The sequence below is a fragment of the Vicugna pacos genome, chromosome 34 (genome assembly GCF_048564905.1).
Source record: "Vicugna pacos chromosome 34, VicPac4, whole genome shotgun sequence".
NCBI classification, from domain to species: Eukaryota; Metazoa; Chordata; class Mammalia; order Artiodactyla; family Camelidae; genus Vicugna; species Vicugna pacos.
In genome coordinates this window covers 17,106,647-17,213,260 of record NC_133020.1, presented here as the reverse complement: position 1 = coordinate 17,213,260, position 106,614 = coordinate 17,106,647, and the positions used below count along the sequence as shown (strand labels likewise).

At 42.9% G+C, this 106,614-nt stretch overlaps 2 protein-coding genes and 1 long non-coding RNA gene across 3 annotated transcripts; 1 reads left to right on the top strand and 2 right to left on the bottom strand.

Moving 5' to 3' along the window:
* Positions 1-9,662: 9,662 nt before the first annotated feature.
* Positions 9,663-70,486, top strand: LOC102532340 (antigen WC1.1-like). Its single transcript, XM_072954630.1, has 22 exons — positions 9,663-9,779; positions 16,694-17,014; positions 19,146-19,454; positions 19,547-19,864; positions 22,908-23,000; positions 23,076-23,390; positions 24,373-24,687; positions 31,135-31,176; positions 31,268-31,582; positions 55,549-55,857; positions 55,950-56,267; positions 59,310-59,402; positions 59,478-59,792; positions 60,896-61,210; positions 66,272-66,313; positions 66,405-66,719; positions 66,978-67,010; positions 67,593-67,730; positions 68,146-68,238; positions 68,531-68,602; positions 69,104-69,250; positions 70,341-70,486. The coding sequence occupies exons 1-22, from the start codon at positions 9,695-9,697 to the stop codon at positions 70,484-70,486; spliced, it is 4,449 nt and encodes a 1,482-aa protein (XP_072810731.1). The 5' UTR covers positions 9,663-9,694.
* Positions 36,230-62,179, bottom strand: LOC140691309 (uncharacterized). The gene is made up of 3 exons (XR_012066912.1): positions 62,114-62,179; positions 46,086-46,436; positions 36,230-36,474 (listed from the first exon to the last, which is right to left on the bottom strand). It is a non-coding gene; the product is annotated as an uncharacterized lncRNA (long non-coding RNA).
* A 2,575-nt stretch (positions 70,487-73,061) lies between the features above and the next one.
* Positions 73,062-101,796, bottom strand: LOC116276900 (antigen WC1.1-like). The gene is made up of 15 exons (XM_072954631.1): positions 101,669-101,796; positions 95,501-95,812; positions 91,631-91,939; positions 91,221-91,538; positions 87,912-88,004; positions 87,521-87,835; positions 86,103-86,417; positions 77,459-77,500; positions 77,053-77,367; positions 76,809-76,841; positions 76,270-76,407; positions 75,779-75,874; positions 75,488-75,571; positions 74,276-74,422; positions 73,062-73,256 (listed from the first exon to the last, which is right to left on the bottom strand). The coding sequence occupies exons 1-15, from the start codon at positions 101,739-101,741 to the stop codon at positions 73,138-73,140; spliced, it is 2,709 nt and encodes a 902-aa protein (XP_072810732.1). The 5' UTR covers positions 101,742-101,796; the 3' UTR covers positions 73,062-73,137.
* Positions 101,797-106,614: the final 4,818 nt, after the last annotated feature.

Genomic DNA, 106,614 nt, shown 5'->3' with positions numbered 1-106,614 from the left:
TACATCCTTATAAATATACACACTGTTCCTAGCTGACTTTATGTAATATAGGATGAATACTTTTCCTTGTTCTGAACAATGGTTACATTTATCAGATTAAATTATTTTGTTTTGCATTTGATTAGTTGATATTTTTAAGACTACTAACAAATCTGTGTTAACTCTTTAAATTGCTTTACAAATTATTCGGATACTTATATGTTCTATCAATTTGACCTTCACGAAATCTGTCTCAGGATGTCCTATATTGTCAGGCAGAGATGTCATTCTGAGATTCTTTTATGCTGGTTCATCAAAAGTCCTGATCAGGCACTCAGGTTGCAGTGCCTGGGAGGTAAAGTTGGGGAATAAAGGAGGTATATAAATATAAGCCTTACCCAATCTTGGGCCCCAGCAGGGTCTCAGCAGGTGCCAGCAGCCTGCAGGAGCCTTAGCTAACATGCCCAGGTTGGGAAGGAAAAGAGAATGTGTTCGCAGACTTTTTGATTTTAAAGGGAAGTGCTGTATTTTCAGTGTCTCACTCTGCAGGCAGGACTAAGCTGTGAGCATCCAAACAAGCATATATAATTATTAACTTCCCCTGAAAAGTGACTATTTAACCTCTCAAATCTCCACTTTCTCATGGTAAGCTGGGATTAATATGATACATTACAAGATTGAAGTAGCATATTGTATTGAAGTAGCATAAAACCAATTAAGCAGTTATCCTAAGCTAAAGAACAGAATAATTTCTGCTCTCCATTCCTGCACGTCTCATCCAACATAGCAGGTGCTGAACTAAAATTTTTGTAAAAAAGAAATCTCTTCCTGTTACAGTCGTGTGTGGTTTTAATTGAAAAGGTGCCAAATGATAAATATACAAACATCCTGCTCACTTGGCCATATCTGATTCAGAGCAGAGCATGAGGGTTCACGTTCTTCACCTGTCAGTATGTTGGGGTCTGACTTCTGCATCGTTGGATACACAAAGAAACTTGCAGCATCTATAAATTTTCAGAACAAGCTGTCTCAGCACTTCTCTGGCAATGGGGCTGTTTGTTTCTGCAGATTGGAATCTACTGCATTCACTGCAGAATTGTATTGTATTGAACCATTCATAGCTCATGTCTTAAACTGTACTGTAATTTATATCATTGTAATGAATGATGTAACGTGCATTGTGATCAGTCTTCATCCATTGAATAATGTTCTCAAACATTTCTTCTTCATTGAGATGATTTGTGCAAAACTCCTAGAGGACTGTCACTCATTCATTCATTCATTCAGCGAAGACATAGTTTGGGATTTTTAAATCTCCAGGCACTGAGGACATAGAGGTGAATTAGACAGAGAATTTCTACCGAGAACATTCATGCTTATAAAGCAAAGTTGGCAAGTAAACAACTGAGTTCGTGACAGGGTCACCGACGGTAAAGTAGCATTTTAAGAGCAGTAGATGCGGGCACCAAGGAGGGGTCAGGTGTACACGGCTCACAGCCCTGAGTGGCACCAGTCACCGTCACTGCACTGTGCTTCCCGGAGGACTTCTGACAGGCTCAGCCACAGCCTGAGGTAACAGAATTTAATCTCACACTGTAGATTCCTGTGATTCTGGGGGTGGGTGGAGAAAGATGCCCTAAACAAGTTCTCTGTTATGACTACTACGCACTACTGCTAGTGAGCACTTACATTATCAGGTACTGATGCCAACTCATTTAATCCTCACCCAGATTCTATTACCCAGTCATGATCATAACCCTCATTTTGTTGATGAAGCAAGCACTCAGGAGTTTAAGAGACCTGTTCAAGAACACACGCATGGTGTGTGGCAGATCTGAGGGTCAAGACAAGGCAGTCTGTCTCTGGAGTCTGTGCTCTTGACACTGCACTGCACTCTCTCAAGTTCAGTGTGGACCCAGCAAGGTTGGTGTCCTCGCTGAACTGGCTTCCTTGTCAAATCTCTGCCGGGATTGTACACTGATGTCTCTTTTTGTGTCAAAGAAGACTTACCTTTATCAGAGTATCAGTTCATCCTTGCTCACCCTGCCCAGCAAGCTCTGGGGTATGTGTTTCAGCTTGGACACAGTACAGCAGCCCTGAGTGGACCCTCTCCTGTCCAGCCCATCCTGCGCCCCCATGACGGGGTCTCGATCTCATAACAGTGTGATATGTGTGAGATGTCCAATCCTGAGCAAAGTGAAACTGTGTGGAACTGGTTATACTAAAGGCATCCGCACGTCATCCTGTGGGAAGGGAGGACTGGACCCCAGCAAGCACCGCCTGCGTTCCAGGTTTCCGGCCGAATGATTTCTGGTGATGGTGTCGAGTCCACAACTGGTGAGAAATGCTAAATCTGGGCCCCAGAGGGAGTAGTGCATCAACTGAAGTGACTGAGCAGATCCTGATCCTGCTCCAGCACCTGAGATTAAATAGTGGGTCTGATATTTGTCATGAGTCATTATCATTAATGTGTTAAGCATAGAGACAGGAAGGAGGTAGGGCTCCTGTACAGCCAAGGGCTTGGGAGAGAGAGGAGCAGATGACAAGAGAATGATTCTTGGAAATTTCATGGGTAAATACTAGAATATTTAGAGACTGAGATGCACGTGCTCAATTGTCTTTTCTCCCTTTTACTTTACCCGAGTCTCAAGTAGAAGGAATGGGCATGGCAGGGAGACAGCTGCTGTGTCTGCTGACCTGAATTGGGTGGGTCCCTTTAGTGGGGACGTGAGGAGGCTGGGGTCTGACTTGCGGCTGCCTTCCGTGTTGGTCCCACGGAGCATCAGGTGTGGGATGGGGAAGGCACGGAGTGTGTCTGAGCTGTGGTGGGGACTCTGGGGCGGGGGTGTCACAGAACGCTTCCTCCCCATGTCTGTGTGCAGAGATGTTGAGAGCTTGGGGGAGGGGCCGTGAGGGTGGGTTTGGGTGGACTGCAGGGGAGCATCATGGGAACACTGAGCCTGAGGGAGTGTGAAGAATGGGGTAGCATGTTCCTGATCTTGAATTTTGTCACTAACCTGCATCCCCTTACTGCCCTTCCCAGTCTCGATACTCATCCCGCGGCTACTTTCTGGGGAGCCTGTGGGAGCTTCTCTGATCAATGGAGAATAGAACAAGGCAGCCATGGCTAAGCTGGGCATAAGCCCCTTGCTCTTTTGTTTTCCCCTTAACTCATCTGGGCTTTCATCCTTACCTCCACCTTGACCCGAGAAAGAGGTGGTGTCACTGATGGGTTCAGGAAGCATCTACCTCCCTCTTCTATTTCACGTGCCTCTCCTTTGTCCCCCAGCCTGCAGGGAGCCTCTAGTAAAAGACTTTCTACTTCCCCTTTCTATCCAGGCCATTTCCCTTAAATTATATTTTGCATCTTCATTAGCTATGGTGCACAATACAGTTGTGTTCTAAGTCCTACCAAATCAAACTCTGAATATATAAATGGGAGAAAGAGCTGAGCTTTAGAAAACCTTATTCTTTGAAAGAGATTGATTTTCTTCTTGGGGCCCCAAAATCCTATTTTTTCAGGGCTAGAGTTCAATGTTGAGTGCTTGTTTCTCTTAGTTCATGTACAAACAATCTTTTTCTCTCGAAACGTAATTTGGTGACTGACTGAAAGGGATGTTTCACATAAAATGAAATTCAATAAAAACAAAGGGATTTAGCATATTTTAAAATCCCCCTATAACCGCTATTCTTTCTATCAATCTATCAATCCATCAATCTATCAACCTATCACCCTATCTATCTATCTATCTATCTAGTCTATCTAGTCTATCTAGTCTATCACCATCACCATCACCATCATTGGGGCGGGAAACCCCATAAAAAGACTGGTGTGACCCCCAGGTAGGGTCACTACTCTCTTGCCAGCACCATCTGGTTCCCTGGCCCAGAGGCTCTATCTCACTTTTTGCCTCTGAAATGGCGTACTTATCCCTAAAATTTTATTGGTTCCTTTAACTCACTCCTGATTGGTTATTTCCCTAACTTCTGATTGGTCCATTTGTTGTACCTCATTTGCATGGAGCTCACTCCTCATTGGTTATTTCTCTCTCTCCTGATTCATCTATTTCTACAAAGCTTGTTTTTAGTTGGTCAAGTTTTATTACAACTTATTTGCATATGATGTTGCAAAGTGTAAACCTGCAGTCAGGGTCCAGAGCTTGGAGTGTTAACTCCTCTGGGCCCGCTGGCGTAATAAACCTGAGTTCTCCAATTCTCCAGGTGCTGCTTGGTCTCTTGCCCGGATCCAGGTTGCTGTCACAACTGAGCTGTCACAACTGAGTGAGCTGTCACAACTGAGTTATAACACTCAGTTGTAACACATTTTTTCCACAATTTCATCATTAATCTATCACCCCATCTATCTATTTCTGTAATGTCTACCTATATTTCTATTTTTATTAGTTTTATAGTTCAATGAAACTCTGACATCTTCATCAACAGATCATTCTAAGATGTTCAATTATAAAAGACATATAAATTGTGACCTTTAAAGAAAACCAAGCAATTACATTTACTTGACTACTTTAGCTTCTAGAAATTTGTCACTACCAGCTCTGCCACCTTGCGTTGTTCCTATAAACTTCACACTTGCAAAGTGGAACCTCTGATACTATTAGACAAGCAGCATCTACTTAGAAACTGAAACCTTCGCACTTTGGACAAATGCACTGAAGCGGTGAGTGGATTACAATCTATGTTGGACTTTTCTTTGTAAGAATGAATCATGTAAGTAGTTGAGACATCTAGAGTCCAGCAAGCACTATGTAAAGATTCCATATCTACTTGAGCCGAGGGCTGGCGGTGAGCCCTGGGAAAGGGCAGGGGTAGAAGTTGGGGGCAGTCACCACACAAGTGTCTCCTTTGCCTAAAACATTCCCCACTCTAGCCACTCCTGAACGAGAAAGTGATATAGACATGGGGTGGGATGAAAAATAGGTTTCTTTTCCCTTTTCCTTCTGCAAGAATTTGAGTGATTCAGAGAAGAATAGAAAGATTTTCAGACACTACAAGGCACTATGGTAAAGAATGTAATATTTTTGCCATTTGACCAATGACAAATTCCTCTTCTGCAAATGTAGTAAGAATAATTCCATCTCTGGATATCAATTACAACTAAATCATCTAAACAGGAGACAAAACTTAAGTGAAAACATTTTTTATGGTAACATAAATTCAATAAAAATGAAGATACATCATGTTCTCTTTGACTTTCCTCCTTATCCTCATCCATTTCTTCCTTTCTCTCTGGTACTGATAAATAAATTGTTACCAATAAGGAGGCTAACTGTTCCCATGTTCTTATTTTCATAAGGATGTAGAATATCGACTGACTGCAACTTTTGATAAAACAGTTTAAACTTTAAATCCCAATACCTTTTTCACATTTTACACTGGGAGCTGCAACTGTCACATGGGCTGGCTCTTACCTAAATTTGACTAAAGCATCTTCTAACTGTAATGTCCATGGGCGGAGAAGGGGATGATGAAATGATTGAAAAGCTACTTAATGAACAGGGGAAGTTAGTCAGTTGGAAGGTTTAATAACTTCAGGCTCCGCCAGCTGATAAACCCGTCTTCCCAACAAAGATACATGTCCCTTTGATTCCAATGAGACAGTATACTATGCCTTCAGGAGACCAGACTGTCCTGTTGGCCAGTAAGAGAACTGTCTGGCTTAACAATCCCTGCTTGAGTAATTCCACTGTTTTATTAGCTCTTTATTTCTGGAGTAAAATATTAAAACTGAATTTCCACCAAGATATTGAAATATAGCAGATATGAAATTATGAATCCTGACAAGTAAATACAGAAATACACTGGACTTGGTTCCATGGCAGTTGGCCCCTTTGCAGCAGATTATGGCTATTAAAGGGATCGTACTGTCAAGAGAAGAGGGTTTTTGTGAAGGAGGATTTGGGCACCTTTCTTGCTGAGTGTTGAAGCCAGAGGCTTTTCCTCATGCTACCCAGTCTGAGGCAGGTGACCTCTGCCCAGAAGGTGCCTGTGAGCAGGTGCTGCAACCCAGCCCGTGTGTCCTTGTTCCCCATAAGCCAGCACCACTCAAACGTTGATGTGCTTAAGAATAACTAGGAAAGTCTGTGACACACAGATGCTATTCACTAGGCCTGGGTGTGGCCTGATAAGTTTTACCTCTAACGAGCTCATGGGTAAAGCAGATGCTGCTTGTGGGTGGACTGTACTTTGAGAAGCCCTGGTCTCAACTTCATCCCCACTTCCACAGCAAACAGCAGGCCCTCGGTCACCCTCAGGACCAAGACTGATCACTCACTGTCCACTCTGGAGAGGACGTGTTGGGAGGAGGCTGATGCAGTTCTTGAAACAGGCTGGGCTCCTTTAGGGCAAGGAATTCCTGGTTCTGAGAAGGCAGAGGTGATCTAGAAGGGGGATGGCATGGACTTTGTCTGGGTGGGCATGTCCAATCTGCCCATGGACTCTTCCACTGCTTGGGAGGCTGGCTGTGGGACAGCCAGAAAAGTGTCCTCTAAAATGGGGGCCAGGGTAACAGGGGCCTCTCTGGACTGAGTGAAAGGGGAGTTCCCACTGGACACTTTCTAATTACCCCACTGAGCATGTGTTTTGTGACTAAAAGTGACCTTGGGACTGTTTATTATTTTGTAGTTCAAAGTCCTAGGGTCTACCATGAGGCAGGGAAACGTTTCTTTCTGAAAAACTTGTACGAGCTTAGTGGAATAAAAACAGTTTGCATTAGTTCACGAGTTGTGTTTGTTCAACATCCCATTTGTCTTCCATGGTTGACTAATCTTATTTCTTAATGACATGGCGTTTACCAGGATTCATTCAACTTCTCTTGGTTCACCATTACATAACTGTGATACTGTGAATTATAAGAAGTATATTTGGGTCATTGAAATGACCCCTAAATTCCTCTTGCACATATTTGACCTTTGTTCCTAGTTCCTGGCTCACAGCGCCCCAAGCCCCTGGAATTTCCTTAGTGTTGGCCGTGATGAAAGTGTCTTCTGTGTGGTAAATGAGACGACTTTGGGAGACAGCTAAGAATGGGTCTGCCTGACAGTAGATCTAGCCAGGGCAAGTGGTTAGAGGTGTGGGGCTTCCACCTCTCCCTCCCCTCCACTGCCCCGACCTCTGATGACAAGAGCAGGGCTGGATGTTGAATCAATCACCAGTGGCCAATAATGAATCAATGATGCCTATGTAATGAAGGACTGGGTTCAGAGAACTTTAGGGTTGGTGACCATGTGTGGGTGCTGGGGGAGTGGTGTGCTGGGAGTGGGTGTGAAAGCTCAGCGCCTTTTCTCCAGACCTGCCTTAGGTACCTTGCATCTCTTCCATCTGGCTGCTCCTGAGTTATGCCCTTTTGTAATGAACCAATGATGTAGTAAGGCAAATGTTTCCCTGAGCTCTGACAGAGAACTTACCAGTTTCCCTTTGATGCCTGCCAAGTGGATGAAGGGACACTTTCCCCTAGTAGTGCACCTGTTAACCAAAGTTGGTATCAGTGAATCAGTCTGATTGAGTTCATTCCACTGTTAGTCTGCACGTTACAGAGATGTAGTGTTTGCAATTTTTTTCCCATCCGATTACCTTTTTTTTTTTTTTCATGCACAGATTCTACAGCCTTATCTTCTCTAGTAGTTCTGTTAACCTGAGAGTTTCATGTGCTTTCTCCTTAGTTCAGGCTCTTTCTAGCTGGAACTTCCTGACACTTCCCTCCTGTTACTGCATCAGAGCATTGGTCTCTGGGACATCTGGAATCATAGCAAAACATGAAAATGGTAGTATCACTACCAAAATAGCATCACTTCTTGAAACATTTTACACCAGGACCCTGAAGAAGATGGTAGCTTCACTGTCCGTCTTGCTCAGGTTCACCTATCACAGTGAGTTCAACAATATCAGCTTAATTCTTCTAAAGTCTAGACACGCTGAGGGCTGGCTCTAAGTATTTATATCCCAGTCCACTCAAATACATCTCTCGATCATCTCATCTTCAATTCTTTCTCCCATTCTTAATGCATTCTACCTCATGTAGAGGAAGACATTTGAAAGGAGAAGAGGTGTTATTGAGTTGAAGGACAGGGATAGTCAAAATAAAGAGTGAGAACTAGAAAAATAGAATTCCAATATGTAAAAATTCAGAAAGTGCATACATTGCAGGATCAACAGGGCTGAGGGAGGGGCCGTGGGTGAGAGCTGATGGTCTCGATTTTCCTGGTCAACTGCAAGTCACTGCTCACATATCAGTTTAGATATTCCTTCCAAAAACCAGCTTCCCCTGTCTGGGTTCAACCTCTTGGCAGTCCCTCCTCTGTATCATAGCTTCTTGTTACTCACTGTGGTTTTCCTTCCTACTTTTTCACATATACTGTTAAATAATTATAAATGTAGTCCATATATACATATGTTTGTTTATGTGTATATTTGTATAACGTCTCACTCCCAGCTAGACTGTGAGCACCGTGACATCAGGGATAGGGCTACGTTGTTCATTGCTTTATCCCCAGCCAAAGGCAGTGCTTATGTGCAGTGGTGGGGAGTAGATGCTTAGCAAGTGTTAGCTGACTGTGTGTCATGTGCTGCACCAGTAACTTGCAACTTTTACCTAAGTGAGCATTCGTAGCTTGTGAGCACTTTTTTATTTCCACCTCCCCTTGCTCCTTTCTCTGGTGTGAGTGACAGTAAAAGCATTAAAAATGAAAAGAGAATGAGTACATTTATTAGGGAGAGCAAAGTTAAGAAAGATTTGGCGTTAAATTTCTAGTTATATCAAGCTATGAATTAGGAGAGATTCCAGAAGAGTGGAAGGGTGGATACAGGAATAAAATTTACAAGTGCGTCACCCAAATGGCTCTGGCCCCTGAGCCCCAGCCCGGCCCCCAAGGCAGGACCACTGGCCTGGGCAGCTGCAGAGAGGAGAAGAGATCGGGTCTGAAAATACTCTGAGACTCCACCCCCTTCTCACCCGGGAGAGGGAGCATGTACTCCCGGGACATGTGAGTGCTGGACAGAGTGGTCCTACGAGCTGAGTAGATCCCCGATGGGGAAACGTTATGTTCTGTCAAAGCCCCTTGTTCTCTTGAGCCCCTCTATTCCCCAGGACCCAGTCTCCAGATCATTCTGAGAAGTGGGGAAGGACCAACACCCTCACCTGCCCAACGTGGTGGTTCCCACCTCATCCCCTCCATGTTCACCTGTGATCTCCTGTGCTCCTGGTCCTCATTTTCTGCTGGCCTGATAATTATTCTTGTATTTCAAGCCTTCGTGTGCTTCTCTGGCTATGAGCTCAGTCACAGGGACAAACAGTGGTTAATTCTGCAGGCAACTGATCCCTGCACCCTGACCCCGGGACGTCTCACATCCGCGGCGATCCGCCAGGATGATCGGGCTGGAGAAAGGCACTCTTGCTTGTTGATGCAGCTTTTGTAAACCAGTTCCGGTCCCCGGTGCTGGTTCTCAGGGACCTACAGAAGCGTAAGGGCAAAGGACCCTGCTGCTCTTATAAGGAGATGTTGAAGAGTCAGAAGCTGATTGGTGTTCGAGCTTCAGACAGTGGCAGATGAAGCCTCCGATAGCATCTGAAATGGTAAAATGAGCCTCTATTGGCTGTCAGGAGGGAGGATGTGAGGGGACGGGTCTATATAGACCTGTGTCAGTGCCCTGATGCCTCCTCGCAGGGGTGTTTTGCAGCTGGGACTGTGCTGTTGATGACATGGCGGTCAAGATGGCTCTGAATGGATATCTCTTCCTTCAGGGACTCTGTTTTGTCCTCCTCAGCATCGTGGTCGGGGGTCAAGGTAAGTGCCGTCCCCCTTTCCTGGGTCAACAGCAGGGGGTGGACACCTTGGTGAAGGGAGGGGTCCCTGGAGCTGTAGACCGAGTGTTCTTGACCAAGAAGGCACCACGCTGACTGTGCATATTAGTTCCTCTCCCGTGGAGGGTTGACTGGTCGTAGCAGCAGGTTATACAGAGAAATGAATTTGGTCTGGACTGAGGTGGGTCAGTTTCAGTCCCCTCCACTGTGTCCCTTGTTTTCAGGGAGCATCTGCTGAGTCCCTGTGGCCCCCAGTGTGTGAAGGTCCAGCGAGTGACCTCAGCTGGGACTCTGGGCTGTTCCCCACACACTCCTGCTGTGTAGAGGACTGCCCTGTGGGATTTCCAAGTTTTGTGCATTTGTGCTCCCTTAGGCTCTGTGCTTGTGCGTGTGTGTGTGTGTCTGTGTCTGTGTGTAGGGTGTGTGAGGTGTGTGAGAGGAACGGGGCTGCCGAGAAGGGACTGAGTCAGTTGGTCTGTGAGACACCCGGAGCCCCCACAGTTGGGTATCATGTCAGCTGCACGTACCCAGATCGTAGATAATCTTGCACCTGCCTGCCCCTCTCTGGTTCCTCTCCTTCACCCCCACGGCCTCCCCTCTGCTTGTCGAATGCCTGCCCAGCACTGGCTCTGGGAGGGGGTCCTGCCTCCCAGCCTCACTTACTCCTTCCAGGGTCCCTTGTAGGTCAGAGGACCCTGCAGCCAATGGTGGGGACGTCTTGTTTATAGTGATTAGCTGATGCACAACCCCACTTATGTACAGTTCTCGAGTCCCTGCCTCGGTGCCCAGGGACTGTGTCCTGCTCTGCCTGACCGGTCCTTTCCACTCCCTGGGATCCATAGTGAGGCCTGTAGGTGCATGTCCTCCCATGCCCTGTTTTTTCTCTCCTTGTGAGTGAGTTTCCACTGAGGGAGAGGACAGCAGGCATCCGGGTTAGTGCTGCTGAAAATCTAGTCTTCAGCCTGGAGGACGCAGCTCTTCCAGGTTTGGGTGTTGGAGCAGCTGAGACCACATAGACACTGTCTCCTCTCAGTGCTCATTGTCGTCCCCTTAAACCTCAGTTCTCTTGGTCCCATAATTCTGCTTCGGAAACCCCATCCCCCCAAGTCTGTGCTCCGGCAGTGTTGACCAGATGCTCGTGAAGATTACCATCCTGATGGCTCTCACGTGCAGAGGTGGGTTTTGGTCGCATGAGATGGGGGGGGGGATGAGCATTCTGATACTAAGTCCCTGCCTCTTCCTCGGAAAACTGTAGGCAGTTTCCGCAGCAGTTCCTTGAGGAGCAGGAACATTTCACTGAAGCCAGCATTGTGTTCATTGTCTTCGACACAACACTGTTCAGATTTATTCTACCAAAAATTTATTCTGCTGCTTCATATAACATGGACTTGCTCCTTGTGAGATGTCGTCCTCGTCTCTCTGAACATTGGATGATCTGGAGTGGGCGCACATGACAGGGGTCTCCACCTTGGAACCCACGATGGGCACTGGCAAAAAATTACCCCTCCAAGCACAATGTGCACCATTAGACACAATAACATTGACCCTCAACATTAGAGAATTCAGGATATATTATTTTTTAACTGGTTTCTAAAATCAATAATGTATATGGACCTTTTTCTATACCACTAACTATTCTTGTGAACACTAATCATTTTACTGCAGTATACAAAAATATAGGATATCACAGGGATAATAATGAAATTTTTAGTTGTCTCAAATATTTAGTTTCATGACTGAAAGTCAACATGCTCAGCTTATCACCTGTGTTTGGCATTTATTTGTTTTCAGTGTTTTTGCTGTTATGGAAAAAGCTGCTCTGAACTTCCCTGTAGTTAAATGTAAGCAACACCCACGAGTGTTTCTCTTAATCACATTCTAAGATCGGAATTACTGGTTTATAGGCTAGGAATACTTTCAAGGCTTTTGACCCAGAGACTAATGTCTGTGAGAAATGTTTGCACTGAATTTTATTAGCTCTATTCTGTATCAGAATGTTAGTTTCCACATACCTTTCCCAACTTCGTCTTTTTATCAAGTTTTTGCACCTTGGTAGTTTTGCAGGCAAAAGCTGGCATATATTAGCCAATTTAATCCTTCATTTGTAAATGACTTGCTCATGACATTCGTCCTTTTTAACTGGGGATGTTTGTCATTCTTGTCATGATTCCTATTGCGGCTCCTTCTACTATGACTGCTGCTGCCCGACCCCCAGACCCCACACCGCATTCCCTCACGCGGGCTCATCTCAGCGCCCAGCAAGGCTACAAGGCAGAATATATTTATTTCAAAAAGCAGATCAGAAAACTGAGGCAAAGCAAAGTGAAATCCCTTGCCTAAGGTGAGACAGGTGGAAGCAGTAGAGGCAAGGTTTGAACCCAGGCAGTTTGGGTCCAGACTCCTTGTCCCTGTGAACAGTTCCATCTTCTAGGCTGACACTGTTTCCTTCAGCTGTTTGGTTTCATTTTACCTTTTCTCTGTTTTTAGATCCATGGAAGTTTCTAATATTAACCGTCTATAAAAATTTCCCTTTTATGTTTCTGCTTTCGAAGCGTCATTAAGAATATTCTTTTCCATTTCAAGTTTAAATAAATGCTTGTATATTACAATACTAACATATATATTATTACAATACTAACAACTGTGTAAGTTATTTCATATAGGATATGAAGTTATATCTAATTTTACTTTGTTTTTACTATGTAATTCCTGACTTTTGTCTTTTTCTTTTCTCACTGATTTCAATGCCACATAAAGAAACATGCTAAATGACACCATGGCATTTACCTTACCTGCTTTTTGGAATTTATTTAGACTTTCATTCCACAAGTGTTTATTGATTTACGGATAGCTTCGTAGGGTATTGAATTCATAGCCTTTGCAGTTCACTAGGTGCCGAGGCCCCAGTGGTGATGAGTGAAGCGCTCCCTGGCCTGTAAAGCTAGTGAGGCTGGGCACCAAGACAAGAATTTGGAATAAACTCTGACAAGTGCCATCAGCAGGGACACCAGCAGCGTTTCTGAATCTAGCTGGGAGAAGCCGAGAAGGCTTCCTTAAAGAAGTTTAATTTAAGCGGAGGCCATGCATTCTGGAAATGAAGTTGTTTACTATTTACAATGTATGGTATCGTTAATAGCGTCTAATATATAAACCCATGTTTGCATACATGCTTCCTATAGGTCACTTTTATATAACATGATTTATTTTAAATAGTTTCTTTCAATAATCAAATGCTGAGACATATATACTAAGCCCCCATAACTATTATTCTGTCATTTTTTCCCTTGTATTTGCAAAAGCTTTGTCCTATGTATTTTTTTTCTATTTTTCCAGCTTTATTGAGATACAATTTATGTATGATATTGTGTAAGGCGCATAATGTGATGATTTGAAACACATATATATTATGAAATGATATTTAGCATATCACATAGTTTACTTTTTGTGTGAGTTATGAGAACTTTTCAGATTGACTTTATTAGTAACATTCAAGTATAGAATCCGGTATTACCAATGTCACAAATACATTACAACCCCAGAACTTATTTATGTTATAAGTAGAACTTAGTACTCTTTTACTACTTTCACCCATTTTCCCCGCCACCAACCCTGACCAGGCACCAGCCATATACTCTTTGTTCTATGAGTTCGGCTTTTTTTGGATTCCACACAGAGATAAGGGAGATCAGGCAGTATTTGTTTTTTTCTGTCTTACTTATTTCATTTAGCATAAGGCCCTCAAGGACCATCCATGTTATCCCAAAGGCAGAATTTCCTTCATTTTTATGACTGAATAATTACTCCACTGTGTATATCCATACCACCTGCGCCTGTGTATACCTGTATCTAAATCTATAGATATACCTAGAAATCTCTCTCTATACATCAAGTATTTACCACATTTTCTTTATCCTTATAATTGTCAATGAGCACTTAGGTTGTTTCCATTTCTTGGCTATTGTGAATAATGCTGCCGACCATGGGGGTGCAGGTTTCTCTTCAAGATCATGATTTCATTTTTTAAGGTATATACCCGACATGGAAGTTCTGGATCAGATGGTCGTTTTATTTTTTATTTTTTGAGAAATGTCCATACTGTTTTCCACAGAGGCTGCACCAACTTATATTACAAATTTCCCCTTTTCTCCACATGCTTGCCAACCACTGTTATCTGTTGTCTTTTTGACAAGAGCTATCGTAAGAGGTGTGAGGTGATAGCTTGTGATTTTGATTTGCTTTTCCCTGATAGTGATGTTGAGCGTGTTTTCATGTACCTGTTGGCCACTTGTTTTTCTTCTTTGGGAACAATGTGTATTTATATCCTTTGCCTATTTTAAAATCAGATTATCTGTGGTTTTGTGTCTGTGTGTGTGTGTTTTTGCCATTGACTCGTGAGTTTCTCATATATATCGGATATTAACCACTCTCAGACATGTAATTTGTAAGTAGTTTTTTCCATTCCATAGGTTGTCTTTTTATTTTGTGGATAGTTCCTTTTGCTCCACAGGAATTGTTTAGTTTGATGTGGTCTCACTGTTTATTTTGACTTTGTTGCTTTTGCTTTAGGTGTCATATCCAAAAAATTATTGACAAGACCCACGTGAAGAAATTTTTTTCCTAAGAGTTTTATGGTTTCAGGTCTTACAAGGATTCGAGTCTTTAGTGCATTTTGAGTTAACTTCAGGAGTAGTGTAAGATAGGGGTTCCAGTTGCATTCTTTTGCACGTAAATATCCAGTTTTCCCAACACCATTGATTGGAAAGACTCTCTTTCTTCATTGAGTATTCTTGGCTTGCTAGTCAGACATTAGTTGACCATATATGCACGGGTTAATTTCTGAGCCCTCATTCTCTGCTGTTGGTCTGTGTGTCTATCTTCATATCATTGCTCCATGGTTTGATTACAATAGTCATGGCGTATAGTTAGGAATCACAAATCCAGCTTGGTTTTTGTTGTTGTTGTTTTCTCAAACATTGCCTTGACTATGTGAGGTCTTTCGTGGTTTGCAATGAATTTTAGTACTTTTTTTCTATTTCTGTGGAAAAGCCATTGGTCTTGATAGGAATTACATTGAACTTACAGATGGCTTTGGGTGGGATGCACATTTTAACAATATTAAATCTTCTAATTCATGAACATGGGATAGCTTTCCATTGATTTCTGTCTTCCTCAACTTCTTTCATTAGTCTTATACTTTTTATAAGATCTTTCACCTGTTGTAAAATTATTAAGTATTTTATTGCTCTTGATATAATTTTAATGAGATTATCCTCTTAATTTTTTTCCAATGTTTCACTGTTAATGTATAGAAGTGAAAATGGTTTCTGTACATTGATTTTGTCTCGTGTGACTTTGCTTACTTTGTTTATTCGTTCTAACAGTTTTTTCCTATTGGTTTTAGTATCAACGTTTTCTACATATATAGCATCATGTCATCTACAGAGACAATTTTAATTCTTCTCTTCCAATTAGGATGTTTTTATTTATTTTTTTACTTAATTGCTCTGGCTGGGACTTCCCATACTATGAGAATGGAGTAAGAGTAGACACACTTGTCTCATTTCTGATGTTAGAGAGAAAGCTTTCAAGCTTTCACTGTTGAGTGTGATGTTAACTCTGAGCTTCTCATAGATGGTCTATGTTATGCTGAGAAATATTCTTTCTATATCTAAGTTTTTGAGAGGTTTTTAAATTTAAGGATATTAAAATTTGTCAGATATTTTTCCCTGCATCTATTGAGATGATCATGAATTTTATCTTTCATTCACATTAATATAGTGTATCTCATATATTGATTTGCATGTTTAAGCATCCTTGCATCCTAAGAATTAATCTTATTTGATCATGGTGTTTAGTCCTTTTAATGTGGTGTTGAATTCAGTTGGGAAAATGTGTTGAGAATATTTGCATTTATATTCATCAAAGACATTGGCTTATAACTTTCTTTTCTTGGAGTGTCCTTACATAGCTTTTGTCTCAGGTTAATGCTGGCCATGTAAAATTACTTTGGATGTGTCCCTTGTTCAGTTTTTTGGAATAGTTTACAAAGGACAAGCATTATTTCCTCTTAAATATTTGGTAGAATTCACCAATGGAAACATCTGTTCCTGGCCTTTCCTTTGGGAGATGTTTAAGTATTGATTCAATCTCTTTTCTCAGTATTGATGTTTTTCAGTTTGCTGAGGCCTCCCTCAGTCCCTTGTCATGCGGGTCTCTCCACACCCAGCTGACAACATGGTAGCTGGCTTCATCAGAGCAAGAGAGAGCAAGATAGGGCAACAAGGGAGAAACCAGAGTCGTCTTAAAAGCTAATCTCTTAAAGTGACAACTCGTTACTTTTGCCAAATCCCATTTGTTAGATGCATGTTATGAGGTACAGTCAAGTGTGGGGGGTCACACAGGGACATGAATATGCTGTTGAAGGCATCGTAGGGACTTTTTAGAGGCTGCTTATCACAGTCCTCTGTTCCTAAGCTAGATGAGAGTGCCCCTTATAGGATAGAGAAGGAGAGGGGAGGTTTCTCCCTGGCATCAAGGGCTGTGAGCTGTAACTGAGATGGCGGTCTGGGCCCCTGGTGGTCTTGGGCATGTCTCCTGGGAGGGCAGCATCCAGAGTCCTCTGATGGCCTGTCCTTGGTGGTGTCCCTGGAGCTGGGCTCTACAGGGTTAAGAGAAATAATTGAGTGCATCCCTTCCCAGCCCCGTGTTCAATGATGCCACACTGGTAGCTTAGAATTGAGCACTGTGGGAATATTTGCACCATAGAAATTAACAAATCCTATAGAGCAGGCATTTTTTTTCCCTTCAGAGAGCTCAATTTTTAGTACTTGTACCACCACATTGTCTCCTAAAAATCTCTCCTGTGTCTTGTGTTCTGTGTCCATGTCTCTCTTGCAGCTCTGGAGCTGAGGCTGATGGATGGAGGCCACCGCTGCAAGGGGAGAGTGGAAGTGAAGTACCAAGGAAGATGGGGCACTGTGGACACATACCTCTGGGACTTGCTGGATGCAGCTGTGGTGTGCAGACAGCTGGAATGTGGAGATGCTATTGATGCTCCCACAGGGTCATATTTTGGACCAGGGGTTGGCCCCATTTGGCTTTTCAATGTTTCCTGTGAAGGGACAGAGTCAGCTCTCCATGACTGTTCTAAATATCCTATAAAAGACTACACTAGTGATGGCTTTGACCATAATTGGGACTCTGGAGTAGTCTGCTCAGGTAAGGCCTATCCTGTCTGGGAGGGGACCCCCGCAGGAGGAGCCTCAGTCTCATTCCCAGAATAATTGTGAGCCTTTAAGCACACTTTGGTGAAAACTCCAGTAACACAGTGCTTTCTTGAGCATTAGGTGCTCAAGGCAGCATAAGGGCTGCTTGGCCCTGGGCAGTAAAGGCCCCAGACCTATGGATCCCTGGGCCCTCAGGGCTCTGTCATATGTCGTAGGAGACAGGCAGCTGAGGTCAAATGATTCACACAGGTACAACTGCTGAGCTGGACCTCTGTGACTTAGTTCCATCATGGGAGCTGTTTTGTGTTCGTTTATGAGATGGTCGGTCAGGTGCAGGTACATGAGAGGGGCAGCAAGCACAGTGTATTGTACTCATGGGTCCTAGAGAGACAGAGTCACCACATGTCGTAAGGGGGATACGTAGGGGAGGTGCCAATGGGGCAGACTCAGCCAAGCACGGGGTCCAAAACAGAGGGTGAAGACCTGTGAACAAGAGCCAATATTGGGTGTCAGGGTGGAGTTATACACGCAAAAGTGGTTCAGGGGTTACACTGGAGCATCACTAGGTCACAGCCAGGTGTGCACAAGACAGGTGATATGTCGTGGGGGTTAGTCTTTGCACATTGCTGCTCCTGGTCACCTGGGTGTGGTGCTCACATCCTGTTTGTGGGGATGTTCAGGCAGCAGGAAAATATAAAGTTCTAGACTTACAGTGCAGTAGCTGGAGCAAAGCAAGTACTAACTGCAGTGAGGACAAGAGAACTGAAAAGTGACTCAGAAGAAGTGCTCAGTCCTGTCTAAGTGTGTCTGACCGGAGCCAAGGTGGAGGCAGTAAAGACAGCAGTGAACCTAGAGTGTGAGTGGGTGGTCAGAGAATTTTCCAGAGATGTGTCCAGTTGGTATTACAAAGATGGATGAGATGTCCAAGTCATGAATCCCATCAGAACATCTGGAATGGAGGAAGAGATCAGGTATCATAGTGAATGCCCTAATGCTTGTGGTTGGGCCCTAGAATAGGACCATGTAATCTGATGGGATGATGGGATGGGGGAGCCTGAAGAACATTTGCAATAAGCCCTTAGCAGCCAGTGCCAATCAGCTCTTTTGTGTTCTGTCGGGGACGATCATCAGAAAAGTGCTCTTTTGCAGTCTCACTTTCCGCAGACCTTTGATAATACTCATTTAGGGTCCTAAGAAAATAATGACTTTCATTTTGAAGCTAGTTTATTGAGGTGTGATTGACATACAGAAAGCTGCACCTATTTAATGTTTACAACAACTGCTAGGTTATCAAGAGAAATGACTAGGACAACCCCGTCTCTCTCCTGTGGCTCTCTGAGCTTTCTCAGCACAATTTGACAGATTCATCTTTTTCCCCTTTTAGGTCACCTAAGAAATTCATGGGAACGTTTTGCCACCAAAATTTATCAGAAAAATAAAACTTGATACAATAAAAGTGGATTGGTTACAATGTGTGTATTTTTTCGCTTAAGCTGTCATCTGTCTGCAGGTCGAATTGCACTCACGGATCCAGCCCTGGGGATTTTCTCTACCTTAAGTCACTGGAGGATTGGCTCTTGGGAGAGAAATCTGATCAGAATATTAACCCCATGAGACTCAGGATGGTTTTCTAACTTTGTCTGGATGATGGGTCTCTACTGTCACAGCCCAGGTCCCTGTGGGTTGATTCTATTCTTCATATTTCTGTACTCAAGTTTGAGTGTGCACGTGTTTATGCATTACTGACGTGGGCTCTGTAGGCGCACATTTCCAAGCAATGCTCTGAAATGTATGTTCCTGTTATTCAGTCATTCTGGATGACCTGTCTTGAGCCCTGTAGTTTCCAGACCCCTAGATAAGGGATTCACATTTCTAACCAATCTCATTATATTTGTTCTTGGGATTCAGCCATTCCAAACTGCCACTTCAAATTCTTCTGGATTTCTCTACAGAAACTGTCTTGTGAAATGCGGTTATAACACTAAATGACAAATTCCCTCTCCATGCCCCGCTTTTGGAGAAAAAAAGCTGTTGCTTCCATGCCATTTCCTGTGACATCTTTTTTCCCCAATTGCCAAGAAGATCATGAACACTTACTGGGTTTATTTGCTTGTTTCTCTTAGGATTTGTGCGTCTGGTTGGAGGGCATGGACCCTGCTCAGGACAAGTAGAAGTGCATTCTGGAAAAGAGTGGACTCCAGTGTCTGACGGGAACTTTACCTTCCTCACAGCCCAGGTCATCTGTGCAGAGCTGGGCTGTGGCAAGGCTGTGTCTGTCCTGGGACACGTGCCATTCAGAAGGTCAGGTGGTCAAATCTGGGCTGAGGAGTTCAGGTGTACCGGGGAAGAGCCTGAGCTCTGGTCCTGCCCCAGGGTGCCCTGTCCAGGAGGAACCTGCCGCCACAGCGGAGCTGTTCAAGCTGTCTGTTCAGGTGAGATGCGGATCAGGACTCTAATCTCCCTGCACACCCTGGTCAGGTAAGAAAAACATGAGAGTTTGCTGAGCTCCTGTCTTTTCTACCAGCATACACAGAAGTGCGGCTCATGAGCAACGGCACGTCTCAGTGTGAGGGACAAGTGCAGATGCATATTTCTGGAGGATGGAGAGCGCTCTGTGCATCCCACTGGACCATGGCCAACGCCCATGTTGTCTGTCGTCAGCTTGGCTGTGGAGTCGCCACCTCCACCTCCAGAGGACCATACTTCGTTGAAGGAAGCGATCTGATCTGGAAAGCCCGATTTCACTGCTCGGGGGCTGAGTCCTTCTTGTGGAATTGCCCTGTGACTGCCCTGGGTGCTCCTGACTGTGCCCACGGAAACACAGCCTCTGTGATCTGCTCAGGTGAGAGAGAGGGAGGGGCTGACTGGTACTCAGGATGCTCCTTGTGGAAAAAGTCCCCAAGAGCAGAGAATGAGGGAAAATGGCTTCAGAAGTTAAATATTTCATGATGAAATATGTTTTTTCTCATCATTTATTCATTTTTTGAGATGAGGTCGAGAAGCATTAAGGGGAATAATATTTTAAAAATAAACATAAGTATTTAAGTATAATCACAGACAACAAAGGATATGCATTCAGTGTACACCTCAGTGAAGGGTTTTTTTCCGGTTCTGAATCATTTGAGAATTAGTATACACATCAGATTCCTTTACTAGGTACCTCAGCATATATTTCTTAAGTATAAAGATATTCATTAAAATATAGGAAATTTCAATCTCATGCAATATTATTAAGTGTTTAGCTTGAAATACATCTGAGATTAAGGTTGGTTGCTTTTTGTGTTTTTACAGTAGAAAGATTAAATTATAAATTCAATATTTTTAATAAATCAAGATTATTTAGATTTTCTATTCATTCTGGTGTCATTTCCTGTGGTGCTATTCAAAGAATTTCTCCACTTTTTGCTAAATGTTGAAAGGTTTTGGCAAAGGGGAAGTGACACCAGCATCATGGTGGTGTAAGATGTGCCTCCTTTTTGCCCTTCTTTTTACCAACGAATTAACCATACGTCCATGATTAAAAGTGCCTCTGTGAAAGTTGTGGGATGCAATATCTTATAACAAGAAACAGTTGGATGGTCAACAGGCAACATGCAGAACGGGAGAAAATATGTGTAAAAGCTATATAAGATCAGGGATTAATACCCAAAATATATTAAAAAAAAAACTCTACAACTCAATAGCAGAAACCCAAACAATCTGTCTGAAATTGAGCAGAGGAACTGATTAAAGATTTTTCAAAGAAGACATTCAAATGGCCAACAGATGCATGAAGGGTGCTCAACATCACCAGTCATCAGGGAGATGCAAACCATAACCATAATGAGATGTTACCTTATAGCGTTTAGAGAGACTATCATCCAGAAGACGAGATACACACGCAGGTGAGGAAATGTGGACAAGTGAAGCCTGTGCTCTCTTGGTGGGAATGTAAATTGATTCAACCACTACGGAAAACAGTATGGAGTTTCCTCCAAAATTAAAAAATAGAGCATTCCTAATTCTGGGTGTGGACTTCAGGAAATGAATATAGGATATTGAAAATATGGCTGCACTCCCATGTTCATTGCAGCAGTATTGACAATAGCCAAGATACAGAAACAAGTCACGTGTCCTTCAACACATAAACGAATAAAGAACATGTGATACACACACACACACACACACACACACACACAGACACACACACAGAGTAACATTATGCAACCACGAGAAAGAGGAGACTTCTGCCATTGGTGACAACATGGATGGACCTTGACAGCATTGTGTTTGTAAGGTAGATTATACGGAGAAAGAAGAACATTGTGTATCATTTTTATGTGGAATCTTAAAAAGCCTTACTTGTAGAAACAGAGAGTAGAATGGTGGTCACCATGGACTGGGAGGTGGGGGAATAAGGATTTGTTAGAGGGTACAGAATTGGAAGATGAATAGATTCTGGCGATCTAAGGTGTAGTATAGTGATTGCAGTCAACAATACTGAATTATAAACTTCAAAATGGCTAAAAGAGTAGCTCTTAAATGTTCTCATTGTGAAAAAGAAAGCATAATTATGTGATGTGACAGAGGTGTTAGCCAAAGCTACACTGGTAATAGTATTACAATATATAAACGTATCAAATTAAAAATATGCTCTGGGGAAAAAAAACCAAAAGCCCTGGCAAAAGATTATTCATAATATCCTCTTAACCTCTTTTTAATGTGTATATGTAGGGTAGTAATAGATCTTTTTTGCTTCTTTTCTTCCGTTTTGGAGGGGTAATTAGGTTTTAATGTATTTCTTAACTATTTATTTTTATTCTGGAAATATTGGGGATTGAACCCAGGACCCCGTTCATGCTACGCATGTGCTCTACCGCTGAGCTATACCCTCCCTCCCTTTGTTTTCTTTTCCCCCTTGTTGAATGATGAATTTTATGTCTTTTCAGAAAAATGAGGCTTAAATGATTTTTTCTGTGTCTTTGCCTTATATTTGATTGATTTTTATAATTATATCTATTATTGGTCTACTTTCTATGGGTCAGATTTGATGTGCATTGTCTTTGTTTATAGTTACTTTTTTTTCACTTTTTTTATTGAAGTGCAGTCAATTACAATGTGTCACTTTCTGGTGTACAGCACAATGTCCCAGTCGTGCACATACATGCATGTATCCGTTTTCATATTTTTTTCATTAAAGGTTATTACACGATATTGAACAGAGTTCCCTGTGCTATACTGGAGAAATTTTTTTAATAGCTGGGTATGTTTGATTGACATACATTGTAGATGAAAAATTGCAGAACTTCTTCAGACAGGATCTTACTTGCTGCCTCCAGGCACCTGATTTAGGAGATGCTCACTTCATATAAAAGAAAGTGAAGTAGTTAGAGCCGGCATCCGTCCCTGTGAGGAACAGTCTATTTCCGGTTCACTCTTCCTTCTGTGATGCAAGTGTTCCCGTTAACAGGGCTCCTCCTCTTTGCTGGACCCTGAATGACGCTTTGTGCTCCCCGAGCTCTGAGAGTCTGCAGAGTCTCTGATGAGCTTCTCAGAGACTCACCTTTTAGAGGTCAATTGACAAAGGCCTCAGAAGAGGTGGCTCACCTCTGCCTTCCACATCGGAGAGCATGGGTCCAAATACTTTCACCGCCTTGGGAGCTCTCAGCACTGCCCCAAATATTGATACTTTCTCGGTTTTGTAAACTCATTCTTCGTGAAATACTTGGCTTAAAACAGAAATTCTGGCACCGTCAGAAGCAGAACGCTCCATAGAGAAGGTGAACTCTAAATAGGGTAACTTCACTGCTGTGTTACAGCTTTCATCTCAGACCTGATCAGCAGGTCATTATTCGGTTTAATTCAATTTCTTGTTCTTCAACCCGCTGATCATTGCTGTCCTGCAGGAAACCAGACCCAGGTGCTGCCCCAGTGCAACGACTCCGTGTCTGAACCGGGAGGCTCTGCAGCCTCCGAGGGGAGCCCGGCCAACTGCTCAGGTGGGGGTCCCGCAGGCCTAGAAGCCCTCCCTCCCCTGTGGAAAGGCCCCCACTGGCACGAGCCTCTCCCCGCAGACAGCAGGCGGCTCCGCCTGGCGGACGGGGGCGGCCGCTGCGCAGGCAGAGTGGAGATCCTCCACCAGGGCTCCTGGGGCACCATCTGTGATGACGGCTGGGACCTGGCCGATGCCCACGTGGTGTGCAGACAGCTGGGCTGCGGACAAGCCGTGGATGCCTCGGCCTTGGCTCGCTTCGGGGCGGGATCCGGGCCCATCTGGCTGGACGAGCTGAACTGCACGGGGAAGGAGCCGCACGTGTGGAGGTGCCCTTCGCGGGGCTGGGGGCGGCACGACTGCAGGCACAAGGAGGACGCGGGGGTCGTCTGCTCAGGTCTGCGCGGCGCTGGGCCGCGGGCGGGGGGCCGGGGGCGCGGGCCCTGGGGGTCGGGGGTCTGAGCCCTGAGGGAGAGCTGCTGGCAGGGCCAGAGGAGGAAGCCCCTTCCCTGGAGCCCGTCTTTCCAGTCTGTCTTTACTCTCCAGTAAGTTCTGGAGACCCTACTGGTATTGTAATGACACCATGGACTGAGTAGTTAAAAAATGAGGGGTCTATTATTTCACCGTTCTGCAGGTTAGAAGTCTGACAGGGGTCTTGGTGGGATGACGTCAAGGTGTCCACAGGGCTGCATTCTACCTGGAGCCTTTGGGGAGAATTCCTCAGCCTTTTCTAGTTTCTAAAGGCGGCATGAATTCCTTGGCTCAGAGCTCCTTCTCTTTTTCTTCAGACAGACAACCTTGTCTCCACCGATCATTCTTCCATGTCTCATCTCCCTCTAATCACAGTCAGGGAAAGGATTCCAATTGTAAGGGTAGTGGATGGGAAAGTGCCATTAGACTGGGTTCACGTGTTAATCCACAATATCCCAGCTTAATCTAACCATCCCATGGTCCTTGACTTAATCATATGTGTAAAATCCCTTTTGCCAGTTATGGTAGCATTTTCACAGATTCCAGGGACTGGGATGTGGACGTCTCTGGGGGGGTCCACCCTTCTGCCTGCCTCCCTACTATCCACATCCCTTTCACATACTCTTCCACGGGTTTTTCAGGAAGTGGAATTCAGCTCCCCCTCCCTGCAGGGTACCCAGATGAGTGTTCCTCTCAGCCCATTTTCCATCACATCATTGTGGTAGAAATAGACAGGCAGACAGAAATGGACTAACTCAGGTAAAAGGGAGACCAATTTCAGTCTTGTCACCTAGTGAGTGTCTCCTCAGCAGGGTCAGGGATGAGTGTTGACAATTTCTGGGAGAGAGGAGCACCCAGATCGTTGAGTGGAGTGTCAACTGTGCCCTGTTTCCCCCTTTCAATTTCAGAGTTCCTGGCCCTGAGGATGGTGAGCGAGGACCAGGAGTGTGCCGGGTGGCTGGAAGTCTTCTACAACGGGACCTGGGGCAGTGTCTGCCGCAGCCCCATGGAAGAGCTCACCTTGTCCATCATCTGCAGCCAGCTTGGCTGTGGGGACAGTGGAACCCTGAACCCTTCTGTTGCTTTTAGGGAAGGTGCTAGACCCCAGTGGGTAGATTTAATCCAGTGTCGGAGAACTGATACCTCTCTCTGGGAGTGTCCTTCTGACCCTTGGACATACAATTCCTGTTCTCCAAAGGAGGAAGCTTACGTCTCCTGTGCAGGTGACTTACTGCCTGTTTCTATGTCCCACCAGTTTTTGTAGGATGTTGCTAATGAGATTTTATATTTTCAAATCTAAGTGATGACTTTAAGTTGCATGTACAAAATGAAGTGTGGATAAAGATTATCTAATCCATATTGTTTCAAAGGATAAAGTAAAAAAAACCTACGCTGACACCAGTTTATGTGAAACATACCAGGGAGATTGGGCTGAACTGTGGGAAGCATGAATAATACTCAGACTTTCCAAGCAACTGTTAAATAACTAGGAGTAGTTATTGATATGCCCAATACCTTAACGTAGGTAGGGACAGAGCAGAGAATCAGTCCTGATTGCTCTGTCTCGTAAACGCTGGGTGTTTGACTCTGAATTGCATCTACACCAGCTAGACTGACTCTCAAGACAGTTTGCTGGTAGATTGCAATTGCGTGTCTTGTAGGTAAAAATCTATATTCCAGGCAAGAGGACAGAGAAGAGAAAAGACATAGTCTCTGTTTCCATGACACTTATAATCCATTGTGGAAATCTCCCGTTAGACAGGAATTTCAAGATTCGTGAAGAATGAGAAAGTGCTATGGAAGTGTGTGATTGGGGCAAAAGTAGAAATCATGCTTACCTGGAGAACTGAAGGATGAGTAAGGGTTTCTTAAAGGAAGAAGTGGAGAGATGTTTTTGGTCCATGTAAGCCCTGCTGTGGGAGGAAACATGGTGTCTTAGAGGTACTGAGAAAATTGCATCCTGGCCAGAGCAGAAAGAGGGTGAGAGGCTGTGCTGCAGGATTCCCGTGGAGTGATGAGCAGAGCCAGACACCTCTGGGAGGCAGGACCCAAGAAAACCATCCCGTTAAAGAGGAATTTGTTTATCCTCTTGGCTGGGACATCATGTAGAACCTCTGAGAGGTCAATGGGCTCAAGTTGCCATATCTTCCTGCTTGAATTTATCTCTTCTAAGACGCCCTCAGAATCCCAGTGTCCTTGGCTGAACCTTCATCCTCTGGGCTTTTCTTCCACTACCGTGCACTCATCTGTCCGCCTCATCTTACTCACCCACAGTGTTCTGCAGAGTTTGTTGGAATTTGGATCCCATCATCCTCAAATTCCCTTATAGCCTCAGTGGTCCCTTCTCTCTCATGTTCTGATCAAAACCTGATTTTTCTCCTGAAAACACTGACTTTTGTATTGACTGGAGGCTGTGTGTTTCTCTTTTCACACACTTTTGTCTGGAGTGCGACTTGGAGTAGGGAGCTCCTTGTCCCGAGGTGAATTTCAACAATTCCTCTCCTGTTTCTTCTCAACCTGCAGCTCATCCAGCAGCTGCAGCTCCAGGCTCACCAGGTTCTTCATCGACGTCTTATTCCTGGAACCATTAGTAGTTACTCGACACCCTTAAACAGAACTGAGACAAATCTCCACCTCATTGTTTGTTGTTTTTATTCTTACTGGGTTGCACCTCCTGTGTTCAGCCCTTATGTCTTAGACGTTCTCAGGGCTCAGTGTCAGACTCTTTACTCGTTTTTATCTATACTCCCTCCCTATGGCCCATGCCCTAAACGATATGTGTACACTGACAAGTCTCAGATATACGCCTCTGCAACTGACGTCGGCCCTTATCTCCAAACTCATATATTCCATGGCTACCTGACATCTCCAGCTGAATATCAATAGACCACTCAGATTTAGTCTGGAACAGAATGTTGATTCTACCTTAGCAACATCTGCTGCTAACTTTCCTCCACTATTATTCTCCCCTCTAAAGTTAATGTCACTACCGTTACTCAGTTCCTTAAGCTCAACGTACAGGAGTCAACCTTTATCTCTCCTGTTCCCTCACCCTCTGCTTTCAGTGTAGCAGCACGTTCTGTTGGCTCTATCCTCAAATATATCCTTAGTCCTTCTGTTCCTTCTATGCTCACTATCATCTTGGTCTGGGAAAGATGATCTCTGTCCGGATTATTCCAACAGTTTCTGGCAGTCATGTAGGTCCATTCTTCCCCTTCCTTAATATATTCTTTCTCTGTCAGGTAGAGAGCGATTTTTAAAATGACTTTGTATCCTGTTTCTTGCCAGTAAGCCCCCAGAAGCTTCCTACTCAACTCAAGATCAAACTCCAATTTTTCCTACTGTTTGACAAAAGCCTACAATGTCTGTCCCCTACCAAGCACTCAGTCCTCCTCTGCTCTTAACTCTTCCTTCAGTCGTCGTGCATATTGACCTTCTTTGTGTCCACAGAATAGGCAGAATGGGCAGTAAGGGAAGGTGTCGCCATCATTTAACGCCTCAGTATCCTCTTACCAGACTGTTGGTGTGTCCATCTTACGACCTCGCACCAGCTGTTCTGTCTGCTTTGCTTGCCTGTCAACTTCTCATCATTCATTTGTCACTTTCAATATCGTCTCCTTGCTGAGGCCCTTATATCCACCTAACTGCTGTTACCTCTCCCTAGACTCTTTATGACATACCCCTGACACTCCATGGTTATCCCTGAGCACATGGATTGCTTTTCTCAGTCCCTCTTGTAGGGTTCCAATTCCCCTGCCCAGACTAATTTGCATTTTACAGCGCATTTTAATGCTTTTCATAGTTTATTACTATGTGAAATGACCTTTTTCATATTTATTATCCATGTCTCTTATTTTTTTGTAAAATACCATGTCCTAAAGGATTTTGACTGGCTGACTGGGGTATTCACCACTATATATCCATTGCTGTGACAGTACCTGGCATTACAGTAGATAATAAACAGTCATTGAATGAATGAATAACCGTTTTTATTGTGTGGTCCAAACTAAAAGTATTTTCATGAGGGTGTAATTAAAACTAATTGAAAGGTTTTTAGGCTGTGAGTTAAATTAAGCAGTTTTGCATTAAGAAGCTATCTCTTGAGTACAGTATAAATTAAGGGTTATTGCAAGAGAAATGCAGATTGTATAATGGTGACTTGGGATATCTTGGAGGAGTCAAGGGTGACTGCTAGAAGGGTGGTAGTGCCTGTTCTTAATACAGGAAATGCAGAAGCTCATGGAAAGGATCCCATGGACTCAGTTTTGGGTACATTACATTCCAAGTAGATGAGACACTTAAGTGGAGATGTCATTAGGCATTTAGAACTATGCCATTTGAGTTTTGAAAGGAAATCCAGTTGGGAGACATACATTTGGGAGTTATCATAGAGGTGTTTAGATAGGGATACATGAGATCATTGGAAAAATAAACCCTTTAAGACAGAATCCAATGAACACTAACTTTTGAAAGCTAGGTAGTACAGTGCATGAACTGGCAGGGAGTCCAGTGAAGAGCAGAGGAAAACTAACCCAGGCAATGCTGTGTTTGGATGTCAGCTTCAAAAACATTTTCAAGGAAAGTGGGTGGGCATATGTGTTAAGTTCTACTGTGGCAGTAAGTAAATGAGAACGGAAAAGTGCCCAGTAGATTTAGCTCTTTGTTTGTCCTTGAATGTCCTAATGAGAACACTTTTGAGAATGGGAGTGGAAATCAAAAATAAAAGTATAAAAAATAAGGTAATGGTGAAAAATACACACATCTTCTTTGAGAAATAGTGAAGGGCAAAGAATGAAAAGTAAAATGCAGGAGTGTTGTATCCAATGTTGGGAGTAAATTTGTTTTAATTACCAGGTTGATCAATTCATTGATGCACCGTAGGGTGAACCTCCTTTAAAAGGGATGCTGGCACATTTCATCATGTAAGTGCATTGTGTCCAAGTGCAAAGCAACTGGAAACTGTGTCAGAGGGAGTCTGTAATCAGACCAGTTAGCATGAATTCCAGAGTAGGTGTAGACGGATTATTGACCTCAGGCTTTGAAGGACTTTCCCACAGAAGAGGGAGGAGACTTGCCAGAGCTTCTCCGGAGGCAGGACCCTGATGATGGATGGAGGTTAGAAATCTGTGCTCTTCCTCGGTACAAGTAGCCTAAGGGAATGTCACCCCTGTGATGATCCCCAAGGAAAAGAACAATACTGCCAGATGAAAGAAGACTGGGGGCATGAAGGGATGGCCAGGCCTTATGTCCCCTTTTGCCTGCCTCTGTGTCTCTTCCCTGCAGCGGGCAGACTTCCTCCTGCTAGACTTGTGCCATGCTTGGCACTACGGATGTTGTGTCCTTTGCACTAGTTTGTTTTATGCTGAGAGAGAGACCAGGTCCTTTCTCTTTCACCTAAATTACAAAGACATTCCTAGCTTATTGTAAATAGAGAAGACATATAAAACATAAAAAGATAAATGAATCACATCTCATGAGCTCTTGTCCATCTATATCCTCCTGATGCAAACAAGATGAATGGACTGATATATGCTATTCTTCAAATTCCTCCACCTTCATATAAACATATGTAAACTCATATGCCCATAAAAGAGTTCATGTTGAACTTGTATTATTATTTACTTTTACAAGGTTGGAGTTATATTATCCACATTATTGTTCAATTTGCTATTTATCACTTGAATCTCATGGATATTCCTCCAGGTAGCGCTAACTCATTTGTAAAGCAATGGCTTAATATCTCATTCATGAGAGGTTGGTACTCCAGTTCATAGGACCATTTGCCCATTTATTGGCAATTTGATTGCTTTTAACTTTCCCCCCTCTACAAATAATTCTGTAGTAAGGATTTTTGTACATGTATCGCTATACGCCATTGACTTTACTACTTAAGCTTACTGCAAATGTTGGTATTATTAGATCAAAAGATATATATATATACACACACACACGCAGGCACATGTCCATGTACACATGTGCATAGATAGAAACACAGACAAATTTTAATAGATATTGTCCAATGACTTTCTAGGACTCATCATTTCCAGTTGTCTTCCTATCTAGACTGAATATGCTGGGATTTCTCAATAACTTGACTATTATCTAAAGCCAGACCATATAGAAATGCCAAGACCAATAAGCTTACAAAAGCCCACAGGTCTCATCCTGAGACACTTGAAGGTGGACGTAAGGAGGACAAAGGCTTTGCTGCTGGTTTCTTTCTCCCTTCCTTCCTTCCTTCCCTCCTTCTTTGCTTCCCTTCATCCTTTCCTTCCTTCCTTCTTTTGCAGTTTCCCAGTGTTTTCCCTTTGTTCAACGTTTTGTCCCCCATTCTTTGTGTCTCTGTCTCCCTCCTTCTCTCCCTGTTTCTCTTCGTCACCCCAACACATACACACACCTCATTCAGGTTTACGCTGGATGATATGCTGGGCGTTGTCTGAAATCCGCAGCAGAGGTGGAGGGTGGTAATAGATATTTCAAAGGTAGAATCTCCCTCCCTTCCTGGCATCTCTTTCCTCATCCCTGTTTCTGGGTCCTGTGGAAGGTTGAAGGGATATTAAACTCTAAGACCTTATGTGGATCATAATTTCCTAAAGTCAAACGCGATGAATTGAGAGGTAGTGAGTTCTCCAATCCTGAAAGTGAACAAACCCCACAGAACAGGTCCTGCCAGGGTTTCTGGACATGTCTCACTGCTTCGGGCAGAGGAGGTCTGATGGGGTGACACGGAAAGGATAAGCCAATTCTGACATTTCATCGCAAATATGGTGTATATGTGTGTGTTCTTGCATTGTTTTGAATTTATATTTATTTCCTTCGTCTTCTATACGTTTATGTAGTTTTTTGGTCCTTTGTTTTGTCTCTGTGTCCTCTTAGCACAGTGTTTCTCAGTGTGTTTATCTGAGACTCATTGACACTCCCTAGCTACTTGTCTACTTATCTATTGTCCCTTAAAATAAAGGAAAACTATCTTTTTCTTTTTTAAAAAAACTGTCCTCTCCCTGTATTAATCTCTTTGCCTGCCCATATGTCATACTGAAAAACAGATAAGAAATGTGTAGAGTCTGTTATATAATTTCCCTCTAAAATGTATAAATGTATTATTGAATGTAAACTAATCTGTGATTCTGGACTCATTATTTTTTAAAATATCTCTTCTCTGTTACCACAAACCATCGATATTAATTTGTATTTCCTTTATTATCTTACTGATGAGCAAGAATTTAAAGGAATTACATGCCACTGGACTTTATTTATCTATTTGTTCACTCAGTAAACATCAAGCCTCTATCACAGTCGTTAGAGAAGTTTCTCCATACGTACTTGAATGAGTGCGTACGCAGTGCAGGGCACGGTCCTAACAGCAGAAACACAAGGTGAACAAGATATGAAGGTCCTCCTTCGAGGGGGGCTTTCATTTAGGGGTTTGTGTGAGTTTGTGTAGATGTCTGTGTTTGTATTTGTTGTGGGGTGTGGAGAGTGATAAACAACAGATAAAGTCATTTCAGCTGGTGATAAGATCCAGGGAATGTCTCAGCCCAGTAGATGATGAAGCCTGTGTTTTAACTCATCCTTTGAACCGAGCCAAGGACGCTGGATAATCTTGTTTGGGGATGAGAACACCCCCAGCTGTCCCTGATTCAGTGCTTCCCCATTGTTTGCTTCCGCAGGAAGGAGAAACCAGAGCTGTCCAAGTGCTGCACCTTGCACAGGTACGTCAGCCTCTCCCACTGCCCCTGTGGCTCCCAGGGGCTCCTGCCTCCCCACCACGGGCAGTAACAGGAGGGGCTGCTGTCCTTGCAGACAAAGAGAAGCTCCGACTCCGGGGAGGAGGCTCCCAGTGCTCAGGGCGTGTGGAGGTTTGGCACAGCGGCTCTTGGGGCACAGTGTGTGATGACTCCTGGAGCCTGGCAGAGGCCGAGGTGGTGTGTCAGCAGCTGGGCTGTGGCCACGCCCTGGAAGCCCTGGGAAGTGCAGCGTTTGGCCCCGGGAACGGGAGCATCTGGCTGGATGAGGTGCAGTGCAGGGGCAGCGAGCCCTCCCTGTGGGCCTGTGCTGCGGAGTCCTGGGGGCAGAACGACTGCAAGCACGAGGAGGACGCCGGGGTGAGGTGCTCTGGTGAGTGGAGCAGCGTGGGGTCCGCTCCGGTTGAGGAGGGGCAGCAACGGGACAATGGGCTTGGCTGCGGTAGGATGCGGACTTTGTGTCCAGAAAGCATCCTGATGCTATAGCTCTGGATGTAGGACAGGGGGGCTGGGGGGACTCAATATGGATGTTGTGGTAACTGAGGGATGATCTCAGGGCTCAGGAAGGAAACGTGGGCTGCCCTGCATTCTGTCCAGTCCCTGTGCTGCAAACCCCTCTTTTTCTCTCCAGGTGAGAGGACTGCTTTGCCCCCCGCTACAGCAGGTACGGTGCCACGGTCCCCGGGCGGGGAGAACATTCCGATTCCTGGGACCTGTTCTGTGGTCTCTGCCAGAATCAGCCAGCTCAGGAGAGGACAGGTCCTGAGGAACCTCTGGCTGGTGGCGGGGAAGCAGGGCACTTTCCCAGGGAACCTGCCTTGGTTCACAGTGCCAGAAGTTTCTCATGTCCCCATGGGCCAGGGGAGGCTGATTACTGTGCTGCAGAATCCAAGGTTTTATTACTTTCCCGTGACTGTTGCTCTTCAAAAGTAAGATGCCAGTCCCTGGGCTTGTTTGATGCTCTGGTCTCGTGAAGCCCAAAGAGAGGAGTTAATTGTGAGCCTGGTGCTCAGAAGCTGTCTCAGTGGAAGCTCCCTGATCATCTGCAGCTCTCCCTTGGGACACACCAGCAGGAGTGGAGTTGAATTATCTCAGGAGAAGACCTGGGGAAGCCGAGTCACAGTCAGTCTGGTTAAGTCTGAGGCTGGGACTTGACTGTGTGGAGCTCTCTGGAAACGCTGACCTCGGAAGGTTCTCTGTGCCCGTGTCTTTCTCCGAACGCTCTTGCTTTTTCCCCCTTAGGGACCAGACCACGCTCCAATCCGATCCCTGGCATCTTCTCCCTGCCTGGGATCCTCTGCCTCATCCTGGGCGCCCTCCTCTTCCTGGTCCTCGTCATCCTGGTGACTCAGCTGCTCAGTTGGAGAGCGGAGCGCAGAGGTGGGTGCAGTGGGTAGAGGGCAACATGGGAAGTGTGTGGAGGCGGGAAGCGGGGTCAGGTGACACAAGGGGAAAAGTGGGCAAGGTCTCTGTTCTTACCCCTATTCGTCTGCAAAACTCCTTCTGCTCCATGTGAAACCCTAAGGGCTGAATACACAGGTTCTTAGGACTGAGGTATGGACACTCATAAGTCATGGCTCTCATGTGAGACAAGGAAGAGTGGAGGCTGAGCTGTGGATCCAGGGCCAGGGGAGGGCAGAAGGTGCAGACGGGCATGGTGTGTGAGGTGTGAGATACACAGAGGTGCTGGCAGCCCTGAGGGTCTCCCAACGTGTGTGCGGCGGGAAGATGAAGGACTAGCCTGTTGGCTCAGGGTGTCTGGGGAGGCATGTCTGACCTGCTGGAGGTTTTCTCAGCCTTATCCAGGGTCAAAGGCGCTGTCCATGAGGCTGTGTACGAGGAGATTGATTACCTTGCAACGACGAAGGAGGATCTGCTGCGCAGCTCGGGTGTGTGCCTCTGTTTGCCCCTCCCGGGACCCCTGGTTGTCAGCCACCCACTGGCTGTGAGGCATCTTCCCAGCACCCACATTCCCCACGTCTGCCCCAGACACACAGAGGCAGCCCCTCCAAAGGCCACAGGACGGGCCTCTCAGAGCCCCTGTGCACTGTGTGCCTCCCCAACCCTGTGGGCGCCATGACGGCCCCAGCATGCCTTCTCAGCCTTAGCACTGGTCCGGTGGGTGTGGGAAGGATTGTTCTGTTCTTTGTGATGTTTTTCTCCACTTAGGGTTCCTGTCAGATGACTCAGTGTCTCAACTGCCCTATTACACCGAGGAAGGTGCGGAGGACAGTGACCATAAATCCACTCCAGGTAGTAGAGGTGGACGTGCCTTGGCTGGGTAGAGGGGGCAGGTGACGTCCCCTCACAGAGATGAGACCCAGTGGGAACAGGCTTCCTCTGACTGGGATTGGCGGGAGCTGTTGTCTCCTGAGGGGTCCACGCTCCCCCCATTCTGGGGCTGTTGTGCGATGCCTCACGTTGGGGCTGGGCTCTCTGTGTCCAGAATCACCCTCACTCAGTCACAGCCTGCATATGTTGTTTTGAGAAATAACAGCATGAAAGCATAATTCATCAAAAGATTTTAGTAAGAATCATTGGCATAAGAATTTCTTTGAGATCTGTAGTTTTAATAAGAAGTATTGAGCTAATGGTATAACTTTTTGTTTCGTGGACACTTCAAAATAAAATATGGCCTTAGAAAACCTGCTGAGACAAGGAGTGATTTGTGCCTCCATGGAGCAGTTCAGAAACTCTGGTTCAGAAGAGATTTCAGGTGTTTCCCAGGACAACCCATTTATGTTGGTTTCCCTTGACCCCCTTGTCTGCCCTTAGAGCCCCCGGATCAGAGGACCGAGGCCCCTGGTGAGGGTTATGATGATGCTGAAGAGGTACCACTGCCTGAGGCTCCCCCTGCCTCTCGGATGAGCGAGGGGGAGGTGCCCCCAGAGGAGGAGACTGGGATGAGGGCCTCGCAGACAGGTGAGTGGGTCAGCTGATCTCCTGTAGTGTTTGCTCTGTGTCCGGGAAAGGGTGAATCTGAGCTCCTCAATGCCCAGCCTTCCTGGAGATTCCAAATTTGCATGAGCTCCTACGTTTGATAGCATCACCTCGAACATACGCCTCTCTGTAATGCCGTCAGGCTCCTTGGGAGGGAGGAATCAGTCTTTATTCTTGGCATTTATGTCTCCATAAGGAGTGGCATAAATTTGTCACTTTATCCTTGATGTGCCTGCCTTAAGACTTGTAGATTTATTGAGCATATTTACCCAATTATTAAAGGGGAGTAACTGTTGTGATAACATCTCTGTGCTGTCTCATACATGCCAGGTAGTTAGAGATTTAGAAAGCGTATTGCAGAATTGGGATTTGTGAGGGATTTTGATCATTTCAGATGCACTGTGAACACATGTTAGCACTACTCTGCACAACGTCGGTGCTGTATGGAGGCCTTAAAGATTAAAGACATGGTGGTGGATCATAGACTTAGAATTTGTGACAGCTAAGGGCGAATCAGCTCCAGACATGTCAGTGGTCAGGAGAAGGCACTCATTCTCCAGAACAGAGTATTTCTCCATGTGAGGGCCCATGTGGTTCTTGGGGAGGGGAAACTGGTGATGCATGCTATGATTGTATTTGTGGGCGTTTGGGAACACAGGTGAAGGCAACTAAGAGCACATTTGGATTGTCAATGCGGAACAGACATTTTTCTAGTCTTCTGTCTCCCTCTCATTATGACTTCAGACCTGTCAGTTGGGAAATAAGAAAATTTCAGATTCCTTTTTATGTGTGCCACCATTCTTGGGCCATGTGCTTGCTGAGTGTGTAAGCCAGGAAACAGGTCTTCCCACAGCTCCTGTGTTTGACCATAGTTCTCCTGGGATTCAGGCATTCCCAGATAAGCTGAGGCCGCAGACCCACATAGGCTGGATCCTGATAGGAGAGCCCTGATATTTCCTGCCTGTAATGAATATGAAGTAGCCTGAGCCTCCCTGAGTGAACTGGGTCCCCAGGGATCTTATGTCATCACCACTTACTTGACTTGCTTCTGCCACAGGGCATAGCCCAGTGTCCCTTTGTCACAGTTCTAATCAAACTTGTCTTTACTGTTTCAGACTCTTCTCTGAACTTTCCTAGAGAGGCAGCTGATCCTGGGAAAGGAAAAGAGAGCCCCTGGCTGGATCAGTGGGAAAAGGGGGACCCTGGGTATGACGACGTGGAACTGAGTGTCCCTGGAACACCCAGCGTGGCTTTCCCATGATGCTGTGTTAATATGAGATGAGGGCTCTGACATTCTAACTGCCTGTATTTCAGTAGAGCTGTGTTGACCTATCATTGCATTATAAGGAAACTGCTTAGAGTATATATTCTGAATAAAGTACTTTTCCCCTCTGTTGATAATTTAACGTTTCTTGTCAAGTGGTCTTAGAAGATTGGTCCTCAAAGGAAATAGAAGGTGAGTGAACTGACCTGTTTTCTCACCTCCCCCAAAGGCCAATGAAGGCATGACTCTGCCCAGGCCCCAAAATGCTCCGGGTCACTCTTGCTTAGACAAAGGACTCCAAACTTGGTGCACACTCACACCCTCATCCTAATAAAATGAACTCATGAAAAATACCCAGTCTTGACCATTTATGTGCGCTCATGAGCACTTACATTATCAAGGACTAATGCCAATGATTAGATGAGTCTAATCATGTAGGTCCTACAATTTAGATTAAAAGAAGCCATTTTAATTTGGGGTTTATCAGTTTTTACACTTTGTTAGTCATGTTGGTAGAAGACTTATGCCATTAACTTCCATTGTCTGGTTAGCCACAGTCCATAAATCAGTCCAGGTTTATTTGTTATTATCGATTTTGATGAAGGGTTATTTGCTGACAAAATATGTTTACTATTTATTTTTTTTAATTTTATTGATTTATTTGTTTGGTAAACAACGTTTATTCTAGGAAGAGCAACTCATTGAGAGATAAAACATACAATTTACATATATGTGCTGTTCATTGTTTCTAAGAACATTTTAGAGCTTTAGCTTTTAAGACGTACATCGTTATCAAAGGAATAAAGCTAACCACAAAGTAAGAATCAACAGAATGCAGGAATCCAATCATACAGGACAATCAAATGTGCTTGCATATAGACAAATGTTTTTAGATTAAAAAACCCTTGGATATCTTCCATCTACTGAATCCCAGGAGAATGTTTCGCAGGCAGTCCGCTTGAGGTTAACAATGCCTTGAAATCCAGAACAGGGATTCAGCCAGTTTTCAGACCTGTTGCTAGTTTTTTCCTTGCCAGTGACATGGATTCAGGTCAGTGATACTAAAAGAAATAAGAGTTATATTATGGAGCTGGAAGGACACAATCAATTGGTTTTCATTTTTTGTTTTCAGTTTTTATCATATTTACACACGATTTTTATTAAATGGTCAAAAGCTGTACATTGGTTCTTGTCATAAACACAGGTCTTCACTTCTGCATTCCCTGAACACCCATCCAGGCATTTCAAACATGTAAAAACTCTTTTTGTTGATTTCCTGATATCTTCCTTAATATATTAGTATACTATGTTTTTTTTTTTCTGTCTTAATCAGTTTCTTTTTGCCTATCCACTATGGAAATTGAGGATTTAGCGACTTTCATTCTAGGCTCACCTTCTCTAACTCCCAGTGGCTTTTCTGCCTGCAAAATTAAGCCTTTCCCATATTCCCAGTCTCCTAATTTAGTTATAATTTTGGTAGATAATATGTATCATTTACATCCTTATAAATATACACACTGTTCCTAGCTGACTTTATGTAATATAGGATGAATACTTTTCCTTGTTCTGAACAATGGTTACATTTATCAGATTAAATTAGTTTGTTTTGCATTTGATTAGTTGATATTTTTAAGACTACTAACAAATCTGTGTTAACTCTTTAAATTGCTTTACAAATTATTCGGATACTTATATGTTCTATCAATTTGACCTTCACGAAATCTGTCTCAGGATGTCCTATATTGTCATGCAGAGATGTCATTCTGAGATTCTTTTATGCTGGTTCATCAAAAGTCCTGATCAGGCACTCAGGTTGCAGTGCCTGGGAGGTAAAGTTGGGGAATAAAGGAGGTATATAAATATAAGCCTTACCCAATCTTGGGCCCCAGCAGGGTCTCAGCAGGTGCCAGCAGCCTGCAGGAGCCTTAGCTAACATGCCCAGGTTGGGAAGGAAAAGAGAATGTGTTCGCAGACTTTTTGATTTTAAAGGGAAGTGCTGTATTTTCAGTGTCTCACTCTGCAGGCAGGACTAAGCTGTGAGCATCCAAACAAGCATATATAATTATTAACTTCCCCTGAAAAGTGACTATTTAACCTCTCAAATCTCCACTTTCTCATGGTAAGCTGGGATTAATATGATACATTACAAGATTGAAGTAGCATATTGTATTGAAGTAGCATAAAACCAATTAAGCAGTTATCCTAAGCTAAAGAACAGAATAATTTCTGCTCTCCACTCCTGCACGTCTCATCCAACATAGCAGGTGCTGAACTAAAATTTTTGTAAAAAAGAAATCTCTTCCTGTTACAGTCGTGTGTGGTTTTAATTGAAAAGGTGCCAAATGATAAATATACAAACATCCTGCTCACTTGGCCATATCTGATTCAGAGCAGAGCACGAGGGTTCACGTTCTTCACCTGTCAGTATGTTGGGGTCTGACTTCTGCATCGTTGGATACACAAAGAAACTTGCAGCATCTATAAATTTTCAGAACAAGCTGTCTCAGCACTTCTCTGGCAATGGGGCTGTTTGTTTCTGCAGATTGGAATCTACTGCATTCACTGCAGAATTGTATTGTATTGAACCATTCATAGCTCATGTCTTAAACTGTACTGTAATTTATATCATTGTAATGAATGATGTAACGTGCATTGTGATCAGTCTTCATCCATTGAATAATGTTCTCAAACATTTCTTCTTCATTGAGATGATTTGTGCAAAACTCCTAGAGGACTGTCACTAATTCATTCATTCATTCAGCGAAGACATAGTTTGGGATTTTTAAATCTCCAGGCACTGAGGACATAGAGGTGAATTAGACAGAGAATTTCTACCGAGAACATTCATGCTTATAAAGCAAAGTTGGCAAGTAAACAACTGAGTTCGTGACAGGGTCACCGACGGTAAAGTAGCATTTTAAGAGCAGTAGATGCGGGCACCAAGGAGGGGTCAGGTGTACACGGCTCACAGCCCTGAGTGGCACCAGTCACCGTCACTGCACTGTGCTTCCCGGAGGACTTCTGACAGGCTCAGCCACAGCCTGAGGTAACAGAATTTAATCTCACACTGTAGATTCCTGTGATTCTGGGGGTGGGTGGAGAAAGATGCCCTAAACAAGTTCTCTGTTATGACTACTACGCACTACTGCTAGTGAGCACTTACATTACCAGGTACTGACGCCAACTCATTGAATCCTCACCCAGATTCTATTACCCAGTCATGATCATAACCCTCATTTTGTTGATGAAGCAAGCACTCAGGAGTTTAAGAGACCTGTTCAAGAACACACGCATGGTGTGTGGCAGATCTGAGGGTCAAGACAAGGCAGTCTGTCTCTGGAGTCTGTGCTCTTGACACTGCACTGCACTCTCTCAAGTTCAGTGTGGACCCAGCAAGGTTGGTGTCCTCGCTGAACTGGCTTCCTTGTCAAATCTCTGCCGGGATTGTACACTGATGTCTCTTTTTGTGTCAAAGAAGACTTACCTTTATCAGAGTATCAGTTCATCCTTGCTCACCCTGCCCAGCAAGCTCTGGGGTATGTGTTTCAGCTTGGACACAGTACAGCAGCCCTGAGTGGACCCTCTCCTGTCCAGCCCATCCTGCGCCCCCATGACGGGGTCTCGATCTCATAACAGTGTGATATGTGTGAGATGTCCATCCTGAGCAAAGTGAAACTGTGTGTAACTGGTTATACTAAAGGCATCCGCACGTCATCCTGTGGGAAGGGAGGACTGGACCCCAGCAAGCACCGCCTGCGTTCCAGGTTTCCGGCCGAATGATTTCTGGTGATGGTGTCGAGTCCACAACTGGTGAGAAATGCTAAATCTGGGCCCCAGAGGGAGTAGTGCATCAACTGAAGTGACTGAGCAGATCCTGATCCTGCTCCAGCACCTGAGATTAAATAGTGGGTCTGATATTTGTCATGAGTCATTATCATTAATGTGTTAAGCATAGAGACAGGAAGGAGGTAGGGCTCCTGTACAGCCAAGGGCTTGGGAGAGAGAGGAGCAGATGACAAGAGAATGATTCTTGGAAATTTCATGGGTAAATACTAGAATATTTAGAGACTGAGATGCACGTGCTCAATTGTCTTTTCTCCCTTTTACTTTACCCGAGTCTCAAGTAGAAGGAATGGGCATGGCAGGGAGACAGCTGCTGTGTCTGCTGACCTGAATTGGGTGGGTCCCTTTAGTGGGGACGTGAGGAGGCTGGGGTCTGACTTGCGGCTGCCTTCCGTGTTGGTCCCACGGAGCATCAGGTGTGGGATGGGGAAGGCACGGAGTGTGTCTGAGCTGTGGTGGGGACTCTGGGGCGGGGGTGGCACAGAACGCTTCCTCCCCATGTCTGTGTGCAGAGATGTTGAGAGCTTGGGGGAGGGGCCGTGAGGGTGGGTTTGGGTGGACTGCAGGGGAGCATCATGGGAACACTGAGCCTGAGGGAGTGTGAAGAATGGGGTAGCATGTTCCTGATCTTGAATTTTGTCACTAACCTGCATCCCCTTACTGCCCTTCCCAGTCTCGATACTCATCCCGCGGCTACTTTCTGGGGAGCCTGTGGGAGCTTCTCTGATCAATGGAGAATAGAACAAGGCAGCCATGGCTAAGCTGGGCATAAGCCCCTTGCTCTTTTGTTTTCCCCTTAACTCATCTGGGCTTTCATCCTTACCTCCACCTTGACCCGAGAAAGAGGTGGTGTCACTGATGGGTTCAGGAAGCATCTACCTCCCTCTTCTATTTCACGTGCCTCTCCTTTGTCCCCCAGCCTGCAGGCATCCTCTAGTAAAAGACTTTCTACTTCCCCTTTCTATCCAGGCCATTTCCCTTAAATTATATTTTGCATCTTCATTAGCTATGGTGCACAATACAGTTGTGTTCTAAGTCCTACCAAATCAAACTCTGAATATATAAATGGGAGAAAGAGCTGAGCTTTAGAAAACCTTATTCTTTGAAAGAGATTGATTTTCTTCTTGGGGCCCCAAAATCCTATTTTTTCAGGGCTAGAGTTCAATGTTGAGTGCTTGTTTCTCTTAGTTCATGTACAAACAATCTTTTTCTCTCGAAACGTAATTTGGTGACTGACTGAAAGGGATGTTTCACATAAAATGAAATTCAATAAAAACAAAGGGATTTAGCATATTTTAAAATCCCCCTATAACCGCTATTCTTTCTATCAATCTATCAATCCATCAATCTATCAACCTATCACCCTATCTATCTATCTATCTATCTAGTCTATCTAGTCTATCTAGTCTATCACCATCACCATCACCATCATTGGGGCGGGAAACCCCATAAAAAGACTGGTGTGACCCCCAGGTAGGGTCACTACTCTCTTGCCAGCACCATCTGGTTCCCTGGCCCAGAGGCTCTATCTCACTTTTTGCCTCTGAAATGGCGTACTTATCCCTAAAATTTTATTGGTTCCTTTAACTCACTCCTGATTGGTTATTTCCCTAACTTCTGATTGGTCCATTTGTTGTACCTCATTTGCATGGAGCTCACTCCTCATTGGTTATTTCTCTCTCTCCTGATTCATCTATTTCTACAAAGCTTGTTTTTAGTTGGTCAAGTTTTATTACAACTTATTTGCATATGATGTTGCAAAGTGTAAACCTGCAGTCAGGGTCCAGAGCTTGGAGTGTTAACTCCTCTGGGCCCGCTGGCGTAATAAACCTGAGTTCTCCAATTCTCCAGGTGCTGCTTGGTCTCTTGCCCGGATCCAGGTTGCTGTCACAACTGAGCTGTCACAACTGAGTGAGCTGTCACAACTGAGTTATAACACTCAGTTGTAACACATTTTTTCCACAATTTCATCATTAATCTATCACCCCATCTATCTATTTCTGTAATGTCTACCTATATTTCTATTTTTATTAGTTTTATAGTTCAATGAAACTCTGACATCTTCATCAACAGATCATTCTAAGATGTTCAATTATAAAAGACATATAAATTGTGACCTTTAAAGAAAACCAAGCAATTACATTTACTTGACTACTTTAGCTTCTAGAAATTTGTCACTACCAGCTCTGCCACCTTGCGTTGTTCCTATAAACTTCACACTTGCAAAGTGGAACCTCTGATACTATTAGACAAGCAGCATCTACTTAGAAACTGAAACCTTCGCACTTTGGACAAATGCACTGAAGCGGTGAGTGGATTACAATCTATGTTGGACTTTTCTTTGTAAGAATGAATCATGTAAGTAGTTGAGACATCTAGAGTCCAGCAAGCACTATGTAAAGATTCCATATCTACTTGAGCCGAGGGCTGGCGGTGAGCCCTGGGAAAGGGCAGGGGTAGAAGTTGGGGGCAGTCACCACACAAGTGTCTCCTTTGCCTAAAACATTCCCCACTCTAGCCACTCCTGAACGAGAAAGTGATATAGACATGGGGTGGGATGAAAAATAGGTTTCTTTTCCCTTTTCCTTCTGCAAGAATTTGAGTGATTCAGAGAAGAATAGAAAGATTTTCAGACACTACAAGGCACTATGGTAAAGAATGTAATATTTTTGCCATTTGACCAATGACAAATTCCTCTTCTGCAAATGTAGTAAGAATAATTCCCTCTCTGGATATCAATTACAACTAAATCATCTAAACAGGAGACAAAACTTAAGTGAAAACATTTTTTATGGTAACATAAATTCAATAAAAATGAAGATACATCATGTTCTCTTTGACTTTCCTCCTTATCCTCATCCATTTCTTCCTTTCTCTCTGGTACTGATAAATAAATTGTTACCAATAAGGAGGCTAACTGTTCCCATGTTCTTATTTTCATAAGGATGTAGAATATCGACTAACTGCAACTTTTGATAAAACAGTTTAAACTTTAAATCCCAATACCTTTTTCACATTTTACACTGGGAGCTGCAACTGTCACATGGGCTGGCTCTTACCTAAATTTGACTAAAGCATCTTCTAACTGTAATGTCCATGGGCGGAGAAGGGGATGATGAAATGATTGAAAAGCTACTTAATGAACAGGGGAAGTTAGTCAGTTGGAAGGTTTAATAACTTCAGGCTCCGCCAGCTGATAAACCCGTCTTCCCAACAAAGATACATGTCCCTTTGATTCCAATGAGACAGTATACTATGCCTTCAGGAGACCAGACTGTCCTGTTGGCCAGTAAGAGAACTGTCTGGCTTAACAATCCCTGCTTGAGTAATTCCACTGTTTTATTAGCTCTTTATTTCTGGAGTAAAATATTAAAACTGAATTTCCACCAAGATATTGAAATATAGCAGATATGAAATTATGAATCCTGACAAGTAAATACAGAAATACACTGGACTTGGTTCCATGGCAGTTGGCCCCTTTGCAGCAGATTATGGCTATTAAAGGGATCGTACTGTCAAGAGAAGAGGGTTTTTGTGAAGGAGGATTTGGGCACCTTTCTTGCTGAGTGTTGAAGCCAGAGGCTTTTCCTCATGCTACCCAGTCTGAGGCAGGTGACCTCTGCCCAGAAGGTGCCTGTGAGCAGGTGCTGCAACCCAGCCCGTGTGTCCTTGTTCCCCATAAGCCAGCACCACTCAAACGTTGATGTGCTTAAGAATAACTAGGAAAGTCTGTGACACACAGATGCTATTCACTAGGCCTGGGTGTGGCCTGATAAGTTTTACCTCTAACGAGCTCATGGGTAAAGCAGATGCTGCTTGTGGGTGGACTGTACTTTGAGAAGCCCTGGTCTCAACTTCATCCCCACTTCCACAGCAAACAGCAGGCCCTCGGTCACCCTCAGGACCAAGACTGATCACTCACTGTCCACTCTGGAGAGGACGTGTTGGGAGGAGGCTGATGCAGTTCTTGAAACAGGCTGGGCTCCTTTAGGGCAAGGAATTCCTGGTTCTGAGAAGGCAGAGGTGATCTAGAAGGGGGATGGCATGGACTTTGTCTGGGTGGGCATGTCCAATCTGCCCACTGACTCTTCCACTGCTTGTGAGGCCAGAAAAGTGTCCTCTAAAATGGGGGCCAGGCTAACAGGGGCCTCTCTGGACGAGTGAAAAGGGAGTTCCATCTGCACACTTTCTAATTACTGCACTGAGCGTGTGTTTTGTGACTAAAAGTGACCTTGGGACTGTTTATTATTTAGTAGTTCAAAGTCCTAGGATCTACCATGAGGCAGGGAAACGTTTCCTTCTCAAAAACTTGTACAAGATGAGTGGAGTAAAAACAGTTTGCATTAGTTCACAAGTTGTGTTTGTTCAATATCCCATTTGTCTTCCATGGTTGACTAATCTCCTTTCTTAATGACATGGTGTTTACCAGGATTTATTCAACTTCTCTCGCCTCAGCATTACGTAACTGTGATAATGTGATTTATAAAAAGTACAGTTTGATCATTGAAATGACCCCAAAATGTCTCTTCTACATGTTTTCCCTTTGTTTCTAGTTTCTGGCTTACAGTGCCCCAAACCTTTGGAATTTCCTTAGTGTTGGGCATGATGAAAGTGTCTTCTGTGTTGTAAATGAGACGAATTTGGGAAACAGCTAAGAATAGGTCTGATTGCCAGTAGATCCATCCAGGGCAAGTGGTTAGAGGTGTGGGACTTCCAGCTCTCCCTCCCCTCCACTGCCCCGACTTCTGATGACAGGAGCAGGACTGGATGTTCAATCAGTCACCAGTGGCCAATAATGAATCTATTGCACCCATGTAATGAAGGACTGGGTTCAGAGAACTTTAGGGTTGGTGACCATGTGTGGGTGCTGGGGGAGTGGTGTGCTGGGAGTGGGTGTGAAAGCTCAGCGCCTTTTCCCCAGACCTGCCTTAGGTACCTTACATCTCTTCCATCTGGCTGCTCCATTATGCCCTTTTGTAATGAACCAATGATGTAGTAAGGCAAATGTTTCCCTGAGCTCTGACAGAGAACTTCCCAGTTTCCCTTTGATGCCTGCCAAGTGGATGAAGGGACACTTTCCCCTAGTAGAGCACCTGTTGACCAAAGTTGGTATCAGTGAATCAGTCTGATTGAGTTCATTCCACTGTTAGTCTGCAGGTTACAGAGATGTAGTGTTTGCAATTTTTTTTCCATCCGATTACCTTTTTTATTTCATGCACAGATTCTACAGCCTTATCTTCTCTAGTAGTTCTGTTAACCTGAGAGTTTCATGTGCTTTCTCCTTAGTTCAGGCTCTTTCTAGCTGGAACTTCCTGACACTTCCCTCCTGTTACTGCATCACAGCGTTGGTCTCTGGGACATCATGAATCACAGTGAAACATGAAAACAGTAGGATCACTACCAAAATAGCATCACTCCTTGTGGCATTTTTCACCAGGTCCCTGAAGAAGATGGTAGCTTCACTGTCCCTCTTGCTCATGGTCGTTCTTCCCAGTGAGTTCATCAATATCAGCTTAGTTCTTCTAAACTCTAGGCCCGCTGAGGGCTGGCTCTAGGTATTTATAGCCCAGTCCACTCAAATACGTCTCTCGATCATCTCATCTGCAATTCTTTCTCCAATTCTTAGTGCATTCTACCTCAACTAGAGCAAGACACTGAAAGGAGAAGAGGTGTTGATGAATTGAAGGACAGGGATGGTAAAATAAGAGCAAGAACTAGAAAAATAGAATTTCAATATGAATAGAAAATGAATAGAAAAATAGAATTCCAAAAAATTCAGAAAGTGCATAGTTTCCAGGAGCAGCAGGGCAGAGGGAGGGGCCGTGGGTGTGAGCTGATGGTCTCGATTTTCCTGGTCAACTGCAAGTCAGTCCTCACATATCACTTTAAATATTCCTTCCAAAAACCAGCTTCCCCTGTCTGGGTTCAACCTCCTGGCAGTCCCCACTCCGTAACATAGCTTCTTGTTACTCACTGTGGTTTTCCTTCCTACTTTTTCACATATACTGTTAAATAAATAAATGTAGTCCATATATACATATGTTTGTTTATGTGGATATTTGTATAATGTCTCACTCCCAGCTAGACTGTGAGCACCGTGACATCAGGGATAGGGCTCCCTTGCTCACTGCTTTATCCCCAGCCCACGGCAGTGCTTATGTGCAGTGGTGGGGAGTAGATGCTTAGCAAGTGCTAGCTGACGGTGTGTCATGTGCTGCACCAGTAACTTGCAACTTTTACCTAAGTGAGCATTCATAGCTTGTGAGCACTTTTTATTTCCACCTCCCCTTGTTTCTTTCTCTGGTGTGACTGACAATAAAAGCATCGAAAATGAAAAGAGAATGAGTACAAGTATTAGGGAGAGCAAAGGTAAGATAGATTTGGGGTTAAATTTCATGCTACATCAAGCTATGAATTAGAAGAGATTCCAAAAGAGTGGAAGGGTGGGTGCAGGAAAACAATTGTACAGGGGCATCAGCCAATTGACTCAGGCCCTGAGCCCCAGCCCGGCCCTCAGGGCAGGACTGCTGGCCTGGGCAGCTGCAGAGAGGGGAGTAGATCGGGTCTGAAAATACTCTGAGACTCCACCCCCATCTCACCCGGGAGAGGGAGCATGTACTCCCGGGACATGTGAGTGCTGGACAGAGTGGCCCTACGAGCTGAGAAAGATTCCCGATGGGGAAACGTTATGTTCTGTCAAAGCCCCTTGTTCTCTTGAGCCCCTCTGTTCCCCAGGACCCAGTCTCCAGATCATTCTGAGAAGTGGGAAAGGACCAACACCCTCACCTGCCCAACGTGGTGGTTCCCACCTCATCCCCTCCATGTTCACCTGTGATCTCCTGTGCTTCTGGTCCTCATTTTCTGCTGGCCTGATAATTATTCTTGTATTTCAAGCCTTCATGTGCTTCTCTGGCTATGAGCTCAGTCACAGGGATGAACAGTGCTTGATTCCACGCGCCAACCGATTCCCATAATCTGACTCCGAGACATCTCACAGTCTGCGGTGATCAGCCAGAACGATCGGGGGAGAGAAAGCCACACATGCTTGTTGATGCAGCTTTTCTACGCCAGCCCCGGTCCCGGCTAAGGACCCTATTGCTCTTATAAGGAGATGTTGAAGAGTCAGAAGCTAATTGGTGTTCGAGCTTCAGATAGTGGCAGATGAAGCCTCCGATAGCATCTGAAATGGTAAAAGATGCCTCTATTGGCTGTCAGGAGGGAGGATGTCAGGGGATGGGTCTACATAGACCTGTGTCGGTGCCCTGACGCCTCCTCACAGGGGTATTTTGCAGCTGGGACTGTGCCCTTGATGACTCGGGGCTCAGGATGTTACTGAACGGACATCTCTCCCTTCAGGGATTGTGTTTTCTCCTCCTCAGCATCATGGTGGGGGCTCAAGGTAAGTGCGTTCCCCCTTTCCTGGATCAACAGCAGGGGGGTGGACACCTTGGTGAAGGGAGGGGTCCCTGGAGCTGTGGTGCTGAAGCCCCAGTGTACACCGTGTGCTTTTGACCAAGAAGGAATCACGCTGACTGTGAATATTGGCTCCTCTCCTGTGGAGGGTTGACTGGTCGTAGCAGCAGATTTTACAGAGAAATGAATTGGGTCTAGACTGAGGTAGGTCAGTTTCAGTCCCCTCCACTGTCTCCTTTGTTTTCATTGAGCATCTGTTGAGTCCCCGTGTCCCCCAGTATGTGTAGGTCCATCAAGTGACCTCAGCTAGGACATGGGCTGTTCCCAACACACTCCTGCTCTGTAGGGGACTGGCCCGTGGGATTTCCATGTTTTGTGCATTTGTGCTCCCTTAGGCTCTGTGTGTCTGTGTCTGTGTCTGTGTCTGTGTCTGTGTCTGTGTCTGTGTCTGTGTGTGTGTGTGTGTGTGTGTCTGTGTCTGTGTGTAGGGTGTGTGAGGTGTGTGAGAGGAACGGGGCTTCCGAGAAGGGACTGAGTCAGTTGGTCTGTGAAACACCCGGAGCCCCCACAGTTGGAGTGCCATGTCAGCTGCACGTACCCAGATCATAGATAATCTCGCACCTGCCTGCCCCTCTCTGGTTCCTCTCCTCCCCCCCCCACAGCCTCCCCTCTGCTTGTCGAGTGCCTGCCCAGCACTGGCTCTGTGAGGGGTCCTGCCTCCCAGCCTCCCCTCTTCCTTCCAGGGTCCCTTGTAGGTCAGAGGACCCTGCAGCAAAGAGTGGGGACGTCTTGTTTATAGAAATTAGCTGATGCACAACCCCACTTATGTACAGTTTCTCGAGTCCCTGCCCCAGTGCCCGGGGACTGTGTCCTGATGTGCTGGACTGGTCCTTTCCACTCCCCAGGATCCATTGTGAGTCCTGTAGGTGCATTTCCTCTCATGCCCTCTTTTTTCTCTCCTTGTGAGTGGGTTTCCACTGAGCGAGTGGACAGCAGGCATCTGGTTAGTGCTGTTGAAAATCTAGTCTTCAGCCTGGAGGATGTGGCTCTTCCAGGTTTGGGTGCTGGACCAGCTGAGACCACATAGACACCTGTCTCCTCTCAGTGCTCATTATCGTCCCTTAAACCTCAGTTCTCTTGGTCCCATAATTCTGCTTGGGAAACCCCATCTCCCCAAGTCTCTGCTCCACCAGTGTTGACCAGATGCTCGTGAAGATTACCCTCCTGATGGCTCTCACATGCAGAGGTGGGTTTTGGTCCCATGAAACGGGAGTTGGGGAGGGGTAATGAGTGCTCTGATACCAAGTCCCCGCCTCTTCCTCGGAAAACTGTAGGCAGTTTCCGCAGCAGTTCCTTGAGGAGCAGGAACATTTCACTGAAGCCAGCACTGTGTTCATTTTCTTCAAAACAACACCGTTCAGATTTATTCTACCAACAATTTATTCTTTTGCTTCATACAACAAGGGCTTGCTCCTTGTTACATGGTAGTCCTCGTCTTTCTAAACATTTGATGATTTCTGAGCTGGGCGCACATTACAGGAGTCTCCACCTTGAAATCCCCAATGGGCATTGGCAGAAAATTACCCCTCCAAGCACAATGTGTACCATTAGACACAATAACATCGACCTTCAAGATTAGATAATTCTGGATATATTATTTTTTAACTGGTTTCTAAAATCAATAATGTATTTTAGACATTTTTCTATGCCATTAACTATCTTGTATACATGAATCATTTTACTGCAGTATTACAAAAATATAGGATATCACAGGGATAATACTGAAATTTTAATTGTCTCAAATATTTAGTTTTATGACTGAAAGTCAACATGCTCAGCTTATCACCTGTGTTTGGCATTTATTTGTTTTCAATGTTTTTGCTATTATGGAAAAAGCTGCTCTGAACTTCCCTGTATTTCAATGTAAGCACCATCCACGAGTGTTTCTCTTAATCACATTCTAAGACTGGAATTACTGGTTTATAGGCTAGGAATACTTTAAAGGCTTTTGACCCAGAGACTAATGTCTGTGAGAAATGTTTACACTGAATTTTATTAGCACTATTCTGTATCAGAATGTTAATTTCCATGTACCTTTCCCAACATTGTCTTTTTATCATGTTTTTACATCTTTGGTAGTTTTGCAGGCAAAAGCTGGCATATATTAGCCAATTTAATCCTTCATTTGTAAATGACTTGCTCATGACATTCGTCCTTTTTAACTGGGGATGTTTGTCATTCTTGTCATGATTCCTATTGCGGCTCCTTCTACTATGACTGCTGCTGCCCGACCCCCAGACCCCACACCGCATTCCCTCACGCGGGCTCATCTCAGCGCCCAGCAAGGCTACAAGGCAGAATATATTTATTTCAAAAAGCAGATCAGAAAACTGAGGCAAAGCAAAGTGAAATCCCTTGCCTAAGGTGAGACAGGTGGAAGCAGTAGAGGCAAGGTTTGAACCCAGGCAGTTTGGGTCCAGACTCCTTGTCCCTGTGAACAGTTCCATCTTCTAGGCTGACACTGTTTCCTTCAGCTGTTTGGTTTCATTTTACCTTTTCTCTGTTTTTAGATCCATGGAAGTTTCTAATATTAACTGTCTATAAAAATTTCCCTTTTATGTTTCTGCTTTCGAAGCTTCATTAAGAATATTCTTTTCCATTTCAATTTAAATAAATTATTGTTATCTGTTGTATACATATATTTAAATATATTACAACACTAATAACTGTGTAAGTTATTTCATATAGGATATGAAGTTATATCTAATTTTACTTTGTTTTTACTATGTAATTCCTGAGTTATGTCTTTTTCTTTTCTCTCTGATTTCAATGCCGCATAAAGAAACACGCTAAATGACACCATGGCATTTTCCATACCTGCTTTTTGGAATTTATTTAGACTTTCATTCCGCAAGTGTTTATTGATTTACAGATCGCCTCCTAAGGTATTGAATTCCTAGCCTTTGCAGTTCACTAGGTGCTGGGGCCCCAGTGGTGATGAGTGAAGCGCTCCCTGGCCTGTAAAGCTAGTGAGGCTGGGCACCAAGACAAGAATTTGGAATAAACTCTGACAAGTGCCATCAGCAGGGACACCAGCAGCGTTACTGAATCTAGCTGGGAGAAGCCGAGAAGGCTTCCTTAAAGAAGTACAATTTAAGCGGAGGCCATGCATTCTGGAAATGAAGTTGTTTACTGTTTACTGTGTATGCTATTGTTAATAATGTCTAATATATAAACCCATGTTTGCATACATGCTTCCTATAGGTCACTTTTATATAACATGATTTATTTTAAATAGTTTATTTCAACAATCAAATGCTGAGACATATACACTAAGCTCCCGTAAATATTATTCTGTCATTTTTTTCTGTATTTGCAAAAGCTTTGTCCTATATGTATATATTTTTCTATTTTTCCAGCTTTATTGAGATACAATTTTTATATAATATCGTGTAAGTTGTATAATGTGATGATTTGAAATACATGTAGATTACAAAATGATATCTATCATATCACAGAGTTAGCTTTTTATGTGAATAATGAGAACTTTTAAGATTGACTTTATTAGTAACATTCAAGTATAGAATCCAGTATTACCAACTACAGTCGTGTGTATATTACATCCCCAGAACTTATTTATCTTATAAGTAAAAGTTAGTACACTTTAACCTCGTTCAACTATCCCCCCGCCCAACCAGCCCTGACCAGGCAACCACTCATATACTCTTTGTTTCTATGGGTTAGGCTTTTTTTAGATTCCACACACAGATAAGTGAGATCAAACAGTATTTGTTTTTCTCTGTCTTACTTCATCTAGCATAAGGCCCTCAAGGTCCATCCATGTTGTCACAAAGGCACAATCTCCTTCATTTTTACAACTGAATACTTACTCCATTATGTGTATATCCATATCACCTACGCCTGTGTATACCTGTATCTAAATCTACAGATATACCCAAAAATCTCTCTCTATACGTCAAGTATTTTTCACATTTTCTTTATCCTTATAATTGTCAATGAGCAATTAGGTTGTTTCCATTTCTTGGCTGTTGTGAATAATGCTGCCGATCATGGGGGTGCAGGTATCTCTTCAAGATCATGATTTCATTTTTTAAGGTATATACCCGACATGGAAGTTCTGGATCAGATGGTCGTTCTATTTTTTATTTTTTGAGAAAACAGTAGTCCATAATGTTTTCCACAGAGGCTGCACCAATTTATATTACAAATTTCCCCTTTTCTCCACATCCTTGCCAACCACTGTTATCTGTTGTCTTTTTGATCATAGCCATTGTAAGAGGGGTGAGGCGATAGCTCGTGGTTTTGATTTGCATTTTCCCGATAGTGAAGTTGAACATGTTTTCATGTACCTGTTGGCCATTTTTTTATCTTCTTTGGGAAAAATGTGTATTTATATCCCTTGCCTATTTTAAAATCAGATTATTTGTGGTTTTGTGTCTCTGTGTGTGTGTGTTTTTGCCATTGACTCATGAGTTTCTCATATATATTGGATATTAACCACTCTCAGACATGTAATTTGTAAGTAGTTTTTCCCATTCCGTAGGTTGTCTTTATTTCGTGGATAGTTCCTTTTGCTCCACAGGAATTGTTTAGGTTGATGTGGTCTCACTGTTTATTTTGACTGTGTTGCTTGTGCTTTAGGTGTCATATCCAAAAAATTATTGACAAGATCCACGTCAGGAAAGTTTTTTCCTAAGAGTTTTATGGTTTCAGGTCTTAAATGAATTTAAGACTTTAGTGCATTTTAAGTTACGTTTCGGAAGTAGTGTAAGATAGGGGTTCTAGTTTCCTTCTTTTGCACGTAAATATCCAGTTTTCCCAACACCGTTGATTGGAAAGACTCTCTTTCTTCATTGAGTATTCTTGGCTTGCTAGTCAGACATTAGTTGACCATATATGCATGGGTTATTTCTGAGCCCTCATTCTCTGCTGTTGGTCTGTGTATCTATTTTCATATCATTGCTCCATGGTTTGATTACTATAGTCATGTCATATAGTTAGGTATCACAAATCCAGCTTTGTTTTTTTTTTTCAAACATTGCTATGACTATTTGAGGTCTTTTGTGGTTTGCAATGAATTTTACTTTTTTATTTTTTTCTACTTCTGTGAAAAAGCCATTGGTCTTGATAGGAATTACATTGAACTTACAGATGGCTTTGGGTGGGATGCACATTTTAACAATATTAAATCTTCTAATTCATGAACATGGAATAGCTTTCCATTGATTTGTGTCTTCCTCAATTTCTTTCATCAGTCTTATATTTTTTATAAGATTTTTCACCCCTTGCAAATTTATTAACTATTTTATTGCTCTTGATACAATTTTAATGAGATTGTCCTCTTTATTTTTCCCAGATGTTTCACTGTTAGTGTATAGAAATGCAAATGGTTTCTGTATGTTGATATTGTGTGACTTTATTGTATTTGTTTATTCATTCTAACAGTTTTTTTTAACTTGGTTGGAGTGTTAAGGTTTCTACATATATAGCATCATGTCATCTACAGAGACGATTTTAATTCTTTCCTTCCAATTTGGATGCTTTTATTTCTTTTTTTGCTTAATTGCTCTTGCTGGGACTTCCAGTACTACAAGGATGAAATAAGAAAGGAATTAGAATTGTAAGAGTAGACACCCTTGACTCATTTCTGACCTAAGAGAAAAACCTTTCAACCTTTCACCATTGAGTGTGATGTTAATGCTAAGCTTCTCATATATGGTCTGTATTATGCTGAGGAATATTCTTTCTATATCTGAGTTTTTGAGAAGTTTTTAAATCTAAGGATATCAAAATTTGTCAGTTTTTTTCTCCATCTATGAGATGATCAGATGATTTTTATCTTTCGTTCTATTTATATAGTGTATCTCATATATTGACTTGCATACGTTTAACCATCCTTGCATCCTAAGAATTAATCTCATCTGATCATGGTGTTTAATCCTTTTAATGTGGTGTTGAATTCAGTTGGCTAAATTTGTTGAGAATGTTTGCATTTATATTCATCAAGGACATCGGCTTATAACTTTCTTTCCTTGGAGTGTCCTTACACGGCTTTGGTCTCAGGTTAATGCTGGCCATGTAAAATGACTTTGGAAGTGTCCCTTCTTCAGTTTTTTGGAAGAGTTTACGAAGGATAAGCATTATTTCCTCTTAAATATTGGGTAGAATTCACCAATGGAAACACCTATTCCTGGCCTTTTCTTTTCTTGGGAGATGTCTAAGCACTGATTCAATCTCTTTCCTCATTGTTGAGCTCTTTCAGTTTACTGAGGCCTCCCTCAGTCCCTTATCATGCGGGTCTCTCCACACACAGCGGACACCGTGGCAGCTGGCTTCATCAGAGCAAGAGAGAGAGCAAGATAGGGCAACAAGGGAGAAACGAGAGTCGTCTTAAAAGCTAATCTCTTAAGTGAGAACTCGTTACTTTTGCCAGATCCCACTAGTTGGATGCATGTTATGAGATGCAGTCAAGTGTGGGGGGTCACACAGGGACATGAATACCCAGACGAAGGCATAGTAGGGACATTTTAGAGGCTGCTTATCACAGTCCTCTGTTCCTAAGCTAGATGAGAGTGCCCCCGATGGGAAAGAGAAGGCGAGGGAAGCTTTCTCCCTGGCATCATGGTCCGTGAGCTGTAACTGAGACAGGGGGTCTAGGCATGTCTCCTGGGAGGGCAGCATCCAGAGTCCTCTGAAGGCCTGTCCTCAGTCGTGTCCCTGGAGCTGGGATCTACAGGCTTGAGAGAAATTATTGAACGCATCCCTTCCCAGCTTCGTGTTCAGCGATGCCACTGTGGGAAATTACACCACAGAAATAAGCAAATGCTCTACACAGGGATTATTTTTTTCCCCTAAGAGAGCTCATTTTTTAATGCTTGTATTACTGCTTTGTCTGCTAAAATCTCTCCTGTGTCTTGTGTTCTAAGTCTGTGTTTTTCTTGCAGCTCTGGAGCTGAGGCTGAAGGGTGGACGCCACCGCTGTGAGGGGAGAGTGGAAATGAAGCACCAAGGAACATGGGGCATGGTGTATTTTGAATACTGGTTCCTGAACGCAGCAGAAATTGTGTGTGGTCACCTGAAATGTGGCCATGCTGTTGATGCCCCCAGAGGAGTTTATTTTGGACCAACCGTTGGCCCCATTTGGACTTTCTCCCTTCAATGCAACAACACAGAAGCAGGAGTAACTTTAAATCTCAATGACTGTACTGCTGCTGAGCTTAAAATGTATGATCATATCGTGTCTCATGACCAGGATATCGGAGCAGTCTGCTCAGGTAAGACCTGTCTGGTCTGGGAGGGCATCCCCAGCAGGAAGAGCCGCAGTCTCATTCCCAGAGTAACAATGGGACTACCAGGTCACAGCTTTCAGAGTGTACTTGTGTGAAGAGTGTAGTCACACATGATTCTAGAGAATTAGGTGCTCAAGGGAGCATAAGGGTTTGTTTGGCCCCAAGCAGTAAAGACTCTAGACTTGTGAACCACTAGACGCCTCCGGGCTCTGTGATGTGTCATAAGAGATAGGGAGCTGAGGTCCAAGGTTCATACAGGTACAACTGCTGACTTGTACTTCTATGCTTAGTTCCATCATGGTAGCTGTTTGTTATTCTTTCGTGGGATGGTCCATCAGGTGTGGCCACAAGAAAGGAGCAGGCAGACATGGTTTTCTGTACTCACAGGTTCTAAAGAGACAGAGTCCCCACAAGCATATGGGGACTACGTGGGGGAGGATCTAAGGGAGCTGTCGCCGCCAAGCATGGGGAGCCAAGAGAGAGTGGAAAGCTGTGAATAAGTGACAATATTGGGCGTCAGGGTGGAGTTATAATAAGCTAAAAGCATGAGGGAATTTCATTGGTGAGTTTGAACATCATTAGATCACAGTCAGGGGAGGGAAAGACAGGATTTTTGGTGGCGGTTAGTCTTACCACATCTTACCATATTTCACCTGGTCACCTGGATGGGGTGCTTACATTCTGTTTGTGGGGATGTTGGGGCAGCAGGAAAATATGAAGTTCTAAACTTTACAGTGCAGTAGCTGGAGCAAAGCAAGGATGAATGACAATGAGGCTAAGAGAACCGGAAGTGACTCAGAAGAAGTGCTCAGTCCTGTCTAAGTGTGTCTGACCAGAGCCAAGGTGGAGGCAGTAAAGACAGCAGTGAACCTAGAGTGGGAGTTGGTGGTGAGAGAATTTTCCAGAGATGTGTCCAGTTGGTATTACAAAGATGGATGAGATGTCCAAGACATGAATCACATCAGAACACCTGGAATGGACAAAGAGATCAGATATCATATAGAATTCCCTAATGCTTGTGATTGGGTCCTAGAAGAGGACCATCTAATCTGAAGGGATGATGGGATGGGGGAGCCCGAAGGACATTTGCAATAAGCCCTTAGCAGCCAGTGCCAATCAGCTCTTTTGTGTTCTGTTTGAGTGTGCACGTGTTTATGCATTACTGACGTGGGCTCTGTAGGTCCCAGGATCCTAAATGAGAAATTCACTTCTCCAACCAATGCTCTGAAATGTATATTCCTAGTATTCAGTCATTCTGGATGACCTGTCCTGAGCCCTGTATTTTCCAGACCCCTAGATAAGGAATTCACATTTCTAACCAATCTCATTATACATGTTTTTGGGATTCAGCCATTCCAAACTGCCTCTGCAAATTCTTCTGGATTTCTCTACAGAAACTGATTTATGAAAATGCAGTTGTAACACTCACTTTCAAATTCCTGCTCCATACCCGACTCCTGGGGAAACAAAAAAAGCTTTTGCTTCCACGCCATTGCCTGTGACATATTTTTTTCCAATTGCCAAGAAGATCGTGAACACTTCCTGGGTTTATTTGCTTGTTTCTCTTAGGATTTGTGCATCTGGTTGGAGGGCACGGACCCTGCTCAGGACAAGTAGAAGTGCGTTCTGAAGAAGACTGGACTCCAGTGTCTGACGGGAACTTTACCTTCCTCACAGCCCAGGTTATCTGTGCAGATCTGGGCTGTGGCAAGGCTGTGTCTGTCCTGGGACACATGCCCTTCAGAAGGTCAGATGGCCGAGTCTGGGAGGAAGAGTTTGGGTGTACTGGGGAGGAGTCTGAGCTCTGGTCCTGCCCCAGGGTGCCCTGTCCAGGAGGAACCTGCCGCCACAGCGCAGCTGTTCAAGTTGTCTGTTCAGGTGAGATGCGGATCAGGACTCTAACTTCCCTGCACACCCTGGTCAGGTAAGAAAAACATGAGATTTTGCTGAGCTCCTGTCTTTTCTACCAGCATACACAGAAGTGCGGCTCATGAACAATGGCACATCTCAGTGTGAGGGACAAGTGCAGATGCATATTTCTGGAGGATGGAGAGCGCTCTGTGCCTCCCACTGGACCATGGCCAACGCCCATGTTGTCTGTCGTCAGCTCGGCTGTGGAGTCGCCACCTCCACCCCCAAAAGACCATACTTCGTTGAAGGAAGCGATCCGATCTGGAAAGCCCGATTTCACTGCTCGGGGGCTGAGTCCTTCTTGTGGAATTGCCCTATGACTGCCCTGGGTGCTCCTGACTGTGCCCACGGAAACACAGCTTCTGTGATCTGCTCAGGTGAGAGAGAGGGAGGAGCTGACTGGTACTCAGGATGCTCCTTGTGGAAAAAGTCCCCAAGAGCAGAGAATGAGGGAAAATGGCTTCAAAAGTTAAATATTTCATGATGAAATGTTTTTTCTCATTATTCATTCATTTTTTGAGATCAGGGTGAGAAGCATTAAGGGGAATAATATTTACAAAATTAACATAGGTATTTAAGTATAAACATAGAGAACAATGGATAAGCAATAAGTGTACACCTCAGTGAAGAGTTTTTCTCGATCTGAACCAATTGAGAATTGCTGTACACATCAGATTCCTTTACTAGGTACCATGGCATATATTTCTTAAGTACAAAGATATTCATTAAAATTCAGGAAATTTTAATCTCATGCAATATTATTAACTGTTTACTCTGAAATACATCTGAGCTTGAGGTTGTCTGCTTTTTGTGTTTTTATAGTAGAAAGATTAAATTATAAATTCAATACTGTTAATAAATCAAGATTAGTCATATTTTCTATTAGTTCTTATGTCATTTCATGTGGTGCTTTTCAAAGAATTTCTCCACTTTTTGCTAAATGTTTAAATGTCTTGCAAAGGGGAAGTGACACCAGCATCATGGTGGTTTAAGATGTCTCTCCTTTTTGCACTTGTTTTTAACAGCGAATTAACCATACATCCATGATCAAAAGTACCTCTGTGAAAGTTGTGGGATGCAATATCTTATGCCAAGAGACAGTTGGATGGTCAACAGGCAACATGCAGAACGGGAGAAAATATTTGTAAAACCTATAGAAGATCAGGGTTAATATCCAAAATATGTTTAAGAAAACTCCTCAGCTCAATACCAGAAACCCAAACGATCTGTCTAAAGTTGGGCAGAGGAACTGATTAAAGATTTTCCAAAGAAGACATTCAAATGGCCAACAGATGCATGAACGTTGCTCCATATCACCAATAGTCAGGGAGACGCAAATCAAAACCACAATGAGATGTTACCTTATAGCGTTTAGAGAGACTATCATCCAGAAGACGAGATACACACGTAGGTGAGGAAATGTGCACAAGTGAACCCTGTGCAGTGTTGGTGGGAATGTAAATTGATTCAACCACTATGGAAAACAGTATGGAGTTTCCTCCAAAATTAAAAAATAGAGCTACTGTATACTCTAGCACTCCTCATTCTGGGTGTGGACTCAAGAAAATGATACAGGATATTGAAAATACATCTGGACTCCCATATTCATTGCAGCATTATTCACAATAGCCACGATACACAAACAAGTCATGTGTCCTTCAACACATAAATGAATAAAGAACATGTGACACACACACACACACACACACACACACACACAGAGTAACATTATTCAACCATGGGAAAGAAGAGACTCCTGCCATTGGTGATAATATGGATGGACCTTGAGGGCATTGTGTTTAGTAACGTAGATTATACAGAGAAAGAAGAATATTGTGTATCATTTTTATGTGGAATCTTAAAAAGCCTTACTTGTAAAATCAGAGAGTAGAATGGTGGTCACCATGGACTGGGAGGTCGGGGAATACGGATTTGTTAGAGGGTACAGAATTAGAAGATGAATAATTCTGAATCTAAGGTACAGAACAGTGATTGTAATGAACAATACTGAATTATAAACTTTAAAATGGCTAAAAGGCTACCTCTTAAATGTTCTCATTGTATAAAGGAAAGGATAATTATGTGATGTGACAGAGGTGTTAGCCAAAGCTACACTGGTAACAGTATTATAACATATAAACGTATCAAATTTAAACATATGTTGGGGGAAAAAACCCAAAAGCACTGGCAAAAGATTATTCGTAATATCCTCTGAACCTCTTTTTAATGTGTATATGTTCTGTAGTAATAGATCTTTTTTGTTTCTTTTCTTCATTTTTGGAGGGGTAATTAGGTTTTTATTTATTTCTTTATTATTTATTTTTATTCTGGAAATACTGGGGACTGAACCCAGGACCTTGTTCATGCTACACATGCACTCTACCACTGAACTATACCCTCCCTCTCTTTTCTTTTCCCCCTTGTTGATCATGCTTTGAAATGATGAATTTTATGTCTTTTCAGAAAAATGAGGCTTAAATGATTTTTTCTGTGGTCTTTGCCTTATATGTGATTGATTTCTATAATTATATATATTATTCTTCTACTTTCTATAGGTCATTTAATTTGCATTCTCTTTTTTTATGGTTACTTTTTTTTTAAACTTTTTTCATTGAAGTGCAGTCAATTACAATGTGTCACTTTCTGGTGTACAGCACAATGTCCCAGTCGTGCACATACATACATGTATCCGTTTTCATATTTTTTTCATTAAAGGTTATTACACGATATTGAACATAGTTCTCTGTGCTATACTGGAGAAATTTTTCTAATAGCTGGGTATGTTTGATTGACATACATTGCAGATGAAAAATTGTAGAACTTCTTCAGACAGGTCTTACTTCCTGCCTCCAGGCACCTGATTTAGGGAGTGGATGACCTCATTTAAAAGAAAGTGAAGTAGTTAGAGCCGGCATCCGTCCCTGTGAGGAACAGTCTATTTCCGGTTCACTCTTCCTTCTGTGATGCAAGTGTTCCGGAACAGGGCTCCTCCTCTTTGCTGGACCCTGAATGACGCTTTGTGCTCCCCGAGCTCTGAGAGTCTGCAGAGTCTCTGATGAGCTTCTCAGAGACTCACCTTTTAGAGGTCAATTGACAAAGGCCTCAGAAGAGGTGGCTCACCTCTGCCTTCCACATCGGAGAGCATGGGTCCAAATACTCTCACCGCCTTGGGAGCTCTCAGCACTGCCCCAAATATTGATACTTTCTCGGTTTTGTAAACTCATTCTTCGTGAAATGCTCGGCTTAAAACAGAAATTCTGGCACCGTCAGAAGCAGAACGCTCCATAGAGAAGGTGACCTCTAAATAGGGTAACTTCACTGCTGTGTTACAGCTTTCATCTCAGGCCTGATCAGCAGGTCATTATTTGGTTTAATTCAATTTCCTGTTCTTCAACCCGCTGATCATTGCTGTCCTGCAGGAAACCAGACCCAGGTGCTGCCCCAGTGCAACGACTCCGTGTCTGAACCGGGAGGCTCTGCAGCCTCCGAGGGGAGCCCGGCCAACTGCTCAGGTGGGGGTCCCGCAGGCCTAGAGCCCCTCCCTCCCCTGTGGAAAGGCCCCCACTGGCACGAGCCTCTCCCCGCAGACAGCAGGCGGCTCCGCCTGGCGGACGGGGGCGGCCGCTGCGCAGGCAGAGTGGAGATCCTCCACCAGGGCTCCTGGGGCACCATCTGTGATGACGGCTGGGACCTGGCCGATGCCCACGTGGTGTGCAGACAGCTGGGCTGCGGACAAGCCGTGGATGCCTCGGCCTTGGCTCGCTTCGGGGCGGGATCCGGGCCCATCTGGCTGGACGAGCTGAACTGCACGGGGAAGGAGCCGCACGTGTGGAGGTGCCCTTCGCGGGGCTGGGGGCGGCACGACTGCAGGCACAAGGAGGACGCGGGGGTCGTCTGCTCAGGTCTGCGCGGCGCTGGGCCGCGGGCGGGGGGCCGGGGGCGCGGGCCCTGGGGGTCGGGGGTCTGAGCCCTGAGGGAGAGCAGCTGGCAGGGCCAGAGGAGGAAGCCCCTTCCCTGGAGCCCGTCTTTCCAGCGGGTGAGACCAGGTGCTCTCACGTCCTCCTGCAGCGGCTGAGGGGCTGGGCCTTCCTGCTCAGCAGCATCTCCTGGCAGAGCCGTTTCTCACAGTTTCCACGTGAAAGCAGGGCTCACTCTTCAGTTCCCACTGGTAGGAAAGTCTGGAGATCCTACTGGCATCATAATGTCACCACGTATTGAGTAGTTAAAAAAATCAGGAGTGTATTATTTCACTGTTGTGCAGGTTAGACGTCTGACAGGGGTCATGGTGGGCTGACGCCAAGGTGTCCACAGGGCTGCATTCTACCTGGAGCCTCTGGGAAGAATTCCTCAGCCTTTTCTAGTTTCTAAAGGCGGCATGAAATCCTTGGCTCAGAACTCCTTCTCTTTTTCTTCAGACAGACAACCTTCCCTCCCCCGATCATTCTTCCATGTCTCATCTCCCTCTAATCACTGTCAGAGAAAGGATTCCAATTTTAAGGATAGTGGAAATGCAAGTGCCATTAGACTGGGCTCTCATGTTAATCCACAATATCCCAGCTTAATCTGACCATCCCATGGCCCCTGACTTAATCATATGTGTAAAATCCCTTTTACCAGATAAGGTAGCATTTTCAGAGATTCCAGGGACTGGGATGTGGATGTCTCTAGAGGGTCCACCCTTCTGCCTGCCTCCCTACTATCCACATCCCTTTCACATACTCTTCCACGGGTTTGTCAGGAAGTAGGATTCAGCTCCCCCTCCCTGCAGGGTGCCCGGATGAGTGTTCCTCTCAGTTCATTTTCCATCACATCATTGCGGTAGAAATAGAGAGACAGACAGAAATGCACTAACTCAGGTAAAAGGGAGAACAATTTCAGTCTTGTCACCTAGTGAGTATCTCCTCAGCATGGTCAGTGATGACTGTTCACAATTTTAGGGAGAGAGGAACACCCAGATCTTTGAATGGAGTGTCAACTGTGCCCTGTTTCCCCCTTTCAATTTTAGAGTTCCTGGCCCTGAGGATGGTGAGCGAGGACCAGGAGTGTGCCGGGTGGCTGGAAGTCTTCTACAACGGGACCTGGGGCAGTGTCTGCCGCAGCCACATGGAAGAGCTCACCTTGTCCATCGTCTGCAGCCAGCTTGGCTGTGGGGACAGGGGACAATTGGACACTTCTGTTGCCTTAAGGGAAGGTTCTAGACCCCGGTGGGTAGATTTAATCCAGTGTCGGAGAACTGATACCTCTCTCTGGGAGTGTCCTTCTGACCCTTGGAAATACAATTCCTGTTCTCCAAAGGACGAAGCTTACCTCTCCTGTGCAGGTGACTTACTGCCCGTTTCTACGTCCCACCATTCATTGTAGGATGTTGTTAGTGAGATTTTATATTTTCCAGTCTAAGTGTTGACTGCAAGTTGAATTTTCAAAATGATGTTTGGATAAAGATTATCTAATCTATATTGTGTCAAAGGTAAAAGTAAACCTGGGCTGAGAGCAGTTTATGTGAAACATACCAGGGAGATTGGGCTGAACTGTGGGAAGCATAAATAATACTCAGACTTTCTAAGCAATTGTTAAGTAACTACGAGTAGTTATTGATATGCCCAATACCTTAACGTAGGTAGGGACAGAGCAGAGAATCAGTCCTGATTGCTCTGTCTCGTAAACGCTGGGTGTTTGACTCTGAATTGCATCTACACCAGCTAGACTGACTCTCAAGACAGTTTGCTGGTAGATTGCAATTGCGTGTCTTGTAGGTAAAAATCTATATTCCAGGCAAGAGGACAGAGAAGAGAAAAGATATAGTCACTGTTTCCATGACACTTATAATCCATTGTGGAAATCTCCCGTTAGACAGGAATTTCAAGAGTTGTGAAGAATGAGAAAGTACTATGAAGTGTGTGATTGGGGCAAAAGTAGAAATCATGCTTACCTGGAGAACTGAAGGATGAGTAAGGGTTTCTTAAAGGAAGAAAGTGGAGAGATCTTTTTGGTCCATGTAAATCCTCATATAGGAGGAAACATGGTGTCTTAGAGGTACTGAGAAAATTGCATCCTGGCCAGAGCAGAAAGAGGGTGAGAGGCTGTGCTGCAGGATTCCCGTGGAGTGATGAGCAGAGCCAGACACCTCTAGGAGGCAGGACCCAAGAAAACCATCCCGTTAAAATAGGCAGAATGGGAGTAAGGGAAAGTGTCGCCATCCTTTACCACCTCAGTATTCTCTTACCAGACAGTTGGTGTGTCCATCTTAAAACCACGCAACTGCTGTTCTATCTGATTTGCTTGCCTGTCAACTTCTCATCATTCATTCGTCACTTTCAATATCATCTCCTTGCTGAGGGCCTTATATCCACCTAACTGCTGTTACCTCTCCCCAAACTCTTTATGACAACTCCTGACACTCCGTGGTTATCCCTGAGCACACGGATTGCTTTTCTCAGTCCCTCTTGTAGGGTTCCATTTCCTCTGCCCAAACTAATTTGCATTTTACAGCACATTTTAATGCTTTCCATAGTTTATTAATATGTGAAATGACCTTTTTCATGTTTATTATCCATCTCTCATTTTTTTTTGTAAAATACCATGTCCTCAAGGACTTTGGCTGACTGACTGTGGTATTCACCAGTGTATATCCAGTGTGGGGACAGTACCTGGCATTACAGTAGATAATCAACAGTTGCTGAATGAATGAATAATCTTTTTGATTGTGTGGTCCAAATTAAAAATATTTTCATGAGGGTGTAATCAAAACTAATTGAAAGGTTTTTCGGCTGGGAGATAAATTAAGGAGTTTTGCATGAAGAAAATATGTCTTGAGTACAGGAGAAATAAAGGATTATTGCAGGGGAAATGTGGATTGTATAACGATGACTTGAGATATGTTGGAGGAGTCAAGGGTGACTGCTAGAAGGGTGGTGGTGCCTGTTCTTAATACAGGAAATACAGAAGCTCATGGGAAGAATCCCATGGACTCAGTTTTGGGTACATTACATTCCAAGTAGATGAGACGCTTAAGTGGAGATGTCATTAGGCATTTAGAACTATGGTATTTCAGTTTTGAAAGGAAATCCAGTTGGGAGACATAAATTTGGGAGTTATCATAGAGGTGTTTAGATAGGGATAGATGAGATCATTGGCAAAATAAACCCTTTAAGACAGAATCCAATGAACACTAACTTTTGAAAGCTAGGTAGTACAGTGCATGAACTGGCAGGGAGTCCAGTGAAGAGCAGAGGAAAACTAACCCAGACAATGCTGTGTTTGGATGTCAGCTTCAAAAAAATTTCAAGGAAAGTGGGTGATCATATGTGTTAAATTCTACTATGGCAGTAAGTAAATGAGAACTGAAAAGTGCCCAGTAGATTTAGCTCATTGTTTGTCATTGAATGTCCTAATGAGAACACTTTAGAGAGTGGGGGTGGAAATCAAAAATAAAAGTATAAAAAATAAGGTAATGGTGAAAAATACACACATGTCCTCTGAGAAACAGTGAAGAGAAAAGAATGAAAATTAAAGTGGGAGAGTGTTGTATTCAATGTTGGGAGTACATTTATATTAATTACCATGTTGATCAATTCTTTGATGCACCGTAGGGCGAACCTCCCTTAAAAGTGATGTTGGCACATTTCATCGTCCTAGTGCATTGTGTCCAAGTGCATAAATGACTGGATATCATGTCTGAGGGAGTCTATAATCAGACCAGTTAGCATGAATTCCAGAGTAGGTGTAGATGGATTATTGACCTCAGGCTTTGAAGGACTTTCCCACAGAAGAGGGAGGAGACTTGCCAGAGCTGCTCCAGAGGCAGGACCCTGATGATGGACGGAGGTTAGAAGGCAGCAGGTCTGGGCTCACTCTCGGTACAAGTAGCCTAAGGGAATCACATGGGTATGTGATGATCCCCAAGGAAAAAACAATGCTGCCAGATTAAAGAAGACTGGGGGCATGAAGGGATGGCCAGCCCTTATGTCCCCTTTTGCCTCTCTCTGTGTCTCTTCCCTGTCTCTGTGTCTCTTCCTCCTGCTAGACTTGTGCCATGCTTGGTACTAGGGAAGTTGTGTTCTTTCCACTCGTTTGTTTTATGCTGATAGAGAGACCAGGTCCTTTCTCTTTCACCTAAATTACAAAGACATTCCTAGCTTATTGTAAATAGAGAAGACATATAAAACATAAAAAGATAAATGAATCACATCTCATGAGCTCTTGTCCATCTATATCCTCCTGATGCAAACAAGATGAAGGGACTGATATATGCTATTCCTCAAATTCCTCCACCTTCATATAAACATATGTAAACTCATATGCCCATAAAAGAGTTCATGTTGAACTTGTATTATTATTTATTTTTACAAGATTGGAGTTATATTATCCACATTATTGTTCAATTTGCTTTTTATCACTTGAATCTCATGGATATTCCTCCAGGTAGCGCTAACTCATTTGTAAAGCAATGGCTTAATATCTCATTCATGAGAGGTTGGTACTCCAGTTCATAGGACCATTTGCCCATTTATTGGCAATTTGATTGCTTTTAACTTTCCCCCCTCTACAAATAATTTTGTAGTAAGGATTTTTGTACATGTATCGCTATACGCCATTGACTTTACTACTTAAGCTTACTGCAAATGTTGATATTATTAGATCAAAAGATATATATATATACACACACACACGCAGGCACATGTCCATGTACACATGTGCATAGATAGAAACACAAGCATATTTTAATAGATATTGTCCAATGACTTTCTAGGACTAATCATTTCCAGTTGTCTTCCTATCTAGATTGAATATGCTGGGATTTCTCAGTAACTTGACTATTATCTAAAGCCAAACCATATAGAAATGCCAAGACCAATAAGCTTACAAAAGCCCGCAGGTCTCATCCTGAGACACTTGAAGGTGGATGTAAGGATGACAAGTGCTTTGCTGCTGGTTTCTTTCTCCCTTCCTTCCTTCCTTCCCTCCTTCCTTGCTTCCCTTCATCCTTTCCTTTCTTCCTTCTTTTGTAGTTTCTCAGTGTTTTCCGTTCGTTCAACATTTTGTCCCCCATCGTTTGTCTCTGTGTCTCCTCTTTGTCTCCCTCTTTCTCTTCCACACCGCACACATACACACACCTCATTCAGGTTTACGCTGGATGATATGCTGGGCGTTGTCTGAAATCCGCAGCAGAGGTGGAGGGTGGTAATAGATATTTCAAAGGTAGAATCTCCCTCCCTTCCTGGCATCTCTTTCCTCATCCCTGTTTCTGGGTCCTGTGGAAGGTTGAAGGGATATTAAACTCTAAGACCTTATGTGGATCATAATTTCCTAAAGTCAAACGCGATGAATTGAGAGGTAGTGAGTTCTCCAATCCTGAAAGTGAACAAACCCCACAGAACAGGTCCTGCCAGGGTTTCGGGACATGTCTCACTGCTTCGGGCAGAGGAGGTCTGATGGGGTGACACGGAAAGGATAAGCCAATTCTGACATTTTATGGCAAATACTGTGTATATGTGTGTGTTCTTGCATTGTTTTGAATTTATACCTATTTCCTTCGTCTTCTATACGTTTATGTAGCTTTTTTGTCCTATGTTTCATCTCTGTGTCCTCTTAACACAGTGTTTCTCAGTGTGTTTATCTGAGACTCATTGACACTCCCTAACTACTTGTCTACTTATCTATCTTCCCTTAAAAAAAGGAAACTATCTTTTCCTTTAACAAAAAAGTGTCCTCTCACTGTGGTAATCTCTATGCCTGCCCACATGTCATACTGAAAAACAGGTAAGAAAAGTTTAGAGTGTGCTACGTAATTTCCCTCTAAAAAGGATAAATGTAATATTGAATATAAATTACTTCTGTGATTCTGGATTCATTATTTAAAAAAAACTCTCCGTATTACCAGAAACGATTAATATTAATTTGTATTTCCTTTATTATCTTACTGATGAGCAAGAATTTAAAGGAATTACATGCCACTGGACTTTATTTATCTATTTGTTCACTCAGTAAACATCAAGCCTCTATCACAGTCCTTAGAGAAGGTTCTCCAAACGTACTTGAATGAGTGCGTACGCAGTGCAGGGCACGGTCCTAACAGCAGAAACACAAGGTGAACAAGATATGAAGGTCCTCCTTCGAGGGGGGCTTTCATTTAGGGGTTTGTGTGAGTTTGTGTAGATGTCTGTGTTTGTATTTGTTGTGGGGTGTGGAGAGTGATAAACAACAGATAAAGTCATTTCAGCTGGTGATAAGATCCAGGGAATGTCTCAGCCCAGTAGACGATGAAGCCTGTGTTTTAACTCACCCTTTGAACCGAGCCAAGGACGCTGGATAATCTTGTTTGGGGATGAGAACACCCCCAGCTGTTCCTGATTCAGTGCTTCCCCATTGTTTGCTTCCACAGGAAGGAGAAACCAGAGCTGTCCAAGTGCTTCCCCTTGCACAGGTACGTCAGCCTCTCCCACTGCCCGTGTGGCTCCCAGGGGCTCCTACCTCCCCACCACGGGCAGTAACAGGAGGGGCTGCTGTCCTTGCAGACAAAGAGAAGCTCCGACTCCGGGGAGGAGGCACCCAGTGCTCAGGGCGCGTGGAGGTTTGGCACAGCGGCTCCTGGGGCACGGTCTGTGATGACTCCTGGAGCCTGGCAGAGGCTGAGGTGGTGTGTCAGCAGCTGGGCTGTGGCCACGCCCTGGAAGCCCTGGGAAGTGCAGCGTTTGGCCCTGGGAACGGGAGCATCTGGCTGGATGAGGTGCAGTGCAGGGGCAGCGAGCCCTCCCTGTGGGCCTGTGCTGCGGAGTCCTGGGGGCAGAATGACTGTAAGCACGAGGAGGACGCCGGTGTGAGGTGCTCTGGTGAGTGGAGCAGCGTGGGGTCCACTCCGGTTGAGGAGGGGCAGTGATGGGACAATGGGCTGGGCTGCGGTAGGATGCGGACTTTGTGTCCAGAAAGCATCCTGATGCTGTAGCTCTGGATGTAGGACAGGGGGGCTGGGGGGACTCAACATGGATGTTCTGGTAACTGAGGGGTGATCTCAGGGCTCAGGAAGGAAACGTGGGCTGCCCTGCATTCTGCCCAGTCCCTGGGCTCCAAACCCCTCTTTTTCTCTCCAGGTGAGACGACAACTTTGGCCCCCGCTACAGCAGGTACAGTGCCACGGTCCCCGGGCGGGGAGAACATTCCGATTCCTGGGACCTGTTCTGCGGTCTCTGCCAGAATCAGCCACCTCAGGAGAGGACAGATCCTGAGGAACCTCTGGGTGGTGGAGGAGAAGCAGGGCACTTTCCTTGGGGAACTCCCCTTCTGTTGGTTCACGGTGCCAGTTTCTCGTGTCCCCACGGGCCAAGGGAGGCTGGTTCCTGTGGTGCAGAATCCAGGGTTTTATTACTTTCCTGTGACTGTTGCTCTTCAAAAGTAAAATGTCAGTCCCTGGGCTTGTTTGATGCTCTGGTCTCGTGAAGCCCAAGGAGAGGAGTTAATTGTGAGCCCGGTGCTCAGAGGCTGTGTTAGTGGGAAGCTCCCTGATCATCTGCAGCTCTCCCTTGGGCCACACCAGGAGGAGTGGAGTTGAATTATCTCAGGAGAAGACCTGGGGAAGCCGAGTCACAGTCAGTCTGGTTAAGTCTGAGGATGGGACTTGACTGTGTGGAGCTCTCTGGAAACGCTGACCTCGGAAGGTTCTCTGTGCCCATGTCTTTCTCCGAACGCTCTTGCTTTTTCCCCCTTAGGGACCAGACCACGCTCCAATCCGATCCCTGGCATCTTCTCCCTGCCTGGGATCCTCTGCCTCATCCTGGGAACACTCCTCGTCCTGGTCCTCATCATCCTGGTGACTCAGCTGCTCAGATGGAGAGCGGAGCGCAGAGGTGGGTGCAGTGCGTAGAGGGCAACAGGGAAAGTGTCTGGAGGCAGGAAGCGGGGTCAGGTGACACAAGGGGAAAAGTGGGAAAGTCTCTGTTCTTATCCTTATTTGTCTGCAAAACTCCTTCTGCTCCATGTGAAACCCTAAGTGCTGAATACACAGGATCTTAGGTCTGAGGTATGAACACTAGTAAGTCATGGCTCTTATGTGAGACAAGAAAGAGTGGAGGCTGAGCTGTGGATCCAGGGCCAGGGGAGGGCAGAAGGTTCAGACATACATGGTGTGTGAGGTGTGAGATACACAGAGGTGCTGGCAGCCCTGAGGGTCTCCCAACGTGTGTGCGGCGGGGAGATGAAAGACTAGCCTGTTGGATCAGGGCATCTGCGGATGCATGTCTGACCTGCTGGAGGTTGTCTCAGCCTTATCCAGGGTCAAAGGCCCTGTCCACGAGGCTGTGTACGAGGAGATTGATCAACTTGTAACACCGAAGGAGGATCTGCTGCACAGCTCAGGTGTGTGTCTCTGTTTGCCCTCCCGGGACCCCTGGTTGTCAGCCACCCACTGGCTGTGAGGCATCTTCCCAGCACCCACATTCCCCACGTCTGCCCCAGGCTCACAGAGGCAGCCCCTCCAAAGGCCACAGGACGGGTCTCTAAGAGCCCCTGTGAGCTCCGGGCCTCCCCAGCCCTGTGGGCGCCATGACGGCCCCAGCATCCCTTCTCAGCCTTAGCACTGGTCCGGTGGGTGTGGGAAGGATTGTTGTGTTGTTTGTGATTTTTTTCTCCACATTACGGTTCCTGTCAGATGACTCAATGTCTCAACTGCCCTATTACACTGGGGATGCTGAGGAGGACAGTGACCATAAATCCACTCCAGGTAGTAGATGTGGACGTGCCTTGGCTGGGTAGAGGGGGCGGGTGATGTTCCCTCACAGAGATTACATCCAGCAGGAACAGGCTTCCTTGTCTCCTGAGGGGTCCACGCTCCCCCCCTTCTGTGGCTGTTGTGCGACGCCTCACGCTGGGGCTGGGCTCTCTGTGCCAGAATCACCCTCACTCAGTCACAGCCTGCACATGTTGTTTTAAAAACTAACATCATGAAAGCATAATTCATCAGAAGATTTTGGTAAAGCTCTCATGTAAGAGCTTCTTTGAAATGGGTGGTTTTAATCAAGAGATGTTGAGCTTTTTGGATTATTTTCCTGGCTTATGGACACATCAGAATGAAATATACTGACCAGAAAAGAGCCTGCTGAGACAAGGAGTGAGTGGTGCCTCTGTTTAGCAGCTCAGAAACTCTGGTTCAGAAGGCATTTCAGGTGTTTCCCAGGACAGCCCATTTATGGTGGTTTCCCTTGACCCCCTTGTCTGCACTTAGAGCCCCCAGATCACAGGACCAAGGCTCCTAGTGAGGGTTACGATGATGCTGAAGAGGTACCACAGCCTGAGGCTCCCCCTGCCGCTCAGATGAGCGAGGGGGAGGTGCCCCCAGAGGAGGAGACTGGGATGAGGGCCTCGCAGACAGGTGAGTGGGTCAGCTGATCTCCTGTAGTCTTTGCTCTGTGTCCGGGAAAGGGTGAATCTGAGCTCCTCAATGCCCATCCTTCCTGGAGATTCCAAATTTGCATGACCTGCTGTCTGTAATGCCGACAGACTCCTTGGGAGGGAGGAATCAGTGTGTATTCTTGCTACTTGTGTCTCTGTAACTACATCTTTGATGTATTTGCATTAAGATTTGTAGACTAGTTAAGTGTATTTACCAAATCCAAAAATGGAACAACTGTTGTGATAACACTTTTATGCTGTGTCACTGTGAAATGCAGTTAGAGATTTAAACAAACTTTTAAGATTGGAATTTGTGAAGCATTTTTGTATTTTATGATGTGCTGTGATCATATATTAAGCCAAATCTGTACAAACTCTATGGTATGTGGTGACCTTAAAACACAAAGCCATAGTGGTGGATTACCAACTCAGAATTTGCGGACAGCCCAGGGCTAATGGGCCCCAGACACTTCAATGGTCAAGTGAATACGCTCATTCTCCAGAGGACGGCGTTTCTCCATCTGAGGTCCCATGTGATTTCTGGGGAAGGGCCAATGGTCGGAGGATCCTGTGGGTTTTTTTTTTTTATTTTGGGGCATTTGGAAAGACAAGTCAAGACCACCAAGAGCAGAACTGGGTTGTCAGTGAGGAGCTGAGATTTTTCCAGATATGATTTCCTGTCTCCATTTCTGTTTGAATTTAGACCTGTCAATTGTGAAAAACGAAAATTTCCCATCCCTTCTAGAGAGTCTTACCTTTCCTGAGCCATCTCCTGTGGACTGTGTAAGCCAGGAAACAGGTCTTCAGAGGGTTCCTGTTGGCCTCAGATCAACTGTGATCCAGGGATTCTCAGCTAAACTGAGGCCACAGACCCACGTGGACTGGATCTTGATAGGAGAGCCTGATATTTCCTTACTGTAATGAATATGAAATAGTTTGAGTCTCCCTGAGTGTAACTGAGTCCCCAGGGATCTTATGTCATTACCACTTACTTGACTTGCTTCTGCCACAGGGCATAGCCCAGTGTCCCTTTGTCACAGTTCTAATCAAACTTGTCTTTACTATTTCAGACTCTTCTCTGAACTTTCCTAGAGAGGCAGCTGATCCTGGGAAAGGAGAAGAGAGCCCCTGGCTGGATCAGTGGGAAAATGGGGACCCTGGGTATGATGACGTTGAACTGAGTGTCCCTGGAACACCCAGCATGGCTTTCCCATGATGCTGTGTTAATATGAGATGAGGGCTCCGACATTCTAACTGCCTGTATTTCAGTAGAGCTGTGTTGACCTATCATTGGATTATAAGGAAACTGCTCAGAGTATGTATTCTGAATAAAGTTCTTTTCCCCTCTGTTGGTAATTTAACGTTTCTTGATAAGTAGTCTTAGAATATTGGTCCTCAAAGGAAATAGAAGGTGAGTGAGCTGACCTGTTTTCTCACCTCCCCCAAAGGCCAATGAAGGCATGACTCTGCCCAGGCCCTGAAATGCTCCGGGTCTCTCTTACTCAGACAAGTACTCTAAACTTGGTGCACACTCACACCCTCACCCTAACAAGATGAACTCATGGAAAATACCCAGTCCTGAACATTCATGTGTGCTCTTCACGAGATGTCACATCATCTGCTGTTAACCAGTTCTTGGGCACCAGACTCGGGTGTGAGTTTCAGAGTGAAGGTGGGAGATTGGCTAGTGGGAGAGGATGAATATATTTCTCCGTATCCTGCCTATATTTTCTTTGGCCAATTAAAAACTCATTCTATTATCTCTTCCATTTTCTTTTCATATCAAATTCTCTAGGTTTCTCTTTTCATTTATTCCTCAAGCCCATATAGACTCCTCCTTGCTCTTCTCTCATGTCTAGTTGGTTATCAAATCATTTTAACTTCAATTGTTCCTCTCCATCACTTCCTCCTATTTCTTCAGGATGTTGCCATTTCTTGTCTGTCCGATTATAAAACCTTCTACATGAATTATATCAACTCATGTCTCCCTTAACTACAAGTTAATGGAGGACAAATTGGTGCTCACCCACACACCCGCATCCAAGAGGGACAAGAAATCAAGGGATAGGAGACCTAAACAGAGAGGATCCAGAGGAACATGGACAGAAAGATCAGGAATGTTTGGCTTCTTGGGTTTTGCAGATGTGGATGGAAGTTTCTGACATGACTGAACTCTTAGAGGAAGAATTTCAGATCATTGGGCTTCTTCTCTGTAAACATATTGCTTCAAGATTGCTTTGATCTGGTAACAACTGAACACATAAATGTGAGCCTGCTGTGATTTTTCAGGGCAGAGAGAGCTGTCTTGTAAGAGCAGTCAAGTAAATGCCACGTTTCCAGAGCACCCTATTCCAAGGTGAGCATGTGGAGAGGCTGCTGAATTAATATAAGAACTCAGAGTGGGGGCCTGGTTATGAGCCGAGCCCACCCTGTTACTTAGTGGATGACTCTGGATGCTGTCTGCAGGGGGATACAGACTACACCCACGTAATCTTCTGTAATTTTGGGCTGGGCATGGGAACTGAAAGATGCCCAGTCCTTCTCCCAGTGAAGCTTTTATGGCCATTTGCCATAGGGAAGTGATGAAATGAATGACAAGGTAAAGTATATCCAACAAGATGACTGTGTTTTACTTCTGCTGCATGATGTAAACAAGCTAAAATAGAGAGCTGGTTAATAAATTTTGATGATAAAAATCAGATAAAATTAAGGGAGATATGGATAAGACAAGCTTCACCACCCAGATTTGGGAGACTTCCAGCAGGACGAGCCTAACTTTTGGTTGGGTGCTCAAGAAGCAGCCGGGAGTTGGTGGACAGACTTTCAGAGTGCTTAGACCAGGGAGATCAGGGCAATCACCCCAAGTGGTCCATGTTGCCTGTGAAAGGGCCTTTTGTGCAGGGTGGTTTGGGAGGATTTGTCATTCCAGGGTCTGCAACTAAAGCCAGAAAGCTCTGCATAGTAGTAATTATGACAAGGCAGCCAGAATGTCATGTGGGGAAAGAATTCATGCGAAATGTTTTCCTTTAAGGGTGCAGGCTGCATATTAAGCTTGGAGGTCTTTCCAATGTCATTTGGGAGGACTCACTGGAAGTCCCTAGATTTTCCTGAAACTTCACGAGTAGTTAACACCCATAAATATCTATTCTGGGCAGAGTGGAGAAAGTCACAAAGACTTGAAAGTGTCAGGGATTATGTTACATGGCAACTTCCAATGTAATAACCTAGCAGTATGGCAGCACCACTAGGCATTACTGTTAGAGAGTGAGTCAGACCCTGCTTGGAATTGGTCACTTCAGCAATAACTCAATTTACCAAGCTTAGTTCTCTTTGGTCCTTCTGCCCTTTTTACCCTGGTCCTCTTGCGTAATTTTCACAGCTTCTTGTGAGGCTGACAAACTTCATTCATTTTGAACATCACTTCCAGGTTTTAGTAGAGGTGGGTGGGCTATTTTGGAATATTCAGTTACATATTTCTGAGTTTACTTTTCTAAGAGTAAACACTTAGTTCAGGACCAGATCTCAGAGTTTTATGCTATTTAAGAAAGCGTGAATTTCTCTGTATCTAAAGGAAGGCAAGTGTGTAATCAGTAGGATGGTGATAACACTGACTTTCAGCTGAGATTTCATTTTGGGAAAGGAGTGCATTTGAAGACTGACTTGTCCAAGGTCAGTGGAGGTCAATACACCGAGATTCTTAAGAGAGAAGCATTTGTCTGTTAAGCTCAGAGTATTTATTATGAATAATTTCCTTTAATCATAGTTACATGTAAAAACTTTGCAGTAAGGAAGAAGACAGGATTCTCATTTATTTGAGAAACAATATTACAGACGATTCCCTGAAGAGTTTCTTGCTTCAAAACGGCTCTACATGGTGCTAAGCTCAACATCATCATATTCAGGCTCATCTTGTCTCAGGACCAATGAGGATTCTTTCTCTTTCGTGCTAGAGTTGACAGCTTCTCTAGGAGACTGCAGAGAGATGCCTGAAACAGCAAGGACAATCTGCCTTTAGTGGCGATGAAAAGATAGGACATAGTCCTTGGTTGGAAGGAGACTAGTGCAAAGTGGCTAAAAAATACTTGGGGAGATCCAACATTTGTCTAAAAGGCTACATGGAGCTACTTCATACTGACTCAGCTATTCCATGCAATGTTTTGTCTTGACCTTGACAGTTGGAAAGGAGGTGGACCAATAATGGCAAGGAGTAGAAAAGAGACATGTGTGCCTCTTCCGCACCAGGCTGGTCTGACTTCTTAAGGAGTGGAGGCAGGACATGACCTCTTTAGAGCACCTCAGCTGACCTCTCCTCAGCACCCCAACAAGAGATCAAGTTTGATCTACAAGTTTCATGAGAACAACTTGGGTCTTCTGTCAGTTGTCAAATGGGGGCAGCTCAACCAAATCCCACAGCCTCCTGCTCCCCAGGGACCACATGCTCACATATAAGCAGAAAGTCTAGTCCTAGGGGATGAGGATCTTCATTTGGCAATTGAAACAGTGAGAGAAAAGTGCATCTTGGTTTCCTTTTAATGCTGAGACTCTCCAATTAAGGTCACTACACATTCTGCATTAACAGTGGGCAAAGTCAACTTTAAACATTTGGTTACATGGTTCCCCCCAAACAAGTTTTATAGCTCATAAGTTTAATTTACACTTCTATTTAAGAACTTTTCAGATTAGTTCTCAACATCTGAAAGAACTCCCAAATTTATTGTCAGAATATATATCTTAATTTGGGGTATGAAAATGGGAGTGAAGTTTCTGTAACTCCTATAGATACATCTACATCCAACTAATGGTGGACATGGACACAGAGAACACAGTATGTTCTCCTCTCAGAAGAGATGAAGTAGCTACAGTATACCAGGGATAGGGAAGAACTGACAATATCTAGGTATACAAGGCTACCCCAATTCCGATAGTAAAGATAAACTGACTACTGGTGGGTCAAAACTCATCTTCCCCATGACAAGGGAATAAGGCTACTGAGCTGTCCACTCACCTGTCTGGGAATAACTGGCACCACCTCCATCCTCTGGGGAAAAATAATTCTCATTCATTCCAGGCAAGGAAGGAGTTACAGGAATAGGTGACTCATCCACATCATCATAACCATTTCCTGTGGCATCGACATGCTGTCCTGGAAGCTCTAAAACAAATAAGTACTTAAGTGAAATAGCGAAGTATGAGTTGGACTAAGAGACGTCCTAAGTCCCTTCTAATGCAGAGATTCTAATGGCTGATATATATATGTATGTATGTATATATAATATTCCAAGGTTGCTTCAAGGGCATATATTTGACCTCAATGTGCTTAAAAATCCTTTATATCTTCTAACTATTCCAATATATCAAGGTCAGTCATATTTTTCTAACATGGCTTCTCATACCATAAAGCACTGACAGAATCTATTATGCTACATGAGTTTCAGGTACTATTTTCCAGCATATGGTTCAGAGTTGTAACACATAATATGCACATATCAGTGACTAGGAAAGATGAATCTGGACCAAGAGAACCCAGGACATCCACGTGCCCTCTGAAGCTGTGGGAGACACAGAGCTGGTAGAGAGGAGGAAGCCTGGGGACATCTATCACTCAGAGACAAGATATCCCACCAGTCCCAATCACGGGAGGCGTGGGTTTCAATCTCCTCTAGTGCTCAGTTGACCTCGGGATCTAATCTCCACGAACTGTCCATCTTTACTCTATGGAGATGATCCAGGGAGGACATTCTCCTTTATCAGTTTCTTTATAAATAAGAGTTTCTGGTGGTTGGTAAGTACAGGTGCCAATCACTCCATATATTCCAGGGCTTATCAATATCAATATTTTTGTCTCAACATACACCAAATGCATAAAGTGATCCAAATGTCATACTATCTCTGGTTCCAACCATAGTTCTCAATGCCAGCATTCTCTGTAGCCGTAGAATTTTGAGTTTGACACTTCCAGTTATTTAGAAAAACATGGCCTCTGAATCGTTAATATTACATTAGATACATGTCTGTAACTAAGTAGAAGTAGCAGTAGGTACAGGGAACTGACTCTGATCTTTCCATTTCTGAGGTCACAGAATGGGCAAGAGAGGAAACAAAATTGTTGTGAACTGGAGAGAAGAGATCCTTCCCGTCCTAATCACAGGAGGCATTTCCTCAGGCAAGATTCCTCCTCCTTGTTCCCTCCATCTGAGGGAAGACCTATGTCTACTACCTGGGGCAGACTCAGGGTCTCCATTCTCCTCATCGTCCCCTGTGTAATACGGCAGCTTAGTCGCTGAGTCATCAGACAGGTTATCTGGTAAGGAGAAAAACATCACAGACCAACAGAAACCTTCCCCATAGTAGGAGGCCCAGGGTTATAGCTCAGAAGCAATACTGAGGCTTCAGACTTGCAGAGAGAGAGCTTGGAGCTCTCTGTGAGGTTGGGTTGGTGGCTGAGTCTCCGCTTGCTGAAGACAACACACAGCCAGGTCCTGAAGAGAGGGGAGGGCATGGGACATACCTGGGTTATCCAACAGGTCCACCTTTTCTGATTTTACGAGGTCATCAATCTCCTGGTACAAGGCTTCATCAAATGCATCTTTAAAAGCCGATAAGGCTGGGAAGAGGCATGAGTTAGAGACCACCCCTGGAGATGTTTCCTTTACCAACAGACAAAGCGTTCAGTGCTTTCCAATGGAGAAAACCCTCTGGGCTTCTAGTGCCCCTTTCTCTGCCTTCAGGACAGAACTATGTTTCCTGACCCTGATCTTGATTCCACACTCAATTTGCACTGACACTGTTCACACAGGAAACCATAATTCTTGAGAGATTTTACATTCAACCCAGGTCCAAGGATTCATTCTTTCAAATCTTGACATCTATTGTAGAAAAGGTAGAATTTTGCCAGGTAATGAGGATGGAGGCCAAAGTTTGCGCACTTTTCTTGGTGTCACAGCTGGCTCAATACCCTTCCCACTACTTTCCAGATCACTTAGCCTACCTAAGGCCTACCTTGGTGCTCTGCTCTCCCTCGGTGTAGCTGAATCCCCAGGATGATGAGGACCAGGAAGAGAAGGGCCGCCAGTATGACACAGAGGATTCCAGGAAGGGAGAAGATGCCAGGGATGGGAGATGAAGCTGTACTGGTTCCTGAGGTGAGGAAAGGGCCATGAGATTTTAGAGAGGATGGTAAGTCCAGAAGAATCTCTCCTTCCTTATCCCAGTCATTCTCTGAGTTCAAGACCATGAAGTTTGGATTCAGATACAGTGGGTCTGCCTGAACCCCAGGATATGATTGACCCAGGTCCTGCCCTGAGCTGTGTTATTTGTCCTCTGAATCTGGTTATAAGGGATTTTTATGAAATGAAAACTGACAAAGCTCTGGAGAGTTACAGCTGCCACTACTTAATAGGACTATAAATATGGGATCATTAGGCCTTTCTATGCTGACATGGATAATATTGCCAGAAATATGTAGATTCCGTAATGCAAGTCCCTGAAAATATGGGAGTCTCCTCTGTCACATGGCTCAGGGCAGCAGAATCACTTACTTCCACGAGTTGGGGGAACTGTTGTCCTGTCACCTGGAAAGAACAGAAAAAGAATTAATCACTGTACTGAATTGGCCTGAAAAAGCCACAGTGTTACTCCTACAATCACTGGCATATTGATCTCTTCCAGATCCCAGGAGATCAGGCAATAGCCTCTCCTGGAGCCAGAGCATTTCAGGAAGTGCTTCTGGATTCAAACACACGTGTTCTTCAGTCCTAGCCCCAAAACCAGTCCTCCACTCACCAGAGCACCTCACCCCAGCATCCTCCTCGTGCTTGCAGTCATTCTGCCCCCAGGGCTCCGCAGCACAGGCCCATAGGGAGGGCTCCCTGCCCCTGCACTGCACCTCATCCAGCCAGATGCTCCCGTTCCCAGGGCCAAACGCTGCACTTCCCAGGGCTTCCAGGGCATGGCCACAGCCCAGCTGCTGACACACCACCTCGGCCTCTGCCAGGCTCCAGGAGTCATCACACACTGTGCCCCAGGAGCCGCTGTGCCAAACCTCCACGCGCCCTGAGCACTGGGTGCCTCCTCCCCGGAGTCGGAGCTTCTCTTTGTCTGCAAGGACAGCAGCCCCTCCTGTTACTGCCCGTGGTGGGAAGGCAGGAGCCCCTGGGAGCCACAGGGGCAGTGGGAGAGGCTGACGTACCTGTGCAGGGGGCAGCAGTTGGACAGCCCTTGGATCTAATTCCTGCAGAAACAAACAATGGGGAAGCACTGGATCAGGGAGAGCTGGGGGTGCTCTCATCCCTGAACAAGATTATTCAGCGTCCTTGGCTGATTCCAAAGGATGAGTCAAAACACAGACTTCATAGTCTACTGGGCTGAGATGTTCCCTGGATCTTATTACCAGCTGAAATGACTTTATCTGTTCACTTGTTTATCACCTTCCACACCCCATAACAAATATAAACACAGACACCTACACACACACACACAAACACACACCCCTAAATGAAAGCTCCCCTAGAATAAGCACCTTGCATGTCTTATTCACCTTGTGTTTCTGCTGTTAGGACAGTGCCTTTCACTTTTATGCATTCATTCAACAAGTATATATCGAGAAGCTTCTCTAAGTATCATGATAGGGGCTTAATAAATATTTATTGAATAAATAAATAGAGGAATAAAATCGAGTGACATGTAAATCCTTTAAATTCATGCTAGTCAGTAAAGTAGGAAAGCAAATATAAATTAATGGTAATGGTCTGTGATAATAAGTAGTGCATATTAAAAATAATTTGTCCATAAGCATATAATTAATTTATATTCAAATTCCATTTATGTAATTTTCAGTGGGAAACTATTAATCAGATTCTAAGCTACTCTTATCTGTTATTCAGTATGACAGGTGGGCAAGTGAAGATTACTGTAGTAAAACGAATCTCTTAAAAAAGGGAATATACAGGATAGAATAAGTAGGATTCAGAGAAGATAGGTGGACACATATACCAAGTAAGACAGAAATGTCTGCAATAGAGACATAAATATACTGAGAAAATTCTGCAATGAAGCAGAAATGACAAAGACTGAAAAATACACAAAAGAATTAAAACAGAAATATATATAAGTTTGAAACAACACAAGAAAACTGAAGTGTACATGGTAACATGTCATAAAACATCAGAATTTGTATATTATTTCTATATCATTCTATCAAACTCCTGCTCTATGCAGAGAACTTCTGCACAAATGATGGCAGGACCTCTGTGAGGCGGCCGCTCAATTTCAGATTAGAGAATTCATCACTTTTCAATGTCTACTTGTAGGAAAAATGTCATCAGTATAAGGTCTAATCGTGTAATACCTCTTTGGCCTTCATATGGAAAAGACAAAAAGATGAAGAAAGAGAGACAAGGAAAAGAATGAACCTCTGCTTTTGAAATATCTACCAGCACATAATCCCAGCTGTGGACTTCAGGCAACTCCTAGCATATCACTCAAGGTATACCTGAATGGGGTGTGTGTGTTTGTGCGTGGGGAGGGGTGTGAGAGAGAGAGAGAGAGAAGTGTTGAAATAAGTAAAGTGCTATGTTATAGGAATGGGTTAATAGACTTAAAAAAGGGATAACCACAAGCCAGAAACTTACAAGTGAGTCACAAAAACTAAATAAAATCTGTGATAATACAAAGGAAAATTACCAAAGCACAAAAAGAAGAAGAAAGGAACAAAGAGGAAATACCAAATCAACTACAAAAATAAGTTCAAAATGGCAATAAACACTCATCTATCATTAATTACTGTAAATGTTAATGGACTAAATGCTCCAATCAAAAGACACAGAGTGGCAGACTGGATAATAAAGCAAGAACCTTCAATATGCTGCATACAAGAGACCCACTTTAGGGAGAAGGACACATATAGATTGAGAGTGAAAGAATGGAAAATAATATTCCATACAAATGGAAAAGCCAAAAACACAGGTGTAGCAGTACTGATTTCAGACAAAATAGACTTTAAAACAAAGGCCATAAAGAAAGATAAAGAAGGACATTTTATAATGATTAAAGGAGTCATACAAGATGAGGATATTACACTCGTTAATATATATGCACCCAATATAGGAGCACCTGAGTACATAAAACAATTACTAACAGAGATAGAGGGGGATATTGATGGGAATACAATCATTGTCAGAGATTTTAACACTGCATTAACATCACTAGACAGATCTTCCAGACAGAAAATAAGTAAGGTAACAGAGAAATTAAGTGATACAATAGAAAAATTAGATTTGGTGGATATTTTCAGAGCATTATAACCCCCAAAATAGGATATACATTCTTTTCAAGTGCACATGGAACATTTTCTAGGATTGATCATGTACTTGGGCACAAAAGAAGCCTCAACAATTTTAAGAAGATAGAAATTTCTCAAGCATCTTTACTGACCACAATGCCATGAAATTAGAAATCAACTACAGAGAAAAAAAGGAAAGCATGGAGATTAAACAATATGCTATTAAAAAGCCAATGGACTAATGATGAAATCGAAATTGAAATTAAAAAATACCTTGAGACAAATGAAAGTGAAAACACAACCACACAAAATTTATGCGACACAGCAAAGGCAGTGCTAAGAGGGAAGTTTATAGCGATACAGGCCTTCCTCAAAAAAGAACAATCTCAAATAAACAATTTAACCCATGAGCTAAAAGAACTAGAAAAAGAAGAGCAAAAAAACCCCAAAAGGAAGCAGAATGAAGGAAATAATAAAGATCAGGGAGGAAATAAATAAAATAGAGATTAAAAAACAACAGAAAAAAATAAATCAAACCAAAAGTTGGTTTTTTGAAAAAGTAAATAAAGTCAACAAACCTCTAGCCAAACTCACACAGAAGAAGAAAGAGAGATCACAAGTAAGCAAAATAAGTAAGGAAAATGGAGAAATTACAACAAATAATATAGAAAGACAGAATATCACACGAGAATATTATGAAAAACAATATGGAACCAAAATGGATAACCTAGAGGAGATGGACAAGTTTCTGGAAACATGCAGTCCACCAAGACTGAACCAAGAAACTGACCACTTGAACAAACCGATCACTAGAAATGAAATTGAATTAGCAATTAAGAAAACCTCCTCACAAATAAAAGTCCAGGATCGGACGGCTTCACTGGAGAATTCTACCAAACATATAAAGAAGAACTCATACCAGTCCTTCTCAAACTCTTCCAGACGATTGAAAAGGAGGGAATATTCCCAAACTCATTCTATGAAGCCACCATCACCCTGATACCAAAACCAGGCAAAGACACTACCAAAAAAGAGAATTACAGGCCAATATCATGATGAACATAGATGCAAAAATCCTTACCAAAATATTAGCAAATAGAATCCAACAGCACATAAAAAAGATTATACATCATGACCAAGTGGGGTTCATCTCAGGGACACAAGGCTGGTTCAACATACGCAAATCAATCAATGTAATACATCACATCAAGAGAAAGGACAAAAACCACATGATCATCTCAATAGATGCAGAAAAAGCATTTGATAAAACTCAACACCCATTTATGATAAAAACTCTCACCAAAGTGGGCATAGAGGGAACATATCTCAATATAATAAAAGCTATATATGACAAACCTACAGTCAGCATAGTACTCAACAGTGAAAAACTCAAAAGCTTCCCACTAAAATCTGGAACAAGACAAGGCTGCCCACTCTCACCACTCCTATTCAACATAGTCTTGGAAGTCCTAGCCAAGCAGTTAGGCAAGAGAGAAATAAAAGGGATCCAAATTGGAAAAGAAGAGGTAAAAGTCTCACTATATGCCGACGACATGTTACTATATATAGAAAACCCTAAAAGGTCCACACAATAACTACTAGAGCTGATGGAGGAATTCAGCAAGGTAGCAGGTTACAAGATTAACGTTCAAAAATCAGTTGCATTTCTTTACACCAACGATGAAGCAACAGAAAAAGAAAGTAAAGAAACAATCCCCTTTAAAATAGCACTCAATGTAATAAAATACGTAGGAATAAATCTAACCAAGGAGGTGAAAGACTTACACACAGAAAACTATAAACCATCGATGAAGGAAATTAAAGAAGACTTTAAAAAATGGAAAGATATCCCATGCTCCTGGATTGGAAGAATCAATATTGTTAAAATGGTCACACTGCCCAAGGCAATCTACAGATTTAATGCAATCCCTATCCAATTATCCAGGACATATTTCACAGAACTAGAACAAATCATAATAAAATTTATATGGAACCACAAAAGACCTAGGATTGCCAAAGCATTACTGAAGAAAAAGAAGCTGAAGGAATAACTCTCCCAGATTTCAGACAATACTATAGAGCTACAGTCATCAAGACAGCATGGTATTGGTACAAAAACAGACATATAGACCAATGGAACAGAACAGAGAACTCAGAAATGAACCCACAAACTTTCGGTCAACTAATCTTCAACAAAGGAGGCAAGAATATACAATGCAATAAAGACAGTCTCTTCAGCAAATGGTGTTGGGAAAACTGGACAGCAGCATGTAAATCAGTGAAGCTAGGACACTCCTTTACATCATACACAAAAATAAACTCAAAATGGATCAAAGACTTAAACATAAGACAAGATACAATAAACTTCCTAGACGAAAATATAGGCAAAACATTATTTGACATACATCTCAAAAATGTTCTCCTAGGGCAGTCTACCCAAGCACTAGAAATAAAAGCAAGAATAAACAAATGGGACCTAATGAAACTTACAAGCTTCTGCACAGCAAAGGAAACCATAAGTAAAACAAAATGACAACCTATGGAATGGGAGAAAATTTTTGCAAATGATGAAACTGACAAAGGCTTGATCTCCAGAATATATAAGCAGCTTATATGATTTAATAAGAAAGAAACAAACAATCTAATCCAAAAATGGGCAGACGACCTAAGCAAACAACTCTCTAAGGAAGAAATACAAATGATCAATGGACACATGAAAAAATGCTCAATATCACTAATTATCAGAGAAATGCAAATCAAAACTACAATGAGGTATCACCTCACACCAGCCAGAATGGCCATCATTTAAAAGTCCACAAATGACAAATGCTGGAGAGGCTGTGGAGAAAAGGGACCCCTCCTACACTGCTGGTGGGAATGCAGTTTGGTGCAGCCACTGTGGAAAACAGTACGGAGATTCCTCAAAAGACTAGGAATAGACTTACCATAGGACCTAGGAATCCTACTCCTGGGCATATATCCAGAAGGAACCCTACTTCAAAATGACACCTGCACCCCAGTGTTCATAGCAGCACCATTTATAATAGCCAAGACATGGAAACGGCCTAAATGTCCATCAACAGATGACTGGATAAAGAAGAGGTGGTATATTTATACAATGGAATACTATTCAGCCATAAAAACCAACAACATAACGCCATTTGCAGCAACATGGATGTTCCTGGAGAATGTCATTCTAAGTGAAGTAAGCCAAAAAAAGAAAGAAAAATATCATATGAGATTGCTTATATGTGGAATCTAAAAACAAACAAACAAACAAAAGAACATAAATACAAAACAGAAACAGACTCATAGACATAGAATACAAACTTGTGGTTGCCAAGGGGATGGAGGGTGGGAAGGGACAGACTGGGATTTCAAAATTTGTAGATACTGATAGGCATATGTAGAACAGATAAACAAGATTATACTGTATAGCACAGGGAAATATATACAAGATCTTGTGGTAGCTCACAGTGAAAAAAAATGTGACAAAGAATATATGTATGTTCATGTATAACTGAAAAATTGTGCTCTACACTGGAATTTGACACAATATTGTTAAATGACTATAACTCAATAAAAAAAATGTTAAAAAAAAAAAGTAAAGTGCTATGGTCTGAATATTTGTTACCCCACTAACATTTATTTATTTCAATATGTTGAAATTCTAATTCCCAATGTAATGGTATTAAGCAGTGGAGCCTTCTCAAATGCTTCCAAAAACAGAAGAAAGGAACACTTCCAAACTCATTTTATAAGGCCATCATTATCCTGATACCAAAACCAGACAAGGACACTACAAGAAAAGAAAATTACAGGTTATATTCCTGATAAATATAGATGCAAAAATCCTCGACAAAATATTATAAAATGGAATTCAACAATACATTAAAAGCTTCATGTACCATGATCAAGTGAGATTTATTCCAAGGATGCAAGGATGGTTCAACAACCACAAATTAATACAATGTGATACACCAAATTAACAAAATGAGGGGTACAAATCTTACCCTCTCATTAGATGCAGGAAGAACATTTGACAAAATTCAATATCCATTTATGATTTTAAAAAACCTCTCTACAAAGTAGATATAGCAGAATTGTACCTCAATATAATAAAGGCCATATGACAAAACTACAGATAACATCATACTCACCTATAAAAAGCTACAAACATTTTCCCCTAAGATCAGACACAAGGCAAAGATGTCCACTCTCACCACTTTAATTCAACATAGTTTTGGCAGTCTTAGCCAGAGCAATCAGGCAAGAGAAAGAAAATAAGGGCATCCACATCTGAAAAGAAGAGGCAGACTGACACTATTTGCAGATTATGTGATACTGTATATAAAAAACCCTACAGACTCCACCAAAAAACTGTTAGAACTAATAAACTTAGGAAAGATGCAGGATGCAAAAATCTATATACAAAAATCAGTTGTATTTCTATATAGTAACAACAAACTGGCAGAAAGAAAAATTAAGAAAACAATTTTATTTTCAGTTGCATCCAAAAGAATAAAATATCTAGGAATAACTTTAACCAAGGAGGTGAAAGATCTGTATACTGAAAACTATAAAACATTGAAGAAAGATATTGAAGAAGATACAAATAAATGGAAAGATAGTTTGTGCTCATGGAGATCTAATATTGTTAAAATGCCCACACTACCCAAAGCAACCTACAAATTCACTGCGATTGTTATCAAAATTTCAATGGAATTTTTCACAGATACAGGGCAAACAATCCTAAAATTTGTATGGAACCACAAAAGACCCCAAATAACCAAAGCAAACTTAAGAAAGAAGAACAAAGCTGGAGGTGTCATGTTTCCTGATTTCAAACTATATTACAAAACTACATCAACCAAAAGAGCATGCTATTTGGTATAAAAATGGGCACAGAGATCAATGGAACATAACAGAGAGCCCAAAAACAAACTCAAATTTATATGGTCAATTAATTTTTGACAAAGGACAAGAATGCACAGTGAAGAAAGGACAGTCTCTTTAATAAAAGGTCTCAGGAATATTGGACAGCTACATGATAAAGAATGAAACTGGACCCCTGTCTACACCATACACAAAAATTAACTCAAAATGGATTAAAGACTTGATCAAAAGACCTAAAGTCATAAAACTCTTAGAAGGAAAAAAAAGCTCTTTGATGTCAGTCTTGGGGACGATTTTCTGGATTTGACACCAAAAGCAAAGGCAATAAGAACAAAAATAAGCAAGTGGGACTACATAAAACTAAAAAGCTTCTGCATAGCAAAGGAAACCATCAACAGAATGAAAAGGCAACCTTTAGAACTGGAGAAAATATATTATATTTTTGATAAAGGTTAATATCTAAAATGTATAAAGAACTCATACAGCTCAATAGCAAAAAACTAAACAATCTGATTAAAAGATAGGCAGAAGATCTGAATAGATATTTTTTCAAAGAAAACATATACTTGACCAATAGGTGCATGAAAAAGTGCTCAACTGGGAAATGCAAATCAAAACCACAATGAGATACCATCTTACATCTGCTAAAATGGCTGTTACCAAAAAGACATGAAATAGCAAGAGTTGGTGAGGATGCAGAGAAAAGGGAAGGCCTGTGCACTGCTAGGGGAACGTAAGTTGGTGCAACCACTATGGAAAACAGTATTGATGTTCCTCAAAAATTAAAAATAGCACTGCCCTATGATTTAGCAGTTTCACTTCTGGCAATTTATCCAAAGGAAATGAAAACATTAAGTTGTAAAGATGCATTCCAAAGTTCACTGCAGCATTATTTACAATAGCCAAGCAACGTAAGTCTTCACTGATGGATGAATGGCTAAAAGAAAAAGAAAAAAAAATATATATATATATATATATTTGTATACCAACCATAAAAAAGTTAACAAAGAAGAAAATCTTGCCATTTGCAACAACATGGATGGACCTCGAGGGCATTATGCTAACTGAAATAAATTAGATAGGGAAAGAAAAATACAATATGATCTCACTTAAATGTGGAATCTTATAACAAAAAAACAAGTTCAATGATGCAGAGAACAGTTTGATGGTTGTCAGAGGTGGGTGGTTAGTTTGGGCAAAAAGTGGGTGAAGGTGGTTAAAAGATATAAACTTTCAGCTATAAAATTCATAAATCATGGCTAATGTAATGTACAACATGGTGACTATAGTTAATACTGTGTTGTCTATTTGAAAGTTGATAAGAAAATACATCTTAAAAGTGCTCAGCATAAGGAAAAATTGTAACTTTTTATGGCAATGGATATTAATAGACTTATTGTGGTGATCATATACCAATATATATAAATATGTAAGTATTATGTTATAAGCCTGAAACTAATATAATGTTATGTCAATTATATCTTGTTTAAAAATGAAAAAAAAAAACAAGGTTGGCACATGTAGATTAAATTAGCTCCAGCCATATTTCATTTTGTGGATTCAACTTAAAGTCATCAATTAGATTTGAAAATATAAAATCTCACTAGCAACATCCTAGAGGGTTGGGACATACACATAGAAACAGGCAGTAAGTCACCTGCACAGGAGATGTAAGCTTCCTCCTTTGGAGAACAGGAATCGTATTTCCAAGGGTCAGAAGGACACTCCCAGAGAAAGGTATCAGTTCTCCGACACTGGATTAAATCTACCCACCGGGGTCTAGAACCTTCCCTAAAAGCAATAGAAGGGTTCAGGGTTCCACTGTCCCCACAGCCAAGCTGGCTGCAGACGATGGACAAGGTGAGCTCTTCCATGGGGCTGCGGCAGACACTGCCCCAGGTCCCGTTGTAGAAGACTTCCAGCCACCCGGCACACTCCTGGTCCTCGCTCACCATCCTCAGGGCCAGGAACTCTAAAATTGAAAGGGGGAAACAGGGCACAGTTGACACTCCACTCAAAGATCTGGGTGTTCCTCTCTCCCAGAAACTGTGAACACTCATCCCTGACCCTGCTGAGGAGATACTCACTAGGTGACAAGACTGAAATTTGTTTCCCTTTTTCCTGACTTTGTCCATTTGTGTCTGTCTTTCTATTTCTACCACAATGATGTGATGGAAAATGAACTGAGAGGAACACTCATCTGGGCACCCTGCAGGGAGGGGGAGCTGAATCCCACTTCCTGAAAAACCCGTGGAAGAGTATGTGAAAGGGATGTGGATAGTAGGGAGGCAGGCAGAAGGGTGGACTCCCCCAGAGACGTCCACATCCCAGTCCCTGCAATCTGAAAATGCTACCTTATTTGGCAAAAGGGATTTTACACATATGATTAAGTCAAGGACCATGGGATGGTCAGATTAAGCTGGAACATTGTGGATTAAACATGTGAGCCCAGTCTAATCACACTCCTAGACCTACTATCATTAGAAGTGGAATACTTTTACTGGCTCTGATTGCAGAGTGATGTGACTATAGATAATGGTTAGAGACATGCAGTTTTGCTGATCTGATGTTAGATGAATGGAGCTCTGAGCCAAAGAACGCAGGTAGTTTCTAAAAGCTTGGAAAGACAGGATATGGATTCTTCCCCAGAGCCTCAGAAGTCATGTGGCCCTGTTGAAAACTTGGCTTTAGCCCAGGGAGATCCCTGTTGGACAACTAAACTACAGAACTGAAAGGCAATAAATATATGTTCTTTTAAACACTGTAGTAATTTGTTAGAGAAGCAAACGGAAACTAGTACAATGGGTTTAAGAGGTAACTGAAGAGTGAGCCCTGCTTTCACGTGGAAACTGTAAGAAACGGCCCTGCCAGGAGCTGCTGCTGAGCAGGAAGGCCCAGCCCCTCAGCCGCTGCAGGAGGACGTGAGAGCACCTGGTCTCACCCGCTGGAAAGACGGGCTCCAGGGAAGGGGCTTCATCCTCTGGCCCTGCCAGCTACTCTCCCTCAGGGCTCAGACCCCCGACCCCCAGGGCCCGCGCCCCCGGCCCCCCGCCCGCGGCCCAGCGCCGCGCAGACCTGAGCAGACGACCCCCGCGTCCTCCTTGTGCCTGCAGTCGTGCCGCCCCCAGCCCCGCGAAGGGCACCTCCACACGTGCGGCTCCTTCCCCGTGCAGTTCAGCTCGTCCAGCCAGATGGGCCCGGATCCCGCCCCGAAGCGAGCCAAGGCCGAGGCATCCACGGCTTGTCCGCAGCCCAGCTGTCTGCACACCACGTGGGCATCGGCCAGGTCCCAGCCGTCATCACAGATGGTGCCCCAGGAGCCCTGGTGGAGGATCTCCACTCTGCCTGCGCAGCGGCCGCCCCCGTCCGCCAGGCGGAGCCGCCTGCTGTCTGCGGGGAGAGGCTCGTGCCGGTGGGGGGCCTTTCCACAGGGGAGGGAGGGCTTCTAGGCCTGCGGGACCCCCACCTGAGCAGCTGGCCGGGCTCCCCTCGGAGGCTGCAGAGCCTCCCGGTTCAGACACGGAGTCGTTGCACTGGGGCAGCACCTGGGTCTGGTTTCCTGCAGGACAGCAATGATCAGTGGTTGAAGAGCAGGAAATTGAATTAAACCAAATAATGACCTGCTGATCAGGTCTGAGATGAAAGCTGTAACATAGCAGTAAAATTATCCTAATTTTAAAGTTCGCATTCTCAATGGAGTGTTCTGACAACGCCAAATTTTCTGTTTTAAGCCAAGCATTGCGTTAAGAATGAATTAAATAAGGTGTTCTATCCCTGAATCTATACTTAAATGGAGGAAGCAAAATAAAATCCTGTGATGGATTGCTACAATTTTTCACCTACAATGTCTCTCATTAAAAAATACTTATTTAAAACAGATCTTATGGAAAACCAAGAGAAAAATGGAGACAGAAAGAATTTCCAAGGGTATTCAGCTGTTAGTTAACTGACGGAGAATTTAAATAGCCATAAATGCTCATATAATTAGTTGACCAGTTGTGCATCTGAGCAGAGAAATGGTAACAATCAATCAATCAATCAACAAATGTCTAGAGCTGAAAAAATTAACGGCTAATATGAAGAACTAAAGAATGAGTGTATCAGCACAGTAGATTAGCAGAAGTTAGAAACAGTAAAATTGAAGATCGGAGGACAAATATTCCTCTGTTTAGAAGTGCTGGTCACATGGCAGGTGTACTGGTTACTACTGCTCTATAACAAAATTTCCCGCCAAACTTAGCAGCTGAAGCAAAAAAAATTTTTTTCTAATGATTTCCTGGGTTAGTAATTTGGGGGAGACTCATCTTGGTAGTTCTAACCTGGGGGTCTCTCATGTGGGGCTGAAGTCACCTGAAGGCTTGACTGAACTATAGTTTTATAAGGAAATTCCTTCAAGTAATTTAGAGGTAAAGGGACAATCTAATTCAGAAAGATTGTACATATTTGGGCAGAAATCGGGCAGAAGGAGGGTAGAAAGGGAGGTGGAGAGAGAAGCAGAGAGAAAAAGATTAAAGTAAAATACTAACACTGGGGGGATCCGGGTATAGGTCAGAGAGAATTCATTCCTAGGGCACCTTCACTATAAGAAAAGCTAATAACATCAAAATCATAAAACGCCTAGGAGAAAACCTAGTAAAAAGCTGTGCAAAACCTCTGAGAGAAATTCAAGACCTACTTGAATGGAGGGGAATATCATGTCAGTGAATTGGGAGACTCAGTATTGTCAAAGTGACCCTCAAATTTATATGTAGACTAAATCTAATCTCAGTTAAAATACCCTTATGCTTTGTGTGTGTGTGTGTGTGTGAGAGTAATGACAAGCTGATTCTAAAATTTATACAAAATACAAAAATGAAGGATGACTAACAGCAAGAAAAGCAACAAAGTTAGAGGAGTTAATATAAAGTAACTCCTGCAAATGAAAGTTATCCAGGCTTACCATAAAGTTAGAATAATTCAGAAAACGTGGTATTGGTGCAAGGATAGCCAAATGATACAATGGAACAGAACAGAGAGTCTTAAAAAAGACTCAGATGTACATGCATGCTGCTTTTGACAAAGGTGGCAGTGAAACAGGGAAAAGAGTCTTTTCAGAAAAAGATTCTGAGTCAGTTGGATATCCATATAAAAATATGAAACTTGACACTTATCTTACACAGATCTCAAACCCAGAAGGAATGTATAATTATATACAAAAGGAAAATGATTCAACTTCTATGAGATATTCTTGGAGAGTATTTTTTGTCATCTTGGAGTAGACAAAGTTACTTTTAAAAGGATATAAGGAGAGGTAAATATATAGGAAAAATTTTATAAATTATACTTCCTAAAGATTAAGAACTTGGCTCACTGAAAAACACCATACTATTAAGAAAATAAAAATAAAAGACCAAGGGTTAAACACACAAAATAAATAACATGTATTTGCACCAAAAGTCACTGTCATGGTCATTTGTAGCCCTGTGTTTGTAATAGACAAGAACTGGAAACAATTCAGATCTCGCCCATCAGCTGAATGGATCAATACATGGTCATGTGATCATTCAAAGGAATACTCTCCAGTAATAAGGATGAATAAAGTGCTGCTCTAAACAACATCATGAATGAATCTCAAACATAATGTTGAGTCAAACAATTTAGAAACCAAAGAAAACATAATGCATGATTTTATATAAAGTTCGAAAACTGACAAAATATTCTATGGTAGCAGAAGTGAGGTAAGTGGTGTTCACTGGAGAGGAGGGAGGCCATAGTTACTGGCGTGCAACGGCGACTTCTGTGTTGCTGTTAATGTTCTTTTGTTATTCTGGGTTGGGTACATGACTGAAGGACACACTTACTGTTAGTACATTGTTCTCCATGATTGTACTTAAATAACATTTCCTTAAAAAAATTATTCCTCTTAAACTTTCTTTCTTTGACTTGAAATATGAATGAACAATGACAATGCAATGGAGCAAAGCCCTATGGGTCCTTCCCAGGACAGACCACCCCCATGACCCTCATTTGCCTCTTGTCTGTAGAAGAATTTTGGCCAAAGAATAAATTTAATCAGAGAAATGAAAAAATGCAGAAACAAAGGAAAACAGTCAAACAAGACTAAATAATAATAGTTTAGCCATTAAACAAAAGTCAAGGATCTTGAGTTCCTCCTCTGGGCTCTAGATAATATTCTGAGCCATATCCTTTGAACTGTTTTGTAGCTACTGAAACTCCCACCAGGTGAAGAAGTTAACTGCATGATGACCAGACTGTAACTATGACATAAACTGTTCCATTTTACACAATTCCATGAACTGGCCTCAAGGAAATGGGAACAAAGCAATCCTAGAACTGAAAATTAATTGTTCTTAAAACAATCAATTGACACTGATCAGACTACCATATGACCAACTTCAAGATGACTGTCAGAGTTAACTATGCTGCTCTGCATGTAGCTCGTCCCTACCCCCTACTGCCTATACACCCCTGAAGTTTCCCTTTAAAAACTCTTGGCCCCAATTGGCAATGGGGAGTTGGCTTTTTGGGACATTAGTCTGCCATCTCCCCAGGATTGTCAGCTTCCTCAATAAAGCTATTTTCCTTTTACCCAATGCTTGTCTCTCAGTATTGGATTCTTGAGTGATGAGTTGCCAAACCTGAATTCAGTAACAAGAATAAACATTTCACCATGAAAATCTTATGTTTGAAGTCAGTTTTCCCTCACTCTCTGCTCTTGGGGACATTTCACACAAGGAGCATCCTGAGTACCAGTCAGCCCCTCCCTCTCTCTCACCTGAGCAGATCACAGAGGCTGTGTTTCCGTGGGCACAGTCAGGAGCACCCAGGGCAGTCACAGGGCAATTCCACAAGAAGGACTCAGCCCCCGAGCAGTGAAATCGGGCTTTCCAGATCGCATCGCTTCCTTCAACAAAGTATGTTCCTCTGGGGGTGGAGGTGGCGACTCCACAGCCGAGCTGACGACAGACAACATGGGCGTTGGCCATGGTCCAGTGGGAGGCACAGAGCGCTCTCCATCCTCCAGAAATATGCATCTGCACTTGTCCCTCACACTGAGACGTGCCATTGTTCATGAGCCGCACTTCTGTGTATGCTGGTAGAAAAGACAGGAGCTCAGCAAAATCTCATGTTTTTCTTACCTGACCAGGGTGTGCAGGGAGGTTAGAGTCCTGATCCGCATCTCACCTGAACAGACAACTTGAACAGCTCCACTGTGGCGGCAGGTTCCTCCTGGACAGGGCACCCTGGGGCAGGACCAGAGCTCAGACTCCTCCCCAGTACACCCAAACTCTTCCTCCCAGACTCGGCCATCTGACCTTCTGAAGGGCATGTGTCCCAGGACAGACACAGCCTTGCCACAGCCCAGATCTGCACAGATGACCTGGGCTGTGAGGAAGGTAAAGTTCCCGTCAGACACTGGAGTCCAGTCTTCTTCAGAACGCACTTCTACTTGCCCTGAGCAGGGTCCGTGCCCTCCAACCAGACGCACAAATCCTAAGAGAAACAAGCAAACAAACTCAGTGAATGTTCATAAACCTGGCTTGGCAAATAGAAACAACATGTCACAGGCAATGGGGTGAAAGCTTTTCTTTTCCAGGAGTGGGGCATGGGGAGAGAATTTGACAGTGTTATAACTGCATTTTCATGAGCAAATTTCTGAAGAGAAATTCAGAAGGATTTGCAGGATCTGTGTGGAATGGTTGATTTCCAAGAATGTGTATCTTGAGATTGGTTAGAAATGTGAATTCCTTAAGTCGGGGCCTGGAAACTACAGGGCCCAAGGAAGCTGCACGGTAGTGGGCATTCAGACTTGGGTGCAGAGCCGAACTAACCCAGAGTGAAAAAAGTCCATGGGGATTCAAGAGGTTAGAAGCCTATGAGCCAGACAAGGTAAGAAGGCCATCCTGAGGCTTTGGGGGCTTGAATTATGGCCAGTTTTTTCTCGGAAGCCAATACGCAACTCACCGAAGGTAGGAAAAATCATGAGGGCTGGATCCGTGAATGCAAGCCAAACTGTAGACTAATGGCTCAAGGGTAGAAATATTGATATTATAACATATCTACCTTTATGATTTCATATTTTTCTCATAATTTTTGATGGTGAAGAATTCCAAGAATTTCTTGGGTGACCTGATTGTGAAAGAAGTTGTCCACAGATGAGTTTGGATATTAAGGAAGCTCAGAGAGTCGTAAGAGAGGGAGGGGCTGATCCCAGTCATTGTTCCTAAAAGCCTAGGATTTATTGGTGAAGGTGGGAGTGAGCTCTCAGTGGGGTATATGCGACAGCTCAGATTGCTGATTACTTCACAGTAGGGATTTTCCTTCCAAGACACGAGAATCTTAGCAAATACTAGAGAATGATGGTAATTGATGTATTTTAATCCTATCTATATGCCAACTGTGTATTCCTTTCCTATTTGGATTCTTAAGACAAGAAGCCAGCATGATATATAAAAGGAAATTGAGAGGAAGAACGCAGAAAGCAAACAAGCCATACATAAATTGGAGACTTTCAAATTGCAAAAACCTCAATATGGTTGAAAGATAGAAAGACTTTGGGAAAAATACTTGTCCAAAAAGCTTTTAGCACATTTTGTCCCCTGTGCTCCTCCCATCTGCCACCTAACCCTGTTACCTTTTCCCGTTTCTCCCACTGCAGAAAGAAAAAACAATCTTAAGAACTTTAAATGCATGGAAAGGAGACTCCAAAAGGGAAGGGCTTCTGTAGCAGTGGAGTATGAGAGGGTGTGTGGGAGGTTACGTTGGAAGTGGATGGAGTATGAAATTGAAAGAGGGAGACCAAAGAAAAGGCTCATGATCGTGATTTGGTCCTCCAGGGACCATATTTTAGATAGAGAGAAAATAATCCAAAGAAAAATATTAAGACCCCCAAATCATAAAGAACAATTTTAATACGCTTGCCTGGCTTTTGAGTGTGTTCATGGTTGTTTATGTGCACGGTGGACTTCTTTCTGGTAAAGGACTCCGATTACATAAGAATGTGAACTTTGAAGCATATGTTATGGAGTTTCAGAAGGAATGTCCTAACAGGATAAACATCCCACTACAGAGAGTGGGGGAGAGCAGCAAGGACACCACAGAAATTAAACAACTGAAGGAGTGGCTTGACCACTTATACAGGAACGAATGTGAGAGAAAACATGCTTGTCCTTTATTATTTGTCCATTTCCCTCTCCCCAGAGAGGCTCAGGCTGGGACCTTTATTCTGGTTTGGTTGGGAGTTTGGTCATAAACTACTCATTCTAATTAAAGCATTTTTTTATGTAACAGATAAATTCCGTGAGATTACAAATTTAGAAATGATGAGCAAGAAATATTTCTTGTATACTGTTTTATGTAGCCTGACACATGTTAGATACCCAAATATGTTTTGAATTATCAATAAAGTCTTATATACATCAGGGTAGAGTCTTCTGAGACAAATTACTATTTCTTTTTTATTTTCTACTTGATTTTAGAATTTACGTGGAAGAATGAGTGTGTGAAAACTGCAAGAAAATTTATGAAATAGAAGGCTGATGTGATAAGGGGATAAAGTATTAAATGTAATAACACCAGTTATGTTCTTGTGTAACAATAAACTAGAGTGGTTGGGGCAGAATATAAATATCTCATAGACTCAAAGACACACGTACACACATATGTAGAAATATCGTATTGGAGGAGGGTAATAGTTTATTTTAGTTTTAAAAATTTTATTGCCTTTTTTCTTGAAGGGGTAATTAGGTTTATTCATTTATTTACTTTTAGAAGGGACACTGGGGACTGAACTCAGGACCTCATGCATGCTAAGCATGCCCTCTACCACTGACATATATCATCCCCCAAGGAAGGTAATATTTTAAATCATTAGAAAAGATAGATTATTCAAAAAATAGTGCTGGAAAACTTTTAAAAACAATCAAATCAAATCTTTACTTGCTATCAATCTCCAAACTAAATTTTATGTAGTTAAATATATGCGTATCAGAAGTGTAGCATAAGACTTTGGGAGAAAATAATGAATACAGATGTTGTGTGAAAAATAGAGTTGATTGTGAAGAAGATTCATTCTAGGGCTTTCTCACTGACATAAAATTTTTCTGCGTGCCATCTCACATGACCCCACTTTTCCATGTTGACTAAAGTCATTCGCCTCTATGACGTGACAGTAATCTTTTCATTGGTCTACGATTTGGTAAGGACATTGTAATATCCCTGCAGGACTGGTGTTTAGTGAAACGTGAAGTTTAAATGATCCAGTCAGTTGACAGATGTTGTCATCTGAAGTAAATCTGGGCTCACCACAGATAACACCCACTTACTGGGTGCCATTAATATTTCATTGCCTCCACCACTAGCTTGTCAGTGCATGGCTAAGTGTACCTCCAAAGTTTGAGTTTATACAGATGTCTTAAAAGAAAAAAATGGAGAGAGAGTCTTCTCTAGTAACAATAGAAGGGGAACCTGTGACTCAGAACATCTCATCCACAGTTCTCTGCTCCTACCTGCCCAAGAGCTATGAATGTTTATGTCTAAATTTGCAAAGGAGACTTGAAATTTGGCACATATTGGCCACAAATTTCTCTCTAATTTGTTTAATAATATCCCCTCTGCCCCCACAGCCACTAACCTAGTGCAAAATAGTGTCTCGCACTATTCATACAGAAACAACTCGACCACAGAAAGTGCATCTACATTCTTGCCCCTCCCTCCGACAGGCTCACCGTGCAAAGGGAGTGTGTATGTGTAGTGAGTTGCAAAGGTTTCACTCTTTCAAAAAATGAAATATAAAAAAATTATGAAGATTAATCTTAAGTAGGTCAATAGATTAAACTATGTCAGGTAAGACCATTGGAGAAGAAAAGAATAGGAGAGACTTTTAAGAGGAAAGTAAATGAAGCCATCATTCACAGATACTCTGTGCACTCAGGGAGCATGGGGAGATGTCTGAGACCTCTCTAGCCCATCCATCTCCGATTGCCCGGGTGATTAGACACCAGCTTTCTTGGAACTTTCCATCCTCTCAACCAGTGGACAACGCACTGACCATACCTGAGCAGATGACTCCTGCATCCTCTGTATGATCGCAGTTATTCTCCCCCCAGCCCTTAGAAGGGCACTTCCACACGTGGGACTCCTTTCCCGTGCAGTTCACATCATCCAGCCAGATGGGCCCTGATCCCTCCCCGAATCGAGCCAAGGCCAAGGCATCGAGGGCTTGTCCACAGCCCATCTGTCTGCACACCACATGGGCATCGATCAGTTCCCAGAAGTCATCACAGATGGTGCCCCAGGAGCCCTGGTGGAGGATCTCCACTCTGCCTGTGCAGCGGCCGTCCCCGTCCACCAGGCGGAGTTGTTCATCTGAGGAGAGAGGGTCGTGCCAGTGAGGCGTTTACACAGAGATGGAGAAGGATCTTCCTTATAGGACCCCTCACCTAAGCAGTTGGCGGAACTCTCCTCTGAGGTCGCAGAGCCTGCTGGCTCAGACATGGAGTCATCGAATCGGGCAGGACCTGGGTCTTGTTTCTTACAGCAGTGACAAGAGAATAATACAGTTGAAAATTGTCGGGAAAACCCACAAGAAATGTTGAGTTAAGAATAATCTAGAGAGTAGTACCAGACAAGCCATGTTACACAGGGCCTATCAGTGTTAACCTTCTGATTTGCAGAGTTCTGCATAGCATCTGAGAAAGATAGACAGGAAATGTTAGTCTCTCTACTCTGAGCAAATAAATGGGTTCAGAGTCACAGGAGTGAGCTGGCAGCTAGATGGGTTTCTTGTAAACCACACACACTTTGATGCCACTGCCCTGAAAGTTAAAGGGATCGGATTAAACGGAATAGAGTGAGGAACTGGCCTCATCAGGAGCCTCAGGTAGCAGGTGTGACCGTCTACCAACTAGAATTGTTCTTCTTGGCATCGTCACTCAGAACTGAGACATGAATGGACCACGAGACGCTTTGGTTTACCCCAGAGTACTTCTCTTATGATTCTAGGCTTCAGACTCTGGATCTGGATGCTTAGTTTCAAAATACGTAATCTCTTTGAGTATATTGGGTGACCTTGCATGAGATCTGATGTAAAATCATACTGATCGACATTGGCCAGATTCCACTGGGAATCATAGACTGTTGCTTCTTCTCCCAAGTCAGTATGATCTCGATTTGGATTTCATGTCAGGAATCACTATTATTCAAAATTTGGAGTTATTTGTTTTCTAGGGGAAAAACATCATGTATTTCGAGGCACTTGTACAAACAGTTCTGACAGACTCACTCTATTACTCTCGCCTTTATACATAAAGAGTGATTTAAAGAAAGGTTAAATAACGTCCAGCAATGTCGCACTTTGAGTAAATAATGAGTAGAAAATAAAACCTAAAATTTTCTACTTCCATGAAGAATGGAGGCGTTCACGGCAGGCCAGTGGTCCTGCTGGATACAACAACAACAAAAAAGCTGGAAAATGTAAAAAAAAAAAAAAAAAAGTAAAGATGTTAGACTTTTATGGACACAATATGGACCAAACATACTGAAATTCTAAAGAGTGGAGATCATTTTAATGTCAGCCAAGGATTTACAGCTTCCTTTTCTCTGTGGGAACTTCCCACTTTGGGGCATGGGTTAATAGCTCAGAATCTGTGCTCAGGCAAGCAGAGGACTCTTGTTGGAGCAGAGAAGCCAGCGTAACTTTCGGGGTTCCCTGGTGCTGGAGTGACAAAATTGGAGACTTGAGGGCCTCTCTCACATAGCAGGTTTTCCCCTCAAATATTTGCCCAGTATGCAAGCTGTGAAGGGCAGGAGGCCAAAGAGCCATGTCAAAAATCTTGGAAAGCAGAGTGGATATTCCCTCAACTCTTGGGTACTGAGCTACCAAAACACCCAGGCTCTCAGCTGAAATCCCTGACAGGCCATGGGAACAGAGGGCGATCAGACAGAGTGTCACCAAACTGCAGCCCAGACTTGTTACAACTCAGGCCTACGTTGTGTGCAGATATTTGGGTCATCTGCAACTCTTCTCCCACCCGCCTAAGATGAGTCCTTCTAGGCATTAGAAAATATATCTGGAGTATCTTATTTGTTCATATGTAATTTCTAGCATTCAATAAAAGATTACATGGCATGTGAAGAGATGGGATGGCATGACAGATTAACAAAGCAGATAAAAGAAGATAAGAGAAGGCAGAAACACACATGATGCAAATATTGGAGTTAGCAAATAGGGAGTTTAACTGTAACCAATGTATTTAGGAAAAAAGAGGAAAGAGAGAATAAACAAGTGAAAGATTAAAAAAACCAAAGAGCTGTAAGTATACAAGAAACACCAAAGGAACAGTTGCCAACTGAAAATAAAATGTCTGGGATTAAGAATTGAATGGATAGGCTTAAAAGAATTTTAGATAGAACTCAACCTAGAATTAGTGACTTGGAGGAGTCCTAGAGATGAGAGACGAGAAGGAGGAGGAATAGGAGGAGGAAGAGAAGGAGGAGGAGAAGAAGGACAGAAACAGAGACAGAGCAGCAGAAGTAATACTTAACGATGTAATGGTTGAGAATTTTTTTAAATGGGTAGAAGGGTATGAAAACCTCTGCACCTAGTAAAGCTGCTGAAAATCAAAGGGAAAAAAGGAAAATCTGGAATAATAGCAGATTTGTTTATACAGAAGAAGACAGAAAAGGAGAGAGAAAGGACCATAAAGCAGGTGGGTCAATTAAAAGCAGATGGTAGATACTCACCCAATAACACCAGTAATTGCTTTTACAGTAAATGGATTAGATTCAAATAAAAGCCAATCAAGATAAAACAACAAAATTCATGTAAATGCTCCTTGCAAGATGCTCACCTTATGTATGAAGGCAAAGAAAGTTCAAAAGTAAAATGATGGGAAAAGGCATGTACCATGTAAACACTAACCATGAGAAAACGGGAGTGGCTCTGTCAATGTCACAGAAAGTAGACTTTAAGGCAAGATACACTAACTGAGTTAAAGGGGGAATGTTCATGATTATAATGGGATAAGGCCTTAATAAAGACATTATAGATATCAAAATCCAAGAAAGATTTCAAAACCTAGCTTCAAAATATAAAATAACACCTGACAGAATGAAAAGAAGAAATAGACACAATCACAATCAAAATGGGGGAGCTTTAACATACCTGTTCCAATAGCATGCAGACCAAGCATGCAAAAAAGGAGGAAGAACACAGCAAATGTAAAACAGCACAACCAACACGTTTAACTAAGCAACATACGTAGAACAATGTACCCAACAAAGAGAGCGTTTACATTATTGTAAACATACAAACATTTATCGAAAATGACCACATGATAGGACAAAAACTTTCAGATAATTGAATTCATACAGCATATTTACTCTGACCACTGTGAAATTAAGTTAATAATAAGAAAATATAGTTAGCAATCCCCATTTGGGGAAATTTTTAAGCAACACCCTTCCAAAAAATACCTGGGTCTGGGAATAAATTTAAAATAATTAGAAAATACTATAAAATAATGATAATAAAGATATATTATAACTAAATTCTCCTAATGCAATTGAAGTAGTGCCTAAGAGAAATTTATACTGTAGATTTAGAAAATGAAGAAGTGTAAGCTTCTATTTAAGAAACTAGGAGACGAGAAAATAAACCCCAAAGGACGTAGAAGGTGGAATTATTAAAGACAACAGCAAAATTTAATGAAAAGGAAGGTGAACATAAGGTAGAGGATATAGAGAAAAAACCTTTTCAATATGGCTCACTGGAAATTGATAAACATCAAACAATACTAATCAAGAACAGAGAGAAAATGAAGTTAACAACACCAAGAATGAAAAGAGACATCATTATAAATCATATAGATTTTTTGGTAATAATTTTATTGAGATAAGATTTATACATTTAATGTGGAGAAATATCCAGAAGAGTTCCAATTTCTCCACCACCTTGCCAACCCTTGTTTTTTTTTTAAATAATAGCCATTCCGGCATGCGTGAGGTGATATCTCATTATGGTTTTGATTTACATTTCCCTGATGATTAGTGATACTGGGCACCTTTTCATGTATCTGCTGGCCATTTGTATGTCTTCTTTGGAGAAGTCTCTATGCAAGTCCTTAGCCAATTTTTAAATTGGGTTATTAGGGGTTTTTGTTGTTGTTGTTGTTGTTGTTGTTGTTCGTTTTTGTTTTTGCTCTCTAGCTGTAGGAGTTTCTTATATATTTTGGAAATTAATCCTTTATCATATGTGTGATTTGCTATAGATTCCCTTTTCACTCTATTAATGTTTCCTTAGTGGTGCAGAAGCTTTTCAGTGTTCAGAAAGAATGAAAGGGAGCTGGCAGATCCTGACTTGTGCTACAGTGACTGTGTGACATGTGCCAGGCTCAGCAAATATTTAATGCTCTTTGGAACCATGATGCCAAGGCTGAAATTGACAAGTAGACGGGGCAAACTCATGCGAATGTGAGTATGTGCTTTAATAAGATGAACCTACAGAAAGTTCTCTTGGAGGAAACATCATGTTTGTTGGAGCGAGGTACGGCTTCTTCTTAGCCTAAAGAGAAATTTGTTCATTGCTCTCATAGCTGGAGAGGCCAAAATGAAATCAGAGCACCAATTTCACATTTCATTTTGAGAGTCCACCTCTATCCGTAAGAGCCTGTAAAGCCTGAAAAAGGACAACCATCTTTACAATATGTCCCAAACCCGAAGAACTGGAAGTTTGAAGAAATATAACAAAGGAACGAGGAGCAGAACTTCTTGCTTCTGTTGGGAGGAGTAGGATTTCTTAAAGAAGAGAGACAGAGACATCTGACTGGAGAGGCTTCAGATGAGGCGGGAACACAGAATAAAGAAGGTGAGAAGGATTGCTAAGGCAGCCAGGACCAAGGCCCACATCTAGAAGAGCTGGCTTTTCAGGCATGTGGCTAGATCATTCTAACTTTGGGAGCTCAAAGGTGATGACTTGGACTCCCCTGATGTCCAATGGAGACCAAGGTTCGTACCGAGTCTGGAGGGAATTACAAGGGAGAAAATTCATTGTAAGAGCATTCACAAGCGCAGGATTCTTCCTGGGTAGCTGATCCTTTGAGATGTCACAGAACAAGCTTGAGTTCCCCACTGGGGAGGGGAAAAAGTTGACCAAGAGAGGCACATCCTGAAGTCTCTAAGGCTAAATCCCTCTCCTGCCTTCGATGTTAATATCTGTCCATTTATGGCACCTACTTTTGGCATTAGTTTTTTTCTGTTGCACAGTGGGGTTGGAGGACCATTGATCCAAGAGACAGGAAGGGAACACATCACAGGCAGGAAATAGAGTTCTGCCAAGAACCCAGTGCTGGAGAAAGACTTCAGAAAAGCAGAAAAACGTCTGAGCTGTGGGTTTGTGGGGAAGAAAAAGAAACTCAAAGTTGGGCTTAGACTGCAGGTGCACAGTTATCTGGAAGTGTAATTATAGTTTATATCGAGAGGGCTTTCTTTATAGAAAGGTTTCCATATCTGCTCTCATCACACATAAACATGCATACAATCACCACCATTACCACTGCCACCACCAGATCTAGCAGTCGGGCTTACTTAGGGAGTATGAATTCTACAGACTCCTACGTAAAAAATTGACTTCCACTGGGCAGACATATTTCAGTTTATACATTTAGTCTTCATGTACTCTTCAGACTCCCCTTCCCTGACTGCCTCCTCTCTCTCATACACGCATGCACAGACACACATGCACACATATACATACAAAGCATACACACGTGCACACACATATGTGTACGTACACTCAAAGCATACATACATGCACACACAAAGTCCATAGGACCAGACATACCAAAATACTAGTGGAGAGAAACATAGTATAGAATGTCAGAAGGGCAGATCAGAGACCCAGCCTGAGGCCGTCCCTCCGCCATAATCCATTACAGGAAAACTGGGATGTGAGCGACATTTTCTAAGCTGTTAGGTGTTGTCGGGGGAGGGCTGAAACAGAGTCAGGTCAGTCTGAGAACAAACCTTGTATGTCTGAAACACCTTACTGCTTAACTTGAAACACAGAGCCCCACAGGAGAAAAATTACCATTCACTGCCACTAAGGAACACATCTGGTCAAAACCAAATGGTCAACAGAGAAGTGCAGTCTAGGCAGCCCCAGAGGTCATTCGCCCGGCTTCTTACAGCTAACTCAGCATCTCTGCTGGTCTTACGAACGCTTACCTTGAGCACTCGATAGGACACTGAAGAGGAGAAAGACAAGTCCTTGGAGAAAGCCGTGCCGGTTCATGGTCATGCTGATCCTCACGTCTTCGGGTAACAGCCTCAGTCTCCTCAGACCACACAAGGAGTCCTCTGGGCCGTTAATGGGGGCTCTTCCAGCAGGAAGGGGATTATGTAGTCCAATCCCCTGACACTACCATCTTCGGAGCCAATAGAAACCCTGTTTAACATCTTCCCTGCCATCAGATACTATATAAAAGGAAACTTTCTGAAGTTCGAACACCAATTAGATGCTGAATCTTAAATATCTCCTTATATGAGATACAAGGTTTTCTGACGTCAGGTGTCATTCTGTCCTTAAAGCTGATACAGAAGAGCTGTATTTTAAAAAGCTATGTATGTATAAGGCTTTCTTTTCTCCACCCCAGGGATCCAGCTCATTGGCTGGTTCAGTTCAGCTGGTGGGATCAGCCAGATGCACTGTTTCTGGGTCGGTTCTACCACCCCACCGGCCCAAGAAAAGATGAGTTTTTTCAAAATTGAGCTTAGGTCTCCAGTGTCAAGTGACCAACATGTTGTGGCTGCAAAGAAATGAAGAAATATCTAACAGTGAGAACAAAAATCAGCAAACGACAAAATTGGGATTAGAAGGATGAAAAGTTCTCAGGTAAATGAAAAAAAGGTGAGATGAACAACAAAGGGACATACTGTTGGCTTCATGGGGTGGGCTGTCCTCTCCTTCCATTTCTTTTTGGTGCATGAAAGCCTCATAGATCCAGGCCTCCTGATGGCCCTGAACAGGCCTAAAGTCTTTCCTTCCCTCACATCACAGAGAAGCTCTTGCCCCCAAGACTACCATGACCAGTACAGATGCCTCGCCTGGGAATAAATTATAGTTCCCTGGGACATGGTGGGATGACAGATTACAAACTGATTATAAGATGAATCCCCTTGTTAGAATGTGGCAATCTGCACCTGATAATCCAGGCTTCAGTGATTAGAAAGTGTGTGCCCTCCGGCTCCTGGGTCCTCTTTTTCAACAATACTGTCCCTATGCCTCCTTTCCTTCCATTCATTTTCATATAAACCAGTTAGGCCATTTTCACATTCTTTTCAGGCCTCTTTGAATAAATAAGTAAGATGGTTGTCATTACAGTGCTTGGAAATGCAATCGGTTTTACACAAATTGCTGATCTCAGCCTTGCTATCTACAAAACAAGTACTCGGCGTGTTCTCACTTTAGAAATTTTTAAAATGTTTATTGAGATATGAAAAACATAGAACATTGTGTAAATTTAAGGCATACAGCATGTTGATTTGATCATTTATATGTTGCAATATGATTAGCACCACAGCATTAGCTAACACCTTTATCACGTCACAGAATTATCGTCTCTTTTTTGTGGTGGAAATAATAAAGATGTAATCTCTTAGTAACTTGGACGTTTATAATACAGTATTGTTGTCCATGATCACCATTAGATATCCAGGACTTATTTATTTTCTGATTGCAACTTTGTAACCCTCAACAACATCTCCCCAAAACCCCAACCCACAGCCCCTGGCAACTGGCTCTCTACTCTCTGTTTATATGAGTTCATTTTTTTTTTTGACTCGATAGTGTTTGTCTTTCTTTCTGACTTACCCCACTTAGCATAATGTAGTGCCAGTTGTTGATTTTTGCTTTTGTTGTCTATGTTTTTAAGGTCATATCCAAAAAAGTCATTCATTGCCAAGACCAATATCAAGAAGCTTCTTCCCTATGTTTTCTCCCAGGAGTTTATGGTGTCAGATCTTATGTTAAAGTTTTTAATATTTTATGAGTTAACTTTTGTGAGTGATATAAGATAGAAGCCTAAATTAATTTTTCTGCATGTGGTTATCCAGCATTCCCAGCACCATTTGTGGAAGATACTATTCTTTCCCCATCGAGATTTTTGGCTTCCTTGTCAAATATTAGTTGATTGAGGATGTGAGGGTTTATTTCTGGGCTGTCTATTCTGGTCCTTTGGTCTACATGTGTATTTTTGTGCCAGTGCCACACTGTTTTAACTACAATAGCTTTGTAGTATAGTTTCAAATCAGAAAGTGTGATGTCTGACTTTGTTCTTCTTTCTCACAATTGCTTTATCTGTTTGGTGTCTTTTGTGGTTCTATACAAATTTTAGGATTGTTTTTCTATTTCTATGAAAAATGCCATTGGGATTTTAAGGGGTTGTGTTGAATCTATAGATGGTTTTAGAAAGTATGGACATTTTAACAACATGAATTCTTCTAATCCATGAACATGGGATATCTTTCCACTAGTTTGTTTTGTTTTCAACTTCTTTCATAAAATTCTTGTAATTCTCACTGTACCAATCTTTCATGTCTTTGGTAAGTGTATTCCTAAGTATTTGATTATTTTTGATGCCACTGTGAATGGGATAGTTTACTTCTTTTTCAGATGTTTCATTGTTAGTGTTTAGAAACACAATTAATTTCTATACGTTGATTTTACATCCTGCACTTTACTGTTGATTAGTCATTTTAAGCTAAGAGCAACTTCTCTTTGATTGTAAGTTTCCCCCTTTTACTTCCCCCTTTTTATATTTTTGATGTCACAATTTACCTCTTTTTATATTGTGTATTCCTTAAAAAAATTATAGTAGCTATAGTTACTTTCAATACTCATTTCCTTTAACCTTTATGGTATAGTTAAGTGGTTAACACATCACCCTATTACAGAATTAGAGTTTCCTAAATCTGACTATCTATCTATCTGTATCTCTCTCTATATATATATCTTTATGAGTGTGCTATATGCTGTCATATGTTTTCATGTTGCTAATTAGTGTCTTTTCATTTAAGCTTGAAGAACTCCTTTCAGCCTTTTGTGCAAGACAAGTCTAGTGGTGATGAAATCTCTCAGCTTTGTCTGGGAGAACCTTTTATTTCTCCTTCATATGGGAAGGATAACTTTGGATAGAGTATTCTTGGCTGGTTAATTTTTTTCTTTCAACCCTTTGAATATGACATTCCACTCTCTCCTGGCCTATAGAGTGTTGAAAAATGTGCTGTTAGCCTAATGGGGGTTTCTTATAGGTTATAAATGGTCCCCACACACCTCGCCCACCAGTTGCTTTCCATATTCTCTCTTTATCTTTGATTTTGACAGTTTCATTATAATGCACCTTGGATCCATTCTTTTTGCAAGGGCTAATAAGGTGATCTATCAGTCTTTCCCAGGTTTTGGGAAGTCCTCAGCTAATGTTTTTTTAAATAAACTTTCTGCCCCTTTCTCCCTTTCATGTTCTTCTGGAATCCTGATTACTCTAACATTTGTTCTTTTGTTGGAATCCCACAGACCACATAGACTTTCTTTACTTTCTTTCCTTCTTTATATTTTGTTCTCTGCTGACTGGGCTTTTCAGAATTCCTGACCTCTAGATCACTCAGTCTTCTGTTTGCAGACTGCTGCTGCACATGCTTTTTATTATAATTTTCATTTCATTTATTGAATCCTTCAGTTCTAGAATTTCTGTTTAGTTTTTTTTTTTTTAATGAATTCTATCTCTTTGGCAAATATCTCATTTTGCTCCTGTATTGTTTTCCTGGCTTTATATTGAATTGTCTTGCATCAGAAGGTAATTTAGATATGACTAGTATTTTATAGAAAAATTTTTGGAAGTGGTTACTGACAGAATCATGGAGGTTAATTGTCAAGATACAGCGACACATAATTTTGGATGAAAGTTAAAAAAATATTCTAAATTTTCTGAACTTGGTTTACATTGCTTCTCAAAAGGCTGTCAACATGCATCTAGCAGACTGATGTCCCTACTTTATGCACTACTAAAACTAAACATAGGAACTTCCCTGGAAATAGCATTATCGCCAAACCAACTTAGAAAGTTAACAAGCAAGAGCCAAATGTTTGGCACATTAGCAATTTTAAATTTATTTAACACTGTATATAGTGTTCTTTCAAAGTTTAAATATAGTCATTTAATATATGGAATCACTGTTTCACAGATAACTTCTTGTGTAGTTATAGTTGTCAAATGACAAATTTTATTAATATGATAGCAATTCTCTTTATCAACAATATGTAGACACACATGAACTGTGACTATAGATTTGGTAATTCTTTTATTCACCTCTGTTTTGGTTGTTCCAGTTATATATTAAAATACAACTTTATGTTTGTTAAGTCTAATAAAAATCTGAGCTTGTTAAAAAAAAAACTAGAATTTTGTTTCAATTACCATAGTGGTGGTTTTGTATTTTAAGAGATTATTCTGTTTGATTATTATGTTCTCTCTGTTCAATAACTGAAGCAGGTAGACTCAATATATTTGTGATACTAAATATGTGATGTTTAAGGATGAACAATGTAAAATCAGTGCCATGGTCTTCAGTGTTCTATCCATTTATTTGGTTCTGATCCAACAAGAAAAAGCTCTCAAAATTTAATGTAAAATGTATACTTAATGTATAAGGCAAATGAATCAAAGATACAAAAATGAATCAGAGGTACAAAAGGTGTCTGTGGTGGGTGCTGTGTTTTGACCCTCTTTCTGACTAAAGCACTCATTTCCCAGCTGCTGCAGGTAATGGTAGCCATCCATTCCTTGGGGGGAGTCCTCACCCAATGAATGAAGTCCTCACCTCACTTCAGTACATAGTTATTTTAATCCAGCCCTTTTGCTTCCATTTGGGATGAACATAAAGGAATGTTCCAGCTCCCTGTGGGATCAACTGAGCTTTTCTTGCGAGTGCATCACAGTTCAACTTCTCCCCCATTCAATCTGCCTCTTTTGATCTCCTAAGAGAGTATTCCTCAAGAAACTTCCTGTCCTTGAATCTCTTTCTCACAGCTTATTTCCTGAGGAACTCGGCTCATAACAGCTATTTCTGCTATAATGAAAAATATCCAGCCACTAGTAGTGACTATTTAAAATATC

What these genes read in the sequence shown, in the direction of transcription:
- LOC102532340 (XM_072954630.1), top strand. Translation starts at nt 9,695, where the DNA reads ATGGCGGTCAAGATGGCTCTGAATGGATATCTCTTCCTTCAGGGACTC. An exon ending in CATCGTGGTCGGGGGTCAAG is followed by an intron (nt 9,780 to 16,693) that starts GTAAGTGCCGTC and finishes TCTCTCTTGCAG; the next exon opens with CTCTGGAGCTGAGGCTGATG. An exon ending in GAGCCCGGCCAACTGCTCAG is followed by an intron (nt 23,001 to 23,075) that starts GTGGGGGTCCCG and finishes CTCTCCCCGCAG; the next exon opens with ACAGCAGGCGGCTCCGCCTG.
- LOC116276900 (XM_072954631.1), bottom strand. Translation starts at nt 101,741, where the DNA reads ATGACCATGAACCGGCACGGCTTTCTCCAAGGACTTGTCTTTCTCCTC. An exon ending in TGCAGGAGTCATCTGCTCAG is followed by an intron (nt 91,940 to 95,500) that starts GTATGGTCAGTG and finishes TGTTTCTCTTAG; the next exon opens with GATTTGTGCGTCTGGTTGGA. An exon ending in AGCTTACATCTCCTGTGCAG is followed by an intron (nt 77,501 to 86,102) that starts GTGACTTACTGC and finishes TTGTTTCTGCAG; the next exon opens with GAATTAGATCCAAGGGCTGT.